The sequence below is a fragment of the Engystomops pustulosus genome, chromosome 5 (genome assembly GCF_040894005.1).
Source record: "Engystomops pustulosus chromosome 5, aEngPut4.maternal, whole genome shotgun sequence".
NCBI classification, from domain to species: Eukaryota; Metazoa; Chordata; class Amphibia; order Anura; family Leptodactylidae; genus Engystomops; species Engystomops pustulosus.
Window position 1 is genome coordinate 170,371,237 of NC_092415.1, and position 120,709 is coordinate 170,491,945.

General features: G+C 40.8%; 2 protein-coding genes across 7 annotated transcripts; both read left to right on the forward strand.

The window, feature by feature from the left end:
• The first annotated feature begins 5,969 nt into the window (after positions 1 to 5,969).
• HYCC1 (hyccin PI4KA lipid kinase complex subunit 1) lies at positions 5,970 to 88,101 on the forward strand. 5 transcript variants are annotated; one of them, XM_072153789.1, is made up of 13 exons: positions 5,970 to 6,258; positions 40,280 to 40,362; positions 41,737 to 41,838; positions 46,168 to 46,347; positions 54,295 to 54,369; positions 55,778 to 55,858; positions 57,096 to 57,211; positions 59,119 to 59,214; positions 65,803 to 65,919; positions 70,145 to 70,232; positions 70,351 to 70,510; positions 79,456 to 79,742; positions 81,694 to 81,831. In XM_072153789.1, exons 2-12 carry the CDS (start codon positions 40,312 to 40,314, stop codon positions 79,716 to 79,718), a joined length of 1,329 nt encoding a protein of 442 aa, XP_072009890.1. In that variant the 5' UTR covers positions 5,970 to 6,258; positions 40,280 to 40,311; the 3' UTR covers positions 79,719 to 79,742; positions 81,694 to 81,831. The 5 variants fall into 5 exon arrangements, with proteins under 5 accessions (XP_072009890.1, XP_072009891.1, XP_072009888.1 ...); XM_072153790.1 differs by having other exon boundaries at positions 5,972 to 6,258; positions 79,456 to 79,664; positions 81,694 to 81,857; XM_072153787.1 differs by lacking the exon at positions 79,456 to 79,742 and having other exon boundaries at positions 5,973 to 6,258; positions 81,694 to 88,101.
• A 6,185-nt stretch (positions 88,102 to 94,286) lies between these two features.
• Positions 94,287 to 119,960, forward strand: LOC140133519 (ferroportin-like). Of its 2 annotated transcripts, XM_072153793.1 has the most exons (9): positions 94,287 to 94,821; positions 95,695 to 95,800; positions 103,620 to 103,687; positions 105,137 to 105,296; positions 108,160 to 108,275; positions 110,530 to 110,656; positions 114,193 to 114,447; positions 116,537 to 117,250; positions 119,479 to 119,960. In XM_072153793.1, exons 2-9 carry the CDS (start codon positions 95,704 to 95,706, stop codon positions 119,748 to 119,750), a joined length of 1,809 nt encoding a protein of 602 aa, XP_072009894.1. In that variant the 5' UTR covers positions 94,287 to 94,821; positions 95,695 to 95,703; the 3' UTR covers positions 119,751 to 119,960. The 2 variants fall into 2 exon arrangements, with proteins under 2 accessions (XP_072009894.1, XP_072009895.1); XM_072153794.1 differs by lacking the exons at positions 94,287 to 94,821; positions 95,695 to 95,800; positions 103,620 to 103,687 and adding an exon at positions 104,724 to 104,915.
• Positions 119,961 to 120,709: the final 749 nt, after the last annotated feature.

Sequence of the window (120,709 nt, forward strand, 5' to 3'; positions counted from 1 at the left end):
AAAAACTTCCCATAATATACAATTTTTCATCAAACACCATCACAAAAAATGTTCTAAAAAGTGATCAAAAAAAGTTACGGTACCTAATATGATACGACTGAAAAGAACAACTGTTTTCGCAAAAAATAAGCCCTCAACCAGATCTGACAACAGAAAAATACAGAAATTATGGCCCTGAAAAGTTGTCAATAGTAAAAACAATGCGATTTTCTCCAATATTGGTTTTGCTCAGGAAAATTGAGCAAAATAAGAAAAACTATATAAATGAGGTATCACCGCGTCCGTATTAATCTGTACAATAAATCTAAATCAATATTGAACCCGCTCGGTGAACTACGTAAAAAAAAAACTCGAAAAACTTCCCATAATATACAATTTTTCATCAAACACCATCACAAAAAATGTTCTAAAAAGTGATCAAAAAAAGTTACGGTACCTAATATGATACAACTGAAAAGAACAACTGTTTTCGCAAAAAATAAGCCCTCAACCAGATCTGACAACAGAAAAATACAGAAGTTATGGCCCTGAAAAGTTGTCAATAGTAAAAACAATGCGATTTTCTCCAATATTGGTTTTGCTCAGGAAAATTGAGCAAAATAAGAAAAACTATATAAATGAGGTATCACCGCAATCGTAGTGAACCAGAGAATAAAGATAAAATATTATTTTTACGTTACGGTGAGTGGGGGGGGGGGGGGGGGAATGCTCACAATCCAAAATAAAAATTGATGATTTTGTTTGTGTCCCCCTTGAAATAGTTAATAAAATCTCATGAATAAGCTTTAGACTCCCAAAATAAATTATTTATACATTGTATCTCATCCCATAAAAAATAAGCCCTCATATGATCGCATTACCAAAAAAAATAAAAATTTATAGGTCGTACAATGTGACAATACAAATCTGCTGTGGACGGCGCCTCCATTCATTCTATGCTCGGCCGTGCGCCCGTACAGCAGTTTACCACCACATATGGGGTATCAGTACACTCGGGAGGAATTGGGCATCAAGCGTTGCAGTGCGTTTCATCATTTAATTTATTCTGAAAATGTCAGTTTTGGCCTAAATGAATGTATTTCCAAAAAATTCCATAGTTTCTAAATCGCAGGTCCATATTTTTTAACCCATGTGAAACACTTAAAGGGTTAATGGACTTAATAGAAGTTGTTTTACATATGTTGAGGGGTGAACTTTCTATAGTGGGGTAATTTATGAGGTTTTACTATTATTTAGGCCTCTCAAAGTCACTTGAAAGCTGAGTTGTCCCTCAAAATGTGAGTTATGGCAATTTTCATGAAAATAAGAAAAATCGCACCTAAAGTTCTGCACCTCATAACATCCTAGAAAAATGACCGGAAGCATAAAATATCATCCCAACATAAAGCAGATATTCTGTAAATGTTAATTATCAAACTTTTTGGGTAGTTTTACTTCCTGTCTGGAAACCAGAACATTTCAAACTTGGAAAATGAAGAATTTTTACAAACTTTTGCCAAATTTTCACTTTTTTTCAGAACGAAACGCAAAACTTATCACTTAAATTTTATAACTAACATGAAGTATAATGTGTCACGAGAAAACATTCTCAAAATCACCAGGATATGTTAAAGCGTTCCGAAGTTATAACCAATTATCGTGAGACATGTCAGATTTGAAAAATCGAGTCTGGTCATTGAGCTGAAAACTAGTGTCGGTGATAAGGGGTTAAATCCCGCGCTCAGTCCAAATCAGTCTGTTAGTTCAATGGACCCCCCCCCCCTGATTTCTGTTGCATGAAAGTCGACGCAGCTACGCCAAAATCCGATCGCGTGTCACACAATCGCCTGCTAAATACCTGTTCTAGCGGCGCAAATCCAGAAAAAAGGTTGGGAAGTCTGACAAAAATGCGATCCACAGACCCTTAGTGAATAAGCCCCAATCTCTGTTAAAGGGGTTGGGCCAAGTTTGTATATCATCCTCTATCCACAGAGGATTAAAAGCTTATAGGTGAGGGTCCGACTCCAGTGATCACAAGAACGGACCCCCAGATATCCAGAGAAAGGGTTTCTTGTAACTAATAGCAGCAGTGTCAGTATCTCCTGCACTTCCATTTACTGTGTATGTTAGCGCCGGAGATACCCCAGTGCTGTCCTCTGCAATTTCCCACTCTCAAACTATTGAGCAGTGCAGTAGTACGCATGTATGTCCAGTTGCTCCACCCATTAGTGAGAACTGGACTCCTGTTCTCCGGATCGCTAGTCGTCCTGTTCCCATGAGTGGGGGAGGTCCCAGCAGCAGCCCATCACAGCAGTTTTTTTCACAGCTGAATTTCTGCCAGATTAGACTTCAGATTATAACATGGAGGATTCTGCACTATTTAAGTCGTGTGCTGTGATATGCACAGGAATGTGACAGTATACATTCGATAACTACAAAGATATGCAACAATACGTTGATAATGTTCACTGAGTAGTGACAGCATTGTGATGTCACAGTCAAGGAATAATGAAAATATTATTTTATGATAGAGAGATAATAATCCCTGGTAATCTCTGCAACTAAAGTATAAGCAACAGTAATACTGGTGAAGCTAAGAGCTGAGGAGTGAGCAGCAAGTTATGTGTTGATTTGCATCCAAACCAAAGTCTAACCCCTGGGACTAAACAGAGGATTGTGTCAGGATGATTTGTATTTTTGGTGTATAAGACAAAAACCATCAGAGGAGACACATAATACTGGAGACCCTTCAGAGCAGACTAATTATATTGGAGTATTGGATACCTCTCAGAGCAAACCTATAATACAGGAGGCCCTGCAGAGCAGACTAATTGGGGCAGATTTGCTTACCCGGCCCATTCGCGATCCAGCGGCGCGTTCTCTGAACAGGATTCGGGTCCGGACGGGATTTATGAAGGTAGTTCCTCCGCCGTCCACCAGGTGGCGCTGCGCTGAAAATCATCTGAACGCGCCGGAATACACCGAGCTGGACCAGGTGAAGGTAAGACACATTTTCGGTTATTAAATGCGGCGGTTTTTCCGAATACGTCAGGTTTTCGTTCGGCCACGCCCCCCGATTTCCGTCGCGTGCATGCCAGCGCCGATGCGCCACAATCCGATCGCGTGCGCCAAAATCCCGGGGCAATTCAGGTACAATCGGCGCAAATGACCCCCATTATATTGGAGTATTGGATACCTCTCAGAGCAGACCTATAATACTGGAGACCCCTCAGAGCAGACCTATAATACAGGAGGCCCTGCAGAGCAAACCTATAATATTGGAGACCCCTCAGAGCAGACCTATAATACAGGAGGCCCTGCAGAGCAAACCTATAATATTGGAGACCCCACAGAGCAGACCAACAACACAGGAGACCCCTCTCCCCCCCAAAAGCAGGCACTTATACAGGAGACCTCTCTTCAGTATGCTATCTGTGATTTCCCTTTATTGTCTGCGACATCTACTGAGGCCTAGCCTTTCTTCATTGGATGAAGGCAGCCTGGGCCCAGAATAGCAGAGTGGCTGGCTTATGTGGCCTTGGGCACGCTATGGTCATGGTGCTTGGTATTGGGACCAGAGGACGGGCCTAGAGTCTGGCAGGTCTCCAGCAGGTGGTGTGTGCAAGAATAATGGAGGGAGAGGCTGATGAAGGAGGTTTCTCCCTGGGGCAACCCCTGTGGTATATAAGGGAGTCCCTAGGTGAAGAAGGATGGGGAGCTCAAGATGGTGAAGCAGCCTGATCCAGAGATCACACGGAGACACGTTGTGCAAATCAACTCACGGTTCTTTATTCAGACTCGAACAGCAAGCAAAAGCCTAACATCAGCAGCAGCAGGCTGGAAAACTGGAAGACTGGTAGGGTTGCTCACAGCCTGATAGTAACTTCAGGCTGGTCTGGTAGATGGAGCTGAGTCCACACAGTGGACCTCTGCTCTAGGGCTTAGTCTTCTGACTGGCTACAGGTGTCAGGCAATGGCCTGAGACACCTCTGCTTCCTGGTAGTGTGTCTGGATGGCAGCTCTGCAGGATCTGCACACTGGACATGCTTCTCACTCTGCTGAATAAGATCCAAGTAGTGATGTGTTGTTTGCGAACAAGCCGGCTCTAAGTGATGGTTCTTTTAAGTGAATGACAGGAGCCAGCTCCCTGCAGTGAGCCCATGGCTCACTTAACCCCGCCCCCTAATCGGCTCACCATGCCCCCTTTAACCTGATACAATCGGGTCAAAAGTGGTGTGGAATGGGGCGACTAACTGTCCTAAGGCTCCCTATAATACATGTAATAGGGAGCCGTTCAGGAGCCAGAAGAGCCATTTTTTCTTAGTGAGCAGAGCCAGCTCATTAAGAAGAGCCATAATTCCCATGACTAGATCCAAGACTGACTATGTGCTTCCATCAAGAAGGGTTTTTTATACTTCCCTAGTGAGGTTGCAGCACTCTCCAACCAGCTTCCAGTTTGCTTTACAATGAGAACCATCATTTCATTTGGTACAGATGCAGCCTTTTCTTGTGGCCTGGAAACATCTGAGGCCCAGAATACCGGAGTGGCTGGCTAGTGCAGCCTTGGGCACGCTGATGTCACGGTGCTTGGTATGGGGACCAGAGGGCTGTCCTATAGCTTGGCAGGTCTCCAGCAGGACGTGTGTACAAGAAGTATGGAGGGAGAGGCTGATGTACTGGTTTCTCTTTGGGGCACACCCTGAGGTGTCTGTAGGATGGATCCCTAGGTGATGGATGGGAAGCTTGTGATGGTAAGAACCCTGATCCAGTGATTAGACAGAGGCAACGTTGTGCAAATCAACTTACAGTTCTTTATTGATCAGCAGGAAACGGCCTAAAAGTAGCAGCAGATTCAGCAAGCTGGTGGGAGATAGTCCGCAGGAACTTCAGGCTGGGCTGGTAGAGATGAAGCTGAGTCTGGGTGATGGACCTCCGCTCCGGGGCTTAAGTCTCCTGACTTGCTCTAAGGTACCTCTTCTTCCTGGGTCTGGATGGCTGCTCAGCAGGAGCTGCACACTGGACCTGTCTACTGACTAGAATCCAAGACCATGTACTCCCACCCACCAGGGGTTTATATACTGCCTTGGTCGGGTGGTAGCACTCTCCAATCAGCTTCCAGCTTGCTTTACAATATCACAAGAAATATCATTGGACAATAACATTTGGCATTGTTAACTCTTGCCTTACCTAGGAGTGGCTACAGCTGCAATTACTAAGTTCTCCAGTACATAGAGACCTCCTAGAGAGGTGATCAGTCTCCCTAACAGCTCCTGACATGGAGAGGGCGCTATTCGCAGCTACTACCTTGCCAATGCTTTGGCAAGGGTGTTGCACAGACAACTGATGTCAACTTTTGCCCTCTCAGGCAGTGGTCCAGCTAAAATTACAAAGTTTACCAGGGCAGTAGCTTCTGGATGATTTGCGCAGGATCACCATATAGATGCTATTCGCAACAACTACCCACCCTATGCATTGGCAGGGGTGTTGCAGTCTATTTGTCCATTTTCACGTCTGAAAAAATGGAAGCTATACAGACGTGAAAAACTGGATGAGGATTCATTACTGCCACAGAATGGACTGAAGTGTTATTTTGCGAATGCTCAATGGATACGGCTGTGTGAATGAGGCCTTAATAGCCTCATTGGCCTGAAAAACATTTGGTCCCAAAGCGACTCCATTCCTCACATTACTTCCGATATCGCAGGGCAATAAGTGGCCACAGTATGGAGGTCTCACAGGAACAACAGGTTAGACGTGTATGAGCCTCTTCCGTAATGGCAAACACTTTCTACATGAGCGAGTGACCGTAGGCGTTAGCACTGTCTCCCGCATCTAGGACCTAACTCTGGTTATACAGCCGGACCTCCTCCTGTGCACACAGCGTGCGGCACTGACGCGTTATAATACTACACTACATTATTACACGCTGGGCTCCGCCACCGCTTGGGGGCGTGTCCTCCGTGACGTGACCTCATTGCTCAACGCGCTTGGTGTGGTAAGTGCCCGGAGTCACGTGGTGCGCTTTGAGTGACAGCTCGGAGACAGGAGGGGAGACAGCGGCGGCAGCAGGCAGGGTGCGGAGGCAGAGCCAGAGCCACACAACGAGCAGCAGCCGCCCGGTGCGGTCCGTGTCCCCTCTCCACAGCCTCCCGTGCTTCTTCTCTGGGGCGGAGAGCACTTACCGGGGAGGGAGCACTTCCCTGCAGATGTCTGCAAAGTTTGTTGTGCAAACCCGGAGCGCCCTGTCCAGAGAGGGAGCCGCTCTGCCAAGTGCTCTGTGTAAGTACTTTGTTCTGATCCGTGCACTTTATAACCCGGGCGATGACACCCGCTCCGGGGCTTTGTCTGCTGCCAGACAGGGATGTGTCTGCGATCAGAGTGCGGTTTGTCTTGCGTCTTGTGTGGAGGAAGTTGCGCTGGTCAGCAATGATGTCCTGGAATTCAGCGCTTCCTCACATCGCTCTATTGTTAGATACTATGTATTCTATGACTTCTATTACGTTGTGTCACTACTGATTGTAATGTCTAGAATGAAGTATAACACGGTGATACATTCTTTAGTGATGAGACATTTGTTACAAGTCCTGTAGTAATAAGAGTATTGTTGTATGATGCTATTGGAACACAAAATTCAGCTTCATTGGCAAGGGATTGTCGGACTGTATTCACATTGTTCCATTGATTTGAGGATCATTGAAGAGATCCTTGTGCTGCCTGGGGAAAGCATCCTATTCAGATGAAAGGAAGTGATGGCAATAAATCTTCCACATGTGAATAGATCTTATATCTGCTACTGCTATTCCTCATCACCCCCTAAGTGCAGGCTAGTCTGACTTGTTCTGTGATAGTAGGGAAAGGAATAGACTGTGGTGCTAGCTAATCTCTGCCAAGAATAAAGGATCAGGCATGTTAAAATCCAACATGCCTGATTATTTGATATCCACAGCTTCTAGGGTGGAAAGGTGAGACATTTCAAGCACAGCTTGTCCCAATAAATGAGATTCAGAAGGGATTTGGCTCCACCGTTCATTATGTTATACTGATCGGTCATGTGTATATAAACACCCAGATCAGCTGTTTGGGTGCTGACTCCCTTGGGTGCTGGTTGCAATGCAGTGGACTGAGCTGGAAGGAGAAGGCTTGTTGTATAGTGTCCATCTTTGGGAACTGCAGTGTAAATCCTGCTCATCACTTGATCCTTATTTTATAAATGTGTAAACTGCCGGACAACCCTGTTGGGGTTTGTGACGGAAACTTTGGGGTGTTCTCTTACAAATGTTTTAAGAAAGCAATAGTGTGGTAATGCTGGAATAGAGGAAATGCAGAAGGGAGGCATCATGTGGATCTTTCCCATCGAAAAAGACTAGTACTACAAGCAATGCATTATAGTTGGTGGACCAGGTGCAGAATTTGCACTGGAGCCCAGCCCACCTCTGGTACTAATACACATGGAGTAAAAGTAACATAAATCTTAGAAGATGTTGTTACAGTAAAAGAGGTTAAACAAGTGTATTGGAAGTGTTCTCGGTAAACAGGCAGTCCCCAGGTTACGGACAAGATAGGGTCCATAGGTTTGTTCTTAAGTTGAATTTGTATGTAAGTCGAAACTGTATATTTCATTATTGTAGATTCAATTCTGTGCAATCGGAGTTTCAAAATTTTTTGCTGTAATGGGATCAAAGATTATCAATAAAACTTCATTACAGACGCCTTACAGCTGATTATTGCAATCTGGGACTAAAGTAAAGCTTTCAGAGAGCTTCACCAGAGGTCACAGTGGGAAGAGGGGTCCGTCTTTAACAAGGGGTCGTCTGTAAGACGGGTGTCCTTAAGTAGGGGACCGCCTGTAATTGGGTTTTATGCTTCGAATTAAACATTTGCAGTGGAACTACAGACCGTATAGTGGCGTTTTACACTAGACACCCTGTTCTGTTTGTAGTTTATTGGCCATCCAGGCTTACTGTGGGTTGAGCTCCTATTAACGCTAAGGTTGCATGCACAAGTTGTGCTTGGAAACCTAATTTCAGCACTTTGGGGAGGAGTTACTCCCAAACGTAGATGCGTTTACACCAAAATTCTTTCTTTTGGGAACCATCAACACATATTTTGCCTTGTTAACAAAACATATTACTTTCCTGAACGTAAATGTCTAGGTTTAGACGCATTTGCATTCTGGACTAACTCCTTCATAATTGAAGTGCAACATATTTATGCAGCCTCAGGCTACAATATTATTACAGCGGGAAACTCGCATGCCAACATATCCCTTATAATAATTCTTTATATAGCGCACACAGATTCCGCAGCGCTGCACAGAGTTTGCCAAATCAGTCCCTGTCCCCAATGGGGCTCACAATCTTATCAACCTACCAGTATGTTTTGGAGTGTGGGAAGAAACCGGAGGCCTGGCGGAAACACTTTCACAGTATGCCCCATTGCTTTATAATTTGTAGCATTATAAATGTCATTTTCCCATTAAAACTACTTTTAAGAAATCCAAAACTTGAATTTTGCATATGGTTATGTTTTGTTTCAAGTTGAGTTCCTCTTGATGTGAAGGGTATCCTGAGTCTATAGAACTGAAATCTCATTCTGAATGTAAAGAAAGAGTTAAAAGAAAAGGCCTGAATTCAATAGCTGTATATCGGATCGCGCTGTACCAAGCAGCAATTACAAAGTACAATTTTACTCTTTGAATGGAAGCCAAGACTTGGTCGAAAAAAGGTGGGGGCCCATTCTGGCCGGGCGTCCAGCTTTATGACTGAAATTAATTTCTTAACACAGACGTAGGATGGCGAGGAGGTCACACCACATGGCCCCATTATTGACTGGTTGCTTGCATCCGGATGTTTTCCAGGGAAGAATGAGCCTCTTGGGGTTATGGAGTTTATTTCACCAGCATTTGGGGGTTTGGAAACAATGGGACGTGCAGCAGCTGACTGGACCTTTGTATTAGTTTTTGTCCTTTCTAGCCCATCAGCCTCAGGAGCCAGATCCTGTTTGAGGTGATTATTCTGAATGAGCAATGGAACTGGTTTAGCAGAGTCGTCCCAGTTACACCCACACAGATGTGCAAGCGATGGAAGCTGTGTACCATCTAAATCTAGGGATTGTGCAAGCGCTCGGGTTACACATGGTAAATAGTGTAAGCCAGCAAATCACGTGTCTCAATCCAGCGAGGAATAAATAGTTCCATGTCTGCTTTAGTCATGCGTTCAGTCATTTCACTGTATAGACTATATGTGCCCAGATAACGTGAGGTAGCAGGCGCGGACATATATTATAAACGCTGCTATATCATGTATCCTGGAAGGTACCTCCTTTTGGCTTGTAGAATGGAGCCACATATGAAACAGTGTTCATAGACTCTAACAGGTGCAGAGCAAATAGAATAAGGGAATAAATGGTCCTTAAAGGGGTTTTCCCATGAAAGAAAATTCCCAAATTTTAATCCTCTAGTGATGTCAACACAATAAAGATCACTTTACCCTTTACTTTACAATTTTACCCAGTTGTATTTCTGGTTTAGCTCCTATCACTCCCTAGACTGGTCAGTATAAAATTCCAGGGTGTGTGCAGGGACTCTCTAAGCAGACACATTATGATCCATCTAGTTCTGCGAGCTGTCCATGTGGCTAAATTATCAAATTATTGAAGGAATAACGATGTTCACATACATAAATTCAAGAGGTCGGAACAATAGAGTGTAGAGTGAATATATAACACCTCAATGTTTGTGGACACAATCCATGAGAGGCAGAGAGACCCAAAGAGGGCTCGGTTATTGTGTAATCAGATATTTGAGTATGCGAACAATCATGTAGTAAAAACATTAGATTTACATGAACATATGTAACCAATTAAATGACCATATGGCCTCCATGCTGAACTCTATAGTAAGTAGGTACAATATGAGAACATGATTAAGAGTAAAAGAGAAGGTGAAGAGATGAAAAGAAAGAGGAGCTAAGAGGGGGTGGGGGGAGGGGAGAAATATGGAGGGTTGCAAAAATTTAGGAGATGGGAGGAAAACACCAAGGTGAGGTAAGGCACATTTTAACAGGGGGACTCGTGGAGTCAGGTCAGGGTACAAGGTTTATATACACTTTCCTTTACTTTCTGAACATTGTACTAGTATCTGACGCAAAAAGAGATGATACCTATTGCACACAATGACAGTCAGCGCTGCTACATCTTTGCTATTCAACAACACACTAGAAATGCTGTGCCTCTCCAGATAGAGAACTTATCTGTCTGTAGCTTGTAGTTTTCTTCACGGTGCTGCCAGGAGGAACTCCAATTCTGTGTATCAGTGTGCATCAGTGAGTGAGCTCTGTGCTGACTGCAGGGGGCAGAGAGAAAGAAACTCAGCAGCACAGCTGTCACACAGAAATCCAAGATGGCGTCCCCTACCCTAATGCTGCATTCACACAGCCGTATGGGGGATGTATGTACAGCTGACGTATATATGTCGGATATATGTCCTCCATAGAGGGCGACGGGTGCACAGCGCCCTCCTCTCTCCACAGCTACGACATGTGTCCGTCGTGCTACGGTATGTGTAGCCGAAGTCAGAAGTTACATAGTTTTGTCTAGGGGCAACTGAAATTGTGTACACCAGGACTGATTGAGACAGGTTGGACTTGGATCCGTATTTTTAACGAAAGTGAATTAGAGGATGTGTTATTCTGTTATCCTGAGAGCATATAAGTAACTTGTCTACGTGGGAATACCCCTTTAAAGTGAGCCCTCATTGCCAGAAAACATATCTTTTAATGTGCGCTTACTCTAGTTTTTTGGCTCACGTCCCAATGTATTTCTGTGGGCTCTGATTCTGGATGACATATGGGTGACGCTTGGACAGTGACTCAAGATACACTGATCCCAAAAACAGAGATCTGTGGTTTGCAAGGAAAAAGTTTCCGTACGGGTAGCCTTATGTTGTTGGTCTGTGTTGTATGAATGGGGGCACATTTATTTTTTGTTTTACTTGGCTTTTTCTACTATTTGAAACTTTCTAGAGACACTTTTGTGACTTTTTTTTTTGCGCCTCCTACATGCCCGTATGTGCCCCCTCTGACAAGATCTGCTCTTCTTTAAGGTACCCATGCCCTTGTCTTTAAGAAAAAAGGCTTTAAAAATTATGCAAATGAACCTGAGGGGTTTCAGACTCCATTGACACCTATGGAGTCCATCAGGCTTATTTGCATATTTTAAAGCTTTTTTTAATTTAATTTTTTTTAAACCAGGGCATGGCAAGCTTACAGAGGAGCAGATCTTATCAGAGGGGGCCACACATCAGCATGAAAGTGTGCTTGGTGTACAATCCTTGATCTTGGTGGTAGATGGCCTTTAAACCTTATTTATTTTAGTATTGTGTGCAGAATTCAGAATGCTAATCTGCTTATCGTGTGTGTATATAGCTACAGTCCACTGTTATGTGGTTGGTAAATTTACAGTTAAATATGTACTGATATATTAGCACATAGTCATATATTCTGTATGTGTAGCTATAAGTAACATTTTTACTTTGACAATGGCCAATCCTGCTTGTGCACAGTATTTTCATTAAAATGAGGTGATCCTATGTGTCTCCTAGGAGACTCTGCCTGTAGGCTTGTGGATGCATCAGTGTGAAGTCCATAAATGTGATTAAATATCCTAATCTTCCTTTTTTATCAGGCTCGCACGCTTGAGCTTTGAATAGCAAATTTATTTGGTGATTAAGTAAATATTCCTTGTGGTGTTTTAGAAAAAAGAAACAATTTTCTTTTCCTGGAACACAAATTGGACATAGTTTCAATGTGTATGATTTTGATGGTGTCATACATAATCTTAAACGGGTTTGGTAAAAGGGGACACCCACTGTGGACAGAGACATCTGCTCCAAGCTCTATGCAATGTTTAGTAAACAGATAAATGTAGGTGCCAACATCTGATCAATACTGGGACTGTGTTTCCGTCTACTTAAAGGGGTTATCTGGGTTTAAAAATCTTTTTATGGCCGGGCTGGGGAAGGATAGTTAAACATAATAAACATGGACTTACCTCCTCCAGCGCCGCCGATGTCCCGCGCCGCGGTCACTTCGATCCGTGCCCCTGTAAACAAACAGGGGCACGGAAGCCGCGCACAGGGAGCTTCCGGTCCGCGTTGTGGACGGCTCCTCCCATCCGTCCCTATCTCTCAGCGTTGTAAGCGCTGGGAGATGGTGCGCATGGGAGCATCCGGCCGGCCGGAAGCTCCCTGTGCGTCGGTGTAATGAAACCGGCGCACGGAGAAGACGGGCCGCGGCGCGGGACATCGGCAGCACCGGAGGAGGTAAGTACATGTTTATTATGTTTAAATAGCCCTCCCCAGCCCGGCCATAAAAAAATGTTTAAACCCGGATAACCCCTTTAATCCAGTGATTAGGCTGGGCCTAAAAAGATGAAGTCTCATTTGTGCCATGGGACCGCTGCGGTCACGGTCTCCCATGCTCGTTACCTAGTCCAGGAGAAGGCACTGTTTTTCAATATCTCACGGTCCATTACTCCAAAATGATCTTTATAAAACTATGCTAATGAGCCTGAGGTGCTCCGGCTGACGTCACTGGAGCGCCTCTTGGCTCCACAAGTTGTAATTTATTCACACAAACACCCACCACTAATACCTGGGAATATTAACCCTTTGTTTGACACTCCATCTTTGTTGAGCACGCCAATTCCCGTGATGTCATCGGAGAAGGGCGTTCGGTTGCCATGACAGCCTCCGATCTTTGTATGGCTTCTGCAGATTTGTCACAATGTGCCTTTGGCAAATAGTAGTGCAGTATATGGTATAAACAATTAGACCATATAGGGTTAAAGTACCCTAGAGCAGTGATGGCGAACCTTTAAGAGAGCAAGTGCCCAAAATGCAAACCAGACCCACTTATTTATTGCAAAGTGCCAACTCGGCAATTCTAGCATTAAATTATTAAAATCTTCTTGCTCCGTGCTATACCACAGGTTTCAACGGTCCGGAGGACACCAATATCGTTGACAGGCAGTGGGAAAATTCAGATTACCATTGGAGCTTCGCTGAACATGAAAAATTGTGGGGCCAAGAGCAGGATCCTCAATGGCTCCAATGATAATCTGACCATGTCCACACCTTATCTTCCTGCAGTCTCAGATAAACCCAGATGATTCACATCCTGGGCTACCTGGACCTGCAGGAGGATCCCTCAAGTCCTGTCTGGTGAATTCTGTGGTGGTGCAACAGCCCTAGTGCCCACTGAGAGGGCTCAAAGTGTAATAAATAAATTAAAAATCAAATCCCACCCCTTTCCTTAGAACAGATATAAAACTAAATAAACAGTAAAAATCACAAATATGTTGGGTATTGCCGCGTCCCAAAATGCCTGATGCATCAAATGTAATGGAAAATATTGCCCAAATGTCTGAAACTCCACTTTTACATCACATAAAAAATCTCTATATACCACTGTATTCAGCCTGTGCCACAGTGAAACAGTTAAGCTCTTGGTTACATAAAAGCCTCCCATTGACAGCCAGTGAGCCCATAATCTATTGCAGTGATGGCTAACCTATGGCACTGGTGCCAGAGGTGGCACTCGGAGCCCTTTCTGTGGGCACTCAGGCCATCCCCAGAGATGACTCCAGGTATCTTCCTGCAGTCCCACACAGCCCAGGACTTGCTGTGCACAGAGATATTTTGAAGTGACAGCTGTAACTGGGACTATTTTCTGCTTTATTGGTGTCCTCAGGGGCTGGTATCAATGAAAACTGTGACAGAGAAGGGAGTATAAATCACAAATTACATTTCTGTGTTGGCACTTTGCGATAAATAAGCGGGTCTATGTTGTAGTTTGGGCAACCGGTCACTAAAAGGTTTGCCATCACTGATCTATTGGATAGACTGTGTCCTGTCTCTCTATGGCTGATGGAGTGTGGAGTTTAAATCCCAGGCTGAGCAAAAAATGATTTACCGTTATTGCATAATTCAGAGTCTTGTGTCTGGGGAAGCCCTGGGAGAAGTAGAGACTCCATATATGGACGGATGGTATATCTCCCTGATGACGTTGTCCCTGTGCTCCCGCTAACTCAACATATCTCTCAAAAGGATTCCCTGCCGGACTATAGACATTTTTCACTATTGAAAGGGGAATAAGGGGCATCAAGGGCATCTATAAAGGCCTATAGGGAGTGTATAATAGCCTTAGTCCACAGTAGCCCCTGCAGCAAATTAGCATATTATAAAAGCACATTTTTGGGGACAAAGGAGGCCATAGCGGAACATAAACACTTTATGGATCACATTGCCGTTGGGAATCCACTACTTGATCTACTTGAGTAAGTAGATTCTAGATTTCCTTTAACATCTACCTTGTCAAAGGTTTATTTATGCTTTAAATATGTGACCCATTTTTTGGACTTTTGTTTGAACGCTATCCTTGTGGCTAAACCTAAAAATCCCAGGAGAAAAATATCTAAAATCCATTAAAATGATCTTTCTTTGAAGGAGAATATTTTTCAATGTTTCACTAATTGTAAGAAATGGAGCTTGTGTTTATGTTTTAATTTTTTTTTTTTTTTCTAATACTCCTGGACTTCTCTTCAGTATATTTTGCATGAAAGTAGGTCAAATACATAAATTAAGAAGCGGATTGTGGTATTAGTACATATTATGGATTTATATGCCTCATGTCTTTCTGTATGTCATATTAAAATCTGACAGATGTTCATACGGTTCAGTTTTATACACACAAATACATATATTGCTATATATACTCTATATACATATATAGGTTTAGACAAAAGTCAAAGGACGCCGTTCTTTTCAGTAAGGTAAAATAACAACTAAATACCTTATATACTCGAGTATAAGCCTAGTTTTTCTGCACAAAATTTGTGCTCAAAAACCCTAACTCGGCTTATACTCGAGTCAACTAAAAACATAAAGACAAAACTCACCTTTCTGACATCACCCATAGGTCCTCTTCTGTCTGAGACAGTCTGAGACAGAAGAGGACCTATGGGGGACGTTGGAAAGATGAGTACAGTGTTATTTTTTTTCCTTCTACAGGGGCTGGGTAGGCTGTATGCTACAGGGGTTGGGTAGGATGTATGCTACAGGGGCTGGCAGACTATATACTGGGAGGCTGTAACCAATGCATTTCCCACCCTCGGCTTATACTCGAGTCAATAGGTTTTCCCAGTTTTTTGTGTTGAAATTAGGGGTCTCGGCTTATACTCGGGTCGGCTTATACTCGAGTATATACGGTACCTTACATCTTCTTATATCCCAATGTGAATGCGGTCATGAAGCATATCAAGTTTGATAGGGAAACTAATAATCCAGCACTTGCCTTGCATTCTGTAATTGAAAAGCCTATGTCTATTCTTTACTGGTGTATATATGCATATAATCCAAAACGAGTCATGGTCAACCATGACTTAGACCGCGATATATATTTTTGAAACATGCCATTTTTTGTAAGCTTGGTGAGAGTCTTTTGGATGTACCGTATATTTTTACATTTAGAAAATAGCCGAAGCCTTCTTAATAAGACAACATACGGGGGATGCTATATTTTTAGTCTCCCTGTTAAGTTTGGCTTCTCTCATGCCTGGGATGAATCCGCTGCATACAGCAAGAAACCATACTAGGGAATGTTGGTTAGACAGTGTTATTTCTCACTATTTTAGCATATCGGATTTGCAATATCTCCTATACTTTAAAAGTTACCAACACAGAAAACTGTCACAACAACCAGGAATGTTCCCTGTGATGTACAACTATTTGATGTGTTATTGCCGAGCATATTGGCGAGCGGCACGGTGGCAGAGTGGGTAGCACTTCTGCCTTGCAGCGCTGGGGTCTTGGGTTCTGCCTGCTCCCAGGTCAACATCTGCAAAGAATTTGTATGTTCTCTCAGAGTTTGCATGGGTTTCCTCCGGGTACTCTGGCTTCCTCCCACACTCCAAAACATACTGGTAGGTTGATTAGATTGTGAGCCCCATTGGGGACAGGGACTGATTTGGTAAGCTCTGTGCAGCGCTGCATAATCTGTGTGCGCTATATAAATAAAGGATTCTGATTATTATTATTTAGAAGGCATTGGATCCCGTGGCTATGAATCCGATGTTTGGAGAATGTCTATGTTGGTAACTTTAGGCATTGGAGATAACATTTGGTTCTATACATTCGCACATTATACAGCAGGGCAAAAATGACTGCACACTTTTACAAGTTCTCACCGTTTCAGTTTCATCATCACAGGCAGCAATAGAAAGCAACCATAATGGTTAGAGCTCAGCAGACAGTTGTGTGTGTCTTTCCGTTATTGTATATTGCATTCATGCTGAAAAGAAAACTAAAAAAATATCATTGTGCATTGGTCTGATAAAATTTGTGTGAGGAGCTGAGCTAAGGATGGTTTTCCCTTATTTTCTAGCCACTCATCATTTCTACCACAAGGTTTATTTATCGAGCAGTCACATCTCTCTGTGAAATATCGCACATTGCCTTTCTCCTCTCTTGAGCACATTAATCAAGTACCATAGCTCCGCTATCATCCGTGGACACGGGGAGAAGCGATGATATCTAACGGAATATCACCAGAGCATTCACACATTCATTGAAGTTTAGTGTTTTATGTCTGTCTTCTTTTTACTGTAACTGTGGGCCAAAGCTGAAAATGTACTGTTTTTTCACCACCAAAATCCACCCCAAACCTTGGATAACATATTTGTGTAAAGGAAAAACTGCATAAAAATGGCAATAGCACAAATCTACCACCTTGTTGTCAACGGCAAAGAAATTGCTATCTTTGGTGACTCCATGGTTCTTGAAGCTTGCACGTACAAGTGTACAGTTCGGCATAATATGTGTTTTTCTGCTATGTAGGTGGTGTACATGATATATTTTGGCCGGCTCTGTGAATAAGCCCCTCTGCGGCCGCATCGCAGAGAGCCGGCAGCGATTGCCCAATATATGCGTTGCTGCCGGCTATTCTTGCAGGTCCCCGCTGACAGGGGCGTGGTAGGGTGTGTCGACCGGCCCCCTCATGAATACGGCCGACTGCTGCTTACAAGATACGGGGATCCGACCTCTTATTTGGTAAGAGGTCGGATCTTTTTAAACAAACTTTGGCAACATAAATTTTTTAATAAATGTCATAAATAGAAAGCTGCTGGGGAGAGGATTATGGGGGCATATTTGATGGGGGTCTTTTTTTGGGGGGTTGACAGGTCCTCTTTAAGGTTTATTTCATGGGCCGATTATTAGGCCATCAGCTTTTTTCCATTACTTGGCTATCTATGCATGACCAGGTTTTACATTGGGATTAAGAGTTTTGTAAGGAAAGTTTTTTCCCTGTGATCTATTGGCGGTTTAGTAAAATGCAGTTTATGCAGCTATTTCACAACAACACCACAATATGAACCTGGAAAGTTAGGGCTGTTTCACATGGCGTAGTTCAGTGTGAAAAGCGATGGACTGTCTGCTGAACTTCTAAACTGGGGTTTGGGCCAGCAAATTTTTCTTTTCTGTTCTGTGTATACGGACGTATTTTGGCCGTAAATACGGGACGAATTGCAACAGTATGGCATCATATTGCACCGTATCCATGTAAAATACGGTGGGCTGGCAAGTGATGGATGGCTGGCTGACAGAATGCACCTTCCACTCCCACAGCACTTATTTAGCCCGTATTTTATATGTTCCCATTGACTTCTTTGGGCCGAATAGAATGGAAATAGGCCATGCTCTATATTTTTATACGGCTTGCTTACGGTACAGTACGGCACAGTGGACAATGTGGCCATGTACATGGATGGCCGCATTGCCCATTGCAATGCATGGGGCCGTATATAGGGCCATATATACCGCCGTTTCTATATGGTTGTGTGCATGGGGCCTTGGGCTGTTAACTTAGCTTTGTACAATGAGCAAAGGCTACAGATCCACTACTTCTTAATCCGCTCTTAACTTTAGAGTTCTAATACTTGATACAATCAAAATCCATTCTTTTGGAAACCAATGGACGACGGCTGCTGCAGACAATGATGAGTGACCATTGCTCCTTTAAGGGGTTTCCTCCCGGAGTAAACCTGTAAAATGATTGCATTTGTCGGTATATTTAAGAATCCTGTACAATGTTTTCTGGAATAGTAGCTGTTCCCCTTATATGGTATTGTCCAATATCTGTATTGAAGAACTTAGTATGGGGTAATTACTGTGTTACAATGTATTTAATAGCTTGACCTTTCTTTTTTTAAGGATAACTAATGCATTTATGACTGCAAGGCAAATGAGATCACCCAAAGCTCAAGGGTTTAGGATAAGAGCAGAATGCTTGAAGCATGTCGTGTTCAGGACTTCAGGTACTGGCCCACAGTGCAAAGTTATACAAACACATTTATTCCTCTGTTGTAGCAGAAAGTAATTTTAAATGCAGGCAAAGACCTCTGATCTCCATATTGTAAAAGCACATTTCTATTCCAAATGTATTCAAAAGGACAGAAAATCTGTCATCTGTTTATAGAGGGGAGGAGAAAATGGGAACAGATCCCAGCAGTCGGGAGAGGAATGGCTCATACTATCTCACTAATGATGCCCACTTAGGCCGCTTAGTCATCAGCCAGTTTGTTCCTACAAAGTGGCTCCATGTGTCTGCTGGATTTACCAGTCCAAAATTCCTTCATCTGCTGTGCTTTTGCGAGAATTGGAGAACAAAGGGACAACAAAGAGGACGGAGCCTCGCGTGATTTCGTCAGGGTAGTTGTGTCAGGTATGTATTGAAAGGTGCTCACCTGATGTGCACTTGTACAAGTGCAATAAGAAAATCAAACGGGGGATGATATCCACCCTTTTTGCGGGTCTCCGGTAATGGTTACTCCAGCAGCTCCCACTTGCTCCAATGCCCGGTATCCAGAGGATACCGTAATTGTGTGTATATGTGGAAGAAGCAAAAGGTTTTGGAGCTATGGGCGGGTGCGCTAATAACCAAGTTTGGAGATGAAAGATTCTAAGTACTGTATATACTCGTGTGTAAGCCGAGTTTTTCAGCACAATATGTGCTGAAAAACGTCCCCTCGGCTTATAGACGAGTAAATACAGCAGTCAGTCAATACAAAATTACTTAAAAAAAAAATAAACTTATATACTCGCCCTCCGGTGGCCCCGATGTGCAGCGCTGCTCCCCCGATGTCCGCGCGGCTCGTCTTCAGGCTTCTGTGCCCGTCTTCTTTCTTCTGCTCGGCGCCGCCATTGTTTATCTCCCGGGCGGCGCCGAGGGAGATAAATATTTTTATTTTGTATCATGTATTTCTATTTATTTTTATTTTATTTTTTATCATTTATTCTAGTTATGGTCTTACGAAGGGATTTTATCCCGAAACGCGTTAGAATTGGACTCTCTTACTGCTGTAATAAAAATACACAAAATTACTCTCACTCTCAGCCTGTAACTACTTATAATCTTTCATCTCCAAACTTGGTTATTAGCGCACCCGCACATAGCTCCAAAACCTTTTGCTTCTTCCATATGTACTTTTCCTTTTGTCTGGTTAAATGAAGAATGCCGTGATGGAAACCCAGTGAAGCGTATTATTGGTGGTACATCCTCATTTTAAGACCATGAAGAAGAATGAAAATGTTAAGTTTAAAGTGCACCTATAAAGTTTATAAAGTTTTTCTTAAAGCTGAAACGGCAGAAAACTACATTTTTTTTCCAATCGACATTCATTAACTTATTGCATCGGTTTCTCTGCTAATCCTCTGCTATCATCCTGGCTCAGTCCTCTCCATCTTCATCCTGGCATTCGGGTTGCTAAGAAGTATCCGTAAAGTGAAAGAGGAGGGAGCAGGAGATGCAACCCTAGTCCTGTAGATGTTACAGATGTGTTTTTTTTCATTTTTGATGGTTAATTCATTGATGTACACGGATGCCTTTCTTGAAAGCAATATCACGTGATGGCACCTAGATTAGATATTATTCCAGGGATTTACGCTGACTTTTTTTTTTTGGAAGAAATATTTTCTACATTACGGTCCAAACAGCATTACCATTGTTTTGGGGGTGGAGTTGTTCCCTCTACTGTTGGAACAAAACTTTAGTCTAAGGCCCCTTCTCCACTGGCGTTTTTTCACGCGCGAGTTCTGCGCGTGCATTTGACGCTCAGAACTCGCATTGCACTCTGTCCCATTGTATTCAATGGGTCTTTCTCCATTAGCGTGGTTTTGAACGCGCGTGCTTGCGTTCGTTTGCACGCGCGTCAAAATCGCAGCATGCTCTATTTTTGCGAGTCACGCGCAATTTTCACGCCCCATTCAAGTCTATGGAGATGCATCAAGAACGCATTGCACTCGCAATCATTGCAAGTGCAATGCGAGTGCAATGCGTTTTAAACGTAAGGGTTGCTAGGTGACCAGAATAACATTATTTCCCCTGCTCGCGAACGATCATTTAATTAATAAAACACAGTGAAGAACAGTGAAGAACAGTGAAGAATAGAATAAAAACAGTGAACACAGTGAACACAGTGAACACAGTGACCACAGGATCATTTAAGATAAAAACACAGTGCAGAACACAGTGCAGAATAGATTACAGATGTTCGGCACATCTGCTTACTTGTCGGGAGATACGCGCGGAACGGCGCGAACAAAATAGCATGTGAAGAACAATATATATGTGTGAAGAACACATTGCAGATGTATTTAAACATCTGCAATGTGTTCTTCACACACATATATATTGTTCTTCACATGCTATTTTGTTCGCGGCGTTCCGCGCGTATCTCCCAACAAGTAAGCAGATGTGCCGAACATCTGTAATCTATTCTGCACTGTGTTCTGCACTGTGTTTTTATCTTAAATGATCCTGTGTTCACTGTGTTCACTGTGTACAATGATTTTATTCTATTCTTCACTGTTCTTCACATCTGCTAAATTGTCGGGAGATAATATACGCGCGGAACAGTGAAGAATAGATCGCAGATGTTTGCAAATTATCAGAAGACATTATTTTTCAATTAAATAACACATTTTAATCCCAAACCATGGTCCCTTTGAAAACTGCTCGAGTCTCCCATTGAAACGCGCGTCAAAAATGCGCCGAAAACGCAAAAACAACGCTAACAACACGCGCGTGAAAAACGCAAAAACGCAAATTACTCCAAGGAAAAATGGAACAAAAACGCAGCCAAAACGTCAGTTTTTCACGCATTGCACCCTGACGTGAAACGCAACGCTAGTGTGCAAGAGGCCTTAGTCAGTCTTGATGGACCTGCATCCACTTTGATAATACCTAAGCGGAAATACATTGGATTCCGTCTGGATCAGTTTCTATGAAGGTAGTGTGTTCAGAAAGTTCATTATATGCCGTTCCCTCATAAACCAAGCATGTGTTAGTAGATCAGCATATAAATGAGTTGGCTTCTAAATAATGAAACTCTATGTATGTTGCAAATTTCTTGTTATGTAAATGATTCTATTTTGCTTACCACTGTGGAGCCTCTGTGTTTTAACAAAGAGTTAATACAGCCAGTAAGGAAGTGATAATTAAGCCACCAATGTTCTCATCTTCAATAAATAAATGCCCTGTATGCTTCAGCGACTCATTATTAGCAAAATTAGTAATCGAATAATTAAAACAACGCTCCGTGTGTTTTTCCTCTATTCCCGGCCAGCAAAGCTTGCAGTGCGTTCTGCTGCGAGACATCTTGATCCGCTCCTCGCAGTGACAGCCGCACAGTTTTTTCCTTGGAATGTTTTATGCATCCATCCTGCTTGTAGCAGCTTTGTGTAACATATATTTATGTGAGGTTTTGTGTTGTGGTAACAGGTGGGATTGTGTTCTTGAAAAAATACTGACAGGTTCCACCACAACAGATGCGTATAAAATTATGTATAATATGTTGTTTTTACTATTTCCTAGTATTTTGGGTTGTGTTTTTTTGGTATGGCGTCAATGCTGTGTTATTAGTTGGAGGTTGATTCGGCGCAGATCAGCTCTATTGTTGAGTTGTTTTTTTTTGGTGGCTGTATCTTTTGGCAGAATGTGTGGCTCCTTCCGTTGTAGGACAGTTGTCTGTTCTTTGTGCAATGCTGTAAATCTATAAACCCTCCATTGGAGAGTTTTATGTTTGTTTTTTCCTTTGTAACACTCAATACAGTAATTAAACGTATAAGTCTCACGGGAAGCCGAGTCCATGTTCTCCAGCGGCAGATAGAAGGAATGTTCCCCAGAGGTGTCTGGAACGGTATCAGTTCTAGCTGGATATCGGCGAATCCAGCTCTGTAATTCTTCACTTTTCTCGGGGGTAGAAATTTATCTTCCAAAAATGTCTTACCACTTCTGTTTTCTTTCATGGCTGTTATACCTTAAAGGGAACCTGTCACTAGGGACCTCATTTTTCACTAAAGACAGGTTGCAGAAGCTTATTACACCTGCAATGCAAATCTGCCTTTCTGCCTTTTCTATGCATTTGCATTACAATATAATTGTGCGTTATAACTTACTCTTGCTCCATGACGAAATCCTGGGATAGTTACAGGGGCTGGACTTTGGTTTGGATGCATTTCAAAAAACATGTGGCTTGTCTGTGTTACCCACTCCTCAGAGCTTGGCCCCCACCTTTGTGCTCCTGTACAGCTCCACCTCCTGCTCCTTCTCAGAGGTCACAGCCTGGTCAGCCTAACATCAGTGGGGGAGCAATAGAAAGAAAGCCACCGCTCACTCACATAAGCTGCATCCTCAATATAGACGAGGTCCTATTCCTCCTTAGCTCTCGGTGCACGGAAAGGCAGTCCTGCCGGTTGACTGAATGATGCACAATGAAACGAAGGTATTCCAGCACTCAGAATCTTCTTTAAAAAAATATTTGAATTTTTATTTTGTAAATATTAAAATTGCAAGGTCACATCCTGGCATATCATCCAAAAAAGAAAAGATCTACGCGTTTCGGACTAGTGTGCTTGCGTCCTTATTCATGATCTAAAAAATCATTGTGATCCTCCATCTTAAAAAAGAGGAGGAGGAAAAAGACCAGGTGAATTGGCTTGTAATCAGTTAACCCTTACATAACGGCAGCAGAGATACATTCCATGACAAAACATGCTAGTTCATCAAAGTATACAGGTAAACATTCGGACATAATTTACTTTGTGTACAAACCTGCTATTAATGCAACCACATGAAAAAATATATGCTAAAATGAACTAAATACATTTGAATATATGTTAATATATACTATGTTAACATATGTTAACATGCATGTTAACACATACTGTTAACGTCACATGGACGGAAGATTATTTTATGATATTCAGCGCTCATCATGTTGTTTATAACATAGATATTCCAACACTATTCGAAAAACACCATAACCTCTTTATTGTATAGACCCAGCGTTATATTTATGTACGCTATTAGACTATGTACCTATTCATGACTGCATGGGTCAATGGCCGATGCGTTATGGCACCAAGTTAGAGCAAAAGACTCCAGTAATAAACCCCATTGCATGTGTTTTGGGAATTCTCAATATAGATATAACGTATCTGTTTTGTTATTTAAACCTGTCGGCATTCGGGTATTTAATGTTAAAATCCAAAACATCTCGCGGTTGCGCAGTTTGTGTGTTCTGTTCCCTCCTCTGATTGGGATAGTAACCCTCTCTATGCCGGTAACTTCCAAAGAGGAAAAATCTCCTTTGTGTGTATAATAAAAATGTCTGGAGAGACTGGAAATGTTTTTGTCTGTAAATTTGGAACAAACTGCGCAACCGCGAGATGTTTTGGATTTTAACATTAAATACCCGAATGCCGACAGGTTTAAATAACAAAACAGATACGTTATATCTATATTGAGAATTCCCAAAACACATGCAATGGGGTTTATTACTGGAGTCTTTTGCTCTAACTTGGTACCATAACGCATCGGCCATTGACCCATGCAGTCATGAATAGGTACATAGTCTAATAGCGTACATAAATATAACGCTGGGTCTATACAATAAAGAGGTTATGGTGTTTTTCGAATAGTGTTGGAATATCTATGTTATAAACAACATGATGAGCGCTGAATATCATAAAATAATCTTCCGTCCATGTGACGTTAACAGTATGTGTTAACATGCATGTTAACATATGTTAACATAGTATATATTAACATATATTCAAATGTATTTAGTTCATTTTAGCATATATTTTTTCATGTGGTTGCATTAATAGCAGGTTTGTACACAAAGTAAATTATGTCCGAATGTTTACCTGTATACTTTGATGAACTAGCATGTTTTGTCATGGAATGTATCTCTGCTGCCGTTATGTAAGGGTTAACTGATTACAAGCCAATTCACCTGGTCTTTTTCCTCCTCCTCTTTTTTAAGATGGAGGATCACAATGATTTTTTAGATCATGAATAAGGACGCAAGCACACTAGTCCGAAACGCGTAGATCTTTTCTTTTTTGGATGATATGCCAGGATGTGACCTTGCAATTTTAATATTTACAAAATAAAAATTCAAATATTTTTTTAAAGAAGATTCTGAGTGCTGGAATACCTTCGTTTCATTGTGCATCAGTGGGGGAGGCCTGCATTTGTTTTTTGAAATGCATCCAAGCCAAAGTCCAGCCCCTGTGACTACCCCAGGATTTTGTCAGGATGCAAGAGTAAGTTATAACTCACAATTATATTGTAATACAAATACTTAGAAAAGGCAGAGAGGCATGTTTGCACTGCAGGTGTCATGGGCTTTTAGAATCTGTGTTTAGTGAAAAATGAGGTCCCTGGTGACAGGTTCCCTTTAAATCTAAAGCAAAGATTTTTCCAAGATTAGATAGAATCTCGCTTAGCATTTTATTTCCACAGAAATAGACCCAGTCTTGTCCATGGGTTGTATTAGGTACCACTATATCTTCTAATTTGCTATAATAATCGCTCTGCACTAACAATAACTTGCTTTCTGTTTGTGTGTGTATACAGCTCAGAAGCAATCCGTGTTTCCTTGGTTACAAACTGCAGACAAACATTTTGTTATGTTTTATGTTGTAACTGTGTTTTTCCTGATTCCCCCCCCCCCCCCCCCCCCCCCATGTTCATAATCTCCAGATCAGACTACACAGGGCTTGTTTGTAGTCTGCAGCCATGGAGACATTTGGCCAAACCGTTGATGAGTTTAGAAATATGTCAGTCCTGAGATTCTTGAATTTCTTTAATTTGGGAAAGATTTCTATGTGTCGTCATAACTAAATACGTAATAACCTTTACAAGAAATGTACATCTGTGAAGGTTTTTATTAAAGGGAACCTGTCACCAGGAGACCCATTTTTAGCACTCCCCCAGTCCCCACAGAGCATAGTACATACACTGCCAAAGTGTTTTTGTATAAAAAAATTGGTTTTACAGAAAAAAATATATGTTATATTGTACCTTTCATTAGCATCTGCTGTGTGACTAGGCAGTTGCCTTTTGGGAGGGGCTGAAAGGAGCAGTCCCCCCCCCCCCACCCTTGGGAAACATGTGACCTTTTCAAATATACGAATAACTCCCAACACTCGGGATTGGCTGTAGAGGAGCAGGGGGCGTCGCTAAGCCAAGTGATGGGTGTTTTCATATGTTTGAAAAGGTCACATGGAGAATCAATTTCCCAAAGGTGGGGGGGACTGCTCCTTTCCAGCCCCTCCCATTTGGCAACTGCCTAGTCACATAGCAGATGCTAATGAAAGGTACAATATAGCATATCTTTTTTTCTGTAAAACCAATTTTTAATACAAAAACACTTTGGCAGTGTGTGTACTATGCTCTGTGGGGACTGGGGGAGTGCTAAAAATGGGTCTCCTGGTGACAGGTTCCCTTTAAAGTCTGTCATTTTATTTAAATAAATAATGGAAAATGCTGAATAGGGACGGGGTTAAAAAAAAAATAAAGGCAAATACCCTACTTTGGATTTTACATCTTTCTGTTTTCAGGCCTTACACAGAGCTGGTAGTTTCTGGGCTTCATCCAATGACTAGCCTCCTCGGATAAACCTGGAGGCTACTCATGGATGTACCTTCTGTAGAGACAATGAGGCCACTCATTGGACGAAGCGGTTCTCATGACCCCAGTTGATGCAAGGCCTAAAACCGGAAGTACTGGAGTGACAAATAAACTAGGAGCAGGATAAGGATGGGTTCTTTCGTTACAAAGGCTGCCTTGGAGTTTTCCGTATCAATGGGAAATCCCTCCAAGCTGTCTTTATATCCTCTAATCTCTCTGTCCAGTACAGATTTTGGATGGACACGCTTTCTGAAAAATCTTATAATCCAGAACCTTTTTGTTCCACCGATACTTGAATAAAGGATTTACATCCCGCCTTGGAACACTCTTCTGCTACTGGAAAATTTTGGTGTTGTGGAATATCCTACATATTTATTCATAGCAGCGGTGTGGAAAGTATTGAATGTTACATTTTTTTTTATTCTGTAAATACTTTCCAATGGTTTTTGAGGACAGGCTTGGAGCCGGGTCAGTCGGTTAGTGATGTAGAACATGCCTTGGAAAGTTTTTAGCTTTGCTGACAAGACTGGAAAATGTTATTTAAAGCAGTTCTCTTCCTCATTTAGTGGTGAGATCTATTCTCATTTATTGTAGCTTAAAAAAGCTGCTGTCTTACAGAACTCTAACCTCTCAGTATTTTACTGGTTATTTCTGTTCATTGGACCGTTTTCCTGCCATGTCTTTGACATTGGAATATAGGTTCACATTTACTGAAATTATGAGACCATGAAGCCATTGCATGTGCCAGTTGTATTGCGTTGGTGCATGTCATACAATGAATTTGGTGTATTTTGGATTAATGCACTTTTGTCAGAATTCTTTTATTGATCATATTTGGGATTATTCAGTTTAGAAAAAATATGTCTCTCCAAAGTGTCTCTCCAAAGATCTTTTTATACCTAGACCTTTGAACAGGACAAGGGGGCATCCTGTATACCTAGAGGAGATTCTACCATCACCATAGACAAGGGGCATCTTCTACGCCTAGAGGAGAGGTTCTACCATCACCATAGACGGGGGGCATCCTCTACACCTAGAGGGGAAGTGGTTCTACCATCACCATGGACAGGGGGCATGCTCCTCACCTAGAGGGGAAGTGGTTCTACCATCACCATGGACAAGGGGCATCCTCTACACCTAGAGGAGATTCTACCATCACCATAGACAGGGGGCATCCTCTACACCTAGAGGAGAGGTGGTTCTACCATCACCATAGACAGGAGACATCCTCTACGCCTAGAGGAGAGGTGGTTCTACCATCACCATAGACAGGGGACATCCTCTATACCTAGAGGAGAGGTTCTACCATCACCATAGACAGGGGGAATCCTCTACACCTAGAGGAGAGGCGGTTCTACCATCACCATAGACAGGGGGCATCCTCTACACCTAGAGGAGAGGTGTTTCTACCATCACCATAGACGGGGCATCCTCCACACCTAAAGGAGAGGCGATTCTACCATCACCATAGACAGGGATTCTTTACTGTAAGAGCAGTGAGACTATGGAACTCTCTGCCACAAGATGTTGTAATGGCTGATGATTTGAACCTGTTCAAGAGGGGCCTGGATGACTTTCTTGAGAGCAATAATATCAAATTATATTTGAATAGAACTTTTTATTAGTAGTTTCTATTGATCCAGGGAGTTATTCTGACCACCATATTAGGGGTCGGGAAGGAATTTTTCACTGCTTTGGGCCAATTGGCATAAGGCTTGCAGGGTTTTTGCCTTCTTCTGGATCAACACAATATAATGTATAGGTTGGAATTGATGGACTGATGTCATTTTCTAACCTCTTTTACAATGATATTAGAAGCCTCACATAAGCATTTTCTTTCTTTAGCTGGGACCCTTCCAATCTGATATTGATGACCTTCCTTTAAGGAACATTCACCAATTATTTCTCCCAAAGAACCAGTTTGCCAATTTCTAGAAGACTTTGTTGCTATGGCCCACATTTACCAATACATGTGATGTATTTTTGTTATTTATGCTGGGATTTCTTTTCACATCACATTGTCAGCTCCCAGTTGATCCCTGGGTCATCGTCTCTTTTTTGTTATGAGGAAACATTAGTGCAAGCTAAGACTGTACTATTTCCTAATTGCTGGATCCATGTGATTGCAGTGGAATTTGCTGATGATGGTCCTCAAAGGTTTGACTTAAAGAGGTTGGCAAGTGTGGCCAAATGTGATTTGACATAATTCCCTTGTGCCGCAAGGACTTCTTCCAGTCTATCACAGGCAAGACCCTTTAGGTTTTTCAGCTTGTGCTGGTCTTAAAGGACCTCTACCACCAGGTTGAAGGATTGTAAACCAAACTCATTGACACACTGGTGTGTGCCCCCTCTGGTAGAAGCTTCTCTTCGTGTAGCTTCTCTTCGTGTAGCTTCATATGCCTTTGTTTTTAAGTAAAAAAGAGGTTTTAAAAATTAAAACATTGACATATATAGAGTCTGGAGCCCCTGAGGCGCATTTACATAATTTGTGAAACCTTTTTTATTGTTAAAACAAGTCCCAAGAAGCTAAAAGAAAAGCAGATCCTGCCAGAGGGGGCACACATCAGTATATCAGTGTACTTGGTTTACAATTATTTATCCTGGTGGTAGATTTCCTTTAAGGATATAGTGTTCCTACAGGGCATCAATTCACATTATACCAGGGCTATATCCTTGAGTCCAGCTTGTACTGGGACATGACTGGCTTTTTTCAAATTTATGGGAGCAGTTTTAAGCTCACAATAGTAAAATGGTTAACCAGTTTTAGGGCTTAAAGTGAAAGAGTAGCAGGAGCTGAACAGATTCCCCATAGTGTCCTATTTGCAGGCTAGAATGTTGTAGAGCAGGGAGAGCTATATATATTTCATGCAGTGTCCAATCTGCAGGCAGCATGTTATAGAGCAGGGGGAGCTGAGCAGTTTGTAAAAAAAAAAGTTTTGTGAGAAATTGTCAGCATAACTTGTATTATTATATAGTCACCTAGTCATGGGAAGGGTCCTGTCTGTGTTTAGTCATAAATGCAGGTCCAACCTAGTATTGCTCATGTACTGAGAAACCGTGTGTTCAAAGGAGTTTATGCAACAGGGTCTGCTACTTTTTTCTTGCAAAGCCTAACTCGCTCTCATGTTTTATTAGTTATTTTAAAACTACTTTTAAGTTCTTTGTTGGCTCTTGTAAAACAATCTGCGACACGCTTTACTAGTTAATGAATGTCTTGTCCTTGCTGCTATTGTTAGAAGTCGGTCATCCTGTTTCTGCAGCAGTCTGTGTCGAAATCATTGTTTACTGCGTCTTCAGGCTGACTATAACCGCAGCATACAGATGGGGAGGTCATTGAGGAGGTGCATTTGCACCCCAGATGTTGCATTCATCACCCATAATCTGCCTTTCTTTTTTGCAGTGAATGCTCTAAAATAAATGAGTAATTTTGGATTACTTTTAATTATTTTTTTTCTTCAGGCCCAATAGGGATGTAAGGTGGAGATGATTTTTCACATATCTTTAGATTAGGTTATTAGGCTGCCTGGAACAACTGATTTGTGCGGGATCTTGGTGTCACAAGAAGCATATGCCACTGGTCTCAACAGTCTCATGTGGTTCATACAAGGATCACCTTTGAGACCAGCAATTAAAGGGGTTTTCCCACAATCAAAAGTTATTCCATATCAGTGAGGGTCTCTGTGCTGAGAACCCCACAGATCACGAAAACGAGGGTTTGATGGTGTCCATGAACTTTTGTTCATGGGAAAACCCCTTTTAAGGTTATCAGGGTAAAGTAAATAAAGGCTGGCGTGGACCACCGGATCAGTTGAGTATCTGTAATTCTGTTTTATTGTAGCACAATTCCTTCCCTTTAAATATACGGCGGTGGCTTCTAATTTGTCTATTTACTTCTGTGTCGTCTCTTGATGGAATCAGTCATGCTTTAAATTGCCTTTATGATAGATCATTCCCAGAATAGGCAGTAAACCTATAATGAACAATCATTGCTTATGATCCAGATGGTCTATTTTTGGTTCAAGTATTCATTTAACAAAATGATCTACATTTCTGTGTCCCGAGCTGGAAGCCTGAAGTAACTACAGTAGAACCACTGCTGACCTTTATCCACATCGATCTCTGAAAGAAATGGCTTCTGGACTCGAAGACACAGAGGACAATGTTCACATCTGTATATTCATTAGTCAAGGTTGTGTAACGGAAGGTATGAAGGGAAGGGGACAGACTAAACTAAACTGGAATTAAAAAAACTTATCATTTACCCAATGTTGCAGCCCTGAATTGCTAGCACATGGTATTTTTTGGTTCTATATTAAAGCATTTTAGCATTTTTTTTTTTTTTTTTTTTTTTTAAGTACATTTTCTGAAATCATGGGTAACTTTAATTCTATGGCCACCATAAGGTTGTTGTGGAATGGCATTGTATAATGGGCATAACTACAGTGGTAGCAGCCAAAGCAGCTGCTATGGGGCCCACAGTGTCAGATGGCCCCAGCATCTGGGGTATTGGGTGTGTGTATGCTATATGTGTGGTTTGTATATACTATATGTGTGTATATATGCTACATGGGTGTATATATCACCAGGTTTTCAGTTGAGTGCTGCTAAGCTAATGTTCCTGATAAGCAAGTGTGACCACCTCTATCAAAGCGGTAGTAGTAGTTTTGGCAGTTTGCGTATCTGTATCATTTTGTGACAAAATTACATAAAACTATTGTTGAACATAAACTCCTCCTTCACAGATCGAAGTCCAATATATATTCTATAGTGAGAAATCACAAATTGGAATAATTTAGGAGCGTTTACAGTCTTCCCAGGAGTAGAGTGGACTTGTGTGTTTTTTGTTTTTTTTTTTTTTTTTTTGTATTTCTGGCCACATGTTGTGGAGTTTCTTTGTATTTGTTTTTTTCTGTTTCCAAGCCTACAATTTTTTTTTTCCTTTAAATCTTTAGCTCTTTGTCTCATTCATGATTCTGTGTGTGTATATATTATATACATATAAAATAAATATAATTAATGTGTGTTTGTGTATATTATATGTTCATACGTGTACCTTGCTCTGTCTAAAACTGAATGAAGCAGGAGGATCCTATTGGGACACTATTGACATTCAGCTTCTCACATCTGGGAGGCGATCAATCCCCTACTTGACGTCTGCCTCCCGTGGCAAATTGAGGCATATGACACGGGGAATACTGCAGATCTCTTGAGTTTTAGAGACTAATGTTAATGGTTATAAACAGGATGCAGCTGGAACATACACATATGTTCTGACTTCACATCCCATTGAATCTTCTCTACTGCTTCCTTGGCTATGGTTGTTCTTTGTACAAATATTTATGAATATATTTACAGTAGATTTGAACTATAGGAGATTTGAGAATTTAGGGAAGCCATATAAAATATCAGATGCTGAGATCTAACTATTGGATCCCATTGCCTCTGCACTTCTTATGGCTATATTGATATCACCCAATATACTATTGGGTATACTATAGACCTGGTGTGTATGTGTACATAACTGTTTTACAAAATCTTCTGCTTTTCTTCAGTAAGCAAAAGCGTTTTATTGCGAGAGACATTTTGTTACGGGATAACGGAATCGGGGACCTTCATGTACTTCCATGTGAATAAAGAGCTGGTGGACCTGCTCAACCGTCTATTATCTGTTATCTATGGGACTGTAGGAGATGGTTGTCCAAAAGTCCCATAGAAGTGAAGGGGAGTACTGATCAAGCACATGTGCGTCCGTGCTCCATTCACGTGCTTCATTCCAGCGATCAGGTACTTCTAATACGAGAACCTCTTTAATCAACCCATCATTATACCTGAATCGGTGATAAATGGGGGTTTCTGTGTGGCTGCATACATTTTAAGAAATGCTGAAAATATGTCAAGCTCATGACTTGGACCTTTGCGTTTTTAAACATAAGGGCAGCGGCATAACTACAGGGGTAGGAGCCAAAGCAGCTGCTAGGGCCGGCACCGCGACGCTAGGGCCCGTCGGGTGGATGTGCACCAATTATATACATATTATTTTGCACTATGTACAGCATAATATGTATATGACAGAGCATTACACAGTTGAGCTGGCAACTCAGATATGAAATGTTGAGGAAGGGGACAGCAAAACTCGCACTAGAAATTGCTCATTTTAACTTTCTGCTGTCTCTTTTCCCCATGTGGTCAGTGGCTACTGCGCTGCTTAAAGTCAGAGATTCCCCTGGGATAGGAGTGACTCTGAGGGGGCTCTGGGTTTTAGGTCTGTATATGGTATTGTTTGTGTTTGTATTTGATGTGTATAAATGTGTATATTTTTTAAATGGATATGGGACACCATTCAGAACACATCCAAAGTTTCTGCAGCTCGCCTCATTCTGCAGTATAATATTTCCTTCAGCACGGATCCCATACTTGACTGCAGCAAGTATGAGCAACAAATCGGAAGAATCCACGGATCCAGCTTTCATTAAAGGATAAAACCGCCTTTATTTGTCATAACATGACATCCAACAGTAATAAACAGGTATACAGGGTCTCGGCAACGCGTTTCTAGCACAAAACCGTGCTCTTAAAAACTGTCTTTTGTTGTTGGATGCCATGTTATGACGAAAAAAGGCGGTTTTATTCTTTAATGAATCTGGATCCGTGGATTCTTCAGAAGTCTTATTTGGGGCCCAGTCTCTCTTAGTTAATCCCCTGTATAAGGGAGGTCTGAGCAGTCTGAATTCTGGCCATTTATTTTTTTAGGTTTGGTTTGCTAATGAAAACGTTGTACTTTTATTCTGTTCTTAAAAATGTGCGGAAGTCAAACCTTGCGATGCAAAGTTTGAGCTCTGCGAATTAAGTTCTGTGGTCGTGTTGTCGGAGGTTAACAGGTTACACTTCCAAGCTCAGCAGCGGCTATATCCATAGCTGAGCGTGAAGGGAGATCGCCGTCATTAGCTCACCGACGTGTTTATCCGTTACTCTGATTACGGATGTTACACTGCAGTCACTGAGCATGAAGAGAAATTTTGTATCGTATCTTCCTGCTGTGTCTTTCTACACTCGTTCAGCATGTAATTTCCCTCTGATTGGTGGAGCAGTGATCACGTGCGGTAACGAACCGCAAGAAATCCTGTTATTGAACCGTTTTGTCTTTTCAAAAACGGAAAGGGTGTTGAAGTTTCGATGTGTCGTGCATCCCTAACTAGATAGGTGACTGCATACATAGCAGTTCCCATGTAATAACTTAGGGAGTATACACTATTGAAAATATAGTAAATCATGGTTGCAAAATAAAAATACTCCAAAGGCTTATCATATTCTAGTATTTTCAGGTATATGCTCATGCACAGAACCATAATATGGCAAATGTCAGCCTTTTAAGTTGCACCAACGTTCTAAAAACAAAGATTTGACCTTGGATTACAGCAGGCAAAATTCTTGTTATACAAAAAAAAATGCTTAAACCTGTCATCAGAAATTGGCCTACAAAAACCACTACCAGTATGTTGTCAAGCAGCTGAGCAGCTTCTAGATGTTTTTTTCATGGCTCAGTGCGGTGGTATCATCCAGAAAATCAACTTTGAAGTGAGATGTAAATAGGTTTTATGAAGTCAAAGAGGCGGAGAGTTTAACACTGAAGTCAAGTTTTCCCTGCCGCCTTCACTGTAATTGATGGTCCTGCATCCAGGGACTTCATTTATTAGATTTCCAGAAGTCCGGTGCATGACGTCAATTACATGGGAGGAGGTGTTTAGATTCAGAGAGAGCTTGACTTCAGTATTAAACTCTCCACCTCCCTGACTCTATACATCCAACTTACATCTCACTTCAAGGTTGATTTTCTGGATGATATTACCAAGCTGTTAAACTGCTCGACAACATACTGGTAGTGGTTTATTGGGCCAATTGCTGATGATAGGTTCCCTTTAAAGAGGACCTGTCACCCAAAATTTCTGCACTAAAAGCTGCTTACTTCATGAGGGGTGGTCCGAGGCGCAGCCTCTACCCCAGACCGCCTCGCTCGCTCCATAGGCCGGCGGTGACTGCCGCGCGTCATGTGTCAGTCATCGCTCCTAACCACGCCCCCTCACAATACAATTTATTTATTTTTGTCCCAGTGACCTTTTGGATTTTTCTTTTTTTTTTTTTTTTTTCATCTTGGGAACAAGGATTATTAATTAAACTTCATTACAGACGCCTTATAGATGATCACTGCAGCCTGGGACTAAATTAAAGTATCTCGAGAGCTTCACCAGAGGTCACAGTGGGCAGAGAGGTCCGTCTGTAAATCAGATGTTAAGTAGGGACTGTCTGTTCTCTTGATTTTTACTATACATAGTGAATGTTGGTTATTTTTTTTTTTTTTTTTTCATTAATCGACAGTACACCTGAAGATAAGATTCTGTGTAATACCCATTTCAGAAATTGCTGGTTTCTCTCTTTCTTTAGATCCATCTTCCTCTGACACTGATCGTTCTCTCTGAATTCATTGTTCTCTTTATACAAGAGACAGAGATGAAATGATTTCACTTCACTAATAGATCAGGTTAAAACTCCTAATCCTAAAAGCCTATGGGGAGAAAAATTGGAGTGGAGGAAGGGAAGACTTGCAGAGAGAGACGTGAGACATCAAAAAAGAGATATGAGGGTGTGATCTAGTCACTGTGCCGAATATTGGAGACATTATCACATCTAGTCTCTTTTCTCAATGAATTTGGGTAAACCTGACATAATCCGAGCCTCAAAATCCAGCAAACAATTCCTATGTCAGAAATCCCATTAATAATTCATATCACAAGATGTCCTCAGCTGAAAATTCACCTTCAATTTTAGGTAAAACCGTAACAATATTTAAAGTGGCACAAATTGTTCTCTAAAGTTGTCCTGAGGTGTGATAATAAACATTAAGCTGATTTTCTCCTTAACTCTTTGTTCCTTGAGTTCTCTGCAGTTGTGTTGATTGAGCTTAAGCAAACAAGAGGACATTTTATTTGCCAGAAGTTTGTCCTACAAAATGAACATGGGACAAATTAGATGTGATCTGAAATACCAGTATTCATTTGTGCATGATCACGTGTGATACGACCCCTTTTGCGTTTCCAGTATCTTCAAAAACCGGTGTGTCCGGTCCACACATGCGTAGTGGCTTCAGGTATGCGCAGACTTTTCGCTGGTTCATGACTTCTTCTTCAGAGGACATCCTGATGGTAGAAGAGGGTGTTTAAGCAGTGCTTTGAAGGGTGCGTAATAACCCTAGCCCCTGGAGCTCGGAGGGGCTACAGTGACGGCCCCCATAGCACTCTCAGTTAATCAGCATAGTTTTTAGAAAGTCTATTTTTAGGACAAAGGAGGTAGTAAATTAACTAATAAAGAACAATGTCTGCATCATGGTGCCCTGGGGAATGTGCCACTGGAGCTATTTGGGTAAGTAGATTTCAGATGGTAGCTTTTATTTAAAGGGCTTGTACCAACTTTTGTTATGTCTTATCCTCTGGAGGAGGGATAACAATCTGATCGGTGGGCGCCTGACAATTTGTAACTCAAGCGCTTACGAGAATGAGGGACCTTCGAGTATTTGTCTGCCACATCATTCACTGTGAATGGGGGTTGTGAATGTTTCCACACACAGGGCTTGGTTATTTAGAGCACTATTGTAGAACATGAATGAATAAGGGTGCTGGAGATACTAAAGTTGTGCTCGCCAATTTCCACCCATTCCTGATTGGTCTGGGTCCCCCACAGATTAAATTTTTGTTCCCTATCCATGGGGATAACACAATACAACTTGGTATAACCCCTTTAAAGCGTACCTTACTTTTCATCTAACATTCCAGAAAGCTCTAGTGTAGTGTATAGACATTTTAAGAGAAAATTTAGTTTTTATGTTTATGCAAATGTGTTTTTCAGCGCTCCTGGAGTATTGGCATACCTACAGCTGCACCTGTTTTTATTCTTTATATGTGGGATATAAATCATTGTGTAAATGAATGGGTATGGGCTACTTCCCTTGTGCTGACTTTTATTTTAACCCTCCAGTTTCCGTAGTACTTTATTGCCTGGATAACTACATAAAAATAATTTTTTTTCTAACTTTCATAGGTTTCAATAGACCCATATATATTTATAATATATTTATTTAAAAGGGTCTATTGAAACATATAAATTTTTTTATATATATATATAAATAATATTATTATTATTATTATTATTATTATTATTATTATTATTATTATTATTTTTTATATATTTTTTTTTTTTTCCACAACATTCATGTGCTGCGTGCCGTTGGTGTCCCACACCCCCTTTTTCATGGATCACTTATGGATTTGAAAAATCATCCATGAAAAATGGATGTTAACGTTTTGTTTTTCACGGCCGATATAGGCCATGTTTGTGTTCAGCTAGCTTTATATCAAAGTTACTTTTCTACAAAAATTGTGTATGTGTCTCGCCATTAGCTGGTGTATGGGCTGCATTGTGCAGCCAACATCTACAGCTGACGGCTGCGATCAACGCTGGCAACAATCATTGGTGTTAGACATTTACCTGCCCCTGGCGGCGTCGACGGCCATGGGGGCCACCATCTTGAATTAGATTGTCGCTTCATGTCTTGTCATCAGCGAGAGACTATCTGTTTCCATGGCAGCCTTGAGTCTGTATAAGGAATAAAGTAGAGGTGGCATTTGGAGTGCACAGTGAACGCCCTAAAAAAGGTGTCCACAAAACAAAATTGTTCAAATTAGTGTTTTTTTTTTTTTTTTTCTTTCCACTATTTCAAAGCATTTGGAATTTTTTTCCAGCTTTCAAGTAACAGGAATGGAATATAAAACGCTGTAAATAGGAAGTGCCATTTGTTACACGGCAAACAAGCCCTCCTACATCTCTGTAAATGGAGAAAAATAAAAAATGTATGGATTTGTAAAAACCTGTATAGTGAAAAATAGAAAAGCAAAAAAACTAAAATGCTGTGGTCCTAAAGGTTTTTTCACCTATGTCATTTTACACAGCCTCTTTAAGAAGTTATCTGGTGTACTTTTAACTTGCATATGGATACAGTTAACGAGCTATTATCCTACATGTAGTCATCAAGAAGTTGACGTCATATAAAATGAAAAGAAATGATGGTTTCAAGAGATGACAGCGCGGCAGTACTTGGAGGAGGCTGAATACGTTGAGTGGGTGTGGAGTGGGCTCCGGTGCTCAGCCATGTTTGTCACCGTGCATGGCATTTCAGGCTTATTGCAAAATGGAAAATAAGTTGTACAGCTGCGTCTGTCATTCCTCACAAGGTGCGCACATGTTGATATCCTTAAGTGAACCTCATTTGATGTCCTTTTCTCCAGCTGTACGGTACGGCTGCTTATTCTTCTCATAAATTGCTAAACAGATGTCAGAAGTGCTATAGATTCACAGCTTCCCTTCACTGCGATGGCAAATTAGTTAATAGCGTGGGCTTGTTTGCTTGGATTGATGTCTGAGGTAAATTACGCGGGAGAGAAACAGTGTATAATTAACGGCATGTGTTATCATATCAGGCGCTCATTCTTCATGTGTGAAGGGAGTTTTTGATAGATATGAATCGCTGTTGTAACTGTTGCTCCCGATATTTTTATGTTCTCGAATGGTTAAGTGGTGACATCTTTATTTTTTGCTTTTAAATTTTACCTAAAATCCATCTTTTTAATTTTTGTTCCAAATATGTTTTTTTTTTTCAATATGTTTAAAGTTCCAACACCCCTACCGAACAACTATTTAAAGTTGTTGCCGTGCTGCGTTGCTCTCCTGTTCGAAAAGTGGAGTCAATCCAGTTTAAGGGAATGGGGCTTGGCTGCAATTTTAAGTACTACCGCTGTATAGTGTATGGTGGTGTAAATATTAAGGCAGGGGGGTGGCTGAAACAATTATCCTCTGCACATAAACTTTTTTTTTTTTTTTGACCATGTTGTATCCATCAATGGTCATACATGGCCTCTTGTGTGAACAGACTTCCCAACCCACAAAAGATAGAGCAGGCCTGAGACAAATTTTGCGGCTCTGTCAGTCTTTTTTAATGTTCTAATGTGACCGGACCTCACTTGATGACCATGGATCTGTTGTTTGCCACCAGAGAAGGCACACCCTCATGCGCAGGTAGGCTAACACTGTGATCTTTTCACACATCCGATCCCAAAATACATCTTTAATAAATACCTGAATTCCCAAGGAAATAAGAATTGTCGAGTCGTCTACTCGTATGTTTGTTTTGCACCACTTTTCGTAGAAATCAGTGAATTTAAAGTATAGGTAACATACAGAGCTCTCGCCCTGCTTCCTTTTGCCCCTTGGAAGGGTGATTGACAAATTGATCTGTATTCGTTTTAATGCAATGGAATTGCAATATATTATGCCTGTCAGTGTAGTTCTGACAGGCAGCAGAAGTGTGTTAGACCATTGTTAGTCAGCATGTTGGGTCAGTTTAAATATCTATCAACATGCAGATGATTAAATGGGTCATCCAGAAATTTATATTTCAGTCTTTGTGCTCGACCACATATAGATTAATTGTTTAGCCGACAGAGAACAGATTTTGGAGCCGTTGGTTCTGTTCTCTGTGTTATTGTTGGAAGCTATAATTTCTTTTGTGGTTACCATTGAAGCCACTAGGCTCTGTGGTTGCAGTTAGAGCCTACAGCCACTAACCGGAGTATGGAGCCAACTGCTTCCAACTCTGATTTGAGTTTGTCAGCCAAACAGATGAGGCCTAGTTGTTGGCCCTGCACAAACTGATATTGATAGCCTAACCTCGGGAACATAAATTCTTTGACAACCAAAACCTTTATCTTTACTCTGTTCCTTCTTCTTATGTGTTTTCCTTTTTGTGTGCATGATTAATTTCTGGTCCATATTTTCCGCTATGTTATGCCCTAAATCCAGGAAAATATGCCAAGTTTTTCTACTGCCTGACACCAATTTGCAGATGTTGGTTATTCATTCATTGTTTCTGCAGAGCTTAAAGGCTTGTTTGGTTTGGGTAAAGGAATATCTGATGTACATTGATATTGAGCGATGAAATTGCAAAGGATAAAACATGTTTCATTTTTGATGGCCTGTTCACAAAGATGTACCCTTAGGGGCGTAACGTTAGGGGTGCAGAGGTTGCGACCGCACCTGGGCCCAAGAGGTTTAGGGGGCTCTTATGGTGTCACTTTATCATATGAGAAGACTATTGCTATAAACCATACATTATAGTCAGGTGCCCGGCACAGACTTTGCACTGGGCCCATCATCTTCTAGTTACGCCACTGTGTACCCTCTAGCCTTATCGTTTTTTTTAAGAAACATGTCAGATTTGCAAATGTCTTCGGGGGATGACAGTATTGCACATTTTATTTGATGGGTTGGAGGAAGGTTGGTCAAGAGTTTATCGTGAAACAGATTTTATTTTTTTTTTTAATTAATTTTTTCAATGCTGCCACTATGTGATGGGAGAAAAGTTAGGCTCAGTTCAGTTACCTTCGACAGGTTTGTTTCCATTAGTCGTAAATAAAATACATATAGCACAGCGTCCTGCAACTTTTTTTTCCCACTGCTAATAGTGTAAGGGAAGGTTTACAGTGAGCAAAAGGTGACCCCATAATCTATTATATACCTTCCGTTTTTTGTTTCCGTTACTCTCTATAGAACCAGAGATGGATTATAACACAAACCCCCAACCCAGGATCAAGGCGCTGGAATATGACATGCTTTGATCCTATTGTATGTTGCATCTCAGCTTCTTTGTAGAGCCTGCTGACAGCATTTCCGGGAGCACTATTCTGATTCTAAAGATTGTTCCTAAGGGTGCAGGCACACGTGGCGCTTGTGATGTGTTTTTAAACGCATTGCAGAAACGCTACAATGTGTCTGGCTGGTTTGAAAGCATTTTTCTTCATTGCTGGAAGTGTAAGCAGCTGTGAAAATGTTAACACAGCTGCTTACACTTCCAGCAATAGAGAAAAACTCTTTCAAACCAGCCAAATGCATGGTAACATGTAAAATGCATTGCAAACGCCACAACAGACTGCACCCGGCGGGTTGTTCATCGCTATTAAAGTCCTGGAATTCCCCCTAAGTTACAGTGAGACTGAAAATTTGCTTCCCTCTATTAGAAGCCAAATTGGATCAAAATATCTATATATTTTATAATAACGTTCCATCTTTAGCATTAAGCTACATAGAACAGTTAATTTACTTCTTCTTAACGTCATTTGATGAATGCTCCGGTACATATTTTATTTCTTCCTATTATGTTTCATTAGGTAGCCAACGATAAACCATTCAATGCGGGAAGATGCTGACCACAGAGAGAGGAGTTGTGGAGGAATGGTTGTCAGAGTTTAAGGTATGTCCATAGAGATGACTATTTAGGCTAAATTCACAGCAGTGATACATTATTCATTATAGAAGAGAATAGAAAGTATACATGGAAGGTGAATGGAAGGTCTAACTTCCGTTCCTCACAGGGATATACGCACAGAAGACATCCCTCAGTCATAGTGAGAGCTGCTTTGTCGTATAGATGTGGCCCAAGATGAGATGGACTTGTAGTTCCGGAAACCTTTTTTTTTTTTTTTTTTTTGCCATGATGCATCTTTTGAACTTTGTTCAACCTCAAAAAATCAGAGATTTTATGGCCGAACCAATCAGTGCTCTTCTTTCATTTTTCCACAGGTGTTTATAAAATTAAAGTTGAGCTCTGATTAGTAGCCGTGAACAACTACAACAGTTTTGATCTCCCTATAATCTAATAATTATTCAGTCTTTCCAACCATGTTAGGAAACCACACTCAAATTACCTGGCAATTTGCTTAAAGGGAACCTGTCACCACATTTGCACATATACAGCCTGTGACAGGTTCCTATAGAGCTCTATTCACTGACTGACACCTTTCTTTTAGCTAAAAATTGTTTTGCTTACGTCCACATATTACCTGGCATTAGAGGGGGGCGTGTCCTATTCATCTGGCCCTCCCATCTAATACTCCCCATACCTTATACCTCCTTACCGGTCACAGTTCATCATGTGACCAGAGTAACATCATCTCTTTAGCCTCTTAATAGCAAACTGTAACCCATGCATGTATCTGACCACTTGAAGTCACAGCTGCCTCCATGGACTTCTAACCCTCTCCATCCTCCATGGAGGCTGCTGTGATTTCTTGTACTCGCATACATGGTGTACAGTTTGCTATTATTAGAGGGCTGAAGGACCTGCAATGATGTCACTAGTCACATGTCATGAATGTAACACAAGGCACAGTGCAAAAAAATTGACACAATATTTCCCATCTGTACATAGAGCTTTATATGTCTGTAGTTGAATATTAGCAGGCGGTCCCTAAGTACAAGGAGGCTGGTCAGTGATCTGAAGAGACACAGAGCTGTCAGTCAGAATATTGGGGCGGGGTTCGCTGCCAGCCTGAGAGAGAGATGAGTCGCAAAAACAAATTTTTATATCAGCAAAAATGTCTGTAATTAAGGTACAGCGCCTCACTGGCAGCTAATTTTAGGTGATATGGGGAGAACTTGGAACCCTTTATCAGCAGGCATTGTTAGTTAGGGTTGTCAAAATCTGGAGACAGATGCTCTTTAAGGAGAGTAAAAACACTTTCCTTCTGTACGTCGCCTGTTGTGATCTAAAAGCATCTTAAAGCCTTTTTTTTGCATTACTTAGTAGGAAGATAATGTGGAGTTACAGATAATGTTTTGTCTTTAGACTCTGCCTGAGGCGTCAATTACAAGTTATGCTGCAGGTCTGAAGGAGAAGACCTCATTGGTTTCTGCACTCTATGAAGTCATTCAGGAGCATCAGAGTGAGGTAAGTAGCAAATGAGACATAATACTATACATAAAATGCTAAGGCCCAGTTCACATTAGTGCAATCAATTCAGATACTGCCTTCCTTTATGGAGCAGCATAATGGAAACTAGGTATTGAAGGTGACTAGACCAACTTTCTTTCACCTTTTGTTCCCCATGGGGTTTCATGTACAGGAGACTCCCTTCTGTAATGATTCCATTTTATTTTTTTTTTGGGGGGGGGGGGTGTGTGTTCATTTCCCCCCCCCCCCCCCAGGTAATGCAATGCCCTGCAGCAGCCCCCCCCCCCCCCCCCGCCAGGCCATGCAATGCCCTGCAGCAGCCCCCCCCCCCCGCCAGGCCATGCAATGCCCTGCAGCAGACCCCCCCCCGCCAGGCCATGCACTGCCCTGCAGCAGACCCCCCCCCCCCCGCCAGGCCATGCACTGCCCTGCAGCAGACACCCCCCCCCCCCCCCCGCCAGGCTATGCAATGCCCTGCAGCAGCCCCCCCCCCCCCCCACCAGGCCATGCAATGCCCTGCAGCAGACTCCCCCGCGCCAACCCCCCCCCGGTAATGGGGTGCCCTGCAGCAGACTCCCCCGCGCCAATTCCCCAAACCCCCCCCCCCCCCCCGGTAATGCGGTGCCCTGCAGCAGACTCCACCGCGCCACGCCCAACCCACCCCCCCCCCACCCCCGGTAATGCGGTGCCCTGCAGCAGACTCCCCCCTCTTCCCCCCTGAGGTAATGCAGTGCCCGGCAGCAGACACCCCCCCCCCCTTCCCCAGGGAATACGATGCCCTGCAGCAGACTCTAACGCCCGCACCCCCCCCTCCCCCAGGTAATGCAGTGCCCTGCAGCAGACTCTCCCGCAGACCACCACCCAGCAATGCAGTGCCCTGCAGCAGACTCTCCCGCCTACTCCCCCCCCCCCCCCCGGGTATTGCAGTGCCCTGCAGCAGACTCCACTCCCCCCACCCCACTCCCGAGGTAATGCAGCACCCCCCATCGGTGTATAAAAGAAATAAACTTAAACTCGCTTTCGGAGGTTCCTCTTCCATCTTCTCCTGGGTGGGCAGAGACGCGTCCCTGCGCCCTGTTACACGTGGAGAGAAGAAGAAAGAGGAGACGCACAGAGCATTGGAAGGAGTATTATTATTAATAATAATAATATTATTATAAAATATATATATATAAAATTTTTTTATGCAGATTGAAAAGGTTAAGAAAAATTTGTACTTAAGGGCGCAAATGGTCCCGACAGGTCCTATACTAATTACACATATACTCGAGTATAAGCCTAGTTTTTCAGCACAAAATTTGTGCTCAAAAACCCTAACACGGCTTATACTCGAGTCAACTAAAAACATAAAGACAAAACTCATCTTTCTGACGTCACCCATAGGTCCTCTTCTGTCTGAGACAGTCTGAGACAGAAGAGGACCTATGGGGACGTTGGAAAGATGAGTAGAGTGTTATTTTTTTTCCTACTACAGGTGCTGGGCAGGCTGTATGCTACAGGGGTTGGGCAGGCTGTATGCTACAGGGGCTGGCAGACTATATACTGGGAGGCTGTAACCAATGATTTTCCCACCCTCGGCTTATACTCGAGTCAATAGGTTTTCCCAGTTTTTTGTGTTGAAATTAGGGGTCTCGGCTTATACTCGGGTCGGCTTATACTCGAGTATATACGGTAATCGTTAATTAGCTGACTTAATAATCACAGAAACTAATGAGCCATTATCGCAGATCAAATGGGGAAAATATGTTTATAGACTTTTTCCAGAAATGTCTCTAGTAATGTTATGATCTTTCCAGTGGTCATGATGTAAATAATGCCCCACGCGGCCCAATATTTACAATTTTAATTAGCTCTCTTATGTAATGAGATATCGCCTTGCACACTTTGGAATAATGTGGGGATAACCTTTTAACACGTTCTAATTATACAGATAGAGCTGAGGGACTTAATGTTGGCTATAAAGCTCATTAACTGGTGCATGAATGGATACTGCAGTTAAAGGGATAGTCTGCTTTATTTAACCCATTGCCATGTACCCGGTCATAAGTTAAAAGGAAGTTCAGCATTCAGGGCTGTCACGTTTTGGCAACAGAACATGGTGTTTGCTTAGAGAAATTGTCACATTGATGTCTCATAGCAAGCGCCATTTAGCCTGTCCACAATTTCTGTCACAGATGTCTGAATTTACTGTAAAAGCCAGGACGGCACGGTGGCTGATGAGTAGCACTTCTGCCTTGCAGCGCTGGTGTCCTTTATTTCTAATCCCACCCAGGTCAACATCTGCAAAGAGTTTGTATGTTCTTTGCGTGTTTGCGTGGGTTTCCTCCCACACTCCAAAACATACTGTTAGGTTGTTTAGATTGTGAGCTCCATTGGGGAATGTGCCATGCTTTGTGCAGCGCTGCGTAATCTGTGTGCACTATATAAATAAAGAATTATTATTATATGATATTTATATTTTTATATATTGGTTGTGTCCATTACTTGATTGTGCGATTTTCTCTTTATGGAGACATTTGATAAGAGATAGAAAACTGGTAATGTATTATAGCCACTACATACTTGACCCTTCAAATCATCAACTAAATGGTGCAGTCGTCATACACGTAGTTAATTTACTTCTTCTCCTTATAGTTTGAATCATTGGGCAATAATACAGGCTTTGATATACTTTTGGACCATCTAAGGCTACATTCACACGACTGTATGGGGGACATATACGTCCGATATACGTCCCCAACAGACGGCAATGGGCGCACGGCGCCCTACGGGAGCGGTACATTGCGTCACCCTACCGCTCTGTACCCGGTAAAAATATAGGACATGTCCTATCTTTTCCCGTAATACGGCGTCGCGCGCCATGTATCCCTATGGAGAGGGGTGGGGGTGAGCTGTGCTCACCTCCTTCTCCTCTCCCCGCGCGCTGCCGTTGCCCGCCGTACCGTACCGTAGCAGTGTGAATGCAGCCTAAGTACCGTTTTTTTCTGTGGTGTGGGGGCAGAAAGCTTTTTACCAATACAGGTTTGTGTGAACAGGGTTCCACGTAGAAGAAGAATTTAGCCAATTGTACAATTTTACATGAAGCTGTTGAGTTTAACATTGTAAAGGAGGCAGGAAAATAAAGACCAGCTATGGTGATTCATAAAATGTTTATTTTCTTGAAAGACGTGTAGGTGGAAGAGGTACTTTAAATCTATGCCGCAGCTTAGCAACCCTTCCAGCCAGCTCTTATTGAGAGTTGTTAATGTGAAAATCCTGCTTTTTCAGTGATATATGTTTTTTATGCACCTATTCAAGCCTAATGGCTCTATAATATGTTAATGAAGAACGTATTGTATGAGTCCTCTATTCAGGGTCTGCTATGCAGGAAGCAGGTACTTTTAGATGAACACAAAACCCATAGAACTGAATCCTATTCCGGCAGTAAAGACTGCAGGAGATATACACCAAGTTTCTATATACCAAGTTTCGGAAGAAACAAGATGATAGTATTTGCTTTGGGGTTATTACCGTCCCTGTAAATCCTGCAGTCATTCTGCATTTTGTGAATTTACACTAATAGAGGAGACTCCTGTACTTTCAGTGTGCAGTGTATGAGAGACCTCCTAGCAGCTAGTCTCCACCTGCCGGCACAGAGACTTCTAAGAACTGGAGAAATCATATAAGGGCCAGAAATCGTGTTACTCCTCACATACTGTTCACTGTACTTTTTTATTTTATGTATTGTTTGGTTCAAGATTGAACGGTATGTTAAAACAGATATTAGTTAGGAATTATATATGTTATGTTGTATTCATCAGGCAAATTTACAAATGAAGAAGGGGCCTGTGTACTCAGAAAGTTTGCAATTATAATTCTTCTAGTTAGCCTATAAAGGTATTGTTCCTTTTATCACCACCAGGATAAAGGATTGTAAACCAAGCACACTTGCATGCTAGTGTGCTCCCTCTGTCAGGATCCTTTCTTTTTTTTTAGCTTCTTATGCCCTTATTTTTACAAATAGAATGAGCCTAAGGGGTTCCGGGCTCCATTTATCATCTATGGAGCCCCTGCGGCTTGTGCATAATTTTTAAACCCCTTTTGTGTAAAAACAACCGTATAAGAAGCAAACCGAGGGGGCACACTCTAGCATGTAAGTGTGCTTGGTTTATAATCCTTCATCCTGGTGGTATATTTCCTTTTAAGGAGTTTTGGTATGATGCCTTTTTATTTTGATATGAATTATTACCTTTTACGGACCCAGCCATAATTAGAACTTTTCTCTAAATTGTTACAACACTGTATATTTATATGTAGTTCCTATTACACCTTTTTTTCTGTTTGCAGTTACTAGAACCTGTCTGCCACCAGTTCTTTGAGTTTTATCGAAGCAAAGAGAAGAACCTGAGGACATTTACGCTTCAGTTCCTTCCAGAACTAATATGGTGTTACCTGTCCCTGTCTACCAGCAGAGACTTACAAAGCAGTGGCTGCATCGAGGCTCTCCTCTTGAGCATCTACAATTTGGTTAGTGTCTCTTAATTTATAAATTTGTTTTCCTTAAAATTAAGCAGATTGACCCTTCTGCAAATGAAAAAGCGTCAATGGCAATACTGAAGGCAGCTGACTTATTCCACAACGAAACTGCAGTAGCATTGAGAGATCCAGTGGACCCACCTTTGAAAGATCACAGACCTATAAACTTTGCCGAAAATAACCAAATTTTATTGCCCATTTTAAATTTTTGTTAAGCGAAGTCCCAAGCCTGCCTGCTTAGTATCCTTATATACTACTTATCTTATATTTATAGGGGCCTCCTTGGTATCACACTTATTGAAGGCAAGTATTTTGGTTCTGCACATGGCAGTCGTGAGCTAGCCATAGATGTGCATTGTGAACAGGCGCCCGTAATGCAAAAGATAGGGCAGGTCACTCGCCCTTCTTCAGTCGGCTGGCAGCTCATGGCACATGTGTGGACAGTGCATGGAGCCGAAGGACACCACCATAGATGTTTACTGTGTCCACCTTTCCATTGAGAACACATGCACACTTGGCAGAACCTAGTTTTCATAGAAATTTCTGAAGGAATGATGTACGGCACCTTTTATACCTTTAATAGTTATCTATAAGGAAACCTGGCAACAATTCTACAGGTCTCTTGCAGTACCTCCTCTGGAACAACCGTGTTCTACATGGTCAATTTTAAATCAATGGTCTTTCTTGGTAATCCAAAAATGCATCCTGTCCACCAGAAGCTTTAAAAAAATGCATAAGTAAAATAAATATTAGGAGTTTTTATCTAATACCCATTTTGTGAAATCTCTGAAAAGTGACTTGCCTTTTTAAACTCCATAATTCTATAATAAAGAATAAAGTTAGTTTTTCTAAATCTGGTAAACCCCTGTACATGCATAATCGACTCTTCAGTTACAAAGAGGAGCTCTACAAACTGTTTGAGGAATAGATTTCCACCGCCAGTGCTAGACCTATAAGATATGTTACAGTTTTGTCAACCAAAAGGTAAAACCGATTTAGTTCTAAGCTCTGATCACTGAATGGGAGATGCCACCGCTCTACTGTGAAGAGTTAAATACTCATCATTAAAATTAGAGCAGCAGAAGGGCCGGCAGTAAACTGCTTTACTTGATATGCCTTTTGTGTAAGTAAATGTGACAAAACTCATGTCCTTCCTTAGAGGACATTTATTCCATTTCTGCTGCCTAGGGGCCATATTCCTCCGTTTCACTGGAGATGTGATGTCTACCACGGAGAGCAGTTTAGAGATGCAAAGCATGTTGGACATGGTATGGGGACTCATTCAGAGAAGGTGCCTACGGTCTGTTCGGAAAGCCCTGGCGCTGATTTGCTTCATGTATCGTGCACTTCTCTTATCAGGAATAATTTAAAGCAGAGCAATGTGTGAAAAAAAGCCCTATTAAAATGTATTTATGCAGACTAGAATTTATTCTGCTACTTGTATTTGCTTATTAACCTTAATGCGGATCTGCTAAGTACAGCTCATCATCTGAAGCCTTATTTGGCAGGAGGCACATAGTGTACCACATATATCCCCATTTATGCTTCTAACACTCAACTACTACTACCTCCTCCATGTGTAAAGGGAACCTGTCAACAGGTTTTTACATTTTAAACTTTTCACAGATAATTATACCTGGCTTTTTGCAAGGAAAGAACCCGGGTCATGTGGGTGTCCTCAGCACGCAGCGATTCATGGTGTCATCCAGCAAAATGTTCCTCATCGTTTCCTCATTGCCTCCTTTTGTCTTTTACGTTGTTGGACCTTCATAATGAAAGGTCTTCCTTCCCCTGCTGTGTACAGCAGTGCTGAGAGTGTTCCTGTGTGTGTGTATAGCACGGATGTGGGTGGTTCTGGCTCTGCAGGGCTGTGGAGTCGGAGTTGTGATATAAGGAATCGACTCCATAAAATAAATATATATTAATAATAATAATTTTATAAAAATTTTGAAGTGTCTGTTCTATTCCTGATCTAAGGAATTGGGCGTGAGCAGCATTTATTGGTCCATGGGCCATACTGTCATTTTGCCCAACTTTAAGGGGCTGCATCAGTAACCAGCACCCTAGATGTACCAACAACCATAATTTGTTGGTACACCTAGGGTGCAGACTCATGCACCAATGAAGGCTTCCATCTCTTATGTTAAATTAGTTATGGAAGTTGTGATAAATATGGCTAGGTGGAGGGGGCATTATAATCATATATCAGCTTGTATAATCAATTAGATCCTGGGAAATTCCTAATACAAAGGCTGCAAAGGGACTCTGGCTCGTTAGGGGGTAGCTATTAACTAACACCCACGGCCGTAGAAACTCCACTATCTTTCAGTAGCTTCCCTTCATTTTTAAGACAAAGGAAATATTAATATCCTGTTCATGGAGTTATGGTCCATCTTGGCCCTAGGCCAGATACATATTTAGTCATAGCTATATGATGCCCTGGCTATATCAATGCCAAATAGGTTCTAGCATTCTTGGACATAGAGATATAAATATCTCTGAATGGTAGTAAATAGTTCAGGTTTGGTATCAATGTGATCCAGGGATTCCCCCGGATCCAATGAGACCAGAACCCTGACGCTATCCCTTCCCATTGAGAAATATATATACAGAGTACAAATGTAGGCCTACATGCATCAGCACGTAGTGCCTTGTGTGGGACTAATAAGAACGGATAGACTACACTTTACGATCCTTCCTGAACTGTGATGTTTTAGTACCCCCCCCCCAAAATAATGATGGGCACCAGTGGTGCTCTGATTAAAATAGGTGCAGACACACCCCTGCACACCCATAGGAGGTCTCTGGGACCCCTCCTATCTGGGATCAGATCCAGGACCATGTTTGTCTAGTGTGCCCATAAGGCAATTAAATATAAAATTTTACCTGCACTGCTCTTTTATCTCGATGCATGAATCCCCATGTCTGTGTCTCGGTTTAATACATGCTACAGGACTGGTTCCCCACCCTATATAATCCCGTTACGGAACTGGTGACAGCTTATTGGGTTGCTGAGTTTCTGTTTCACTGGTCTTTCAGCCATTCAGGGTTGTGATTTATTGTTGTCCACACAACCTTCGGATATGGCACAGCTTTAACTCACTTCCTGCACCTCCCAGAACCTGTGCGTACTGGGAGTGTCTACAGAAGAATAATTAATTGACATTGTGTACCCCTTGGGTCCAAAAACGTCACGTTTCATCACAGAAGTGCTCATTGCAACGTGCGGACCGCAACTCATCGCTGCATGTGGCCTGTCGTCACCGCTTGTGCTGCACTTTTTGTATGTGCTCATTAGAGAAGCTCCTCTGCTATAGATAAGAGGAATGAGGTACTGGGAAGAAATGCCTGCATTTGTCTCGAGCCCTGCTAGAGTGACCAGGAAAACAGGACTGTGGCGTCGGATTCAGTGACCATTTTGGTGGGGCTGGAGTCACAGTTGAGGTTCGGGGAATTGAGGAGTTGGAGTCGGAGGCTTGGCTTACTGACTCCACAGCCCTGGTGCTAAGGGTGTTCCTGTGTGTGGGTGTTCAGCATTGTTAAGGGTGTTCCTTTGCATGTAGACCGGTTGTTTGAATGGTGTGAATGAATGAATGGATGTAGCAGAGCTGTGTGCAGAATTTGTGACTAACAGGGGATTTCTAATTGGTGTAAAATATATTTTTCCTTTTTTTGATGGCAAAATCTAGGATGTGAAAATATGGTATTTTATACAGTTGCTGGGGACCATATGGTTTAATGCGGAGAAGCATCTAGCTCTGGGAATGTAGGTTCAAGCAAGCGGAAACATTGGCAGAACAAATGTGCTGATGTGTGATATTTCTGTCTATCAAATGGTAAAACAGGAATAATTTTCATTCAGAAGATTTGAAGGATCACAGCAAGGGATATGCCTACAGTATTGGCATGAGCAAATCTTGGATAACTCAAATGTGAGAGCCGCCATACCTTGGATTGTTGTCAGAGGTTTTATGATTAAAAGAAGAAACTCCTCTCTGCTATGCGGCAATGCCAATGTACCCTGCTGTGACTTGGTGAACTTGTTGCTAATGTCAGTAAAGGGAAGTTGAGGTGAAAGGGGGTTTTATAGGTGTGTGAGGAGGAGGGGGGTTTACAAGGAAAAGGGCACTTGTAAGGGAGGGCTGCCGGAAAGGGGGCATAACAGGGGGGTTAAGGAAAGGGGGCATTAAATGGGGGAGCTGCAGGAAATAGGCCATTATAGGTGGGCTGCAGGAAATGAGGCTAGTTATGGGGGAGTTGCAGGAAAGGAGGATAGTTATGGGGGGTCAGCAGGACAGGGGGCTAGTTTGGGGGGGCAGCAGGAAAGGGGGATAGTTATGGGGGGTCAGTGGGAAAGGGGGCTAGCTATGGGGGGGTCAGAAGGATAGTGGGGCTAGTTATGGAGGAGCTACAAGAAAGGAAGCTGGATATGAAAAGCTGCAGGAAAGGGGGCATTCTTTCTATGGTTCCCTGGACAGAAAAATTTGGAGTGCCCGGTTACAAAAGCATTAAAGACCAATGTTCTAGATGATATGATCTACAGGATAACTGCAGCACAGGGGATTTCTTTTCCTCCTAGAGAAGATGCCAATTGATGCATGAGAGATGGTACCCTGCATTTGGCCTTGCCCCTGATGTCTTAAGATGTAGCAATAAGATGAATGGCTTTTCCCACCCTTCTTGTCATCAGTGTCTAGGAAGCTGCAGCTAATATCTTCATGGGTTTCCAGGAATCTGTCGGCACACGTGACGTCTGTGTCCCCTGAGGTGCTCTGCTTACATTAAAGATGCTAATAATCGCGACTCAGAGCTGGGGAACATGATTTGTGGCTTAATATACAGGAGATTCTCTGTTGGCAGCTGTGGACATATAGACTCCCGGATGAGAGCGAGTCAAGTTTAATCTTCCTCTACATTGAGCTCCCGGGTGTAGTGCTGGCAGGTGCAGCCATCAAAGCAAACTATTGTCTATCAAACTCACTTCTTAAAAATGAATACAACACCACATGTGTACATCAAATTACTTCTCCCATTTCATGTCATGATTGACCACAGCTCCTCCTCACAACTCAAACACAAAAATGTCTCCTCCAGACAGAGATCTTGTACCGGTTTAATCTTCTTCCAGAGACGGATGGAAATTTTCGTCCTGAGGATATAGGCTCTGGCAAAATTTCTTGTATTTTTGTGTAGAAGAATGAAGGAATCCCAAAATATTAGTACACATTCAAATTATATTAAAATAGTCCTTGTGGTCCCACCATGGAATTATGGTGGAAAGTTTTTCCAACAGATTGTGTTGACTGTTTCACGGTGACTGGAGATGCAGGTCATTGGCTCATGTGCTGTACTGTCTCCACCGAAGGTTTTGGCCCATTCTAAGTGTTTCGACTGGAATGGATGAGGGTAAGGAGGTTGTATGCTTAAAACGTAAGAGTGGTGGTCATCTAGGTCCATTCTGGAGAAGTTATCATTTTATTATTTATGTAGAATGAAGGGATCTCAGACCATTAGTAGAAAGTCACATTTAACTGCTATCGTCCAATTGACTTGTATCTCCAGGCAAAGTGTTCAAACAATATAATACATAATGTATTATGTGCGTTATTTCACATTTTCAAGAATTTACCAGTGGCAATCGATTTAATAATTTTTTTTATTTCTTTAATTTTGAATTTTATTTTTTTAATTTTATTTTCATAGCATACACCCCCGTGTATTTAACAAACCTTAATAGGTTTAGTATTAGGCTGCATTCACACGATCATATGAGGGGCGTACATACAGCCACAAATTTTCGTCGGGATATATGTCCCCCATAGTCGTTTATGGCGCCCGGTAATGGTATGTTGAGCACGTGTGCTCACTGTACCATGCATTGGCCGCAAAAAAGAGAGAACATGCTTTATCTTTGGCCGGTACCGATGGGGGGAGGGGTAAGCAGCGCTCATTCCTCCTCTCCAGCGTGTCTGACGTGTGCCCATCCGGCTGTAGCCGTGTGTACAAACATTTGTGTAAATGCAGCCTTAGAGCCTGTTTTTTGCTCACCATTGGGAGCAGGACTTGATACTCCCTGTGACATTCTGTATCCTGCTGCTTCCAGCCTATAGAGTGGGTCATGAAGTCAATACTTTATGTATAACTCCTCCATAAGAACTCCCATATCAGTAGTTAAAAGTTATCGGAGTGGTTATGATATCGGAGACTGAATACAGTCTGCATGGCCTCCTCTAGCTGCTGGTAACCAGCAGGACACGGACTGTAACAGGAAGTCCCAAGTCCTGCTGCCCGACAAACTTTAACAGGGTTAGTACAATGTGATTGATTCTGTTAAATTTGATGTGCTTTAGGCATTATCACAGGATACTGGCATGTTTGTTGAGTTGCCTTTTATATGAGTTATTGTTGACTTCCCGGTGGTGACACTCAGCCATTGCCGTGGTCCAGCAGTTTGAAGTCACAACTGCCCCTCATAAGGAAGGCACAGTAGCTGTACTCGTGTGACCGCACTGCCATACATATGTTTTTTTTTCTTCTACTAGTAGAAAGGAGTCTGAAAAACCAAAGCAGTATGTCACAAGTTTTATTTTTATGTATTCTGAAATGAGACTGAGAACATGGCTTTTACTTTTGTTTTAATTCCATTAATAGAAAGGAAAAACTTAATTGACCTGCTAAATATAACCTTCTCTCTAGGAAAGAGTTTGATGCTATAATAAAGGTAATTGTGGATGCCAATGTTGGATCATGTGTGACAAAGAGGTACTCGTGGTGGAGGCGTCAGTTTAGTGGGCTAATAAGTATATATTTTAGGGAATGAATGGGGTTCCCCGCAGAGCTGTCTGTGATGTCTATGTGTGTGTGGGTTTTTTTTTAAATTTTTTTTAAAATAACGATTTCTTATTTAAGCATGGTATCTTGGACAATGCCAGAATATATCTTTTTGTTTCAGGGAAAGGATCTACCAAGGGTCTTTTTTTGGGGTAGATTTAGCAATTTGGTCTTAGACTGGATGATAAATTTACTGTAATTGAACAGTGTCCAGCAGGAGCATAACTACACCAGTAGTGAGTATAGCAGCTGCGTTGAGGCCCGCAGTGTCAGGGGCCCGACATCTGAACTGACCCACTAAAGAATAGACATTTACTGCTGCATATTGTACAGTATAACATGTATATAACATATTCCACACTATACCGAATAAATCGGTCGCTCAAATAAGAAATGTTGATGTAGAGGGAGCGGACAGCAGAAGGACAGGACTAGGAATCTCTCCTCTATATTTTTGCCATTTGCATCCCCATGTGGTCAGAAGCTCCTGGGACAAATCTTTGTATACATGTGTATAAATGTGTTTATTTGTGTAAGAGTGTCACATTGTATATTTACTCTCTCACCACGACAGCACCACCAAAGAGAGGGGTCTGCCCCCAGGGACAGGAAACCCAGACTTTAAACCTTCACACCTCCTTCACTGCAGGTCTCCCTAAACATAAAGCTCCTTCCACCAGTTTAGAGAGGTATCAATAGAACAGATTTGTAAGAGCAGCTGCATGGTCCTCTCCCTACACTTTTTTTTTGCGTCACTATTGGTTGGATGTGGGAGGATCTCGGGATCTATCATTTGATTGCAGGGTTCTATCCTCTGTTGTCCCTCCCTAAACAGTGTTTCCTATTTTACTCTCTCCGGTGGTGCTGTTGGGGGTAATCGGTAATTATGTACCGGTAATTTTCTCTCCACGAACCACGACCACACCGCTTAGTTCCCTTCCGTATATTTCTTTTCTTTCTAAAAATTCTCACGTGATGAAAGATGAAAAGGGAGAGATACCCCTTATTATAAAGTCACTTGGTGTTTTATGGGAGTGGTTGTATAACCTAAAAGTTTGTATGTCTCGCGCAGTTTTCTAAATCTTCACACCTCCTCCTCTGCCTCAGTGTGTTTCAAAGTCTGGGTTTCCTGACCCCGATGTCGGGTGGTGCTGCCTGGGTTCAGTGAAAACAAATTTACCGGTACGTAATTACTGATTTCTGAAGGGATAGTACCCCCATTTTGAATCCTGCTTTGGGGCCCTGCCTCTCCTAGTTGTACCCTTGTAAAGTTAGACTGAACAGCATCTCCTTTTAGTAGGGTTACACATTGGTTGGTGCCACTGAGGCTAAGGCCCTGTTGTTGTACTAATTGTAAAAGGTTATAAATGCAATGCATGGTAATTTTGAGACTTTTTGTACACAAATTACAACAGACTTTTGTAAAACAATAAATCTTCCCCACGTCTTCCATTATAAAGGAACCATTACAGCTATGCAACCTCTAGTTTCTGACTGGCAAATGCTGATGGACATATGGAAAAGCCTGGTATTCCTAACTTTTTATCCAGACTTGTTCTCGATCACATAGATAGGATATGATCTGTTCTATAGCTACTCTGTAGCAGATGTTATCAATGTTGTGTAAGTTGTTATTTCAGATCTGCTTTATCTGTCATTGCATAAAGAGTTTACAATTGATAGTAAGAGCAAACTGATAACGTGACCAATAGAATTATTAATGCTTTGAAGATAACTTTTATGACTGTTGCAAAGTTACTATTTCACTATGTTGACTCACACAGTATATATGGGGTATATACTAACCGTAACTGTAGGCCCCCATTTATCCAAAATATTATTATTTTGGTCTCCTCCAGGATAGAATGTGCAGATAAATCACAAAAACATTGCATGATAAATATTTCTCATAGGTTGCGGCCACTAGTGCACACTTTGGAGGAATACAGTATTACAATTGTAATGTGAACAGAACCTCAGTCTGTTAGTAATATTTACTATGTCCAAATAACAAAAAATAAAAAAAAAAATGTACAAATTGTTACTAATCCAGCTTTCTAAGCACAAAAATACTGTGTTGAAATGTTTTCCCAATATTTTACTATTGGAGTGTTTTTTTATGTAGTAATAATCTAAGACTAGATCCAAAAAGTATGCAAACTGAAACTATTAAAGAATGACCATGTGGGGCTGATGATTGGCTGTGTTGGTCTAGGACCATAATCACAGATTATCGCCAAGCACGGCTCGATATATCACAGACTATAATCAGAGCTGTGTGCTATAACGAGCTGTGCACCTGTGTGACCATGTTCAGATTTCTGTCCACTAGTCGCAAACATAGAAGCTTTCCATAGAATGACAGCGAGCAAAATCTAGAAATCCGTGAGGGATTGATAGAGAAAATATATTGGAAAATTGTATAACTTTTTATCATAAAAAGAATGACATTAATTAGCTGTAATGTGAATAACCCTTTAAGATTAGAATGGTTTTATAATTGCCTGGACGGAGTCAGATTATGATCCTAACTACATGAAGAGATTTAATGGAATGTTTTATATTTAAAAAATATTCTCTTTTTCATCAGGAAATTATGGATGAACAAGGGCACAGCAAGCTCCTATCTTTCACAATCCCATCTTTGTCAAAGCCCTCTGTATTCCATGAGGTAGGAAATCGGTGTCTGTGTGATTTATGTTGGGAATGCAGCATCATTCCATATTTATGATCAATTTCACTTTTTTCAAGAGGTTTGGGGGCTGGTGGAAAACAATCTAATGTTTAATGTATTCTTGAGTGACACTTAATGTCCACTTAATGTTTCATAAGCATCCTGTGATTGCTGACCAAAAAACAGTTAAATGGATGATCCTACGACGACAAGATTTTTAAAAAAAATAACACATTCTCTAACTCGCTGCTATTAACAAAGATGCAGCATTTCACAGATATATATTTCCAACCTGTTTCTATCAGTCCTGGTGTTTTACATTTTTGGTTGCCCTGGATCTGGCTGTAAATCTTCTGACTATGGTCGGATTCTTCTCATGAATAGTTTGTTTTGTCTGTACACTCCAGTGCTCTCTGCCTCCTGCTTTTCCCTGCATTACAAGACCAGCTCAGAGATCGGTACTTCCTGCCAGCAAGCAGCAGTGTGCAGAGACTTATACTACTAGTTACAGGCAAGATAAGGTCTTTATCCATGGGAAGGGAGGCATATAGCAGAGCTGACAGTCTGTTATAAGTGAGTTACGGAGTTGAGTGTCATTGTGTTTTATATCCATCTCATGGATCTTCTCATCTCTTGTCTCTGATCTGTCTCATCTCTATTACTATGTGTCAGATTCTAGTAGAATGTTCAGAAGCTAAATAAAAGTGTAGATAACCAAAGGATACAAGTACATTGTCAGCACATAGCATCTCGTGGCACAGAGGGATCATAGTGTGTCTGCTTAGAGAGTCCCCGGCCACAATCTGGAATTTTACACTGACCATCACTGTGTTACAGGAGTCAAAACCGCAATAAGTCTGAGTAAAATTGTAAAATGAGGGAGTTAAAAATTATCTTTGTGTAAACATCACTAGGGCATTAAAATTTGACAACTTGAGAATACCCTTTCAGATTGTTTTTGTATCTTATGCCATGTTAATTTCCGAATTTCCTAATAGTTTTTGTGTATTCTTTTATCAATTATCAAGAATCTCTATTGACTTTATAGGGATAAGGTGATAAATAAGGAAAAATCATGTGGATCATAAAAACGATATTGATTTATTCAAAGGAGAATCCACCCAAAATTTGGACTCCTAAATATTCAAGACATTATGATTCTCTTTACAATATGAGTTTTGGTGGTAAACAACTTGAATATGTCTTTTTTTTTTTTTTTTTTTTTCTTCTCCAGCCCTCTAGTATAGGATCCATGGCACTTACTGAAGGAGCGTTATCCCAGCATGGCCTTGCCAGAGTTGTGTACAGTGGTCCTCACCCGCAAAGGGAAATGTTAACGGCTCAAAACAGGTAAAGTGCAGGTTTGAATAAATTAAAGTTGTTCACAAAATTTTGAATTTTTACGAATGCCTTCTATATATTACTGCCAGCTTGGTCTGAACACCACTATTCACTTATTGTCCATAGTGTCGTCTAGCCACATGGCTGTCAAACCTGAAAAGTGTTGAAAGTGGTTACAAGTACAACCGTGCTATGTGCCAGTTTGTAGGGTGCATAAATCAAATGGCTCATAATACTACATTTATCTCCTTTTTGGTTTTTCAATTCTCAGAGTATGTACTCTAATATGTCTGCTCCATTAGTAAGGGTTAATAATGTGAGAATTAATCTTTCTTTCTCACATTAGAATGATCCTTTGTAACATTACTGCAGCTTTATATAAATGACAACGTGCATGATATTTTGCAGCCGGCTTCATCAAAGACGCGCATCAAAGCATGGCCAGGGCTACACAGACTCCTGGAATTTACTGTCCATCAGCAGGCACTGATAGGTTAATAGGGGAGTAGCCTTCACTGCTGGTGATTGGAAACACCTCTAAAGATAATTTACATAAATAACCGGTAAAGTTTTAAAGGAAATCTACCACCACGATCAAGGACTGTAAACCAAGTACACTTACATGCAGGTCTGTGGCAGAATCCGCTCTTCTTAAAGCTTCTTTTGACTTTGTTTTATAACAAAATGTGTAAAAATTATGCAAATGAATCTTAGGGGCATCAGGCTCCATAGCTGATAATGGAGCACAGAACCCCTTGGGCTCATTCGCATAATTTTAGGGGTTTTTTTCTTCTTAAAAACAAGGACTTAAGCTAAAAGAGGAGCATTTTGTGGCAGAGGTGGCACACACCTGCATATAAGTGTTCTTGGTGTACAATCCTTTATCCTGGTGGTAGATTTCCTTTAAGTTAGATTAGGTAACAGGATAATCATAAACAATATAGGGATTAGTAAAGAAAAAGGAATCCAGCATACCTTTGGTGTATTCCTGATGGTTGGTTTCCTTTAAGATCCTGTACTGTAATTTTTTGGTGAGATCTATTCATTTTGGGGAGTTTGGCTATTTATAATAGAGAGCAGTGTCGATGTATAATGCATCTAGCCCTATAGGTGATGTCCTTTGGAATCTATTGGTTCATATACAATATTTTTTTTCCTATTACATCTGTTTGCTTCTATACAGTCACTAAAGTAGCCACAAGTAGTAGATATAAATTGAAACATAAAAACACAATTTCTGGAAATGCTGATTTTGTTACCTCTAAGAACCAGTTGATTCAACAGGTTTTCGGTCAAGCACACAGAACAGGTGCAGATTTTTCCATTATCCCTTATCTCTGTGCAGTCTTCACCTCTGGTTTTCCCTTACAATGAATGTTGGGGAAAGCTGATAAAATGGCAGAGATGAGCCGTGAACCGTCCCCTAAACAGTTAATATTGACAGTAATGTTTTTTGATATTGTGCAGTGAATGATTATGATCCGGAGCGAACCATTAGATGGGTCTAGGGGTTGCATTCTCATCTGAACAGTTATCAGAGACAATTTTAATCTGCATTTATATGCAATCATCATGGAAACAGAGCACTCCAGACAACAAAAGCAATTCATCTCCTGTCTGGCATTTTGTGCCGAAGCCACTTTATTTATGTACTACCTATAAGAATATGGAAGTGTAGCGTTACAAGTCTTTCATCGTAAGCCGTAATCACAGCTACTTTATCATTATCGTTTTATTCAACATGGCAAATCCTGAGACTGGAAAACGTTATTGATTTCAGAAAATGTTGAGGATTTTCTTGATAGATGGATATGTAACAAACCAATATTATGCATATATTTAATTTTATATTATATTTGACATTTCTTGTTGTGTACACTGTTCACGTTCCAACTCCTGCATCTGTTTTCCTCTAGATTTGAAGTGTTGTCATTCCTCCTATTATGCTATAATTCTGCCTTAAACTTCATGCCAGCACCTTCCATCCGATCCCTATGTCACATGTCCTCAAGGTAAGACTGTAATATTTGACATCTTAAAGAGTTCCTCTTCCACAGGATATGGATATGGCCTAACTTGCTAATCATTTGGGGGTCTGAGTGATGAGACCCCCACAGATCACAAGAACGAGGGGACCGATGACCTGAGACCCCCACCGATAAGCACATTGTTTTGTGGGAAAACCTCTTTATGTTCAATTTTATTAAACAATTGTTATACATTCAGAAAAATACTATATAATAGGAATAATATACAGTATGAAAACCCCTTTAAAGAATGAAAAACGTATAGCTAATCTGCCTGGAGACTCTTTAAACGGAAGGCTAATTTCTAACGTCTCGGTTGGGAAAAGGTGGGAAGTGTATCTGGATGTGTGTTTGGGTAATGGTTGTACTGATTATCTGGTGCCGAAAACAAATTCTACCTTAATGTGGTTTTCCCACGAACTAAAGTTGCGCCCTATCCACGGTATAGGGCCTAACTTGCTGATCAGTGGGGCTCAGTGCCCAGACCCCCACAGATCGCGAGAACGAGTGGACCCGTTGGACCCCTCGTTGCTCCGTCAGACTAATGGAGCAGAAGGCCGTGCGTGACCGTTCTGCTCCATTAATCTCTATGTAGGTGATGGGGATCGGTGAGCACATAGCTCGCCAAGTTCCGTCAGCTCCATAGAGATAGAGCAGAACGGTCATGCACGTCCATCTGCTCCGTTATTCTGATGAATCGGCAAGATGGGCCCGTGGATATGGCTTAACCTTAGTTTGTGGGAAAAAGAGGTTTTCAAGAATTATGGAAAACCTTGTTGGGTCGTGGAGTGACAAAAAGTGTCCTTACTCAGCTCTGCCTCCTAGCTCTGCTACTTCAGTCTTCAGCACTTAGCTAGATGAAAGTGTTGATATCCCTTAAGTGGATTCCCTTACCCACCAGCACTTCCTGCAGGAAACAAATTCACGTTAATGTTTTTTTCCAGGATTTCGTCACATTGCTCTGGTCCCTACAAAGTGTCCAGCACCAGATACTTTGCTTCGGTACTTTATTTCCACATACATTTTTTGCATATGGTTTTGTATTTCATTTTGATCTCTGTTAAGCAAAATTGTAGATGAATTCTCTTGTGCTTGTGGAGATGGTGCTATATAAAGATTATTAATATTAGACTGTGCCATCATATTCCATAGAGCTTTACAAATCATGTTTGCACATTCTTTATTTTGTGGCCACCTTGGATCAGATGAAATACACCATTTCTTTTTGGCACCTCTACCCCACCTTGGAAAACAAAAAAAAAAAATAAAAAAAAAAAATCTGCTATCAAAATATATTATAATGAACCAGGGACACTCACTCATAGATCCAGACACTGACTATAGTAATCCTTTCATATTTGTTATCCATGGTCTCCTTCCTCCCAAAACCAACTTTTAAAATTGTCATGAGCTAGAAGGGCTCTAGGGAGTTTTTACCAGTGCGCCCCCTGTGCTGCAGCTTCACATGCTGTTACACTGTGCAGGAGCACTTCCCCACCCTCCCACTGTGTGCTGAAACTTTCTCTGTTGCCCCAATTCATCAGGCAGAGGGAAAGGGTTAGGGGTGGAGCTGCGGGTGTGAGAGTGTAACAGCTTGTGAAACTACAGCACCGAGGGCCCCTGGTAATGCACCCCAGAGCCCTTCAGGCTCATTATTATAATTTTCAACGTGGATTTTAGAAGTAAGGAGGCCATGGTTAAAAATATAAGATAACTACAATGTCCCTGGTTTTATCATGCCTTTTTTTAATAGTAGATTTCCATTAAACAGTACATTTCCTGCACAGTGAGAGAAGAGGCTCTTTGGTAATGCATGTACTTTGTCTGGTGGGCAGTAGTTTTCTCATTATTCTATTTTTAGTCTCTGAGTTAAAGAAATTTTTTTCTTTTTTTGTTATAATTTCAATATTTCCATGTTGCACTGACTTTACATGTTCCTTAATGACCCCTGAGCTGTCTGTAGAACACATAGGCAGCCGACTGTGCAGTCAATGAGCCTTGACTCATTTTTTGCAAACCAGATGCAAAACCGTGTATTGTGTGATAGGCCCCTGTTGATATTGGTGCATTTCATTTGGTGTCTCAGTCAATAACAATAAATTGTAGATAGTTTCTCCCTTATGCTTGTGGAGAGGGCCCAGTAATTCATCACATTACAAACATCCACATGCTTTATGTTCTTCAATAAACTATGTTAATATTCTGAAACAAAAAATGTTAGCAATATCTTCTTCAATGAACTTTGTCTTTCTGCCCATTTCTTAAAGGGGCATGCGATGTAAAAAAAATCAGTACTCACTCTTGTTTCTTCCAGACTTCAGAGCTTATGGTCCTTTATGTATAGAGGCTAGGAACATGTGACCAAAATTTGGAGCAATTTTGTGTTTCAAACTTTAATATCTCCTTTGAAGCCTTATAATTGAATATCTTAACTACATAAAATATCCAAAATCAATTGTGTAGAAAACGTAATAACCGTAATATACTTTATTAAAAACCCTAATATACTTTATTAAATGAAAATTCTTCTGCATCCTATTTTTACCCTTCTCTTCCCTGCTTTGATCAGCATTTCCTTAAAGGAAATCTAACCTCAAAATGAAGCCTGATCAATCAGGGGCGCTTACTCGGATCCAGGCACCGTAACACTGTCAATCTTCTTATATTTGTTAGGTCTTCTTCCTTCTAAACTCAACTTTTTATAATTATTTTGAGTATGAAGGGCTCTGGAAACGCCCACTAGAGCCCTTCAGGATCAGAGCAGTCGATTGGAATCCTAGTTTATACTGTTGAAAAAAGTCACATGTCCATCAAGTTGAACCAAGGAAGGGAAGGGATTAAAGTATATCTACCATCACACGTTATAAACCAGAGACACTTGTTCATATGAACAGTCCAATTTGATAATCTTATATTTGTTATCCACTAAGGTCTCTGGGAAGCGTTGCAAATGCCCCTCCATACTTTAGCTTCACAGGCTGATACACTGTGCAGGAGCACCTCCACCCTCCCAATGTGTGATATTGCAGCAGGCAGAGGGTGCGGGGAGGGGGTGGGGCTTTGGAGACAGTATAACAGCTTGTGAAGCTAGAGCATTTTGATGCCTTAATAAGATGTAAAATATTTTGTTGCCCTATTTTTCATCAAATGCGAACATGCCCTTAAATAATAAGTTAAAAATTCCGATTTTAGATTTTCTTTAAATATTTATCAGGTAAAGGGCCCTTATTTCAAGCTTGGCTTAATTCTGTAGTTCTCTTATATGTTACAGTTTTTAACGTAATATTGAAAGTGGATTTAGTGACAGATGGAGCAGGGTTGGTGTTCTCCAGCCTTTGGTCCTTTGTGTTCTTCTCAGATGATTATAGCTTCTACTTGAATGATTTTTCTGGCCTTCAGCTACATAGGGGAAAGAAGCATCTTGCCAGAAATTCTTGATTTTTATTTTATTTCTATTGGATGACAAGTAGCTATTTGTAAAACTGAGATATAATACAAAATTCTTGAAACTGAGTAATTATACAAATAGGGTTATGGTAGTTAAACTGAACAAAAAAGATCCTCCACAGAGGGGACTGTACATCACGTAAAAATATATGAAAAAAAAGAAGGAATAAATGTGTATTTTATCCTGATAACTTTCTAACCGGGTCGCCACCAGGTTTCAGTAGGCCCCTGGGTGACAGAGCCTCAGTGTGCCCCTTTGCAGTGAACTCCTGGGGCGGTATTAAAAATTAAGAAACTAAAACATTCTCCTGTTCCCAAAAATATTCCCTAGTTTATCATCCCAAACAGCCCCCTCATGGTTATTTTATATAAAGCTCCCTCACTCCCTATGGATTCTTTAGCTACAGCCCCCCTCTACCCTATGAATTTCTTATGTACAGCCTTATGTGGGCTCCCCAGCAGCTATGGGCCCCAGCATTTGCCCAGGTATGCCCAGTGATGCCGCCGGTCCTGCTTGCGCATGTTAGCTCTCAGAGAGTAGCGTGTTGAGAATAGGATGATAACGTAAGGAAGGAGTAGTGAAGAACCACACAATTCCTGTTCTAACTAGTGGCCTGTCAAGTCTCTTTGTAGCTCATGTGTACTCTTAAGTGAGGGTCCAGAACATTATTACATTGCATAGCAACTCTACAGGACTGCCAAAGGGTTAAACATTTTTAGTTTTACAGTCTACTTTTTTGCAGGGCCAGGTTGCAGGGTGAGTGTCATTTCACGCCTCCTGTTTTGGGCTGTATAGCACCTAGAATTGTGCTTCTGGTGTGATTGTAAAGATGAAAATCACTTCTTTCAAAATGGTCGTATGAGACAGATACAGCCATTTAGACATAATTCAAAGTGTAATAAAAATTTTATTTATTGTCTGCGACGTTGCCTCGGATGTACCAAACTCTGGTCATGTAGTTAAGATGCTTTCATTGAAGACCTAGGTCATACACAGGCCCCTTCCTCAGATTGTGGGTTGGGAAGTGGATTCTTTTCTGCCACTCACATTTCCAACTATTTCCTGAACTACATATATATCTCCAGTTCTATTGCAAGTCCTTATTTTGAAACTTTTTCATCTTTAAAATGAAACCAGAAACTATAGACTTCATCATAGGCATGTGTTTCTGAAGAGATGCTCCCTCTCTAGCCTCCTAATGCTACTTAGTCTATTTTTCATAAAGTAAAGAAGTGAGTTTTAACACAAGAGGGATTTTTTAAGAGATATTCTAGGGTGCTGTTTGTTTAGTGATGTACAAACTGGTGAAAGGTGCTCTTTAAAGGACATCTACCACCAGGATGAAGAATTGAAAACCAAGAACACTGACATACTGGTGTGTGCCCCTCTGGCAGGATCTGCTCTTCTTTTATCTTCATATGCCCTAGTTGTTTTTTTAAAAGGCTTTAAAAAGAATGCAAATGAGCCTTAGGGGCTCCAGGCTCCTTAGTGGTTTATCGACTCCGGAGCCCCTGAGGTTCAATTGCATAATTTGTAAAGCCTTATTTTGAAAAAACCAGGATATAAGAAGATAAAAGAAGAACAAATCTTGCTAGAGGGGCATACACCAATATCAGTGTGCTTGGTTTACAGTCTTTGATCCTTGTGGTAGATTTCCTTTAATGTTAGCAGTATTCTATAATCCATGTTTAATCTTCATTTTGAGTTCTATTTCCCCCCCTGTACAAATAAGTAAAGATCCAAGCATTTTACACAGTGTTTTCAAATAAGCAGAAAGCATCATATATTTTTTTTGGCTTTATTCCCTCAAGCAATAGTTGGCGTTCTAAATGCCATACAAGTGGAAATGAGCGCTGCGGTTGAACGATTGCTGACTGGAGGGTATTGATCACCTAACTAATTAAGTGTGGAGTCAGTCAATACGCCGCACAGTACTAGACGCTTCATCCCAATACATTTCAATCATCTCTGCACGACATGTATTAATATAGTCGCTAATGGACAGAACACTGCTTGAAGAAGGAAAAGTACTCAGCACAGTTTAATTTTCTGTGTGACTGAGCAAAGTAAAGGCCTTATTCTGTAAATTTAGAAAGAAGCAGCACGCTCTACCTGCCTTTTCTGTTTGGACATTGTCAGAGTTTTGACTGATTTTGGTATTTTGGATAAGCTTTATTCCCATTAGCCAGCTGGAAGTTTATGGACAGTGCTGTCTGGATGCTGGGTCACTATGTAGTAAATTAATGTTGTAATAGTCTACCTTGTAAAAGGGTAGGTCTTTGCCTTGGGGAAATCCCAGGATGACTACCTACGGAGGGATCATAGTTAAAGGAGTTGTTCACTTTCAGAAAATAATTTATATTGTTTTGATAATAAACGGTTATACGATTTTTCAATATACATTTGGTGTCCATTCTTCACTGATTTCTAGATAGGATTAATTATCTAACCTAGAGCACTGGTGGCGAACCTATGGCACGGGTGCCAGAGGTGCACTAGGAGCCCTTTCTGTGGGCACCCAAGCCCTCAACCCAACACAAAGTTTGCCAGATAGGACTCAAGGCTTTCTCCTGTGATCCAATACAGCCCAGGACGTGCCATGCTCAGTGCTATTTTAAAGAGACATCCTTGGCTGCCAGGACTACATGAGGAGCCAGAAGCTGCAATCCAAATTTCTCCATCTTTCTATTGTATTTTTGTGAACTCAGGACACCGATACGTTTAAAACCTGTGATTCAGCAGGAATCAATCAGTCACTTCTTTAATTGTCATGTTGGCACTTTGCGGGATACAAGTGGGTTTTGGTTGAAGCTTGGGCACTCTGTCCCCAAAACGTTCGCCATCCCTGGTCTAAAGTCTAGGACTAATTGTAGGTGGCATTGGAGCAGTGGGGGAGTGTCCTCACACTGCTGTGCTAGGATATCTGTGCACTAAGCTGCTCCACAGCCCCCTCCTGTGCTCTGAGTATAAACTAGAGCAGGATTCTGCTGGAGGAGCTTGGGGGAAAAGCTAATGGGAAGCTCAATCGGAGATCTTGCAGCACAGAAGAATGGCTGCAAAAGTTCTTCTTTATCCTTTCTGTATTTGATTGCATACACTAACTGGTTGCTGATATTGTTTTCCAGGCTTTGTGTATGTGGATATCCTCGTCAGCATGCAAGAAAATATATAGGTGTAAAGAACAGAATACCGGTGTCTTCAGAATTTATGGTGCAGCTGCTGACTGGCATTTACTACTCATTGTAAGATTACCTCTATGTAACCAGTTCTGTTCAATAGATATTTGAGTGTTTTTGTAGTAGTATGCCATGTGTTTTTTTTCTCTTTTTGTGTGTTTCTAGCAGGTTAACAATGGTAAAGATGTAGTAAAATAACTAGCACACAAAACTGTGCCTCATGTGCTTGGTGCTAGCATGGAGCAGATTTTTATAAATATAACAGTACCAGTGTCCTCTCCAAAACAGGTGTCTTTTTCAATCTTAAAGAAAACCCACCCAAAATAAGTACCTCATGAGAAACTATGCCCTTATGTGTTTCCTTTCCATGAATGCATTGTTGAAAAAACAAATCGGTGGAAGTCCACTTAGGCATGCTGTAATTTCATGTGATCAGATACATACATGGGGTAGAATTGCTGGATGTCAAGATTGCTGGAAGGTGTCAGTTCTGAACAGTAAGGCATGTAGAAAAATAGTGCTCCAGCAGCTGTGGAAATGCCCACATTGACCCAGTGCCTTTAATTTGCATATGGATTATTGCTTGCCACAATTTGCACTGCTCCCTACCCTACACTGTAATTGCTTCGGTAGGAAGTTATGTCTCTGTTAAAGCGTAACTTTGAAGTTACTTGGTCATACATAGTTTTGGCACAGCTGGAGAGAGTCTTTGACAGCTTTTCCAGCGATACCCGCATCATGCTGCTGGCTCCTTCCTAGTCTGAGATCCAACATGATATATCGGCCCTTCTTATAAAATAATCTTCAGCTTATGCTGTAGGGGGTGGACCCTTCCTGGTTGTTACATCAGCTAAGTGCAATGAGACATAGAAGCTTCCCTCGCTTCCCATAATGCTGAGCACTCCTCTCTATCACTAGCAGACAGTTAAGAAACAGAATCTCAGGCTGAATCACCTCCTCAGCGTTACAGCTGTAGGACACAGATATTACCCTAACCTGGCAGATAAATTCAATGACCTTTTTAGATCGTCCCATCAATACTGACATGTGTGCTGTCAGAGTGAAGTTTCTGGGTGCAGTTTAAATGCAGAGATTAGAGAACACAGCAGTTCTCCAAGTCCATTTACAAGCTTGGAATATTTCTCTTCCTCTCTATAACATATATGACCAGTATCCGGCTTATGGTTGAATATTACAGAAGAAGAAAGGGGTATGGAGCAATCTGAATACAGGGAACATACAGAGAGTCCAGCTACAATCCTGGAATTTACATGCATGTTTTTAATTTTTTTTTTTTTGTTTTTACATTTTTCTAACAATGCATGACCGTCGAGGAGAGCCATAGAGGGCCGTTTATATTGCAGGTTGCACCAGTTTTTCTGTATATTTGGTCATTTGCACATCAGATGCTTTCTTTTTTATCTTATAGTGAAGTATAATTCCCGCATGTAGATTGCAATCTGTTCCACAGTTACTATTAGTATAGCAGATTTTATCTCATTGCTGTAAGGGCATAAAAAGTAAAGATCTCTGAAAGTACTGAAACCATGGTAACCGATATGTACAGGTACCCACAGCCATCGATGTTAGAGTAAGGAACGGAGCGATATTCAATCCTACTCCCACCTGTCTACTTATTTTTTATGGTTGCTAATCTAACCAAGGCCATATGCAAGGAGGCAAAGAATTTCTCATGTTCAGTGTAAATTGTGTATCTCAGAAGTGGTGTATGACCTATTAAACCTAAAATAACAGTCTCGTGGTAATTAGGTTTTTTGGCCTTTGTTTTAGAAAACTTACATATTTTATATACAGGCGGTCCCCTACTTAAGAACACTCGACTTACATACGACCCCTAGTTACAAACGGACCTCTGGATATTGGTAATTTATTGTGCTTTAGTCCTAGGCTACAATGATCAGCTGTAACAGTTATCACAGGTGTCTGTAATGAAGCTTTATTGTTAATCCTGGTTCTTATGACAATCCATCATTTTTAAAAATCCAATTGTCACAGAGACCAAAAAAGGTTCTGGCTGGGATTACAATGATAAAATATACAGTTCTGACTTACATACAAATTCAACTTAAGAACAAACCTACAGACCCTATCTTGTATGTAACCCGGGGACTGCCTGTATTCTGTAATTCAGAATTCATAGGTCTGCAATTAAATTTGAATAAAAATCTCATTGGGAGTCTGTTGCCAAATTGTACCCCACTTAACTATGACCCAGCAGCATATCACATGTCCTTTCTGGAATTCCCTTGTTTATGTGAAATCCTTCCCTTTTTACATTAAAAAAAACTCCTCCGCTCACATGACTTTGGAAAAGAGTCATATTTTGACTGATAAGAGTCAAGTTTAAAAGCTGCAGGGAGAGTGTAAATTCTCACACTTTTATCTTCTGTTCTATAGCACCTAGAAACATGCTTTTGGAGTCTTATAAAAGGAGTTTTCCCATGAAAGAAATGTCTTAAATTATAACCTCCTACTGATGTTTGCACAATAAAGATCATTTGTTATCCCTTTACTGTACAATTTTACTCAGTTTTATTGCTGTTTTTTAGCGCCTATATGTCCTTTATGGTCAGTGTAAAATTCCAGAGTGTGGACGGGGACTCTCTAAGCAGACGCATTATTATCCATCTAGTTCTGTGAGCTGACAATGTGCTTAGATTATCAGGGTACATGATTTATCTACACTTTCATTTAACTTGGAGATCATAAGATCCAGGAGATGGATATAACACACAATTATACTCTGCTAAGTTAGCTATAACACACAGTCAGCTGGGCTATGCCTCCTTCCGCTGCTTTAAAGATCTTATTCTATCTTTAGCTTGTAGAGTAAGTCTCTGCACAATGCTGCTCGCTGGCAGGAAAGGTCTGTGTGTGTCTATGTGTGAGCTGGTCTTGTAATGCAGGGAGAAGGGGCAGAGATCACATTGCAGTGTGCAGACAGAAGAAGCTAGTCATGAGAAGAATCTGTCCTGCCCGACCATAAAAATTAGAAGATTTATGGTCTGATCCCGAAAGTGTGTACACCCGGACTGATAGACAGATTGGAATTATATCTGTGAAATGATGAATTTTTGTTAATAACAGTGAATTAGAGAATGTGTTAATTTTTTTTTTTTTATCCTGTGTACATTTAAGAATATTGTCTTCAGGGGAATACCCCTTTAAAGATAAGTCTCATCTGTAAATCATTCTAATTTACAGAACTAGATAAAGGCAGTTAAAAGATAATTAGATTTTATCTGTAGCTCCCATTACCAAATGCCTCTATCTCAAAAGCGTGATTTGATGTGAAAGAGGAGCATTATTTTTGTCATATAAAATATAGAGCGATCTGCAGTGACACCCCTCCCCCCGCATCTTCTAAACCTGACTCATCTCTGGTAAATATTACTCTTCTCTGTTCATTTTCACATGACATTGGATGAGGGTTTCTCTTCACATAACACATTATTTTCTGGAAAAGACATTTCATCCCTACTTAAGAGAGGCTAGTGGCTTAATGGAGTAGAATCTGACGTAACCTTTAATTATTTGTACAAAGCAAAACTCTTCCTAGAATACAACACTCCTCATACCCACTTGGAGACCACATAAACACATTTAGGATATCTTTTTCTAAAATGCTTTGACATAATAGGTGAGCTGCAACTCTGAATATGTCCAGTCAAAAGGACATATGTATAAAAGGACTTTCAAACTGTATCATAGAAATCCTTAAAGGGGTTGGCCACTTTACTTTTTTTTTTTTTTTTTTTTTTTTTTTTTTTGTAATATGTGTGTGTGGCAGCATATAAGGAAATTTACCAATATACAGCTATTTGAAGTTCTGCTTCACTTTCTTGATATATTAATTGATGCCTCCTGTCTTTTACCTCATCAGCCAGACATGTTTGCCTATAAAATGGCTGCAGATGGAGGGTCATGTGATGTCCATGAGCAATCCCCCTACCAGGACCTTATGATAGTATTCATGAATCTAAGATTAAAGTCTTTTAATAGATATATTTTGGAAAATTACCTAATCTCATGCCCCCAAACTTAAACTCCCATTACAAGGTCAACCCCTTTAATCTTTAATTTATATCTATTTAGTTACGATTCAGTTATATTGGAATCTATCCTGGAGCAAAAGGAGAATATTTGTGATTTAGTGTAAATGTTTGAAAGCTTTTTTTTATTTTTCATTTTTATATTCAGTTTACTTGATACATGCGATACATACATGCAAATAACAGATTTGACATTCTTCACATGTTGTCCCTTCTAGCTACAATGGAGAATGGGATGCAGCACGTAGAGCACTGGATGATGTCCTCTACAGGGCACAGCTGGAATTATTCCCAGAGCCTCTACTGGTAGGTGTCCGGATTAAAGAATCATTAGCTCTTTATAGCACCGACATCATTCACTCATGAGATAACAAATATAATATAAACCTGTCGATTTTTAGGATTGTTTTACTTCTCACCTTAGGTTGCCAATGCAATAAAGGCTTCATTACCTCAAGGAGCAATTAAGGGAACTAAGGAGGGCACTAAATGTATCCAAGTGGAAATTGCCCCAACATCATCCAGGATATCCAGGAATGCTGTGACCAGTATGTCTATACGGGGTCATCGGTGGAAGAGGAACGGTAAAACTCTCAATTTGTATTTCATAGTTTTGCGAGGAGACACTGTGAAGTTTGCAGTTTTTTTACAGGGCAACTACAACTTTTTAATTTCCATATTGTCACCATAGCCACTTGAGGTTAAAGGAAATCTCCCATCAAAACCGGCATGATAAACCAGGGACACTTACTCATAGATCCAGGCACCGTGACTGTGACTGTGGTAATCTTCTTACATTTGTAATCCATGGCCTCCTTTTTTCTAAAATCAACTTTGAAAGCTATGCTAATGAGCAAAAGGGGCTCTTGAGGCTGTTACCAGAGCTCTTCGTGCTGCAGCATCACAGGCTGTTATACTGAACAGGACCACTCATTGCCCCCTCCTACCAGGCTGTGGGAAGTGCTGAGGGCAGCAGTGGGGAAAGGGAGATAGTGTAACAGCCTTTGAAGCTACAGCCCGGAGAAGCTCTGACACCCACCAGAAGCCATCTGGCTCATTAGTGTAACTTAAAAAGTTGATTTTAGATGAAAGGAGGCCATGGATACCAAATGTAAGAATATTTACTCTCCTGTGCCTGGATCTTTTGAGTATGGTTTGGTTAAGGGCAGCACGGTGGCTTAGTGGTTAGCATTACAGCCTTGCAGTGCTGGGGACCCAGGGTCAACATCTGCAAAGAGTTTGTACGTTCTCTCCGTGTTTGCCTGGGTTTCCTCCGGGTCCTCCGGTTTCCTCCAAAACTCAAAAAGATACTGGTAGGTTGATTAGAATGTGAGCCCCATTGGGGACAGGGACTGATTTGGCAAGCTCTGTGCAGCGCTTCATAATCTATGTGCACTATATAAATAAAGGAATTATTATTATTAAATTATTGGTTTATCATGCTTGATTTTGAAGGTAGATTTCCATTAAGGAGAATGCAAATCTCTCAAAAATTATACATGGTAGACTTAACCTTGACGCTGACATTCTAGAATGATCTCCAATTTAATAAGAATTCATCATGGGAAGATTAGATGGTTATTTTCTAGGATGACTGCATGCAACATGGAAGAAATCTGACTACTCATAGTCAGTGCACAGACATATCCAGTGCTGTACACACATGAGGCGATAACATGACCTCCGTTGCATGAGATATGAAGATTATTGCTGATATGATTCCAATACTAATGAATGGTCTCCACGAACCAGTGGAGTCACTGCCTATAGCCTTCATATTTATATATTTCATTTTTTACAAAGACCCATTGTAACATTATTAAAATTTGGTAAGATTGACCAGCTTCAGATAAAACGTCTTCCTGGTGTGAAGGGAATAATGGAACCGCTCCATCAGCTGTGAAACCTGGTAAAAAGCTATCGATCATAGAAATTCAATAACTACATAATGAAACTTCTCCTAGAGACGGTATATGCTTCCACGTGATCAAAAAACAAAACCTGCATGTGGAGTCCTTATCGTAACTGAAACGGATACTTCCCTAACGCCCTTTATTTATAAGGAGAGCCGATAGGTTTATGTACAAAGAACAGTCTGTGTGTATATTTTTTATATTTTACATTTGCAAACATTTGATCTTTATTATTTTTTTTTTATATCCATTACTATAAGTTACTTGCTATAATAAGACACTTCAAGGGGTTGTCCACTTTAAGCAAATAATTGATATGGTTTGTGTAAAGAAAAGTAGTTTCCCAATATATTTCTGTATCAAATGTGGTTTTCTAGATCTCTGCTTGCTGTCTTACTATAGAAAGCTTCTATGTTAACTTCCAGTGGATAGAAATCTGTCACACGGCTGTGATTACTCTGTGATAATAACGGCTCATGCACCTGTGTGACATCACATGACCATCACATGACAGATTTCTACCCACTGGAAATAAACATAGAAGCCTCCTATAGCAGGACAGCAAGCAGAAATCTAGAAAGCCACAAGAAATTGATACAGAAAGTATATTGAAAAATTGTATAACATTTCTTTACACAAAACATTTTCAATGATTTGGACATTGAATTTAAAGGGGTTGTTTAATATACAAATAATTCATATTTTATGAAGCTGCACTTTCCATTTATTGCAGTATGAGGTTGAGAAGGATCAGACTTTACTGAAATCTGTCAATCGTTTTGACTCTACAGTGTAGGGGAGCGGCGCTGGAAATCTTTGTGACCATACTGTGTAATACCAGGTCTGTGGCTCTTGCAAGGGCTCTGTACGGATCTTTCAGCCTGAAGAGCTTTCTGCTCTCTGCACTTGTCTGCTCCACAACCCTTCCCCGCTGGTTAGAGTAGGATCTTTAGTATTATCAGGATTTTGGAGTTTGATACTTACAGCAGTAGGGAGGAAGGGAGGAGCTGTGGAAAATTTACAAAGAGCAAAAAAGCTCTTCAGGCTGCAAACCTGGATGAGAAGGTCACTTTTCACAGTCCTGCTGCTACTTAGTACACACACTAATACTTGATAATAATAATGATAATAACAATAATAAACGTTATTATCCCAAAAGAAAATGAAAGTATCACATCTGCATTCAAAAATCCCATAAAATACAAACATACACGATATTCATAAATTTCATAGATAAAACATAAAAAACATTTAAAAAAAACTGTTATATATACTTAAATATTACACCAGCCTGGGCAAGTTCCTAATCACCCCCTCCGTCTCCCCTGCTGTATAGGTCATACATTTTGTACCTAGCACAGCCTGGAGTTTATTACGGTCAAAAGTGATTCCTTTAAAATGAATGCGGTCCTTTACTTTCTCCCTGCTAAGAGAATGCAGGAATGTGTAAAAAAGAAGAATAGAGAGAGACTGCTTAATTGTTCCGGCCTCATTGCAATTCCGACACACAAATGAAAGTCAAGTCCTACCTGGAGTATATTTTGGCAATGACCAATGCCAGTATCCTGGTGCAGACTATATAGTTTATTTAGCATGCCAGGGCGTCCGTGGCCCACCCAGTGCCCTCAGTGGGGTGAGCAAGGCAAAAGGAGGAAAAAGATACAATGTCCTGGCCGTGAGCCAGTAATTGTGTGTGTGTGTGTGTGTGTGTGGTTTTTTTTTTTCCATGCATGAAAACTGATTTATAATGGATGGTGAATGCCCTAATTTATGAGGAATCTGAGGGTGCAGTCACAAGTCACGTCTAACACGTGTTTAAAAAACGCATTGTAACAGGTGAGGAGATATTTGCCTTATTAAACGGATGTTAACACTTGGGTTGACAAAACGCATACATAAACATTAAGTTAGCAAACCCATGTGCTAACACCTTGTTAACACATGCGGTAATGGTTGTGTTTTGCAAACGCAAATGTTAACAGCTGTTTAATTAATGGCAAGTCTCTCTCCAGCTGGTGGAATGGGTTTTGAAACGGAAGTTAGAAGCAACGCGTGACCACGCCCTTAAAAACGGAGGCAAAGCTGCTGAGAAAATGTTAACGATCAGTGACGTAACTAGATGCTGGTGGGTATTATGTATGAATTATAGTTATAGTCTTCTCATATGGGAAAGTGACACCATAAGGACCCCCTAAACCTCTTGGGCCCAGGTCCGATCGCAACCTCTGAACCCCCTAAAGTTACGCCCCTGTTAACGAGAATCGTCTCGTTAGCTGACCTGAGTAGAAAGATGAGAGGCAACAAATGTAAATTGAGCGACCACATTGGTTAAGATGAGGACAAAGCTGTAGCTCCACTGTATCTGTAACATGGCAGATACCAGCTACAGCTCAAACAGCGGAGGTTTCACATGTATCACAGAATCTCAAACTCCTGTGAATTTATCTTTAGAAGATCTCTCTAATATCTACCCGTTTACTGAAAAGCACGCAAGCCTACAAATGCGCTGTACAATTTACGCACATTTTAGAGCTATTACATTGATGTTCGTTTTTCTGTATAAAAGTACAGTAAATTAGCTTTAATTTGCCTAGTATTAGAGTACTTAGGAGGGTGCAATTGTTTTGAGACTGAAAAGTGGATCACTTAACCTTCATCTAACAGCATAATGAGCGTTGTTAGGATTGATCCGTTTTCATCCCCTTCCTGGGCTGGTGTAGTAGATACGCTAATAGAGTGATAATTCAGCAATGTGTTATTTCATTCAGCCAGAATATTATTGATGTTTACAGCTTGAGAAGCAAATCCCCACGTGAAATGAGCTGGAGGAAGCGGAAATTATATTTTCCTTTTATGATGAGTGATGATAGAGGCCACAATGTTCTCCTTTCTCGATGCTCCAAAAATTGTTAGGAATGTATAATCATGAAAAAACCTCATAAACTTGCAGGTAGAAATTAATATTGTTTTAAGATTTTCTGTCTTTAATTCTCTGGAAATAAGACTCAATTGATACAGTACAGTTGAGGTACCCACCAAGACTCCACCTACTTAAAGGAAACCTACCATCAGGAACCTACCTACTAAGGTTGATGTGATGGTAGTTTCTTCTTTTTGTTCTCTGCCCTAAACCATTTTTCTTTAATCATTGACTGTTGTCAAGATACATATAAACTTTATAAATAAAGGATTTATTATTATTATTTATATAGCGCACACAGATAACGCAGCACAGCACAGAGCTTGCCAAATCGGTCCCTGTCTCCAATGGGGCTCACAATCTAATCAACCTACCATTATGGTTTGGAGTTTAGGAGAAAACCGGAGAATCCAGAGGAAACCCACGCAAACACGGAGAGAACATACAATCTCTTGGCAGATGTTGACCCTAGGACTCAGCGATGCAAGGATGTAGTGGTGACCACTGAGCCACTGTGCTGCCCTATTACTTTATCTAGAAACTATGCAAATTATTGGCCAAGGCTATTGTGGTGTAGAGGAACCTGTCCAGTTCTGTGCTATCCCACCTCTTAATCCGTCCTTGGTCCATCCAAGATCTAGTGTGCACCACGGAGGTAAGAAAGCAGAAACTACCAGGTTGTGGAATAACCTTTTGCTCCCACCGCTCAAACAGGCTACTCCATGCTCTTATTTCATATGCCGATAATTTGCATGTTTTCTATAGAAAGTTCATATCGGCTTTGGCACCAGCCAATGACTAAATGATAATTAGGACCAAATAGGTTCAGGGCCATTGAATTGAGGGGACAAGTGGATATCAATTCCTTGGCATTGGACAAGTCTTTACGGAGGTGTAAGGAGTTTGAAAAACTTGGCTGCTTTCTCCCAAAAACAGGACTACACCTGACCATGGGTAGTGTCTGGTATTGCACCTAAGCTCCATTCATATCTATACAGCGGAGATGCAATAACAGCACAAACAATGGTGAGATGTGGCTCTGTTTTTGGAAAAGAACAACCGTGTTTACAATTTCCGGACAACACCTTGAAGGGATTAGGCGACACTTTCTCCTCCAGTATAAGTGACATGCACCATTTTCTGGCCGTGTGCTAGCCGTACCGCAAAAATCTTTTCACGGCTAGCACACTGCCCCATACTTTTTAATGGAAAATATGATTATCCATTTCATCGACCGTATTTCCAACTGAACTGTAATTCGGTCGGGGGTCGCGTTGTCAATTATAGGAGATGTCCTGTATGGGTTGATTTTTGGCACGGCCTCTCTTCTTTCAATTGACAGGGGAGTGTTGAAGAGTGCTCACTCATCCTCCCTTCTCCATCTGGATGTGTGCTATGCCCGGGTCGTGTGCATTTAGCCTTAGGATGTAGGCAGCATTGTACATACAACTGCCTCCATATTGATGCGCATTGAATTGTAATGATGGCTTATTCATCTGTATGAAAAAAAACCCCCATGGTACACCTTAAGTGGGATCAATGTTAAATAGCAAAACGGAGTCTAAAAATGTAGTTTTGATTAAAAAACACTGTCGCTGCATAAATCCCTGGATGAATCCACAGTAGAGGGTTGTATAGTACATGGTCAGAGCTAAGATGAGCTTAATAAAAGATAAGCACTTCCAAGCAGAGCCTTGGATCATGTTGAGAAGATTACGGAGCGATTTTCAAGCTAGATAAACAAGTTCAAGGCTGTAAAGCTGTAAATATTAAGCTAAAGAAACTGCCATAAAGCAATTGCAATCTATCTCTGTGTTAAATTTCTGAATTAAAGAGGCTTTCAAGTTTTATTAATTGGGATGGAGGGGCTGCAAAAAAAACATGTTTCCCTATAATCTCCTCCACTGATCTGACACTAATGCCACTGTGATGGTGCCCAGGTCCACACTGCCCTCCAGTGCCTGCAACCATCCGGACTGGGAGTGCCTGGCTCAGCCAATCAATAGCTTCGGTGTGAATTCATCTCAACCATTGATTGGCTGAGCTGGCACATTCAGCCGTTTCCTGCAGTGATGGAGTGAGTAGAAGTATACAGTTAAAATCCCCAGATAAGAAAAACATAACTGCTTTATTTTACATGTATTGTATAGTCCTGTTAAGAATGGTGATTATAGTTACCACAATAAGATGTGACAAGCCTTCAGTTCTTATTAAACAGATTTACAGCTTTTGCCTTCTCGGTGCCCCTGTTTCTATGCGGATCATATGACTTTGAATGATGACAGTATTCAGCACAAGGTTTTGACTCTTGGTCTCCTTTGAGGATGGTTGTCACAATTATAAATGATTACCATATTATTATACTGTACTACAATGTCCTGTGTCTGCGCTGAAGAACACAAAGTCAGAAAATGGCTATAAAATAAAGTATAAATTATGTCATTCCAAAAAAAAAAGATAAAAGGATCTATTGAATTTTATTAGTCTGTAAAACTTTATTATTTCTTGGTGCGATGGTGTCTTATTAATGGAAAATTTTTCTGTGGATGAAAAGTATTTGATATGAAAGGACATATTTTCTGTATGCATTGGCTGTATCCTTCCTTGGAACGATGGTTTCTCTGCATCTTTCCAGGCCTGATCTTATCATAATCACCAAGTATAAGCTCATGAAAAAGGACCAGCACACAGAACCGGGGAGTCAGGATTGTGAGGAATTCAAAATGTTCACTGAGGAATTAGAAGACCTCAACCAAAAGGGCAATTTAAATGAGCAAAACTTAAGACGGACTATAAAAAAGGATATTTTATACCCTACCTGAGGGTTGTGATTGTTTAGTTTTGAAACAACTGGTGAAATAGGTGTTTTCATCAATGTCTGAACAGTGGCCCTGTGACCCATTCAGTCCCCTAATTGGTTGGTGTGAGGAATTCAACCCCCACCTTGCTGATATTGATGACCGTATCCTTAAAGGCCTTACAAAAATTCCAGAAAACTCTTTTCAAAACTTTTCATCTCGAGGCATTTATATATTCATTCATGTATCTTTCGAACTACTAACCACAACTGATGTTAATGTGTGTTAAAGGACACCTACCATCCGATTACCTGGTAGATGCTTGCAACTCGCCTCCCCGTCGCCAATAACCTTATTTTTTTATTTATAAGAAGTGCCAGATTTCATAGAAGTAAAGCTCTTTAAACTATGCCAATGAGCCTCATGGCTACACCGATAATTTATGCATGCCCCTCGGCCAACTGGCACACCTACACAATGCTGAAGTCACCGACTCTCCTGTTGCTATTCTCTCGCGATCATAGCATTATCTCCCTACATTCTGCCACAAATAGCAGAGGGAGAGCCGGGGATGTCATTGGCTCTCTTAGCATAGTGTAGGCGTGACAATCGGCCCGAGGACCATGGGTAAATTACTTATCAGCGGAGCCGTGGGGTGCTCATTTGCATAGTTTAAAAAACTTTTATTTCTATGAATTCCGGCAATTCTAAAAGATAGAAAAAAAGAAGGCTATTGGCAATGGAGGTGGGGAGTTGAGTTTGTAAGTATCTACCATCAGGTAATCTGTTAGATGTCCTTAAGGCTTTGTTCACACTGAAGCTTGTATCCTGCACTAGATGTTTTACAACCATTTTTATAGATCCCTTCTGAACCCATAAACATCCACATTATCATCTATCATATACATTATCTATCTGTCTCATGACTTAAAGGAGTTGTCCTCTTTGAGAAAATAATTGATATTGTTTGTAGAAAGAAAAATGTAATTATTTTCCAATATACTTTATCAATTCCTCATAGTTTTCAAGCTTTGTTTACTTCATGTGTCATGTGATGTCACACAGATGCAGAGTTCGATGCATCAGAGCCAGGGGTGCACCTAGCCTTTCTGCTGCCTGAGGCGAGCTATAAAAAGACGGGCGGGCCGCGGGTTGAAGTGCACACGTGTGGATGAGTTGGGGGCGGGCTGCGGGGGGAAGTGCCGGCATGCTGGTGGATGTGATGGGCGGGTGGATGTGACGAACGGGTCGTGGGGGGAAGTGCCAGCATGCTGGTGGATGTGATGGCGGGTTGCGGAGTGATGGGCGGGCAGGCAGGCGGGCGGGGGAGTGTGCCGGCCAGCGGGCGGGTTGATGCGTTTGGCAGGTCGATGTGGCGATTGAAGGACATGCCGGCAGGCGGGAGCCCGACGCCGCCCCCTCATCTAGCAGGAGGCGCGACGCCGGAGGCGAGAATCTCAACTCTCCTCATGGCAGGTGCGCCCCTGATCAGAGCTGTGCAAATGAATCTTCCTTTTGACCGCAAGAAGAGATCTAGAAAAAAAAAATTAAATATTGATATAATAAATATATTGGAAAATCACTTGCTGAGAGTGAACAATCCCTTTCTGTCAATTAATAATCCTTGACTTTAGGCTGTAGTCTTGCCTCAAAGAAACTCTGTGTTGACTACACTTGTCACTTTGTGGGATATATCCGTTATCCACAAAAATTTGTATGGCAGAATCAAAAAAACTTGCAGGTGTGGACAGAGCCTAGACCGATATTTTCTTGTTTCCCATGAAAATCCTGTGTTGCATTTCCATTTATTTGTTTTCCCAGCTAAGCCATCCTCGTCGCCACCATCCTCATCATCATTTCAGCCATCATTTTCTTTTTGTTTGTTTTTTCTCATTTAGAACAAAATGATACAAGTATTGACTCCTCAGATCCAGGAAACCTTGTCATTCCCGAAATTAGTGTCACCAATGTGTCTGGAGACAGAATTGGGAATGGGGAGAGAGTGAAATCACTAACAGAGAATGATGCTCAGCATATTCAGGCAATGCAGGATATCTGTGCAGAAGCTAGAGCTGAGGGCAAGCCAGAGATCAGAAGGCAAAAATCTGTAAGGAGATTGATGGAGGACGGAATGACTTCACCTGGCAGAGTGCAGTGTTAAATCACTTGGTAGATGGGCGTCAAGGTACCTGCAAGTGAAAGGGTCACAATGCATGGGTGCGCACACAGTAGTGTTTAGACATGAGTTAAGCATGCTTGTCTTGTATTACTATACACTGTACACAATGCTCAGTCTTGCCATACTTCCATTCATTCACTAACTGAAAAGAAACCTGTCAGCAGAAAATGACCCAGTAAATCCCTACCAATGTGTTCTTATGCAAATTAACACCTTCTAACTCCTTTTTTTTTTTTTCATGGTCCTGCGTGGTGGCATCATCCAGAATATCAGCTTTGAAGTGAGTGGTAAATTGGTTGTATGAAGTCATGGAGGAGGTGAGTTTAGCACTGAAGTCAAGCTCTCCCTGCGTTACAACATCCTGTCTGCCGGACTGATATAATTCACCAGACTTTCAGAGGGCCTGGGACCTGGGAAGCAAGACTGACAGTTACAGTAATTGGAGCATTCTTAGATGGGAAGAGCTTGACTTCATTGCTAAACTCTTCTTTTCCATGACTTTATACAAACATTTTACATGTCCCTTTAAAGGGAACCTGTCTCTGGAGTGCTATTTTTATCATGGGACAGGCTGCTATAGACAAAGTACTGTAGATGCCAAATATCTATTTTATTTTTTTTTTAATGTCTGTGTTATAATGTGTTTGAAATAAAGTATGTGAAACTTTACCTGTTTCCCTGCCAGATGCCTCAGCTGAGTACCAGAGGAAAATTTTTAATTACAGCTTCCATCTGCTCTATAATTTTCACTGCTCTCCTGGTCACTACGGGCTTCTTGTCCCTCTCTCCCCCTGATGACTTCTCAGCTCACTGTAGACATAAGTACAAGGATAGTACATAGGAGGGGCAGGAGCCAGGAGTGACAAGCAGAGCAGCAAATATATTACAGGACAGACCATTTGAAATTGTCCTTTCTGGGACTCTGCGCAGGCATCTGGCAGTGAGCCGGGTGAAGTTTCACATACCTTATTTCAAACGCCATATAACAGAGACTTGTTTTTTAATAACCTATTTGGCTTATACAATACTTTGTCTATAGAAACCTGTCCCCTGATAAAAAAAAAATAGCACTCTGGTGACTTAAAGGTTTCCTTTAAGGTGGAGTTTGTGGATGATGTCATAACAATGGGCCATGAAGGTTGTTGATGTGCTTGACAGCATACTTTTAGTGGTTTATATAGGTCAATTTCTGTTGACGGTATCTTTTAAGGTGGATGTATGGAACACTAACCTAGAATGCATGAAGCCATATATCTCTTTAACATACTATATTGTAAAGCAATATATGCATTGGAGGGTTTCTGCCGTGCTCTTGGAGTAGTGGTACACAAATTTACTTGGCGAGTCACATCATGCATCCTACGACCTTTCCATTTGTTACCTTCTAAATTTTGGAAGAAGCTAAATTTTGCAGTTGCTTTGACTTGGGTGATCAAACAATCTATTTCCTTGCATGATTAACAACGCGACCTTCTTCACAATCAACTCACGCATGTCTCTTTAAATTTTAGAGGGGTTTTCCAGCCATTTAATTCAACAAAATCAAAAACATTAAAAAGTAGAATGATCTTGTAGTCTTCTTAACTTTCCACTACCGTTCACATCATCTGTCGGGTCGCTGTACTCTGCAGTGCCGATGTCCATGGATTGGCTGCGTCGGGATGTCATCACATGTACAGTGGGGGACCTGGACAGGATCGGTAGGGGAACGTTGAGTGTGTCTACATTCTGTCTTGTCAGAAGTTTTTTTTATTTTTGTAATAAATGCCTGTACAACCCTGATTTACGTTTCTCTTTGTATATCTATACAATAGAATTTTTGCTTTGATTGATCTTTGGGTAAGTATTAAATTACGCTTTCCCCAATGATTTGGCTTTGGATGGCACCTTGGCAATAGATTCTCCTATTTTCTTGCATATACAACAAAGATATTAACTTTCACTTCTCTTCCTCCAGACTCTGCAGATTTAACACTACAAGATGAGCTGACCGAAATCGCTGAGGTGGATGAAGGCTTTTGTTCAAGGGCTGCCTCTAGCTCCAGCCAGTCTGCCTTGTCTCACAGCAGTAGCGGCAGTTTCAGCAGGCCACCACTAGGGAAGGCCCAAAGAAGATCTCTTGGAGCCAGAGCTGGGGTTAAAGAAAGGGATTGTGGGGGAGATTCTTGTCGCGAGCATCTCAGCAGGAAGCAGAACCAGCGGGCAATGAGTGAAAACTTGGAGCTGGTGTCTCTGAAGAGACTGACTTTGACAACTAGTCAGTCCCTCCCGAAGCCTGGGAGTCACAGCCTGGCACGAACTGCGACATCGGTCTTCAGTAAATCCTTTGAGCAAATGAGTGGGGCGGCAGTTTTACATAATGCTGTGGGTGTAAACAACGCTGGTACAGGCTCATGTGTGGAAACAAATAGGTTCAGTGCATGTAGCTTACAGGAAGAAAACCTGGTGTACATTTCTGAAAGGACTGAGCTTACAGTGCCTGGTAAACCCCAACCAAATCTTCATCAGAGGTCCCCAAGTATCTGCATCACCCTGTCTACCGACTAGGCCTCGTCCTGATGTCGGCTTAGAAATGGGGATTTCTGATTCTGTTGATCCTATGTTTTCTAAAATGAATGGTGAAACTTTGATATTTTATTGACTTGTATACAGTAATTTGCCAAAGTTTTTACATGCTACTTAACGGAGCATTAAACGGTTTCTATACATTGGATTGGTATCTAGCCATAGATTTTTAATATCATGATATTTACTTGAAAGTATATCATTCAACACCCTGCTTCTTAGGTAGCCATTTTGGGTGTTGTACAAATATTGTAAAAAAATGCAACTGATTAGTTTGCTTGGGGCAATAGAAACGGCACTAGAGGAATTCTCGACTTTGAAAGTGGTATCCTCTACAGCAGTAATGGCGAACCTTTTAGAGACAGTGTCCAAACTACAACCAAAACTCGCGTGCTGCCATGCCAATTTAAGCAATTATATATTGATTCCTGCTGTATCACAGGTCTCAATTGTATTGGCATCATGAGGACACCAATACAGTAGAAAGAAGATGGAGAAATTTGGATTGTAGCTTACCTTCAGGGTCCCCTCAAGAGGAAGAATCAGGAGACCCAGAGCAGGAATTCTAATGACAATCCATCTCTATCCGAGCCTTCTTGCTCCTCCTGTAGTCCTGGCAGCCAAGGATGTTACTTTAAAATAGTGCTGAGCATGGCACATCCTGGGCTGTCTTGGACTGCAGGAGGAAACCTTGAGTCCTGTTTGTCAAACTCTGTGCTGGGGTGAAGGCCTGGGTGCCCACAGAAAGGGCTCCGAGTGCCACCTCTGGCACCCCTGCCATAGATTCGCCACCACTGCTCTACAGTATACACATCATATAGCACTTTACAGTGGGTTTTATTGTCCATAAGTGGCCTACATCGAAGTGCACACCACAGGAACTACCTGAAAGTGCCAGCAGACGGCGGTGAGATGTACCACGTGCTAGTGCTTTCAGGTTTGTTACGAGTTTGATATAAAGGTAAAAAAAAAGCTAAGTCATAATGTTTTGTAATGTTTGAACTTTTTGTGAATGTAATTGTGTTGCATAACGCCATTTTTTTACAGTTCATTTAAGCATTTTTAGCTGAGATTTTAATATTCTGGAATTTTTATTGCCAGCACAGCAAAATAAAAAGAAAACTCCTCTAAGCCATGATAAATAGTTTTAAGCAAAGTATGCAGCGTGGTGCTTTATTATGAACATAAACAAGTGATTTATTAAATTATTCTTATTGAAAAGTTTCAAATCACATCCTTGAAGGTAAACGGCGTACCGATATTGGTATAATAAACCAGTCCCAGTGTGTTGTCAAGCAGATTAACACCTTCCAGAGCAAGTTTCTTTCATGTGGCATCATCCAGAAGTTCAACTTTGAAATGAGAGGAAAAAAAATGGTTGTCTAAAGTCATGGAGGTGGAGAGTTCAGCACTGAAGTCAAGCTCTCTCCGTGTCAGAACATCCCCTCTGCTGTGATCGTCATTGTGTAGAAAGCCTATTAATGAAGTCCCCGAAGGCAGGGCTGTCAATTACAGTGAAGGGGTTATTCTGACACCAGGGCTATCAATTACAGTGACATGAGAGAACTTGACTTCAGTGCTGAGCTCCTCGCTTCCGTGACTTCATACAAATAACTTGCATATGACTTCAAAGTTGATTTTCTGGATGATGCCATTGAACTGGGCCATGAAAGAACTATTCTGTTTGACAATTGAATGAGGTTTATTTAGGTTCTTTATGCTGACAGGTTATTAAGTGGCACAAAGAATTCAGGCACTTACCACCAATTTGAAACCATGGCGTTTGAATGGACACTTGTATACAAGCAATATTAGTTGTAGGGCAATGTATAGGGGGACAGAATGATGATGATTTTTGTGTAGGTGTACAGAGTGGATACAGAGTGATAATGCAATGTAATAGGTGGGAATAAAGCAAGTGACCAGAGTATACAGTGGATATTTCATATTTTGCTTTTCTATTATTGTACGTGCTCCCATTACTATACCTATATAAAACCTACAAAGTTGTGACTTCATAGGATATATAGAATTGTCATTTTTCAGTATAAAGTCTTTTGACCATGTTGTGGGAATATACTCTTATTATGGTACCTTTTTAAGGGTTTGCCCCATTAATAGAAAATAAAGAACAGTGTTTGTGCTGTATTTCTTCAATAACTTAGAGATGAAATTTAATGGAAATCCACAAACAAGATCAAGGATTATACCCCATGAGGAAACCCACACAAACATGGAGAGAACATACAAACTCTTTGCAGATGTTGACCCTGGGCCTTGAACCCAGGACCCCAGTGCTGCAAGACTGTAATACTAAGCCACCGTGCATAGGAAACTTAAAGGGAACTTGTCACCAGGGAACTCATTTTCATTAAAGACATGTTACAGAAGCCAGAACATTTGCATTATAATAGAATTGTGTGTTGTAACTTACCTTGCACCCTGACAGAACTATCTGTGTAGTTCCAGGGGTTGGGCTTTGGTTTGGATGCATTTCAAAAAACTACATGTGACATGCTGCAGACCAAAACCAATGCCCAACCCCTAGGACTACACAGAGGATTCTGTCGGGATGCAAGGTAAGTTCTAACACACAATTATATTGTAATGCAAATGTTTAGAGAAGGCAGAAGTACATATTTGAACTGCAGCTGTTATGGGCTTTTGCAACCTGTCTTTAGTGAAAATGATGTCCCTTGTGACAGGTTCCCTTTAAAGAGTGGATCCTGCCAGAGTGGGCACACACAAGCATATGTAAGTGTGCTGGGTTTACCATCCTTGTTTCTGGTGGTAGATGTCCATCAAATTTCACTTTAAGGCCCCATCGCTGCACAGATGGTTATGTAACAAAAACAATGTTTTAGAGAGACCTGTCCCGCTCCGATGATGTCATCTCCCCTCCAACTTGCTTTGCCCCTTCTGTCTGCTTGTTTCTACAAGTATGTGGTGCAGCTGTCATGTAAAAACAGGCGCGGTTTGGGCTTAGATGTGGGACCACCTAGAGAAATAATTACATGGCCAGCAGATTGGACATCTTGCTGCAAGAATTAATAGCCATACTCTTCTCCACTACAAGGGCCATGGCCAAAAGTAAAAATGAAGCCTCTCTGGTAAGTTTATTGAATGAAACACAAAACTGTTTTAAGCTGAAATCAAGTTAGAGGGAAAAAGTATTTCCATATTTATACCTTACTATCACCAATCTAGCAATACCACCCGTTACTCTACATCAGTGATTATCAACCAGTGCGCCGCGACACATGGTCGGGTGTGCCGCGGGGAAAGTTCCCCAAAATATGGTGCCCCCTGTGTTTTGTTTCCCAGAGAAATGTAAAATGAGAAATACTATAGTCATGAGGCTGGAGTACTACAAGTACCAGCTCATATGCTGAGTAAACGAGCTGGCACTTGTACTCTGGCCTCATGGCCATAGAACTTCTCTTTGTACCCCTTTATTTTGCAGTATATGAGCCACATAATAATAAGCACCATATACTAAAAACAGGGAGAAACTGAGAACTGTTGAGGAAGAGCTTCGTGTGTGTCTTTCCACCATTTCTGCCAGGATATCCCTTTTGTGTTTATCGAAACAGGCCCAGGTTTCACACTGAGTGAGTAAAATAAATTTAGAATCTATATTATTAACTATATGTATAATATGACTGTTTTAGTGTCATTTTGTGCTATTTTGGTTGGTTGTGTGCCCCAGGATTTTCTAAGTATAAAAAGTGTGCCGCGGCTCAAAAAAGGTTGAAAATCACTGCTCTATATGATGTCAGGTATATATAGATTTGGGTGTAGTGAACTAATCTAAAGTATGCTACTCAAAATTAAAAATCGATAATCCTGTAAAAAGAATAAATTCATGTCAATAAAATCTTTTTGATGAGGATATTGAAAATCCATGTTTCACCCTAGAAAATCAACTTTAGTTGTTATTGAGAGACTTACTGTTCATTTACAGTTCATTTTCTATTATTATAAGTACAACACAGAAGCACAATTTTCTCCATGTGTTCAGACAGACATACACAACGGGTAGCTGCACAGTCAGTAATAGATCAGTATTTTGCATCAGTATTTGTAGGCCAAAACCAGGAGAGGTACCTACACATAGAAAGTGTAAGTGAACAATCTGTTATATATTTTGGCTCAAAAAATGATGCAAAAAGTGATTAAATCTTGACCATGTGCAGCTATCCTAACGTGCTGGATTTACACATGGGGGGGAGATGTATTAATGTGTTGGTCTTCAGACCAGTGCAGAGTAGAATTAGACAGATCTCTGCTGCGCCAGATTAATCCCTGTGTCTGATGCTGGATGATAATTAGTGCAGTATAAGTCTGGTGAGTTGTACTTCGCACCTCCTATTAGTTGGTTTATTTTGCTGCGGCACACTATGAAATTTTATGGCGCACAATGGTTTCCTGTGTGGCCACGCCCTTTTTAGAGGACACTCCCCTTTTTCATTATAAAAAGTCATAAAATAGCCTAAAAATGGCCTAAAACCTTCAATAAAAGTGCACAGGATTCCAGGTGCACATTACTCCAGTATTCTGGTGTAGACAGATTCATACATCTCTGCCAATAAGTTTGTATTGCTGTGAAAATGCTTATGCAATGGGTATATATTTTTAATTTTTAAAATGATGATCATAGAAGCAAAAGAAAAGTTCATATTTACAAGACGCATATGCATTTTCCCAAGTTTTTCTTTTCTAAATGTGTCCACTTACAAAAATAGTGCCAGACCTGTGAATGGGTTGTCTCCTATAGCAGCTTGGATCCCTATAAGTGAATGGGATGGAGAAGCAATACCAGACAATACTTAAAGGGCATCTACCACCAGGATGAAGTACTGTATGCAAATGAGCCCCGAAGGGCTCCAGGCTCCATAGGTGTTAATGGTGCCTGGAGCCCCTCAGGCTTATTTGCATACAGTACTTCATCCCGATGATAGATGTCCTTTAAAGACGGGGCTGCGTACACATTAATGTGTTTTTTACTGCAAACACTGGATTCAGGGTCTGTTGCTTGCAACTTGTGCGTCTGCAAATGCAGGCAGGAATAGGACCTGCTGCTCCGGCAGTTGACTCATATATAGGCCGTGGAAACGACAGATGTGTGTATGAGCCCATAGAAATGCATGAAGCCCATGGATATGAATTTGTTTGTACGCTATTCTTGCTGAATCAGCATTTGGAGAAATAAAATGTTCTTGTCCATGTAGGGTTAGTGAGGCAATTTTCTACAAGAAAGAAGCCACGTTTTTCTAATCCTTGAACTTCACCAGACATTTTCTTGATCATCTCATAAGTGTAAACTTATCACACTGGTCATTAATACACAAAAATCTTAGGCTAATAAAACTGAAGGTCTTAGCCGAAATGTCATGGTTACTATTATATTTCATCGGATATTTTTCTGCATCTGCATTCACAAACAAAGGCAAATAAAACTTTAATGATTTTTTTTGTTTGTTTTAAATAAAATGTATATGTCGTGTTGTTTAATGTTTTATGATTTTGGTAATTGTGTAGTTTTGTAATTATCTATGGATGTGCCATATGATGTAGGTAGGATACAGTTTCAATTGTTCGTTTTTTAAAAAAGTTTTTATGACAACTAATAGTCATGTTGTTCCCTTGTCTTTCATGTGAAAATAAAGCTTTGTCTAAATGTTTTTGTTTTTTGCTATTTTGTAATATGGTAAAATAGACAGTTTCTTTTTTACACCCTAATGATGGATTTAGTATTGCACATTTGTTTTCATGTTAAAATAAATTCTGGTAAAATTTGTCTCTTGTATATTTTTACTTTTTATTAAAGATTTTAACACCGTTATAGCGTGGCTTTGCCAAAGCCCCCGCAGAGCTCTTGTTGGTTATTAGAATATTTTTAATAGTTGATTTTAGAAGGCAGGAGGCCATGGATAACAAATAAAAGAAGATTACCACAGTCACGGTGCCTGGATCTATGAGTAAGTGTCCCTGGTTTATCATGCTGGATTTTGATGGTAGATTTCCTTTAATGCTATGTGCACACATTGCAGATTACACACACAGGAGGGGATTTATCATTAGTCCAATGTAGCTTATTGGTGTATAGTTGTCGCAAAGTTTTGCGCAAACATCTTTTTTGCAGTTTTTTTTTTTAGCAAGAAAGTCACGCAATGGCAGAAAAAATATATCAACTTGAGTGTGCAACAGTGAGAATTTTCAAAAGAATGCAAATTCGGGGCTTATTTACTAAGAACAGTGCCCCTTACCTGCTGCAAACATTACCTAACCAATGATTATGCCCCCTCCCCTAGACAATGAGCATGTCCTCTCGCCCGATGACATTTTTTTGTGTGTTTGTTTAAATGCGCCTCCGTTCATCCAAACCACGTGACAGGAAAGCCCAAAGCCTTCATCAGCGATGTAGGCATAAAAGCTGGCAGGGTGATCTGGTTGGAGCAAAGCCGTTCACCCATTCTGGAAGCCCACTTCATCCGCAGAACTTCCATATGCCCCAATAACTTGTAGTCACTGTCAGCCAAAAACAACAAAGCCACAGAAAAATATTGTTTTCAGTTTTTCTAAGACATTATAGTGATATAAGCAATTATCATCCAAAAATTGTTACTCAAAAAAGTCCCAAGTTAAGATTAGGATGTGTATTTTATCTGTATTTATGTGTAAAAATGGTCAGATAGCAAAATTAAGGTGCAGTCCATGTAAGCTCATTCTCGTTGATGACGCCCTTTTTATGGCACACAACTGATTAGTTCTGTCTACCCATTAATTACTTACAGCCATGCGCCATTTTAAAACATCGGGCTGTGCTTTCAGGAGACAGATCTCAGATGCCGACAGTCATGCTTGCGCCAGAAAGAGTAAATCCCCCTATACACAACTGCTCAAAATCCTGCCTAGTGATAAATCTCCCCCCACAGATTTTTTTGCAGATATGTGCAGCGTTGGGCTATATTCACCCTGCGCACAGCGCTGCTCACCCCCACCCCTCTCCATAGGGATGTATGGTGAACGGCCCCGTTTGCTGTGAAAAGATAGGACATGTCCTATCTTTTTCCCGGGTACGGAGCGGTACGGTGCCGCACGTGTGGGCGCCGTGAGCCCATAGCGATGATATCGTTCGTCTATACATCCCCCATACATGTGTGTGAATGTCGCCTTATACAGTACCATAATAGTGAATATAATATGGAAAAAGTAATGTTGAATATGCATTTTTTTGTGGGTGGAAAATAAAATGATGATCATGTCGCATTTTTTTTGTGCATCCTTTTTTGTAGCCTTTTTTTATATTGAAGTCTATGGTCATGTAAAAAAACCTGCAACAAATCTGAAGCAGATCTGCATCAAATCCTCACCATGATCTGCAGATTTTTGCTTAAAATTATGTCAGACCAAGTGACAAAAGAAGTAAAAAAAAAAACCTATGCGCACGTAAATCCAGAATTTTTCAGTTTTTTGGTACAACAGGATGATACTTCTTGTAATGTAGAAATCACTTTTCAGCAGTCATTCTATTATTCTGGCATGCAGGATAATGGGTGTCCCCATGGAACAGATAACACAAGATGACCCTATTTACAGTAGGTAATGGGGACAGTTTCTTCCTCTCATAACACCGTGACCTTGGATCAGGTCACTGAGCTCTCCTACGGTAGACTGGTGTCTGGAAAATGTACTATGTCCCAGTGACTACTGAAAAGAATATCTGTAACTGTATCTGCTGTTAAAGTACATACATACAAGTTTTTAATAAGGAAAGCATTGCCTCAGCTATCTCATATGATAAACCCATTGAACATGAAGCATGACTTCCAGGAAGCCAAATGACATGATGTGGGATAAAAGCCAAACAAGTAAATCTATTCTATAGGGAAGAGATGTCCAACATAATATAGATATTGGAAAGCTGCACATCCAAGCCTCTGAACATCTTCTTGCTGTGATTGACATTGTGCATGTTTGGACCATCAATTACAGTGAAGGGGCTTTCTGCGGAAGAGAGATGTTGATTTCAATGTTATAATCTCCGCCTTCCTGACTTTATTAAACCAACTTGCATCTCAGTGCCACCGCACTGGGTTAAGAAAGCAACACGATTTTGGAAGGTGTTCAGCTGTTTGACAACATACTGGTAGTGGTTTATTAGGTCAATTTCTTCTGACAGGTTCTCTTTAAGTCGGCTGTGCTGTGCAACTATATCCTTTGAGAATCTCTAGATAGTGGTGGATTTTTCTACATTACACATGTGTGTAGGCCAGTAGTCTCTTACAAACCATATGTAAGGAAGGCCTGTTAGGCCAAAACATTAAAGTGCTGATGGATTGTTGTCTGCAGGCCCGACTCCAGCACCCGGCATACCTGGGCAAGTGCCGGGGGCCCACACACGCTGTGCACATCTTCACTCTTCACTTCCTGTAATGAGGAGCTGTGTCCTGCACTGTTCCTCCCCCACTTGGACAAGCACACACAGCACACACAGCACAGGTAGAGGCTACAGAGCTGCCTGTGTGGTGCAGCACATTATGGGCTAACACCCTCCCTCCCCCCTATCACCTCTTCACATGGAGCCGCAGTACGGCTGAAATCCGGCAGCTCAGAAATCGCGACGAAGAGGTGGAGGCGGAGAAGCCTGAAGACTCCTCTGTGTGATGCCAGGGCTGCTGCAGACACCACAGGGTGTGTGATGGTATGTGACATGTATGGATGTGTATTACTGATACGTATGGTATGTGTGATGATGTGTTTGCCTGCATGTGTATCTGCTTGCATGTATCTGTCTGTCAGTGTGTGTGTGTTTGCCTCCATGCTTGTCTATCTTTATGCATGTCTCTGTAGCTGTCTGCATGTATCTGTCTGCCTGTATACATGTCTTGCTGCATGTGTGGATGTGCGAATTATATTAATCATCTCAAATGTACATGAGAAGCAGAGAGGGTTCTGTGTAAGCCGTGATGTGTATTATGAGATTACACAGCAGCTCAGGTGTGTATTATGAGGTTTCGCCGAGCTCAGGTGTGTATTATGAGGTTTCGCCGAGCTCAGGTGTGTATTATGAGGTTCCGCAGCAGCTCAGGTGTGTATTATGAGGTTCCGCAGCAGCTCAGGTGTGTATTATGAGGTTCTGCAGCAGCTCAGGTGTGTATTCTGAAGTTCCGCAGCAGCTCAGGTGTGTATTATGAGGTCCTGCAGCAGCTCAGGTGTGTATTATGAGGTTCCGCAGCAGCTCAGGTGTGTATTATGAGGTTCCGCAGCAGCTCAGGTGTGTATTCTGAGGTTCCGCAGCAGCTCAGGTGTGTATTCTGAAGTTTCGCAGCAGCTCAGGTGTGTATTATGAGGTTCCGCAGCAGCTCAGGTGTGTATTATGAGGTTCCGCAGCAGCTGAGGTGTGTATTATGAGGTTCCACAGCAGTTCAGGTGTGTATTATGAGGTTCCGCAGCAGTTCAGGTGTGTATTATGAGGTTCTGCAGCAGCTGAGGTGTGTATTATGAGGTTCTGCAGCAGCTGAGGTGTGTATTATGAGGTCCGGCAGAAGCTGAGGTGTGTATTATGAGGTTCTGCAGCAGCAGTAATGTGTATTATGAGGTTCTGCAGCAGCTGAGGTGTGTATTGTGAGGTTCTGCAGCAGCTGAGATGTATATTATGAGGTTCTGCAGCAGCAGGAGGTGTGTATTATGAGGTTCTGAAGCAGCTGAGGTGTGTATATGAGGTTCCGCAGAAGCTGAGGTGTGTATTATGAGGTTCTGCAGCAGCAGTAATGTGTATTATGAGGTTCTGCAGCAGCAGTAATGTGTATTATGAGGTTCTGCAGCAGCAGTAATGTGTATTATTAGGTTCTGCAGCAGCTGAGGTGTGTATATGAGGTTCTGCTGCAGCTAAATTGTGTATTATGAGGTTCTGCAGCAGCTGAGTTGAAGTTTCAGTTTTATTACTTGGTAGAGTGGAGGGGCACACATTTTTATGTTCGCCCTGTTGGTTAAATGACCTCAAAACTGCCCTGACCGTGACACGGCTGTTTGGGATGATAAATGGGGGAATATTTCAGGGAACAGGAGACAGTTTTTTAGTTTTTGAATTTTTAATGCTGGCATGTGAGTTCACTGCAAAGGGGCCCACTGAGGCACTGTCGCCCAGGGGCCTCCTGAAGCCTGGAGTCGGCCCTGGTTGTCTGAATTAAAGACAACCTGTCACCACGTTTTTTCATAATTCAAGTTAGTGACGGGTTCCCATGCAAACCTATTGACTAAACTACTCCTCTTCAGCCCCCCCATCCCGCCCAGGGGGCGACTTGACTTGTCACACAGCACATATCATTCTAAGGTAACATATAAGTTCTCTTTTGTTCTGTAAAACCGATTTTTTTTTTTCATTACAAAAAATGTTTAGCAGTGTATGTACAATGCGCTACGGGGATGGGGGGTGGTGCGGGGTGCTAAAAAGGAGTCTCCTGGTGACCGGTTCCCTTTAATCAGATCGGCCGATCCAACCATTAGTATAGTATATGAGCTAGATGCGTTTCGGGGCACTTTTTTTTTTATATGTATATTCCTTGTTACAAAAGCTGGAAAATATTCCATAATCTATGGTTTGGATTTATTAAATGTCTATAAGGATTCCTTCTTATCAATCTTTAACCACTCTTACTAATCACATTTGTGACTACCATCTCTTTATCACCACATTAGTAGCCAACCAATATCACGCAAACACAGCGAGATTGCAAAGATTACAAATCTATACCCAATTTTCTGCTATTTCATGATGGAAGGAAGGAACAGAATGGATAGAACAGACCAAATGCAGGTGTGCACTAAGCCGCACTTTTCGACGGACTTCGAGTCTCTGGAACTCCATTTTTTGTTTTGACAGGAACACAGGGTTTTCTTTCCCTCTCGTTGTAACAAATTTGAAGTGGACTCTATGTCATCCCCCACCTCTACCTGGACCAATTAAGGAACATAGAATGAGACTGGCTTAGCTAGTAAATAAACTGGAGCCACTTCAAGCTTGTTACCAATACACAAAAGAGTAGGAGGAAGCTCTCAGTGTTGGTATGGAAGCAGAAGTGGTTCATCTGCAATCATAGAGCCAGCAATAACATTGGTCTTTGTCCTTTTTCACAAATATTATATTACTATGTCTTATTAATTTATATATCCATAACAGTTAACTCATTTTTATGTTTCTGGACAATACCTTTGTCTATATAATTCCAAGCTCCTCATCAAAATTTCTCACTATTCCCATTTCACTATTTACCATTATTACCATGGTAGATCTCTTAATAACATAATGTTGGGGATTTATCAGCAGAACTGTTCTAGTTGCCCATGGTTACCAATCAGAGCTGAGCTTTCATTTTGCCACAGCTGTTTATTGAATTAAAGCTGTGCTCTGATTGGTTTTCATGGCCAACTGGAACAGTTTTACCTCAGACACTTCTGATAAATCTCCCCCGTTGAGTTTATGTCTTACCCAGGGTCTCTTATTGCTAATTAATAACCTTATTAATTGACCTGTGTTGTCCAAAAGCTTGGGCATCTGCCGCCTGAAAATCTCACCTCATGGCAGATGCGGCCCTGTCCAAAACATACTACAAATATATACATATACAGTCAGTGGTGTAACTAGAAGCTGATGGGCCCCAGTGTAAAGTGGAAAATGGAAAAGTGACACCATAAGGGCCCCCTAAACCTCTTGGGCCCGAGGTGCGACCGCAACCTCTGCACCCCCTCAAGTTACGCCCCTGTATACAGTGAGACTAATGTTGACCCGGATCTTCAGCCCCCTCTCACTGCATAATTTTTTCACACCAGTTCAAGTGTCGATAAGTAGATATTGAAAATATACATTGTATAGAGCAGGTGGCAGGTTTGTGTGTCTTCTCTGTATCGGTGACAAATATCTGCGGATGTAACAAACCGATAAATTATAATGCACACATCAGTGTAAACTCCATTATACCAGATGAAACATTGAGAATAAATAGTGAGATACTTCTGAATGTTTCCTTTAGTATTGTGGATTCTCTAATGACATCTAGCTATACACACTGCAGGGAGAGCATAGTGTCCATATAACTCACTCATTGCGTGCATCGCACCAGCTTTTTTTCTCCCCATTGTGTTCTAAAAATGAAATCCCAGGCTGCCTAATGCATAGCCGGTGTCCAGCCGCTGCATTCCCATAGCTCAGGATGACCCCAGATACAGCACATTGTACTCGCCCGTCACGTGTGGCAGAAAGTGCTGGCTCTCCTTTTCACAACAAACATGAAACATTTGCACCTCCAGCATTTTTACACAATGAGGGAACATGTTAGCAAGTGTACATGTAAGTTTCATAAAGTGATCTCATCCCTTTTCTTTTCCTTCACCTGTTTTTTTTTTTTTTCCTTTTGGAAATTTCCTCTTTCCGTGCCTGGGAGGGCCCCTCTCCGGTTGTCAACAGTTTGAAAAAACACATTAGGACAGATGAGAGTTTTGATGCTGCGTGCCTATGGTAAGTACCACTGTGACGTTCTTAAATACTGCAAAATACCTCTTACCCTAAAGGGAAGGCGGGTCCAGATGTTACGCAGTTAACGGAGTGTCTGCATTTTAAAAATCAGATTGGCAAAGGTGGATTCATCACTACATGCTGTAAAATGATCTAGATATTGAATGACATAGATGATCTAGATCTAGATTGCGCATACTGTATATGTAAATGTAAGCATGAATTGTCTCTTTATATCTACATCTATTTCATTTTACATATATCTATCTATCTATCTATCTATCTATATATATATATATATATATATATATATATATATATATATCATCATATTTAGTATCATTATTTATTAAAGTTTATGTTTAGCTGTCATAGTAGGACTAGATGAAGTTTACTCATTAGACAGACTCTTTAATTCGGTATACAGGCGGTCCCCTACTTAAGAACACCTGACTTACAGATGACCCCTCATTACAAACGGACCTCTGGATGTTGGTAATTTACTGTACTTTAGCCCTAGGCTACAATAAACAGCTATAACAGTTATCAAATGTGTCTGCAATTAAGCTTTACTGTTAATCCTGGTTCTTATGACAATCCAACATTTTTAAAATCCAATTGTCACGGAGACCAAAAAAATTGTGTCTGTGGTTACAATTATAAAATATACAGTTCCGACTTACATACAAATTCAACTTGAGAACAAACCTACAGAACTTATCCTGTACGTAACCCGGGGACTGCCTGTATTGCCCGTATGACTATTGAATACGTCACATTTATATGTGACTAATAGTAGTTTTTATGTTTCACTATATAAAGTTTGCATAGCTGCCAGTGCATGTCAAATGTAATGGCTGCTTCCTTTGTGTATAGTAATCTGCAATGCTGGAAGAATTAGAAGAATTTGAGGGTCTTGAAAATGAAAGGGCACAAGCACAGCCCCCTAGTACGCAAGAAAAGGGCGAGAAGAAGTTACTCGGTAAATATATTGCTCATATCTTTATCTATTTAAGGTGAAAAATGTAGCTTTGAAATATAAAAATGTGTGATGTTAGCATTTACTGATCTGTCTAGCGAGAGTATTACGTAAATGTGGTTTGAGATATTGATTTGATATTTATTCTACTAGTGTTCTTACCACTAGGCATAGTAATATGTGTTGTACAATATACCAACCCATGCAATATCGCAAAAAGTAAATAGACCCCTCATATTTTTGGAAATATTTTTAAAATTTTTTCATGGGACAATACTGAAGGGGTGACACTTTGATACAATGTAAAGTAGTCAGTGCACAGCTTGTGTAACAGTGTAAATTTGGTGTGACCTCAAAATAACTCAACACAGAGCCATTAACTGGTTCTGGATTTATGGCGGGCGGCCCAGGTTCCTAAAGCCTGTGCCATTGTATGTTTATGATGTGGGCTTTTGGAGACTGCTCAAGTAATTGGTCGCTCAACTGTCATGTGTCCTGCTACAGCGCTGTGGAGAGCTGTACATCTCAGCGATCACATGATGAAACACCATATCGCCAGGATTCTGGTACTACCAGGCTGGGAAGACCCAGCAGAGCCCAGATAGCGTGAGTGGGTTTTCTCTGGTTTCCTCCCACACTCAAAAAACATACTGGTAGGTTGATTAGATTGTGAGCCCCATGGGGTCAGGGATCGATACGGCAAGCTCTGTGCAGCGCTGCGTAATCTGTGTGCGCTATATAAATAACAGAATTATTATTATTAATTGTCACTGTAGAACAGAAGTTTTTACCTGTTACCATGAAAAAGTTAAGTGTAAAACATGTTGAAGAAAGTCTATTCTGACCTCTGTGGGACAGTTGCAAAAATGAAAATAGAAGTTAAAAAAATAACCAAATAAATGGAGAAAAAAAACATAGACCAAAAAATAAACCACAAAAATGTGTTTGCCACTAAAGTCACCACAGACATGTGATGTATCAAAATGTGTGGAATAGAATGGCAAATTATATTATAGTGTCTGTTTAAGGGTAACGCTGTATTACAGTAGAAAATACATAAACATATAAAAAAGTAAAAATTCAGACCAAAAAAATAATAAAATCGAATCATGTAAACTCTAAAATCATGCTGCTAGCCCTAAAATAAAATGTTAGAGCCATTAACAGAACACATTAAAAGAGTTGACAAATTGTACCTGGTCCTGAATTACCACCGTCCCGAAACATGGGTACACAAGTGTCACCAGTATTTTAAATGTTAGAGACCTTGTGCACCTCAAGATTTCAATTGATGCCCCACAGATGCTCAACAGGGTTTAAGTCTGGGTTTATTCTTGGCCAGTCCAGTACCTTTACCCCCTTTTAATGTAGCAAGGCATCGGTCGACTTTCAATTGTGCTTCACGTTCTTATCATGTTGGAATACTGCCCTGGAGCCAAGTTTCTAAAGGGAGGATTTGAGGCTCTTCTTCACTATGCCACAGTACATGTTGACATTCATGGTTCCCTTAATAAACTGTAATTCCCCCCAGTTGGCAGCACTCATGGAGCCCCAAACCATGACACTCCGACCACCATGCTTGATTGTAGGCAAGAGACAACCTTATCTCTGTACTCTTCACCTGATTGGCGCCACACATGCTTCTGAGCCAAATGGGTTTATTTTGGTCTCATGAGACAGGACATGATTCCAGTGATCCCTTCGTCTGCTTGTCTTCAGCAAACTGTTTGCAGACTTTCCTGTGCATCATCTTTGGAAGAGGCTTCCTTCTGGGACAACATCCATGCAAACCAATGGGATGCAGTGTGGGACATACGGTGTGGCATACTGACCACCGACTCCTTTAACCCCATTGTGCACCACAATGTACTATAACGTATAAAGCAGCAGCCATTTGAGGCTAAGGAGGACAGATGCAACTGTATGACATCCATCCCTGGACCCCACTGAGCATTGTGGGTGTTTCCCCAGAGATGTAACTGCCCAGTAACTGGACAATTATGTCACTTGAGAGACACCCAGAACATTGGCAGATGCCAATCACTTCTTGAAATGGAAGAAGAATCCCTTTGTCAAGGGGTGGTTTCAAGGGTACCATGGGCCCTGTAACACAGTCCAAAACTCCAGCTAACCCCTTATATTCCTGAGGCTGACATTGTCAAGCACGGATCCCATTGCTGGGAGGTGCAATCCAATAAAAAGAAATTCTGATCCAGCTCTTTGGACGAATAAAAATAGCTTTATTTATCGTTCTGTGTGGCATTCAAAAAAAATTACAGGAAACCCAGTAAACATGTTTCAAGCTGAGTTACGTTGAGTCATGAACAATAACATGGGTAGTGCTTGAAACGCATTGATGTTTACCAGTTTCCTGTTTTTTGCTTTTGGATGCCAAACTGAATGATAAATAATGCTTGTTTTTATTTGTCCAAAGAGCTGGAACAGAATTTCTTACCATGAGCTGAGCCCCCTACATCCAAGAATTTTAAAATAGTTTTCTACAGTTCCCCAACACTCTGCAGACTTACCAAAAAGTTAGTGTGGCAAGGTCAGAGGCTACATTTCCTAACTTGTACTTCATTTTTATAACATGAAATTGATTAAAGGAGCAAATTGTAGCCAGGCTTTGCACCTTAATTATTATGACCTTGGGGTGATTTTTTTGTGATGTCCACTCCTGGAAAGATTGCCATGTTTTCTGCTTGTAGAATAAAAAGTTTAAAAAAAAAAGTTTCATAGTTAACTTTAGCGTATTATCTTAAATCTAAATCCCCCCTCCAATTCTTAAACAAAAACAATGTCTCAATCTAGTGCTTGCTTCGGCAGCACATATACTAAAATGTCTCAATCTAGTGTTAAAATGCTTACTTTATTCCATAATTAGGTTTTTTTGATCACTCCAGTCCCCAGACAAGTCAGATGATTGCTAACCATTCCTGAAAAGGTTTAAGAGTGGATATTTAAGAACTATTTTTACTCATCACTATTGTGTGTCAATTAGTCTGGGCCGCAGCTGCAGGACCTCCCTTAGGCCTTGAGCCCCTTGGCAGCCCTATGGCTGATACACCGGCCTTATCACTGTAATATGCCATAACATAATAATTCATACATCCTATGAGAACACAGCTGACCCTAAAAATATAGTAAAACTAGGATTTAAAAGTCTTAAAATGGCTATTAAGATGATAAGAAATTTTACATATATTATTACTTCCTAATTTGATGCTCTTGTTGATTATATGAATGAGGGGGCAACTGAGGACTGTCTGAGGTCTAGACAATCTCACAAACCATTAAATCGGGAAGTGATATTGTGGCTGAACAAGCCCCTTAAGTTCATCTAGATCTAAATGTACATTACAACCTTAATAAACCTTGAGTAGGAGTATGCTGATACCTCTGTACACATTGTCCACTGTTGTAAAAACTTTTGACTTGGTCCACTAAGACTTGATTTTTCAGAGCCTGTCATCTTGGGTAAAATCCAAGCATTATACTTGTGTCCAATGGTGTATTAACAGATCACTTTTGGCTAGTAAATCAATATGAAATGGTACTAGGCATGTATGCCCCCTGTTACAGACATTGATGCTCCACTGGAGGAGGGGGGGGGGGTCCAGGAAATAAGCAAATGCATTTTCCATGATGGCCTAAGGAAAACATTGCATCTTAGCTACCTTGTAAGGTAGCCCCCTTAACATCAATGTGATATGAAACGGGGTTTAAACCAGTATATATACTCCAAAAGGAACAGATTCTCAACTTTGACTAAGGTTAAGAAGCAAGAGGTCTCCTTACAGAGACTTTGCCAATTAAGGCCGCCTTGCAGATGTGTGGAGACTTATGGTCATTGATGATCTTTGATGAGCCATTGATTTTGGGAAATATACATATTCCAGGATAAGATATGGAAAACATTGCCTCTTTTGGCTACCTTGTAAGGCAGCCCCACCTCAAGCATGACTTTCAAGAAGCCTAATGACATGATATCTGTTTTAGTATTTTCAAAAACTTAAACTTTCACCAGATCCAATCTCTTTCATCAACCGAGGTATTACAGGCGGTCCCCTACTTAAGAACACTCGACTTACATATGACCCCTAGTTACAAACGGACCTCTGGAAATTGGTAATTTATTGTACTTTAGTCCTAGGCTACAATAATCAGCTGTAACAGTTATCAGGTGTCTGTAATGAAGATTTAGGGTTAATATTGATTCTTATGACAACCCAACATTTTTAAAATCCAATTGTCACAGAGACCAAAAAAGTTTGGGCTGGAGCTACAATGATAAAATATACATTTCCGACTTACATACAAATTCAACTTAAGAACAAACCTACAGACCCTATCTTGTATGTAACCCGGGACTGCCTGTATATGGTATGATATTGCTGACAACTTTATCGCCCAATGGAAATCCACTGCTATAAAGCGTTCAGGATTATAGCTGCCACTAGATCTCCAAATAGTTCTCCCACACTGCTGATTAAACATGTTGATCTCTCCTGATCCTGGTCTTGGTTTGGGAGGATTGTTCTAAAAATGGACATCATCCCTCACTTTATGTATTTCAGAGTGCCCCTATCCCTAGTCCAAGCGGGTTCTTCCGCTGCCACTGAATTCAGATATGCTCTACTTCATCTGGGATATATCCAGACAGAAATTGGGCTGCAGGGAGATTCAACCATTCTGAAATCAGGTGTTTTCTGTGTGCCATGATATTCACAGGTGGAGGCATCCCTAAAGATAGCCCTTCTTTTCCCCTTCACATGGCTACATTGGCACCCGGGAGAAAACTTTATTATTTTTAAGTTTAACCGTAGGTTGATCATTAATCCCATTCCACTGGCAGTCCTATGCGATTTTAACACATGATTTCAATCTACTTGTGGCTCTGTTGGCCCCTCCAAACCCAGGTACGTAGTTAAATAGTCTGCTTTTAATTACATTACAACCTTTTTCTTAGGTTTTAAGAGTTGATTATTTATATTTTGTGTAGATTTAGCTTTATGCATTGTCAGGCTTCTGGGGTAGTCAACCCCCTGGACCACCGTGGATGATTACACAAGCCGACACCCGGGACCGGACTCTAAGCGGCACCTGGTCCCACCCCGATGCAAAGCAGGATGGTCTTGCTGCGGCGTTGTGCTACGAGGTTGTTTTACAGGTCCGCGGTGGCAGCCAAGGTCGAATTACAGGATCGCTAGGCAGTCTCGAGGTCGGAGACAGGCAGATAGTAAGGACAGGCGGCAATGATGCAGAATCAGGAACGGAGTAGGAGGTCAGGGCTGGCAGCAAAGGAGCAAAATCAGGATCAAGTTCGGGGTCACAACAGGAGATCAGAACACAAAGAAAACACAAAGAAAACACACAGGAAGTGCAACACCACCTGCTGGAGACCTGCCAGGCTGTAGGGCAGCCCTCCGGTCCCCATACTAAGCACCGTGACACTAGCGCGCCTAGGCCGCAACCGCCAGCCACTCCGGTATTCCGGGCCCGGCTGTCTCCAGGCCCCAAGAAAAGGCTAGACCCGGTGGGGGAGGTTGCAGAAGCTTTCTCATAGGCTAGGAGCACTGAGATCTGGCAGGGGTTGAGGGGAGCAGCTGGCTTTTGAAAAATCCCGGAAGTGGCCAGCGCCAGTCAGCAATGCGCTGGCCCTTCAATTCTGCGTGTGCCAGTGCTTGCGCGCCCTAGGGGCGGGGACCCGCACGCTGGCAAACCGGGAAAGGAGCCCAAACGCGGAGAGGTAAGTGAGGCCATACAGGGGTGTCGCCACAGAGAAGGGCAAGGGTGTGCCTGCGATCGGAGTTGTGGATCGCAGGGGCACCCGTGACATGCATGATCATTTCATGGGTGATCTTTTATTGATTATTTTATTCGATGGTCCTATAACTTTTGTACGGTTCTGCTAGACCAGGCCTTTTTTAATTTGTCTATGTTTTTTTAAATTTTTCCTTGCAACTTTCAAATAAAAATCTAATTTAATAGATATCAGTAAAATGTCCTTTATTTCAAGTTATTTTGTTGAGAAAACTGCATTCTCTTTTATTCATGCAAATGGACATTTGAGACATTTCTATAAATTTTTAATGCCTTTTTTACAGGTCGTCATATTAACAGATCAGAATTGGTCAGAAATGGGTCAGTTTATTGTTCACTGTTTTTTGGCATTTACAAACACTTTTAACAGTTACTTTTACACATCTGTGCCTGCAGGGTTGACATTACGGGCAGTTTTACATATCGAGTCAATATGTGGACTGCTGGAAGGCATTGCTGACCTATTTACACACGTAAAGGGAGAAATGTTTGTTTTCTATAAATCCTACATGGTATGAATTCAATAAGAAATCTGTGATATGACCACATAAAACTTAAGTTCCTCAGGGATTTTTCTCCTCAATAGTGATGGGCAGTATACATGGGGGTAAAATGGTAAAATTGCATGAAAATTAGGAAGTGGTCAGGGAGGGGTTTATCATTGTTTTCACCACCACACTGTCCCCATCTATGAATAGACCCTCGGCACTCGTAGATGTGTATGCATGCGGTGACTGCACAGACAGGGGAATTTATAAAGACTACTTTATATTTATCTCTCCATATCTCTATATTTGTATGACTGTCTGTGTCTTTCACTGTCTGTCTGTCTCTCTGTTTGTCTATTTTTATCTCTATCCATCTTACCTCACACATAAGCGGCCTTATACTCATTGCCTATAGTAAATAATAAAAGCTCAGAGCTCATATTAATATATTCATATTAAAATTAATTAATGATCAAAATAGAAGTTGAGCTGTGATTGGTTGCTTACTGTCAAAGCAGCTGTTCAAGTAAGCAGGAAACCGTATAAAGAGAGCAGCAAGAACTAGGGAAACAGGGAAGGGAAAACTGTCCCTTCCTCCAAGGAAACTAGTCCCTGCCTGTGGGTGATGGTCAGTTTCCCTGGACTAGCTCCAGACCCGACATCTTCTCTCTCTTTGAACACGAAGACCTTTCCAGATATTTCTGCAAGTAAAAACTTGGCAAACAAGCAATGCCTGCATGCACACAAACACACAACAAGACTAAATGCAGAAAGAAGGGCAATAGAGCAGACGGGAATAGTAGGTAACAACCAGAGCAGGTCCAAAAAACACTCACTAGAAAATGAACACAGACAGAGGGGAACAGACAGGAAAACAAGAGAAAAGACAAATTTCACAGAATCTCTCGCCACAGTCAAAGAAACGAGCTACTTAGTAAACGAAGATATTCCTACAGCCAGGGATAAGCTGCATATATAACAATACTTAGCAAATACTGAATGACAAAACCAGCGTTAAATGGTGCCCGACTTCTCCTGATAATATAAGATGGGGTAAAAGACAGGCCGAGGTCAGAGCAAGCGGTAAATCATCAAATACTGAAAGTCAGGAAAAAAGTCTAGAAAGTGAGAAGAGGATCAGGGTCGCAGGTAATGCAACAGCATGGAAAATAATTTCCATATGCAAATTAGCAATATTTTGGTTTGGGTATTTTGCTGTTTGGGAAGCTGTAGGGGACTGGAAGGGGAAAAGATTCTTGAAGTTTCTTAGTTGAATCCTTTGCATGTAGCAGGACCATGCAGTTTGTTCGGCGTCTCATAACCTAGAAAACTAACCGTCAAGTTAAACCAATCAAAAAATAACATATATGTATACATAAATAAATTCTGAGACATATGATATTGGATAGCAAATATTTTATTGGTTTGCAATAAATGTACAGCTTTTGTATTATTAATGAGCTATCATTAACAATGGCCTAAATGCCATATAACTGTATTGATTTTATCAGGCCCAGCTGTCAGCTACCTCATGGGACCAAGATTTCTTGTATATGTGAGCTGTGCACTTTCAATATGGGTAAGTTCAACATACAATAATCGTATGTACCCTGGAGTAACATACTCAGAACTAGTAACCATGAGGTCCCATAACAAAACTTGGAATTGGGTCCCTAACTACAACATGACACTGTGAACAACATCAAAATCAAAGCTTTTGCACATCTAGTATCTAGATAGTAATGACAGTAATGTCACAGTACAGGAACAATACATAGTGATATCAACGTACAGAAATACTGTGCACAGATGATATCACAGTACGGGGATAATACACACAGTGATGTCATAGTACAAATAAAATACACAAAGTGATGTCAAAGTACAGAGATAAAACACACAGAGATGTCACAGTGCATTGATAATACACAGTGATGTCACAGCACAGATATACTCAATGATATCACAATACAGGGATTGTATACACAGTGATGTCACAGTGCAGGGATACTATACACAGTTATGTCAAAATATAGGGATGATACACACAGTGATGTCACAGTACAGGTATAATACACACAGTGATGTCATAGTACAGGGATAATACACACAGTTATGTCATAGTACACAGATAATACACACAGTGATGTCACAGTACAGGGATAATACAAACAGCGATGTCACAGTACAGATATAATACACACAGTGATGTCACAGTACATGGATAATACACACAGTGATGTCATAGTACACAGATAATACACACAGTGATGTCACAGTGCATGGATACTATACACAGTGATGTCACAGTTCAGGGATAATACACACAGTGATGTCATAGTGCACAGATAATACACACAGTGATGTCACAGTACACAGATAATACACACAGTGATGTCACAGTACACAGATAATACACACAGTGATGTGATAGTACAGGGATAATACACACAGTGATGTCATAGTGCACAGATAATACACACAGTGATGTCATAGTGCACAGATAATACACACAGTGTAGTCACAGTATAAAGATAATAAACACAATATTGTCACAGTGCAGGAATGATACACACAGTTTCCACACTGTATAGATGCACACAGAGTGATATCACAGATAATGCACACAGTGATGTCACAGTACGACTTACTGTGTTGTTCAGCAAGTGTTGTAATCCGCCCTACTGTATTTGTGTGACTTATTAACTGATGACCTATTCTAAGCATTGCCCTTCAGTCTCGGAAAAGGCTCAGAAAGGCTCTTTAATTCCTTCATTTTCTAAAAAACTAATGAAAGTGAAGAATCTGTATGTATGATTTCTTAATGGGGCAGATTTATCAAACTGTCTGAAAGTCAGAATATTTCTAGTTGTCCATGGAAACCAATCACAGCTCCCCTTTAAAATATTCATGAACACTGGTAAAATGAAAGCTGAGTTGTTATTGGTTACCATGGCCAACTAGAAATATTCTGACTTTCAGACAGCTTGATAAATCTGCCCTAATGTGTTGTTCTGCTTGTTTTCAGGGGGACCGCATGTGGCATTTTGCCATTTCCGTGTTCCTTATTGAACTCTATGGGCACAACCTGCTGCTTACAGCTGTGTTTGGCTTAGTGGTGGCCGGCTCTGTGCTAGTATTCGGGGCATTAATCGGTGACTGGATTGACAGAAAACCAAGAAATAAAGGTACGTTATATGTTTATTATTTGTTGCATGTTCTTGTATTCCGTGAAATTGAATGCAGCTGTAATATAGTCTCTTTGGGCAAAAACTCTGCAGTAAAAAGTTTCCTTTTTTTGACTACTGTTTAATATGTAGGTTGAAATGAGAACTACTAATTTGGGTTTATATGATTTATGTTTATTACATAATAAATGTGTATTTTTTAGTAAAGTGAACACAATAGGCAAGAGCTGTTACAGGACATTATTACTTTTAACATGGAAAAATTGATTTGTTTTTCCAGTCTTACTGCACCACCTACAGGCACATCATGTACAGAATCATTTTGCTACATGTATAGTTTTTAACATTTACAGTATATTACATAAATTTGGGAATTACATATTTACTAATGGTTTAAAATAATAACAATTATTATATTATATGTATGCAGCATCAACGTATTCCACTGTACTTTACAAAACAGACAAAACTAGACAAAACAGAGTCATAGGGGACATTTATCATGGGATTTTCTTGACTTTTTGGGCTAAAAAAGTGGCAAAAAACCCCACAATGGGGCACATTTACTTACCCGGTCCTGTCGCGATCCCCATTGTGTGTTGTACAACAATCATGGATCACGTGCTATTCACTAAGAGTTCACCTTCTTCTTCCTGGTACATGTAAGTGCATTGTCCTGAGACACAATTTAAAGGTTAAATCCTGCACTCAGTCCGAATCCGTCGGATCGCCCGACGTCCGGCCCTCCGATTTATGTCGCATGAAAGCCGGCGCCAAAATCTGATCGCATGCGCCACAATCCCCTTCTGAATGCCTGTCCCTGACCCTTAGTAAATAAGCCCCAATGTTTTGTTTTGTTTTTTTGCCATTGTTAAGTGTCAAAAAATTGCAAGGGCCTTTTCCCACCACTCAGAAAATAGTGGCTTATAGCACCCAGCACACTGAGATATTGGTGTTTGCCCCCTCTGACAGGGTATGCTCTCTTTAAGCTTCCTATGCCCTTGTTTTAAGGAAAAAGGCTTTAAACAGTATGCAAATAAGCCTTAAGGCTCCAGGCTCTATTAGCACCTATGGAGCTTTGAGCCTCAGGCTCATTTGTATAAATTTAAAAGCATTTATTAGTAAAATCAAGGGCATAAGAAGACAAAAGAAGAGCAGTTCCTGCCAGAGGAGGCACACACCAGTATGTCAATGTGCTTGGTTTACAATCCTTCATCCTGGTGGTAGATTTCCTTTAAAGGAAATCTACCACTTCCGATGGTGCTTATAAGCTGGTGCCGGCGCTTATTTTTGTTATGTTTTAAAAAAGATCTAAAGCGTTTAAACGCTTTAGTACTCTTTATATACAAGTAGCTTCGTGCGCCTGAATAGGAAGTGGCCGCGCGCATGGTGCGCCAAGCGCAGACCATATAAAGATTACTAAAGTGTTTAAACGCTTTAGATCTTTTTAAAAACATAACGAAAATAAGCGCCAGCAACGGCTCACCCTGAGCTGGTGCACGGCATTTGCAGCTTATAACCACCATCGGAAGTGGTAGGTTTCCTTTAAACATAGATAACCCTTGTTAGGGCTACATTAGCCTTTTTCAAAAGTTAAAGTGACACACACAGTCACAGCACAAAATCCTTTTGTGTGCTGTCAGTGTAGGTTAGAAACTAGCCATAGCAATCATCTTCTGTAAAGTACCAGCTGGGCTCACAGGGATAGATGAACAATACAGGCGGTCCCCTACATAAGCACACCCGACTTACAGATGACCCCTAGTTAAAGATTGAACCCTCTGCCCCCTGTGACCTCTGGTGAAGCTCTCTGGATGTTACTTTACTCCCAGAGTGCAATGATCAGCTGTAAAGTGTCTGTAATGAAGCTTTATTCATAATCCTTGGTTCAATTGCAGCAAAAAATTATGAAACTACAATTGTCACTGGGGCAAAACATTTTTTTGTCTGGATCTACAATTATAAAATATACAGTTTTGACTTACATACAAATTCAACTTAAGAACAAACCTATGGAACCTATCCTGTATGTAACCCAGGGACTGCCTGTATGACACACAGCATGCTTTATATCCTGAAAACATTTTCTCACAAGCTTCTTTCATAACTATTATAAGAGGAAAGAAGGAAAGAGACAACGAGGCACAAGGGTAAGTACATTAACAGAAGGGAGAGCATGCCTCACAGGGAACACCCACCGAGCACTAAAGTTGCAGTTCAACAAGCAGGGCATGTCCTACGCAGCACGTCATAAAATGACACAATACAAATATCAGCCAATAGCAAAGTGCAGACTTTTAATGTACACTGTTACATATGTAAAAAACAATATTGTTTAATCATGTAAAGTTTGAGGTTTACAATCCTTCATCCTGGTGGTAGATGTCCTTTAATCATAAATCAGCTAATAAGGGCAGATGAGAAATAGATTATCAGATGAAATGGGAGAGGCTGGAAAAAAGGAGTTACTGATAAGACTCAAAATGGTCTCAGGTACTTGCCAAACGTTTTTCCTGGTGGTAGATGTCCTTTAGCTCTGAGTGAATTAATCTGTGTTTTACCCTAAATACTTGTTAACAATAAAAAAAAATCGAACTTACTAATGCAGCATCCAATATGTCTATAGACCACATAATCAGTTGATAATCAAATTCTGATATTATAAAATTGTACATTCCCTAGTATCTGGGATAATAGTAACCTCTAAATCAGCATAACAGTACTGCAATGTGCAAACTAAAATATTCTGCACTTTTACTATTTTTTTTTTTATTGAGAAACCATTTTTCTACTCATCTTACAGATGTGCTAGTAACCCTCCTAGTGTGTGTTTTATGTTAATTATACATTTTTGCTTCCTCAGTTGCTCATGCGTCACTATTCATTCAGAATTCATCTGTCACTGCTTGCTGTATAGTCCTGATGCTGGTATTCACCTATAAAAATGAAATAGAGCAGATTTGGCATGGCTGGTTTACAGTAAGTCTAGCTGGTGTGTGATTTCCAAGCTTTCATTAACACCTTAAAGGGTTAGTCCAGGTTTAAAAAAAACACCATAGTTTAGAATCTATAGGGTATTTTCTTGCCCCTTATACATTTGTTATACTGCTGACCTATCTCTGGGATAGCCAATCAGTATCAGATAGATAGGTATCCAACAATTGCATCTCAAAGCAATCCCGATACTGGAAACCTATATTGTGAACAGAGCTGGAGACAGGAGGTCCCTCTAAACTTTCATCTCATACAAGGGGAAGACTGATCAGAGATGCAGCCAAGAGGCCAATTATCACTCTGGATGATCTGCAGAGATCTACAGCTGAGGTGGGAGAGTCTGCCCTTTATGGAAGAGTGGCAAGAAGAAAACCATTTCTCAAAGATATTCATAAAAAAAAAGTCTTGTTTAAAGTCTTGCCACAAGCCACCTGGGAGACACCAAGCATGTGGAAGAAGGTTTCTGGTCAGATGAAACCAAAATCCAACTTTTTGGTCACAATGCCAAACGATAGGTTTGGCTTAAAAACAACACAGCTCATCACCCTGAACTCACCATCCCCACAGTCACACATGGTGGGGGCACCATCCCCACTGTCACACATGGTGGTGGTATCATCAGGGTTTGGGCTTTTCTTCAGCAGGGACAGGGAAGATGGTTAAAATTGATGGGACGATGAAAGCAGCCAAATACAGGCCGAGACTGGGACGGAGATTTATCTTCCAACAAGACAATGATCCCAAACATAAAGCAAAACCTACAATGGAAGCTCCACAAATAAATGTATCCAGGTGTTAGAATGGCCAAATCAAAGTGCAGACCTGAATCCAATTAAGAATCTTTGGAAAGAAAATGCTGTTCACAAATGCTCTCCATCCAACCTCACTGAGCTCGAGACGTTTTCTTAGGAAGAATTACAGTCTCTCGATGTGCGAAACTGATAGAGACCTGATACTACAAGCGACTTGCAGCTGTAATTTCAGCAAAAGGTGGTGCTACCAAAGTATTAACTTAAGGGCGCCGAATAATATTGCATGACCCACTTTTCAGTTTTTTAGTTTTTAAAGTTTAAAATGTCCAATAAATGTCATTCCACTTTACAATTGTGTCCCACTTGTTAATTCTTCACCAAAAAATAAAATTTTATATGTTTATGTTTGAAGCATGAAATGTGGCAAAAGGTAGAAAAGTTCAAGGAGCCGAATACTTTCGCAAGGCACTGTATGTAGTTTCCTTATTCTTCTGCTATAGAGAGGGCAAAAAACTACTTCTTCTGGCTTAAAGGGGTATTCCGGGAATATGAACGTCTGACACAAAAACCCATGATGATATAAATAAATGAATACAACAATACTCAATGTCATTAGTCACAAAACGGAGCTTACATAATTAGATTTTATGATTTACAAAATTTATAGCCTCTCTAAAGTAGGTGGAGTTATCACTAAGATGGCCGCCACTGGAAACTACAGGTTCCATGATCCTTTAGTTCTCAGTAACTCCTCCTACCACTTATGCTCTTCTCCCAGTGATGATCTAACAGACTCTCCTGCTCTGTTACCATAGTAATGATGTGTAACTGCCATCACCAAAACACTGGCCATACTGGATGCACTGCAACCAACCGACTACGGCCAAACGTAGTGGTGATCACATGACCTGCCTAGACAGGTGCAGGACATGTGATGTGGACATGTGACCAGCGGCCATCTTCTGTTCTGCAACGGACCACGCGGAGGAAATTAACGGACTGATTAAAGGGCCAGTAGCATTTTTATTCTTCATTACAGTCTATGTCACCAGCATTTTCTGCTAAGGGGAGCAAAATTTTAAATAACAACTAATTACACATTAGCTTATATTTTGAGTGCCCACTTGTATATGAATTATGCTGATTCCTGGAATACCCCTTTAATGCATTATATGGGGTCTGGTGCTGGGAGACTTCTAGAATAGCTTACCAATACACAGTCTAGTTGTTGTATCCCCATCAATCTGATACTGATGACCGATACTGTGAAATTCTCTTGCTCCAGGTTGAAGAATTTGAATAATTTTATTGCATTAGCTGTTTAATATTGTAGCATTTGTAGCACATTTATATCTACTATATTGTCCACATTCATGTTAATCTGTCTTTCTAACAGAAAGGTCAGTGTGCCGATTGCTGTGGTATAAAGATGCATCATGAACCTTAAAATGAAAGAATAGAACTTAACTGTATTTTTCTATTGACAGGTATTCTGCTATGGAGTGGTTATTATTTTAGCTGATCTGGCAAATCTTGCAAGTACGGCGCTAACTATAACGATCCAGAAGGACTGGATTGTAGTTATTACAGGAGATAACAGAAGCCAGTTGGCCGGTGAGACTTTTACATATAGACTGTATTCAAAAATTGATGATTCTGTCTTATCAATTGGTCAGCTGTGCACCAAGCTTATGTTTGAACACTTTACCACCAGAGCCCTTTTCCACTTTTGCAATTTTTGTTTTTTCTACTTAGTCCTCCATAAGCCAAAACCTTTTAATTTTTATGTATACAGAGCCATGTGAGGATCTGTCTTCTGCAACACAAATTGTACCATATGTACTTAATATTTATTTTCATTTTATTTGAGGTGTCGGAAAGGGGAGTTTTTACAATGTTTATCATTTTTAAAATATATATTTTTTAATATTTTTGAAATTACTTTATTTACTTTTTTATGTTTTCATTTGATGATTCTCTATTATACCCTGCTCAGGCAGGGGGTAATAGGGTTGCTTCTATGGTGCCATTTATCAGTTAAGATTTTACTGGTCTGGCACCAGGCGCAGTCACAACTGTGGCCAGGCCATGTAAACAATATGACATCTGACATGACTAATGCAATGCCTTGTGGTACTTGAGGCCAGGCTCATTAATCAGCATTGTTTAAAGGGAATCTGTCACCAATAGAGATGAGCGAGCACTAAAATGCTCGGGTACTTGTTATTCGATACAAGCTTTTCCCGATGCTCGTGTGCTCGTCTCGAATAACGAACCCCATTAAAGTCAATGGGAGACCCGAGCATTTTTTTTAGTAAAAGAGAACAGTAAAAGAACTGTGCATAATAAAATATCTCAGATGTTTGCAGATGTTTTACTTGTAAGAACACATTGAAATAACACTATTCTTCACTTTGCAGGTGTTCGCGCGTGTCTTCCGCTAAGTTAGGAGATGTGCACGAACATCTGGAATGTGAAGAATATTGTTCTTTCAATGTGTCCTGCACTTAAATGGTCCTGTGTTCACTGTTTTTAATGTTTTAATTATATTCTAGCGCGTGTCTTCCGATAATGTTGGAGATGTGCGCGCACATCAGCAATGTGAAGAAAAGTGTTATTTAAATGTGTTCTGCACTTAAATGTTCGTGTTTTCACTGTTTTTAATGTTTTAATTCTATTCTTCATATTGCAGGTGTGTGCGCGTGTCTCCCGATAGGTTCGGAGATACGCGCGCACAGCTGCAAAGTGAAGAATAGAATTAAAACATTAAAAACAGTGAATACAGGACCATTTAAGTGCAGGACACATCGAAAGAACACTATTCTTCACATTCCAGATGTTCCGAACATCTCCTTACTTAGCGGGAGACACGCGCGAACACCTGGAAAGTGAAGAATAGTGTTATTTCAATGTGTTCTTACAAGCAAAACATCAGTAAACATCTTGGATATTTTATTATGTAATATAAATACTGTTCTTCACTTAATTTAATGCTCAATCTCGAGCCGGCGAGATACTCGTCCGAGTAACGAGCCGGTCTGAGTCTGCTAATACTCGACCGAGCAGTATACTCAGACGAGTATACTCGCTCATCTCTAGTCACCAACTCTCTCACCACCAAACTACCTATCCTTTCTAGAATTCATCTTTTAAGTAAAAATTTCCCTGTTTACCTACAAAAAGGAAAATCTCCAAATTTTCTGCAAATGAACTGAAAAGAGTCACTGAAAAGAGTCCTGAAAGGAGTTACTTTAAAGGGGAGCATCACTTCAGGCATCTCTATATTTGTAAACTCTTAATAGCAGTTAGTCAATAGTTTTATCATATAATTTACTGATGTTTGTATTTATAATTTGTTATTATGTGTCATTTTAAGTGTTTTTCTGTATGAACAAGGATTATCATTATGATAAGAAGTCACAGTATAAAATAACAGGGATTACAGATAATTTCACAGTTACAAAGCTGTGACATGATACAGGCTACATGGTATAGATTAGAAAATGCAACTCCACTACAACTAGTGAATAATCATTATATGTGTGTGCCGCCTTTATGTGATCCAAATGTTCTGGAGTAAAATGTCATTTTTATTACTAAGACACTGAAAGAGAATTATTAATGTGTTCTTGCTTTTGTTTTGCATTTGCTTTCATGCATTTGTCTTGCTGCTGGCTGCATAAATATGGATGATTTTGTTTCCTTTGAACTTTTATAATGAGAATATCCATGGATGGGATGTTGCCTGAGTTTTTTTTAATTGCTATTAAATCATGCTTTGTACAGACACCACATATAGAAAATGAATAAGGTACATCTTATTAACTACGATATATGTAATCTTATCCAAAAATATTTCACACTATGAATGTTCTATAATAATTAATTTTATGTATATATATATATATATATATATATATATATATATATATATATATATATATATTAATAGTATTTATTATTATTATATTATTAGTAACGCCCAGGAGCCTTCGTCTCATTAGCACCTGGTACAATTTTCCATTCCATATCTCCTTTGTGATATTTTACATTGCTTTTCTTAAATCTTGTACATGTGCGGCTTATCTGACACCCAGAGAGGTACACATTGTAAGAGATTGGAGAAAAGCAACATATGCAGATATAATTTCAATGTACATAAATGGGATTTATTCTTGGACATGTATACCGCTTTCTTGAAATGTAAAGTAAAGCCCCTGGTTCAGAAATGTCTTTTCCTTCATCAGCCAGAGATTCCTGTCCATAAAATGGCTGAAAATGGAGGGTCATGTGATCTCTAGCTGTCCATGTCCAATCTACCTTCCAGGACCTTATAATAGTATTCATGTATACAAATTCAAGCTCCTGGAAGGTAGATTGGTCATGGACAGCTCAGACCACATGACCCTCCATCTGCGGCCATTTTGTAGACAGGAATGGCAACTGATAATATTACAACATTTCTGTACCAGGAGCCTTCATCCTGCCCCCATACACATTACAAAAAACATGGGGTAAAACATACCAAAACAGCCAAGCAGGCAGACAGAGGTGGATATCCTGTGGATATAAGTACAACAGGTGCTGAGATTCAGAGACAGATAAGTATTTTTTATTTGAATGTCACCCTTTTTTAGCGTTATTTGGAACATTAGGCCACCAATCCATCAGGACCTGTTGGTGGATTAGTGTCCCAAATAGCAACTGATAAATTCCTTTTTATGCCGTCTTGCATAGTGATGTAAATGTACATCAGTAAGTTGTCATACTATGAGACTACCAGGATTATAATTTGACACAAAGCATTGAAGCCTTCAGGAGGCAGATTGTAAGAGTGCAGTTATACCTTTTAGTAAATGTCCCCCATCGTGCTAACATTTTTTAGTTTGTTGTCCCATCACACACAAGTCATATTAGATCATTACAAATCAACCACGATGTCTAATTAGTGGCTTTGTGAATATTACAAAATATCCAATATACAGAATTCTGATTTCAAGAAACATTGAGGTTGTAATAATTCCAAGTTACTATAGATCTCTGGGTGCACAGTTACACACTGGAGCCTTAATCTTACAGTCTACAACTATGGAGGCAATTATTTAGGCATAAATAAATTTTGATCTGTTCTCTGTGTCTCTAAATTATAGGGATGAACGCAACTGTGAGGAGAATGGATCAAGTCATTAATATCTTTGCCCCATTATCAGTGGGTCAAGTCATGACTTGGGCTTCCAATGTGGTTGGATGCGGTTTTATTCTTGGTTGGAATCTGGTTTCATTGCTGGTGGAATTTATCTTCCTCTCCAGAGTTTATAAAATGGTACCTCAGCTGGCGGTAAAGCCACAGCAGTCCATCGGAGAGCATTACATAGAGCGACAACTGGAACTTAGAAATGTGCAAGGTATGTTATGAGACCAAGACTAAAATAATAGTAAAATTGTACAATAACTTTTATATATTATAGGCATTAAAGGATCATAGGGGTCAATAAAAAAAGGTGCATTTGCCCTATTCATTCTATTTTTCTACTTCTGCATGTGAATATGAATCAAAATATGAAAAGCTATAAAATATGCAATATAATTTCCACTCCCTACTGCTCATAATATTAAAGACCAGAATACTGTACAGGCAGTCCCTGAGTTATATACAAGATAGGTTCTTTAGGTTTGTTCGTAAGTTGAATTTGTATGCAAGTCAGAACTGAATATTTTATCATAGTAGCTTTAGACAAAATTATTTTTTTGTTCCAATGACAATCAGATTTTCCAATTTTTTTCCTGTAATAGGAACAAGAATTATCAATAAAACTTAGGCTACAGTAATCAGCTGTAAGGTTTCTGTAATTGAGACTAAAGAACACCTGACTTACCGATGACCCTCGTTACAAACGGACGTCTGGATATTGGTAATTTACTGTACTTTAGCCCTAGGCTACAATAAACAGCTGTAACAGTTATCAGAGGCGTCTGCAATTAAGCTTTATTATTAATCCTGGTTCTTATGACAATCCAACATTTTTAAAATACAATAGTCGTAGACACCAAAACAATTATGACTGGGGTTACAATTATAAACTATACAGTTCCGATTTACGTACAAATTCAACTTAAGAACAAACTTTCAGAACCTTGTACAAGAATCTTGAACGTAACCTGGGAACTGCCTGTAAATCTTCCAGAGAGCTTCACCAGAGATCACAGTGGGCAGAGAAGTCCGTCTGTAACTAGGATTCGTCTATAAGTCCGGTGTCCTTAAGTTGGGGACCACCTGTAAATATATTTCTGTGTTATTGCAGAGGGAAATTGATCCTGAGGTAAACGCTCTGTTTTTGTCATTCTTTAAATCAAGCTTCCGTCCTCCCTCCTCCTCTTCTCCTGCCCTCCTCTGCCTCATCTAGCAGTACAGCCACCCACCTCTCTGCTCAGTAGCAGCTGACCACTCAAGCACAACATTTGCTTGCTGCGGGTCAGGGAGATGACGTAGAGATGAGCAGGGGAATGACAAAAACAGAGCCTCTACCTCAGTAGGAGGGGGGCACTCAGCTTGTTTGCCCACATGCCCCTGGGACACGCATTTGAAATCTGGCAGAGAGACAGTTTATATTAAAACCCCATAGAACTCAGTTATATAGTTTTTTGAAGTTTGGATTATTCATTACTGTTTGTGGGAACCTGTCCCATGCTCAAAAAGGCCCTCTGCTGACAGGTTCCCTTTAATTTAGTGATAGCCATACTATTAATTGGCTAAAAAATACTCTTTGAGCCACAGTTATTCCTCCAGATCACACACACACAAAGATATTGGGGCTCATTTTACTAAGGGTGGCGCTGCTAACTTTTGTCGGACTTTGCACCTTTTTGGGGATTGCGCGGCTTGGACAGGTATTTGCGCTGGGATTTTGGCGCACACAATCATTTTTTGGCGCAGCTGCGCTGGCTTCCCTGTGAAAGAAATTGGGGGTCGTGTCGTCGGATGATCCGACTGATTTAGACAGAGTGCGGATTTAACTTTCAAATTGTGTCGCAAGAGAATGCACTTATGTGCACCACTTAAAAGATGATGAACTCTGTCGGACCTGAGTGATGAAGCGACACATGCAGGATATCGGGCGTACAATCTTAGTGAATCACGGCACAGTGCGGAAGGGTAAGTAAATGTGCCCCATTAAAGGCCACCTGATGCCTAATATGTGTATGTGTACAACACTGCCTGTTTAGAAAGATATTAAAAACTAGTACTTTATTCAAAATATTAAAATAATTTGGGCTAAAGCACTCATCAACAATAAGCCCAAAACTGCACAACACAGACCTAGAAGATCAGGCCCATATTGGAAGCTAATTGAAAGGTAAAGAGGGACAGATATGTATATAAAAAAATTTTATACATAAAATTTTTTAATGCTGTGTTTTATTTCGATTTTTTTTTGTAGTAACACACATGATCCTCTAGACATTTACCTTAATATTTACATTTATATTTTGTAGGTGATCTTCCAATCTGCTCCATCATAGGTGACTTCATCAGCACTCCAGCCATTCCCAGTGTATCACATAAAGAGAGGTCCCCGACCCCAGAGCCCCCACCAGAACATACTTCAGCACTTCCTGGTTGCTTCCAAAATCTACACAGAATGCTGCGAACCTGTACAGACGGCTGGAAATCCTACTACAGACAATCTGTCTTCTTAGCAGGTTTAGGGTTGGCCTTCTTGTACACCACTGTCCTGGGCTTCGATTGTATTACCACTGGTTATGCCTACACTCAGGGGATAAGTGGTTCTCTGCTCAGCATACTCATGGCTGTGTCTGCCATCTCAGGATTAATGGGCACCTTTCTGTTTACCAAACTAAGAAGACATTATGGCTTAGTGGTCACAGGAATTATATCCAGCTGCCTCCATGTTAGTTGTTTGATGCTTTGCGTATTTTCCGTCTTTGCTCCAGGAAGCCCGTTTGACTTGGGCATTTTCTCTGTTATTTTGGGTGTGAATTCTTCTTCAAACACTGAAAAACTGCATCAGAATCAGCTTCATATTTATCCATCTCAAGGGAATATTAACCAACCTATCCTCCCAGACCGCTCCTCAATCCACTGGACTAACAATACTGTGTTGTTTGAGAGTGTCCGTGCCGGCGATCTTCCAGACTCTTATATATCCATTATACTGTTGTTTTCAGGAGTAATATTAGCGAGAGTGGGTAAGTTCATGCCGACTACAATATTCTGTTAGTTCTGATTATAAGAAGGGCCCATATAAATAATTCTGTAAGTACAACACTTTACATGAAGTTTTATAAGGCTAGGCCCATGCGTTAAGATCTTCCTAAGACCCTTTAGAAAATGTAGGCATGGTCATTCTCATTGAGACTGCAGTACCTAGCACTAACACTATACAGTATATGGCGCTGTGTTTGGTAGGCAGTGAAATGGCTCTAGCAATTGTATGACTAGCTGATAGGAGGGGTGCTGGGTGTCGGGTACCACTTCATCTAATCTAAATGACCTATGCTTTAAGAAAAGATGCCAAACATATGTGTGTTAAAACTAGGACACGGTGTGTGACATGTCAATCAACCTGACCGACTTTGTCTTTGATTATAAATCTAGTTGCTATTTAGTCTTTTTGGATATATATAAACATTTAGAATTAGTCCAAGGCCTCAAAATTATCCACGGGCTACACTTCATCTAGTTTGGAGTATAAAAATGATAATTGATTAATATATTTAATTGATATAAATAATGCACACAGTGATATCACATTGAAAGGATTAGTGTGGGTGCAGGATTCCCATCAATTCAACACAGAAATTACACATACATGGATGGGGAACATAGTGGTGTCGTTATACAAGGAATAATCCACATAATAATGACTTAGTATAATGTTAATACACACAGTGATGTCTCAGTATAGAACAGTGATGGCGAACCTTTTAGAGCCGGAGTGCCCAAATTTCAACCAAAAGCAACTTATTTTTTGCAAAGTGCCAGCGCAGCAATTTAAGCAGTAATTTATTTCTCCTTGTCCTTTGACAACTTTCAATCGTTCAGCCTCCTAAGGACACCAACACAGTTGAAAGGAGGAGGGAAAATTCACCTATCATTGTAGGAAGGTTCTGCAGGAAGATTCTTTGAGTCCTGTCTGGTGAACTTCATTCTGGGGTGATGGCTTGGGTGCCCACAGAGAGGGCTCCGAGTGCCGCCTCTGGCACCAGTGCCATAGGTTCGCCACCACTGAGAATACACACAGTGATGTCTCAGTTGAGGGTGGAAATTGACTCCCTCCTTTCAACCTTTCACAGTATCCTCCCCTGGTCTTCTACATCCCTAAGGCTTTTGATTGATACTAAGCTGCCAGATTCAAAAGCAGTCAAAAAGAATGTGCTTTATCTTTTGCCTTACGTACAACCATGGCAGCCTCCTTTCCTTGGAGAGGTGGAGGGGTGAGCGCTCCAGCCGAATGTATGATATGCTCGGGTCCCGGCCATAGCATACGAGTGTGTGAAAGGAGCCTTACAAGTTTTTATCCAGTTTTATAATAATAATAATCTTTATTTATATAGCGCCATCAAATTACGTAGCGCTTTACAAATCATAGGGGACATATACAACTATATTACATTACAAAGAACAAACAGTCATATAGAACAATAGGAGTGATGGCCCTGCTCACAAGAGCTTACAGACTATGAGGATGAGGGGGTGACACAAGAGGTTGTATAATGGTCCAGCCATTCTTTATAAGGGAACAATATAAAAATAATTTAATAAATAATTTACTAAACAACGATGTTGCTGCTTGAACCAGCCATCAGCCGCCATCTTATTTACAGGGTCCTAGGTGAAAAAGACTGCAGCCAAGCCTGGAGCTTGGTATATATCAGCTGTTTGCCAGATAACAGATAGGATGGATTAATAAAGGGAGAGTTGACATTTCATGCGGTTAGCGAGTGTGATAAGCTTGCCTAAAGAGATGGGTTTTAAGAGCACGTTTGAAGCTTTGGAGAGTGGGTATTAGTCTGAGAGTCTGGGGAAGAGTTTTATCTCTTAGTTTTAAAAATACATGTGTTACCTAATGTGATGGCAGCACAGGATGGAGATGGAGGTCTTTGGATTAGTTTTTGTATTCATGTATAGTCAATCAAGTTAATTTTTAACTGTACTGTAAATGTTCACTTACGAGACATTAACAACAGGGGCGTAACTTGAGGGGGTGCAGAGGTTGTGGTCGCACCCAGGCCCAAGAGGTTTAGGGGGCTCTTATGGTGTCACTATCCCATATGAGAAGACTATTGCTATAAACCATACATTATAGTCGGGGGCCCATCAGCTTCTAGTTACGCCACTGATTAACAATGACCATATTTTAATTGTTTAGCTTTTGCAGATTTCAATAATATGTTTGTATTTTTATTGCCTGTAGGTCTGTGGTCCTTTGACTTAACAGTGACTCAACTTCTCCAGGAGAATATTCCTGAATCGGAGCGCGGAGTTGTCAATGGGGTGCAAAGCTCAATGAACTACCTGATGGATCTAGTACACTTCATCATGGTCATTCTTGCTCCTCAGCCTCAACAGTTTGGGCTCCTGGTTATCATCTCGATTCTGTTTGTGATCGCTGGACACACCATGTATTTTTTTTATACCAGAAAATATAAAACAAAAGAGAGGGAATCACTAAATACTCCTGCCTGATAGTCCTGTGATTAACCATTTATAACTGGCTAGGGCTCCTTGTAGCATACTCTTCGTAGTATGAGTTTTAGCATGAAGTGTTGCATAACTTTAGCAGACCTGTCCAATGTTCACCTAAACTGTTCCATTTCTTTTTATATTTTTATTTTATACATGAATCACCATATTCCATATACAGATGCTATCAACTTCACTGGAAATAAACATTCAAACCTCTGTATATGCCTGTGTTATCATTGCTCTAATGGTATTTCTGAAACACGCGGTTGTCTGTTGAAGTGAAGGTAGTTCGATGATCCACTGCAATAATGAAGCAAAGTAATAGAACAAATTTTTTAAAAATCAAATAATTCTTTATTAACAGTTTTGACAAGAAAACAACAGCAATGTTTTCCTGCATTTAAACAAATGCCTACAACCCCCCCCCCCCCTGCTCTCCCCCTGGCAAAGGGTGTCTCAACCACCATTGTCAAATTATTTTGCTGTCCTTCAGACCCATCAAGTGTCTAGGCTCTGACTGGTGCTGGATGATGTGTGTGGGTATAATATATTCACTTATGATGTCATTATACCAACATCTACTATGAAGGAACAAGTGAACGTGATACCAATGGAAATAGATAAGCCATTATTCCTGCACGTGTGAGTGGAACTGCATCCCATGAGAGTAAAAACAGTGCAGTATCAATGTTTGGATATGCAATGTCAGTGTATGGATATATATATTCTAGTTCACACTGCTCACATGCTGATGACAATAGATAAAGACTGTCCGAGCCACAAACACATGCAAGCATTGGTCTGCCCCATCTTTTGTGGTTCGGGCAGTTGATGTACAGGTACATGGAATACTTGACCGTGTACAGAAGTTCAAAGAAATAAATCAGAACAAGCGCTAGCTACTAAAATGTCCCACTCAGTACACAACACATGTGCAGGGGGGGGGGGGGGGGGTCATT

Bases quoted from the DNA above. Each gene is read 5' to 3' on its own strand.
- LOC140133519 (XM_072153793.1), top strand. From the start codon at position 95,704: ATGCTGGAAGAATTAGAAGAATTTGAGGGTCTTGAAAATGAAAGGGCA. The intron at 103,688-105,136 runs GTAAGTTCAACA...GCTTGTTTTCAG, and splicing joins GCTGTGCACTTTCAATATGG to GGGGACCGCATGTGGCATTT. The intron at 117,251-119,478 runs GTAAGTTCATGC...TATTGCCTGTAG, and splicing joins AGTAATATTAGCGAGAGTGG to GTCTGTGGTCCTTTGACTTA.
- HYCC1 (XM_072153787.1), top strand. From the start codon at position 40,312: ATGCTGACCACAGAGAGAGGAGTTGTGGAGGAATGGTTGTCAGAGTTT. The intron at 46,348-54,294 runs GTTAGTGTCTCT...CCTCTGCCTCAG, and splicing joins TCTTGAGCATCTACAATTTG to TGTGTTTCAAAGTCTGGGTT. The intron at 70,233-70,350 runs GTAGGTGTCCGG...TTCTCACCTTAG, and splicing joins TATTCCCAGAGCCTCTACTG to GTTGCCAATGCAATAAAGGC.